Here is a 144179-nt window from a genome sequence, read left to right as displayed (position 1 = left end):
GAGATGAAAGCAGGCTCAAATCAAGTACTTATGAAAACATAGTTTTCTTACGTAATGCCTTTATTCTTTTGGAGCCTGAATTTTTTTTAATGACAAACATGTTAAGGCTTACTCGAATTAAAACCGTGCGTGATCTGATAGTGGCAATAAAAGGATGTTTTACTTCTTTCTGTATATGATATCAGGTCTTAGTACTTCAAAGGAAATCCGAAATGAATGTTTGTTTCAAGATAAAGAAAATCTAGCAATTAAGATATTTTACTGTCATTAAATGTCAATGCATACAGTTTTCTAGAGCATATGATTAGCGCCATAGATATAATTTTAAAATATAAATTTTCTAAATGGCAGGCCACTTTTTATTAAAGATACTGAGTAACGCCGAATTCAAAGGGTATTACCTTCCATATTGATTAATTGATGTTGAAGGTTTGAAAGAGCATGGTTATAGGCAACATTACTGAATTTATCAAAATAAGTCGATTAGTCTAGTATGGTTCAGCAAAACATCCAACATAGGTCACACTAATTGCTACAGAAATACAAAAACTATTACCAATTTAAAAAGATATCTTTGGTTTTAGATATCCGCAAGTTCTTTATTCTTTTTGAACACAAAGTCAAGTTGCAGAATTGTAAACAACAACTGTTATTTCATTCGATGTCAATGGTTTTTTTAATTAATATGTAGTCGACGTGTTATAGACGGCATGAGTGCGTGTTGTAGATTTTTTTTCTCACTTTTTAATTATCCGACGATCGCTCTTCTGTGTACATCTATAATAATCCGACTGGGTAAACGTTTTGACCAAGGGTTATAACATTTTGAACGTTTCGGTTAAGAATGCAAAACAGACGAACACCAAATGAACTTGATAAAACAACAGTTTTCCTTCAAAACAAATGTATAATAAAATATCAAACTATAAAACATGTCTATTTCGGAGTATAATAAATATTAACTAAATAAAAACATTTAAGTAGAAAGTTTCGTGGAAAATATCTCTTTTTTGTGCTCAATTTGAAGAAAACTAACAATATTTGAACACTAATTATGTGAGAATAAGCAAGTAAATGGTTTAAATATATGCATATATATGAAGTTGATGCAAAGTACAGGTTATTTACAATAATCGGTGTCCGAAACCAGGAAATCTAAATAAGGACATTTCTTTATTAAGATGATTTATGAATACGGCCCCGGCAGCTATTTTTTAACTAGTATGCCATTGTTTGCAAAAATGAAAGCCTAACAAATATTGAACGACACAACACATTCAAAATAAGTAAATATCAATATAAATGTCTGTCAGTTAAACATTCAATAAAGAGCATTTAAGATACGAAACAAATATAAGTGCAGTTAATAAATATGTTTCGAATACTGTCTAAATAAAAAAGGTGATTTTGACTACTAACAATCAAATACCCGGCTCATCCGACAGTGTACTACATATATTATATCATCATAGACCATTTTGTTTTGTTTAATCGTACATGTATGTAGTAAACTCGTGGAACCACTCATTGTTTTCCTTAAACCATCGCATTAATATATGCTTTCGTAAAATGAACAAATATTTTAAATAAAAAAAATATTAGTCTATTTATAGTGAGCTTTTTGTATCTTATATGTTTGTTGTAGACATCGAGTCTCATTACGACCAGTTTTGCCTCGTACTGTACTAGAAGCGCACTTAAAGTCTCTCTATCAGGATTAATCCATGTAAAACTGGAGTAGATAATGGGATTTTCATGCATCATGATACATATTTGCATGATTTCTGAACCGTTTGAAATCAAACTTGTGGTAAAACTCAGTTTGTTGAATGTAATGCGAAACACAAAATATTATCTTGATCAACACTCAATTGATTTATGAATTGCTTGGTATTTAGTGCGCTTAGAATACATCAACCAATACTTTACTTTGGAATTGAATTAGAATTTTCAACATTGTTAAAATCATTTATCGCATATATTTGCTATGGACATTTCATGCCTTCGCACAATATCAATGTGAATTCCTCATCTGTTCACTCTGTACCATTGTTATCAAGTCTAATCATTATTAGCCCCAACTACCAACGATAAATGTAAGATTATCCGAAAAAAATGTTATATTCAAAGAGATATGCTCTTCAATTTCAGGTTATGAAAAAATACCCCACTTTTATCAAACTTAAAAAATAAAAGATACCAAAAAAAAAATATAAATTGTATCCACAGAGGTTATAATCTCACCAAACCGGGTAAACGAACATTTAAATAGGATTGAAGGATTTTTTTTGACAATCTGCCTGACCCTGCAGAAATAGACAAGAAAACCATTTTCAGCGTTTGAAGTTTTGTACAAAGTAGTGGCAGATCAGATAACACAAAGCGGGGGCATTTTCTTTTCATTTCATTCCATCAAGAAAGGGCAACCAGACTAGATGAAAGTTAATACCACAGTTTATGTTATAAGCTGATTTATTTCTATAGACTATGTAAAACACACTTATGCTCGCCAGATCTGTCCGAAGAAGCGTTATTTAAACAAATTCGATAGAGAACTGCCAGACTGTGACAATGACTATATACACTACGGGTTCTTGTGTTCTTTCAATGTATTTACAATATTCACAATTATTCTGGCAGTAACAGTTGAATACATTGAATCATTTAAATACAACCATAGAAATAACCTTGGATATAAAACACTCGCCTTGTAGAACGTTCGATGCAACATCGACTGTATCTTTAATTAACGTTTTTGTTGTAATTACTTTCCAACATTGGAAATAAGTAGTTCATAGATCGAAAGGCTAAATGCTTCCTTCAAACACGTCATTTGCATTCACATGAGTAAGTTGAATAAAAAGGTCAAGTTTGATATTTATTTGCTTACGGTCACCGGCAAAATACAACAAATATGTATATATAACAAATGTGTTTAAGCAACAATGGTAACATTGTTTTATAATGAACAATATGGTACAAACACAATTAAAAAACAAATGTTTTAAAGAGAAAAGGAAATACAAGTCAAAATATCAGTTTGAATGTGTAGCATGCTTTTAATACCTTTTCGTAACGATATAGAAGGGATTTAAAGAGTACTTATTGTAATCAAATATCATACACGTTCCTATAGCACTCATAAACTCAGAAACACACTTGCAATAACTTGCATCCCAGTTAAGCCATCGAGACAAACACCCACGAAGGTGCGGTTGATCTAGTGGTATCAGCCGATGGTCGACCAGACCTACGTCAGGCACCCATCCCAACTACCATCGCGATCACAAGCAAATACAGATGTTACATAACGGTATAGAATTCTAGTACTAGTACTCAAAAACACATGAACGATATTTCCTACGACTTAAGGCTTTTGTTACTTTATTTTACGATTATCCATTCATACTTTACAGGCTCAAAACAGGCTCACATAACACACAAACGTTTAAAAGATAGGCTGTTCGCATTTGACTGAAACTCAGGGTTTTTATTTTAAACACACAAAAATTCAAGAGTACCATATATTTTAATATAATTTTAGTTCAAATATGGCATGTCTTTTCACTGATTTTTCGTCACTTGAATCAATCTTCCATGTAATGTCACGGCATTTCAGGAAAACGACGAACAGTTTGATTAGATATATAGAATAATGGTTTTATGTAACATTGAACAATGTGATATAAAACACATGGAGTAAAACCACCTTTATATCACTTTACGGACGAAACAAGGTAAATATACTCTAAATGATTAATAACCTTTTCCAGTTTAAGCTTTTTGTAGACTAGACAATTTCCAGGCTACCTACGACTTATATTTTTGACTGCTTGGCGTGTCCCTGAAGGTTTTGTTGTATTATTAAATAACGATTATTTCTCATCAATATAGTCAAACAATGTAGTTTTCATTCCTTTGAATTATTAATCACCATCGGTATCAGAAACACCACACCGTCTGAACTCAACTAAGAACAATATGATTAATGATAGCGTTCAAAACTAAATAAATCACCATCTAAAAGGTTTGCGAGGAATGAAATTTTAGACATATTTGCATCGTAGGTCAACAAACAAACTAATCAAACCGGAAAATAAAACTGTGACTCACTCCATCGGTTCTAGTTAATGGTTGGAAATAATATAGTCATGCCTCACGACGTCTGATACGATTCAAGTGAAATGTTTATGCATTAATGTGTACATTATTTCTTTGTAGTCAAATGCATACTACGTTCGGCATCCTTCCTGCCTAAATGCAACGAGGTATAGTGTAATGATGTTTCAGATACCTTAAGCCACAGTTCATTTTGTATTCAAGTGAATATGACGATCTGCTCAGAAATGCATAATTTATTGTTTACTCGTTTGCCATTTACCGGACATCAGTATAATCTGAAAGGGTCATGCGAAACAAATGATTGATTCAGATAGGTTTAGGTATCCCGAATATGGCAAATTGATTGAAGATTATAATTTTTATAAACAAACTTGAGGATCTCCTTCGTGAAAGTTTGATTCAAAACATAACTTGAATAAAAAACACATTCTTCAGAAATAACCCAAGTAGCCTATAACAAAGATCCTGTTTGATGACAAAATGAGCAATGCCTGGCACACACCAACGATAACCACATTATACAAATATTAAATTACCGTTTTTAGCAAATGTCGGGATAATCGCCTTCACGCGGTCATTGAAAACTAAGAAACCATTTGGGATTAAACCGGTTTACGTACAATTAATCTCACAGTTGTCAAAACTTCTATCAATACGTGCAACATTAAACAGAAAATAATCATCAGAGCCGGCACCAACTTTTAAGCAATGATGTATAAAACAAGACAAATAAAAAAATAATAACCAGTGTTACGTATCCAACGTTATGGTACAGACAGCAACTTTTAATGAATTAATCGAGTTGGATTAACAGTTCAGTCACGTCCTAGGTACGAGGAATTCATACATAAGCCATCTGCATCTTCAACCTAGTAAAGTTGAACACAAAAATAGAATCATCGTTGGACAAAGCTGGAGGTAAAAGAAACAAAAGAAATATAAATAGTATGTCCGATGGAATATAAGCTCTTAAATCATTAGTGAAAATAAGTCATCGTAGAAAGTATATCCACAATACTTATTTACTCTCATTATTTACAAACATAGGATGCATACGATTAATTAAAGTTCAACAACAGGGAACCAGTAAACATTAAAACAAAACAATATTTTACAAAAAATGACCAATATTTCGTCTATTTTGGCTGATAGATACTCTGAATACACGTTCATGTTCAAATAAACTATTGCGCGAGAAAGGCTGATGATATTTTTTCTAAATAAGTAATGGTGTTACTATAGTTTCCCAATTAAAGTATTTTACACAAATATCACATTACATCAATGGCATGCACACGGTCAATTGTAGCACGTTTAGGTGTATATATATTACCTGAAGAATCTTATCATCCTGCATAATAAACAGATTAGCCACCTTTCCATCGATTCATTTTACAGCCTCTTCAAGAAACTTTAACAATTACATAATTAATAGTGCAATGCTACAGAAGCTATGAATCAAATTTTAACACTTAAACAGATTTAATTATTCAAATACAAAGCGTTAGCGTTTCACAACGGCAATATAGGGTTATTGATACAAATGCTGCAAAAATAGTAGAATGTATTAGTTTTGTTGCAAAATTAACAAACATAACTCCTCAAAACAGCAATTCAACAAAAACAAAAACAAATATAAAGCACATAATCTTACAACAGAGATTTCCTGCACGTGCAAGAAGTTCTGCATCTGGGCAATTGGGCAGTTTGTTTCCTGAACACTTGGATAAGTCTCAACGTACAGAAGGGACGAGACATTCGTAAGGCCTGGTTTGGAATGCAAATCAACCTATTTTTGTGAAAAGATGTTTAAACCATGGAAACACCCATCATATACTTATAACAAATGAATACAGCATTTCGCCGCTTTGTTAAAGAGGTATTCGTTAGCCGCAGGTCAAGTCGTAAGAATAGTTTGTGAGATCTTGTTAGACAAAAACCATACTTCAGACAGAACATTTATTTATTGAGTTATAACGATATCATTTATAATAATATAGCGCAGTTAGCATGATTGATACATAAGCAAATATTGACATAAGAATTAGGGAATGTTATGAAGAAATTTCATAATAAATAGTAGGGCTTTTTTCAGACCCATAGAAATAGGGAGATTGAAATGATGTAATTTCTACACTAGATTTCAATTTCAAAAAATGGTGCGTATCATATTTTAATTTTTGCTCAAACAAACGCTTGTAAAAACACCTAACGTATTTCTGTCAGGAAAATCGTCAGTTTCATCCTGATTTCTATTTGAATATTTATATGATAACATTTCACAATATTACACAACCTACCTGCGCTCATATCTGCCGATAAAACCACACAAAACACATGACTTTTGGTTGAATTTGATTCTGATTTTCAGTCCGTTATTTCGGTTTCATTAAGATATTGTCATTTACTTGATTATAATGGTGTTCTTAAGAAAATATGCGCTTACGCACAGGTATATATGGTTTTAATCATTGCATTACTTAATTGTATTCGGCTGGTTCACTTAAATAGATAGAAAATTTAAAAAAGCTGTGCATGTATGTGACCCCTGTACATCATACTTGTTGTTTATAGCATAAATTGCTATAGCCACTCTGCCAAGAAATGCATACGCAAATTGAAACGAACATTCCCGGAACCTCTCAAAGCAGTGGCGCAAATTATCATTCGACACATTCATTTCTCCGAGTCCATTTTCATTCGTTTCAATTTGATTGTTGGTCTGGAAAATTGTTTAATGGTGTGTGTTTACTTTCTTTATATTCCTGTGCTTCAACAGATGCCCATATCTAATATGAACTTATCTAGCCCTTTCGGACTCAGTCAAATACAGCTAACCTCGGACAAATAACTAGGCCAATATGAAATCACCTAATTAATAACATTATATTATTAATAAACTTGTACGTTTTTGACGCGATACCGGGACACTCGTAGTACTATTACAACAATTGACGACTAGATATGCCAAACTTTGCAAAATATCGTCCGCAGTCGGCCCAAACGAGATTCTGTCGTTTTGATTGGCTACTTAGGTCGCAATATACGGGATAATAGGAATGGACCATTTTCATTAACTGTCGCAACTCGCCCTTATATGAGAACGCTGTAAGGCAACCATTTTGTTTTCCTTTTTACCGAATGTTTTAAAAATTGTGTCCCTTGTACAAAACATATTTGGAATTACTAGCCAGTAAAATACTCCAACCACTTTGTACGGTTTTAATATTACAGTTGTATTTAACTTGTTGGTGGATTTAATGAAAATTATATTTTCGGAAACGGACAAAATGGAAGACGAAGTTGAAAACAATTTTAAACATTTGACAATCGCTTAACAAAATAATCACAGAACGATACGCTTCTAAGGACTGTACAGTGAAGTCGGCCTTATTATAAGTCTGTTTATAAGTCTGTGCAATGTCACTATAAAGGATGTAAAATAAAACAGCAAAGCCCGTTTAGAAGAGCAGAATCCATGAATGAATATCGGATCGAAGCTTCAATTATAACTAAGTAAGGTATAAGAATGTTTAACCAAAATGTCGCATATTACGTAATAGTAAATTAATAAAATACTCATTAAGTAGGCGATTTTATATTGGCCGGGTAATTTGCCCTAAGTCAGCAACATTGACCTTCGCCCTTCGGGCTCAGGCCCAAACAGCTGATCTCGGACAAATGGCTTAAGCTTAAAATGCATCAAAATTTATAGCCATCGCATATAAATTGCAATCTGTGGACAGCTTATAATGTTGTAAAGTTGAATCTTTGAATTAATGTTTGAACATCATGATTCAACAAATACATGTCGCTTAAAGTGAGTATTGTTCGATATGCTATATAATTCGGTATCAAACCAAAGGAGCAGTAGTTTGAATAAAACAAATCACACATATTGAACACATGAGGTAGGTGAACAAAAATAAAAAATAATACTTCTGCCACAAGTACTTGAGAACGAGGCACAGACAAAAGGCCCGGTTTATTGACATTTAGTGATTTTATCAGAAACCATAGTGTTGACAACTTTTGGCCAGTGTGTTCACATGCTGCTCCAAAAGAATTCTAAAATATTTCCTGATCGGATTGAATAATTGTGTTAACATATCATTATTTTGTGGGAAAGCACCTCTTGTACCGTCTATACTAAAAAGTAACTTTTCCGGCAATACATAATTAGAAAACAGAAGTTTCTGATGAACAACTTTAAATTAAACAAAAACATTTTAAGTGAAGAAGTTTCCGTTTCATAACGACAACAGATTGAAAAAACTAATTCCCCAAAAAAGAAAAGGAAGTAAACGTTTCGCCCTTTTTCCTAAAACATTTTCCTAAAAATATGTTTTCTACGACAAAAAAAAGCCTAATGTTGATTTGCAAACATGTTGAAAAATAAAAAAGAATAAAAAAATAAAGGGTCATACATTATTTGGATTTCTGATATTATTATTTCCTGGGCCAGCGAAATAATGCACGTGCTGTTTGACGCGTATGTCATACAAACATATACATGTAATGGCTGCATTAAACCGGAAACAATAACCAGCACGTGGTACCTAGCATTTATTGTTGAAGTTTCATTGTATTTGCGCTGCACCTTATGTCGTTTATCTTTTGAAACAAGCCAAACAACACATGTGTCTATAATATTTACCGGTTTTGTCATTAATAAGGCATGAGACATTTACATTTTATTACATGGAAATTAATTCATTTTTCTCGTATTCTATTTTTAACTTGGGAGATGAAAGTGGTCTTGTGGTAAAGGTATCCGCCTTCTTGACCAGTTATTGTAGAAAGTAATATTGACAATCTCGAGTTTAAAATAAGATTAATAACGCCCACATTTGTATTCCAAACTGCCGAGATTCAAAGCAGTGGTAACATCGTTATTAGTCAGAAACTCGGGAAAAAATAATCATTCTGCAGGAGCTGCTCTAATGGAATGAAGAATAATTGATATTTGTCGGAAGAATTGCACTTGTCAAATAATTTATCTTCTTTGTAAAAGAAAGACAGGTTGACGACTAGTGCAGGAGAACAGTGTTTCCTAGGGTCGTTTAAAAATGACAGATGTCAATATCATTTTTCCTAAAATATCGCTTTAATATTCTTGTCATAAATCTTCAACAGAAGGGCATTACACACTAGAATGTTTAACTTGATATTACCTGAGCCTTGGAAATAGTAAGTAATACAACTTTAAACGCATAAGCATAAATGGAAGATGTTTTGCCATTCATTTGATGAATCTAAAAGCTATCTACATAACGTACAACACACACTATTTCATAAACTGATATAAAAATAATTCTGTTTTCAGCCGTGTCTGTGAGAGTGAGCTGTTTCACTTTGGTGGCCATGTGTCTGGAGCGCTATGCCGGCAGTTTTAGAATGAATTTCTGCTCAAATCATGCGTTTCGGTACAAATCTACATACAATATGACATGCCCTCCGCAAAATGCAACATAACACATTCACAAATTTCGTTGCGCATATGATTTTGTTTGTTGTTGAATATTTGACTTGAACTATTTTGCAATGAATGTAATAAATAATTGTTTTATTGTAGGAGTTTGATTCATGACAACATTTATGACGCTATGACCAGTTCAGCTGTAAACAAATGTATTGACTATTTAATAGAAATACCCATATTTATATATATATATCCATTAACACAAACATATGTTCTACAAAGGATAATAATTATATTTATTCAGAGGCTCTCTGAATACCAATTATTTCGTTTCCGGACATATCTACAGTGGTCTTTCAACCATGAAATTGGACAAGCAAATTGGCGTTGTGAAATATTGAATCTCGACCTGCCTGAACAAACAACAATTCATAAAATTCTGCGTAATCAAATAAGCGGTCATAGAAAACAGCTAGATGATTTTGACCATGTTATGGCTAGGTTTGTATTAAATGAAATTACCGTCTGCAGACAGGACAAACATATGTTTGAGAATAAAGAGAAAACCAGAAACGACTGGACAAACAGGACTGATTGAAAATACTACAATTGAGGAGAACTATATCAAAATGTCCACGCTTTGTTTTTACTGACAACGTTAACTCAAATGAATGTCTTACCTCTACCAAGTATAAATAAATGGAGGATATTTGGTTATTTCAGTGTAAGATCGTATTCTATTTTACGAGTGTCATAGAAAAACATATTTTTACAAGTGGCGAAGACAGGGGTGAAAATATAGTTTTTCTATGATCACGAGTGCAATTAAATACGATCTTACACTGACATAAACAAATTTTCTGTTTATTTTATGCTTATTTTCGGAGTTTTATTAGATTTTTTAATTTATTTCTTAATTACCCCCTTTTTTGAAAAGGGTGTTATTTACGCCGCTACCCGTGGGGCGCCCCTCACGCAAAATATAGGTGTCAACTTTTCTATATCCGGTTTGTTAAGAAAAAGTTCTCTGCTATTCATTCTTATAGTTTATCATTCGCTGGTTTTTTAGTACAAACCTTTTGTGAACAGTAAACAATAAAGTTTTATAAGTGCACATATGTTCCAAAAAATAACGAAAACACTTTTATTTTAAGTGGGGCATGAATACATAACCAAATTTCTACGCGACCATTTAATGAATGAAAATTTGGAAGGTCAAATGTGTTAGCAAAACAAATGCGGATACTCTTTGGATTTTAAACATTTTTCTTAGTTTAAGACTGCATTTGTTTCATGATACATGAATATTCAGTCATCTTACTGTCAGAGACCAGTCTGTTTCGCTTGAAAACAGGTTTGTTTTCCAGGTAAAGAGTGAATGCCACGCTAGTTTGTTGACACATTTTGAGGCGTGGGTGAGGTAAAAAATATCAGATTATCTGTAAATTTTGTGTGAATTTTCCGGGAAGCTCGTTTTACGTATTACAACAGCAAACAGTTCAAAATACATTTGAACGATGATATAAAATTCTATTAGATTTCGAACAGTTGTTTTCGTTTGTAATTTGTTTTATTCAAATTCATAATACATTTCTTTCAATTTTAAACATTTTTTGCCAACATTTACTGGTTCAAAGTGAAGTGTTCTGTTTTGATCAAGGGGGAATAACTGCAAAGGAATATTAAAGTAGTTCTGAAATTTGATATTTTCACTTCTTATTTTGCAGTGAAAATATCAAATTGATATTTTCACTGAAACAATTGTTATTTCATTGTTAAAAACCCATATTTCATCGAAAAGCATGAAAGAAATATGAATAATTTTAATGATATGACTCCTGTCATATTGAGTATATATCAGCTTTAAAGATTGGGTTTAATCAGTATTCAACGATTATTATCCACCTGAACCTCACTATTTCTTATAGACAGTTTAACCCAACCAGATACTCTAAAATCAGAATATTTCAAATAGACGGATTCAACAAGTGTACAATACGTACTGCCTAGATAAATGTTTATTTAGGATTGTTGGGATAAGAGTGAGGTTTGTGCACTTAAACTGGTTAAAAAAAACAGTAAATTTACATTTTACTGACCGTTCCAAGGCGGTACCTAACAATCCTTGATAAACATACCTAGTTTTTTATATATAGTATGTATGCACTGTGCTGCTTGTGGAGTTTTGTGCTGTTCTTCCATGTTTCTTGTTTGTGATTTTATGTTATATGTCTTTGGCGTTTACCCAGTGCCATTAAACCGGTTTATGTTTAAACATTTTGCTACTGAGCTTGTTTCTGTAGCTTTTCGCATCAATTTTGATAATCATTGTGCACAACACCAGCATAGACACATTGTCTTCATCAATTAAGCCTTGGTATTTGCACGAAGTTTTCATGTTTTCCTCTTTAACTCCTAAACTCCTTAGACATTGTCTAGAGCCGGCTAGCCGACCAATGATAACCTATGCATGAATAACAGGAACTGCCGCCACTACAGTAGTTTTTTGTTCCAAATCGCTCGACAAAGTTATTTTGATGTTTTGCCTCTACTACAAAGTTTTTTTTTAAATCATGACATTTAACATTAACAATATAAAATTATGGATCTGGTTGTCATTAAATATGATATATTGTTCACCAGACAAAGTGTACGAGAATTTTATTACACGTTTTGATTTACTTAATGGAAACATAAATTGAGCGAAACAAATCGTAGAAAATATATTTTCATGGAATTTTATTTTTCAAAAAAGTTTTACATGGAATTTCGGATAAGAATATTACTAAATCGGGAATACTTTTACTTTTATAAAAAAATCAACATATCTATATTAATACCAAATTATATCCTAAAATGTCGAGCTATAAATATCCCCCGTTGGAATTTCACTGTTGAATAATTTATCACTTCAAGACTCCAATTTGAGAAAATAGATATTCACACAGTAATTTATTTAGAAAAGTAATATAAATACAAATTGGGTAGAACAACTTTGAGCTTTTGAGCATTAATCGATAGTCCCTTCATACAGTTATATTCAGCACAATCTTAGTAATCGCCTCAAAAGTGCACATTCCATTATAATGATTTCATAAATTAAACGACAATAAATGTGATGGTATTGGATATGTTGACAAAAATACCACCTCGAGCAAATTTGCTCTTTAGTTGTACTTACATCATGTAAGTTTGACAATTTTTTGTCAACAAGTGATATACTAAGTACTCCCAACGGAGAACACCTTTCTCATTTAATTGCGTATTCAGACGAATGCACATTAAACTTTTGTTTTATACACTTCATACCGTTTGTTTTCATAACAGGTTTCCAGAGTCCTGCTCTGGATGAATCAATTTAAGTATTTCTATTAATTAAGGGCCAATAACCGACCCGATAAATCTTCCGCGTACACCAGTAGACTATGGTTATACATGTACAAACCTGTGAATTAAAAAATACTAGTATTACATCAGGACAGTAATTACCTCATAGATAACAGAGAATTATACAAACCTAGCCACATAAAACGTTTGATATGCTGTAAATCATTTTGACTTCCATAAGGTTATAAAAATATCACAGAAATAAAAGAAGCAGGTAAATATGACTTCACATAATACTAGTTTATTCATTTTGGTATGGTATATTTCAAACTGCTTGTCCAAATGCTTAGCTTGCAAACTCGTGCCATGAATAATGTGATTGTAAATACACTATATGTATATCTATCCGTCTTGCGTTTTCATTGTTGCATGCGTAGGATGCCAGATGTTGACGTCTGCTTAAAAAGATAAATTGCTATCAAACCTCATTCTATCGCTGAGTGAATATAAATTCAACGGTTTCCTTTACAATATATCTGCTTTTAAGATTGTTTACCGGATTATAGACGGATACACTAACCGGTCACGATTACCAGTTTTCAAAAAAGCTTTTAAACGTTTTGTTTTCATTCGAAGCAACAACTTCTTTAAGCACTGACAGTAACAAAGAAAGTTTGTTATACACTCGACTACTCCCACGATGTTACAATAGCAGGAAATTGAGTATCAGACAGCTTTCGATGTTCAGAAACCGCAGGTCAATCATTGAGCTTTCAATGTTTCATGTGGGTGTCATCAACGTCAATGCAATTACTTGTGATATATTGTAAACGTTTTCTATGTATACAGTTTATAACACGGTTAGGCCAAATGTCTTTACATTGTTAATTAATCGCTGATTTTCCAATCACTGATAAAGGATTCGGTGATAGTTTACATGACTATTTTGGTTATAAAGGTATCTTTATCCGCTTTATGTTAGTATAATAATACTAAGACATTTTTTACTGTAAATAATTGTAATAAAGGTATCTTTGTCCACATTATGTAAGTATAATTATACTAAGACATTTTTTGCTGTAAATAATTGTGTAAAGGTAGATCAAACTAGCATTATATTATAACACATAGTCCTTTCAAGGAGTACAAGGTACGCTCGTACATGTGGACTTCTAAGTGGATACTGCAACATGATCGAAACCATTTCATCAACTAATATTATGCTTTCATCTGATTGGCACGGCAACAAAATCATATGTAATTTTTTAATATACTAGATTTTCATTTAAAGTGGAATACATTTCACGATGAGAATGACTGCTTGAAATCAGGTACGTTTGTAGTTGGGTTGCAGCATGTAATATATTTGTTTAAAACGTTGCAGATGATGTATTATGAGAATAAATGAGTTTGCTGGTTTCCGGCAATGCAACAAGGAATACAACTATGATCTTGTATTGTCAAATGGCTTAGTGGTTGTGTTAGTCTTACCAACTGACACGGCTTGAACAAGTTTCAGATGGTGACTATAAGAACGTTCAAAATATTTTTAAAATAAAGTTAGTTGTGTTCTAGTAGAAATGACTATGGTCAAATAAACATTGTTTAACAAAATTGAAAGGAGTATGCCTATACATTATTTTCTATCGAATAATTATTAGTTACAATCATCAAAGGAAAGCCATGAACGATGTTATCGTACACGTAAACGATCTTCTTTCACTGCTACTTTATTTTTTGCAAAAAAACCATGAAAGTAAAAGATAGGTATATAAAATGTTTAGTGAGGTAACAGTTTTGAATAGGGCAATTGATGATTTAAAGTTATAAAACAGTTATTGTTGGTTAGGCTTGAAATGTTATAGTGGTAGTGTTACAATACCATTTTTGTGTATATTCGTATTATTTATTGACAGATCATTGAACTATTACACGAACAGAATAATACACAGAGCATTTTATCTTAAAAAGCAATAATGTAAGCAAAGATGATATGTTTGGTAGTACTTATAAGTCCATTATTATTACTTAAATCAGCCAGCTGACAATGGCATGTTGTAACGACAAGATTAGGTGGTTATTCGATTAAGCGTGTTTTATGTTTATGAACATTTTGCCAATATTCTGAGAAGATTGGATATTATTGCTGTAGTTAAGGGAATACAGTGCTTGTTTAGTTATTTTTGAGAATTTTAAAACAGAAAAATATTTCTATTATGCTTTTTTGTTTGAAAGCGGTCACCATCATCATGGATGTAACTGCATCATTTCATTCAGGGCGTCAGCAGCAAAAGCAAATGTTCTACTGAAAGCATCGTGTTAACCTGCAGAGAAATTAATTGATTCAAAAACCCAATTCAATGTCCATTATATTATGCTTTGAACGGTGGTCGAGCGACAACTAGTCATCGGCCTGTCCCTTATTTGTAAGTGGGATCGTACAGATTGAAAGAGATATCCAGATATATATGTGTGTATATGACCGTGGCATCATGGCATAATGTCAATTATGTATCTTTCATTACAATTGCTTATCATCTTAATCAGCAATAGCAAACTGTCAATATTGTAGTACGTGGTATGACAGTTGTCTTTACCAAGTTTAAGCGGCAATCTGTTTGAAGTACTATATTAGTTTATCATGCATTTACTTAACTGTTTGTTTTCTGGTGTTTGAACATGTAAGTACCAGCTATTGCTGTTAAAGAACATTCTCCAAAAGATGCTATTGTCATACCTGGATGTGAACTCAAGCATCTCTTTCCCGAAACAATGCATCCCAAAATCATATCGCAGCTCTCTTAACCATGTCGATGATAATTTGACGATAAAAATGACATATAATTTGACATATGGTCGTTTTAGTTGTGTAATAAAGATAGTGGGGTTTGCTACTGCTTCGGCCTATTCATGTCTTTAATATTGATATTGACTAAATTGGACAATTAAATTATGTCGATAACATTTAATCGAATCACGAGCTGTGGATAATAGAGGAATAATTGGCCAACTGTTGAACCAGTCGATATTATAAAACAAAAGCGCTTGAATTATCTTTTTTATAACAGGTAATGGTTTCATTCATTGCCGACTCATTTTCGCCATGGAAAAAAGCACGGCCAACAATAGAAATCAATTGTTTAACTTTAGACTCGATTTGAACAGAGTGATGTTAGGTCATATACTGCTAATGATTACGGTTAAAACGTTGATACCTCATTGATACGTTAAAATGTTTTCCTATGTGTTATATATATGCCTAACGCTTTTACAAAGTGTTTACGTATTTTGTTACGTTATAAATAATGTTGCCCCGGATGTATCTAAGTCAAATGTTACCGGCTGCTTTGGGCGTACTAAATATCACCTCGGGATATACCCGAACCTATTCCTAAATAGATTCGAGGCAAATACATACTGTAAGGACAATGGATTTTCAGAGGGTTTGTTCACATCTCCGTTACGATGGAAACGCTGGAATCATATCCGTGACGAACTTATAACAAACGGATTTTCATATACAAATATTACATTCCTTGACGCCCGTTTTAGACCGTTCTTCTATGTCAATGAGTGGTACGATAACACATGGCCGTGCTCATTCATCCCGATGGAGAAGGACTTAGTCCAGTTTCAACCATTTGAACAGTGCGCTGTCGTTCATTTTAACAATCTGAGAGAATTCAGCGTTGACAGAGTTGTTAGTTCAGTTACTTGTGATGCTATACATCCATTCATATGCAATGATGTTGATGATTTTGGCTTAGATTTTGATGCTTACAACAGTTATTCTGTTGATGATCCTAATTTATACGGACTAACACCGATCTACAATACAACTAACAATGAGACAGAATGTGGCGACATTTGTTTCTTTTCAACACACTGCATGTCGTTCTCGTACGTACGAGCTACAAACGAATGTATTTCATTTAATGCAGTAGGCAATGCTGGTCCGATAACGTATCTTATTACAAATTTGTCTGTGGACGTTATTCATGGAGTGAAGACTGGATGCAGTGCAGCGGTTTACAACACTTCAAACGACGACCTGTCAAACGTTAACCTTACAGTGGAGCACGAGTTACCAGCATGCGGCTACTCCGGCATACCACCGGGCTACATTATGTATTCAGACCCACTTGTTGTCAACGAGACTGAACTAGAGAAAACTCTTGAAGAAATTATCACAAACCTTACAGTTCCTAGGCAATCAACGACAAGGTACCAACAACAGTTCTACAGCAAGTACGAAGGAAGAGCATACTCTGTTTCCATGGGCGTTCTTGGAATAACCGTAATCGTGGCTGTTATTTCGATAGTGATTATGTGTGATTTGTTTAAAATTCCTAAGAATAAACCCTCAAAAAGGAAACGGAAGAAAACTGCAAGAAAATCAAACATTGAAATCAACAATCGGGAGGCTGAAAGTATTTAGTAAATTAGTATTTAATTTTACTTCCTAATGTTCAGAGATTCAAAAGAGAAAACAATGGTTATGCAAGCATAATAATTCACAATTTTGTTGTTTCGCTGCGTGATTGGATTTGCGGCGTCGATAGTGTCTCAACTGTTTTTGTTCTCTTGACAATTTACTGCTCGTACTGGACTTTACACATATTGGTTATCATGTTTATATATAATTTTGCCTGTGTAGCATTGCAAACATACATACGTAATTTCTCTGATCGAATCCTTACTAACCCAGATCGAACTATTTATTTCGGATTTATGGCTCTTAATTCATCAAAATGTTACCAAATTCATATTGTTTGCTCTTTAACTTGCCCGTTTCTATCAGGTCTGTACCAAACATGGTTACAATGTGTTGATGCATAATATCTCGACCTCTATTTATATACAGTCAGATCGATCTATATACTCACTAGTTTTGGCCAATAAATTGTCGAAATTGAACCAAATTCAGTTGTACGCTCTCTAACTTGGACATTCATTATCCAATGTTTACTTAATTTGATATCAAAGTCTTCTGCAAAATACCTCGACGAGGTCGATAATCGACCAGACACCAATATTTCCATAAACATAATAGCCCTTTGATCTGTGCAACTTCAGTGTTTATTTTCAGCGTATTCCATTCAGATATAAAGTGGGGCCCATATTCAATTCGCAGGTTGCGAGTTAAACATTCCATTAATGATATTGCATGTATGAAGTAACAAGTATAAATGATTGATAATTGAAGAAACAATACAAAAACAATGTTTTCATGACGAGTCGTTACCTAAAAGACACAGGTATATTAAATTAAAGAACGTCTTACAGCTACTGCATAGTTTTAATAGCTGTGTTACACAATCTAGTACTGTATGTTTCGTATATATGTGTATACTAGTGCACTACCAAGTCATCTGTAAACGAAGAAACGTTTCTTTCTTCAATCAATCTCATATAGTACTTAATTCGCCACAACGGCGTGCGCCAAATAAGCTGGGCTTCTATCCGAACATGGGCAAATAAATTAGTTTATGCCATTAAGGGCAAATTACTCCAAACATTTTTGTTCATCCATGACAGTAAATAAAAGCATGTTCATACAATAATAGTCAATTAGCTTCTTTCCATCTTTGTCGATTTTGAAGCTGAATAGCTGATGATATAAAAGAAACTGCTGAACATGCTTGGCCCGTTTGATCTTCTTTTTATGGTTTACATTTTCACTCCATTGAATGTTCTCCTACCCGGAACCAATTTTATTTCTCTTACAAGTAATGAAACTTTCCTTCTTATGTTGCAAAATTGTGCGTGCTATATATAGTATTAGGAAGTCGTGAAACTCTGAAAATCAGTGATATTTTGCTAAATAATATATAGGAACTGTGTTTAGTGGTCTATAGGTTTAATTAATTTTGTGTAAAAGCAGCATTAGCCGTCTATTTTCATAAAGATGTCCGAAAAGCAGCCAAACGAAAAAAACGGAAACGATGGGATCGGTCTCGTCATTTTGTATTCAGCCTGATGCAGTTGTTTAAAAAGTAACCGATATAAGCCGAATCAAGGACGCCAATGTCATAACGACAGATCTACAATATTGACAAGGTTAAACGCAGTTTAATTATTATAATTTGATGTAGTACAGCTTTAAAAGTATCGTTATTATTGCAAATAAACCAACGCGCTTCACTTCAGAATGAATTGTATTGTGTTATAACTTGTTTTGTTTTGGTAAGAAAAAAGTACTGTTTTATTCAAGTCTACCGGCAGCTTTTTTATCAGCGTCACACATGGTATACTTTTGTATATGTATAGTAAAAGAAGTTGAAAAAGATTGTGCATAAGTTCACCGATGTCAATAAACAAAGGACGCAAAAAACCGGCACAACAAACCGAAGCCAAACAAAATTGTCGGGCACGGCATAAGGGAAGGAGTGAAAAAATGTATTTATTGCATACCTTAACATATACGCTTATACATATATATTGCATATATTTATACAATTTAAGAATAAAAACACATCAATTTGCGACACCTGCGTTACTGTCTACTTACATGGTCAAAAACTGCATCTTTTTATTTTATTGTCATGATCTTGTTGTCGTAGTCGATGTGCAAGACTTTAATCTTTACCATTACCCAAAAAGCGTTCAATATATTCAAATGTAATTTAGTACTCCTATTGACAAAGACATAATCAACATGTATAACAAGCCCCGTAACTCCTGCTTAAAAAGTAGTCGAGTTATGTCCTTCTTGGAGTGAACAGGGTAGTGTTGGGATTCCCTCCATGGCGCTATTGTTTGTCTTTAAAAGGAAGGTTATTTAAGCAGGTATAATCCTGTTTTCAGTGTTTAGACCCCGGGGAATTAAAAATGGAACGGTAATCTTTTCAAGCCATGCGATTGTCCTTGTAGCTTAACTATTTAAACAATAAATTCGCTTTTATCCGGCAACAGGGCTATCGAATAAAGTGTAGCAACTATGATAATTACTCAACGCTCAAAATGCTGTAATAACTTACTTAAAAACCAAGTAATAACTTAATATAAGAATTACTGTTGTTTTCGTAAGTATGGTATTTACTTATTTACAGCATTTAAATACTTATGAAGCAGTGTCTTATTGAAAATATTTGGTTTGGCCGGATAAATACTTCTCAAATGAACGTAAATGATTGTTTTCACCTCTCAAGTTGAAAATCCATTTGTAAACACTAAATTCTGAGACAGCTGCTGTTCCAATGGTCAAAATTGGAGAGCACAATTAAATGGCAGCTGTCAAATATTGCAATAAATATATAACCATTAGTATTTAGAAGTTTTTTTGTCTGATTTGATGTCATAATTGTAAGGTAGTAAGGTTGAGACTGCCATTGTTTATACAAGTTATTTAAATTTATATTGACTTAGCTTTCCAAGAACGCCATTTACAAATAAAAATCTGCTAAATATTACGTTAAACTGAAAACGGTTTTAACGGCTCATCGATTATAATTGACGAACTGTTTATCTAGTCGATTGTATAACTACCCTTAACATGCAGATAAAAGTGGGGTTTGTTTTCATTACAAGCTGACTTGAAAAATATTGGGCTCGCTGGGAACAGCACTCTTAAGACTTAAGGAATTATTACGATGTCTCAGATGCTGTAAAATGTATACCTGTATATTTTATATGTGTTTGATGTGTATACAAATCGAGTTCGTAATTTGTTACGTTATAAAGAATATAAGTCTGGATGTATCGAAGACAAACGTTACCGCTTGCTTTGGGCATAGTAAATATGACCTTGGTGTATTCCCAGATTTGTTGTTAAATAGATTCGAGGCCAACCAATACTGTAAGGACAACGGATTTTCTAAAGGATTGTTTTCAAATCTATTACCTCAGAGACGCTGGAATCATGTTCGTGACGAGCTAATTACAAACGGGTGGACATCTAAAAATATTACATTCCTTGATGCCCGTTTTAGGCCGTACTTCTATGTCAATATCTGGTATGAATATACGTGGACGTGCTCGAAATCAGAGATCCAGACTGAAATTACCGAGTTTCAACCTTTCCAACAGTGCGCTGTGGTACATTTAAAAAATCTGACAGAATTTAGCGGTGAAAGAGTTGCTAGCCCAGTTACCTGTGATGCTGTACATCCATTCATATGCATCGAACAACGTGGTTTAGGTTTGGATTTTGATGCTTACAATGGTTACACTGTTGATGACCCCACTGCATACGGTCTAACGCCTATTCACAATACATCTAGCAACGTGACAGAATGCGGCGATATTTGTATGTCATCGGCTAGCTGTATGTCGTTCACGTACGAACAAACTTCAAACGAATGCGTTTTGTTTAAGGCAAGAGGCAATGCTGGTCTGATTACGTATGCTATTACAAATTCGTCTGTGGACGTTATTCATGGCGTTAAGAGTGGATGTAGTGCAGCGGTTTACAACACTTCAAAAGATGACCTGTCAAACGTTAACCTAACAGTGAAGCACGAGTTACCAGCATGTGGCTACTCCGGCATACCACCGGGCTACATTATGTATTCAGAACAACTTGTTCTCAACGAGACTGAACTGGAGAAAACTTTTGAAGAAACTATCAGAAACCTTACAGTTCCTAGGCAATCAACGACAAGGTACCAACAACAGTTCTACAGCAAGTACGAAGGAAGAGCATACACTGTTTCCATGGGCGTTCTTGGAATAACCGTAATCGTGGCTGTTATTACGAGTGTGATTATGTGTGATTTGATTCCTAAGAATAAATGTTCAACTCGGAAACGGAAAAAGAGATATAACAAACGTCAAGAAATCACTGATGACACGATGAAAAACTAAATTGTTACGGTTGTTTAGAAGTAACGTCCGGAATACACGGTGTCGCTCACTGTATTAGTCGACTATGTCACAATGTTTATATAACTGTTATTTGTCCAACTCTCACCTCGAAAGTCTCCAAGTAAAACGGCATACAAGTTTTAAGTGTTTTATTTGATTGTGATGATAATCAATAACAGCGATATCAATTCCTTTTCACTAGTTTAAAATGTGTATATATATTTTTGTAAATTTGATAGGAAATCCTAACAGAGGTGTTTCCTCGACGCTTGTCAAAACCAGATTGATTTATCAATATCTTTTGGTAAGTATCTACCACGTGAATATCATAAGGCTATAAATTAGTTAACAGTACATAACTTTTATCCATGCTGGCCCACCGCATTTAGAAATAAGACGTATTAACAACAAAATGCGCTTATCGCGATAAGCATTAATGATAGATATCTAAAACATATACTTCTAACGTGGTGGATATGTAACGAAAAAAAGAACATTGTAAAATTAATATGCAATGTACATTTAAATATTGCAAAATATATATGTATACTTATAAGATAAAATTCAGTGATTAAAATGCTACAAGTAAATCATTGCAAATAATTGGCGTTGTAGCATCAAGTTGAACTATAAGGTCTAAAAAGAAGTCGCTTTATTTATAAATGTACAGACAATTCCTACACTTTATATTAAATGCTATTTATGCGTATGTACATTCAAAACAACAAGAGTGTTTAATAGAGCCAAAAGATAAATAATCTTGTTCTCTTAACATTTTTTTATTTCTTAAATGTGTTGTTCTATACTATTAAAACATTATCACATAGATGTCAGTCGCAATCAACGATGATGAAAAATGTTTTATGTGATATGATGAAATATAAAACAACAAGGAAAGCATAAATACATATTTCCTTGTATGCACAAACACTTTTGGAGAAATGTTTATCCCGTTCTTATCGGGATCATTTTGAACAAGCAATTCGTCTTGAGGACCGTCTATAAATATATATTACCATATAAAACATTTAAACTTAATCTCTGACTGCCGTCTATGGAGTATCATAGATTTAGTGCAAGATTGTGTCAACTGTGGTGGTACAATAAAACCGTTGTACCAGGAATGACTGATTCTACCTCCTATGATTATGTGAGTGTTTTTGTCAAAATGTAGATAATGAATAAAAGTTCTCAACAATATCTGACAAAGCCTTCAAAAAAATTAGCTTTTGATTGTTTATAGAAAACAGCGTGCTTGCCTATTTACGCCGATTAATCAAACTTGTAGCTGTTAGACAATCGAAGCGATGATTTTATGAACATAATTGTGACTTATGAAAGAGGGCCGTAGAAATGAGCACTCGACTACTTGACCGATACATAATAATACTCCGGTTATATATACATTTTAACTATGTACATGCTAGAGTTCATTTTGGCGATCTACAGAAAATGGAGCGAACATATTTGACCAAATAGCTCCGCCTTTTTTTAGTCACGTGTTATTTTGGCACGAAAGTTAGAACGTTAGTTTTATTAAATAAGTGTCGGGCGATGGTAAATTGTCGCGGCTTTGTGAATATTTCATAAAAGTTAATGAATTGGTTCGGTGTTTGTACAAATAATGGAATACCACCGAAACATGAACGTTATAATACCTGTCGTTTAAAAATCATCAAAATGTTGATATTTAGGATATTAGAATTACCTAGGTATGTTTTCATCGTTTATACATTATCTTTGGATGCCTCGTTAAGTTTTGTATTCATAATAATCAAAAGATTGCAATTATTGGTTATGACTTTGCTTGATTGGTTGTGTATGATAAAGACCATATTAAATAAAGGAGCGTAAATGAGATATTTGTATTTGAATAATTTCACAGAAAAATGTTTTAGACCATTAGTTAGATGTCATTACGATTTGATCGCTGAGTACACATCTATTTAAAATTCGGGTTCATGACGTAAGCTTCAACTGTCTTCAGAAAATGGCACCCTAATTAGCTGTCAATCATAGCTACTTCGCGCATGCGCAAAGGGCATAGCGATCTATGAAAAATAGACGACTTTACCAAATCATGTAGGTCGACAAAATACTCTCTACGAAAATAAATGTTTGCATTCACCGTCAGATCTGCTGTACGTGATATTGAGATGCAGTAAATAGGGTAAATCCTCAATTGTCATTGGCCCACAAATATTTGCGAGCACCAAGTTATGTTCGGACTGACATGACAATGAAGCCTGTAGAGTCCATCTACTGGTCTATGCATTTCCCAAACCTATAATCAAACTTTACCTAGATTCATCCATAAAAATGTAGAAAACATTTTTGTATACTTGACCCAGTCACATACTTTCATACATATCAGGTCTGGTATAGTCCATCTTCCGGCTTGTTCTACGTTCTATGACTATAGTATCAAACGCGTTCTATGCAAGTATCATACACTATACTGTATTGTTCTAGGGACTGTTAAATAATGGATTTATGTGTAGGCGTATCTAAACGTTCTGAAGGAACGTTATATTTGGTAACTTGTTCCCCAACTTCCTTAACTGTGTGGTCAACATTAATACTGGCTACAGTTCAAGCCTTACATATGTATATCACATTATCAAATATGTATGACCCAAAGATGGTTTCAGTTCACACCTATGCACTTTATTGAATCCCGCATCGCCCAAACACAGACCGGGCTATAGAGTGTTCTATCTCTCATACTTAACCAAATCACTTATTACCGTTTTGAGTAGTTCGATCTGACCAAGTGCAATTTTGCTTGGAAGAACATTAACACCACTGCATTAACAGTGTCAGTATCTCATTATCCCTACTGATTGATCAGTTCTTGAAGAGGACTTATATGTACAAAGAGGTGTTTTCATTTTCTATAGGCGGTTTATAAGGACATTGAGTAGCGATTTGATACCAGTGTTATCACTTACTTATGTCTGGAATTCTGAGCTGGTAAATTAATTATTCAAAAGTGTATATTGACAACGGATGAAAGAGAATATCGACCTTTATTCGTTTGCGGAAACTCCACTGTTTGTCAAACGAAATGTCAACAGAATTATCAACACGAGCGGGTCCGGATATTTTAGGTCACTTGGGCACACATATTATAAGCATTGATTCAAAGCAAAACTCTAAGAGTTAATCTTTATCATTCAGCCGCTCTAAACAAAGTCAAAGAATTCAATACAGAGCATTGTACGGTGAGGACCCAGATGGTATGCTGAATTGTGATAAATGAAAAATGTTTTATTACGAATATCATAAAGATAAGTCCTTTTTAATATCTAAACGCTCGTGAGAAATTAAGAATGAACATATCGGAATAAAGGAGTAGCGCACAAATCATGGAACAAAACACACTTAATCCTGGTATAAGGGACAAAAGAAATCGAGAAATGTTTGACCCGAACGAGTTGTGCCAGTGTGAACATATAACTTTAAAAATATTGGGTCATTATGAAAACAATTACAACAATAATTCTTCTAATAACGTTCTATAGGGCTCAAGATGCTCGAATAATTAATCACTTATCATATAAGCATCCGCTTGACTGTATTACATTTAAAATAGAATGCCAATAAAATATTTCTTAGCAAAGAATGTGCTTGTATACGTTAAAATTCTTTATTTTTGCGGTTAACTTCTAAAATTGAATATATATCAAGGGAACAGTATTTTTTTTTTTAAATCGGATGGTTAGATTTGTGACTGTCTGGAGAGTTTATGCGATGCATTTCGCACAGTACAGTATCTCGTCTTTAATCAAGTTTAACTCCTCAAAGCTAAAACGTTTATGAATGTGTCTAAAACTTCCTATCAGAGTTTTACTTTGAATTTAAGAAATAAAGGCGCTGAACAGTTCGGAAACGCTGAACCTGTTGTTTTATCGTTTTATCATGAACACTCCTGAATTGGTTAAAATGGATGTTTGAACAGTAACACATTATTCCAAGTAATACCAATAATGATACAAAAGAATAAACAATTGTCTCCAAGGCTTTGATACTCCTTTGTTATTTTCGAAAATGAATCACTGAGCGGTTTTGTATTTAAATCGACCTGTTGTTCAGATGTTTTGCCATCGTAGTTACAGGCAAATACATCTGTATGGAATAAAACTGTCAATAAACGATGATCAGCCTTCTAGTGTATGTCAAGGAATGGTTCTTGGCATGTTTAAGCTGCAATAACTCATACACACGATTACGTCGAAAACTGCAGCAAATTGTAAAAATCAGCCAATGCGTTTATTTTATCGAATGACAATGGAATGCTTACTCATTCAAACGGTGCTTTGTATTCAAAATGAAGCACCAAAATACCATATCCTCAATATGTAGCTGATGAGTTTCTACGAAAAATATGAATTCTTAGCAGACGTAATCTTATCTTCATTCATGGTCATGACCATATAAGCCGGTATTTAGTGTTCGCGCTGACCGCGTCCGTTGTCCGTTAACATAGCAACAAACATGCTATTTCCAGTGTACGCATAACACCATGCTCATCCGGTCCACATTGTATGCTCATTCACGCAGTGAACGATTTTCGTGGATTTTGACCAAAGCCAGATCGGATTTTGCTGAAACTTTTTAATTTTTTTAATTTGAAAGTGTGTTTTACATGAAACATTCTAATGAAGCCTATACATTGATTTGACTATGCGCAACACGTGCCGACTAACCATGCGGAACGCCTTTACATGATCTACTAGTTAAGTTTATGATCACTTTTGTACTAGCGAAGTAAAAAACCCATGTGCTTTCAGCACTTTGGTGTTACTTCTACAGGAAACCACTATTTACGCCACATTTGTCAACGGATATCCATCACAATTCAAATTGCGATAATGTTGACATGTATTTAAAACTCTTTAAAATAAGTCGTTCTCTCGTTCATTGGTTGTGTTTTAAAGCCACCTGTTCATAAATGAAAAAATGAAAAAAATGCTTTTCCTGCTCATTTTTGGCATAATTGAAGACTGCGTTGTTAACAAAATACCAATTTACTGAAGTGTGGTATATTCGTAAGATAAAGTTTATACAAGAATGCAACAGTCAATTGTAACCACGCCCCCCCCCCTCCCAGGTCTAGGGGTATACCGTGGATAACGTGGGTAATGGAACGTGTTTTAACCTTCCAGGTGGCCTCGGTATACTTTGTTTCACGCATAGAGGAAATTAGGCCTTACCAACAATGTGCCCGGGGTGCTGGGGTATTTGGCGGGGATTTTACCAGCAGTTTGTCCCCGCAGGGTGGGGATTTAACCAGTGATTGACTGGACCGAAAGTCAAAGTCCCCGCTATTCCCTGGCCTTGGAGAGCCGTGGTTACAATTGACTGGTGCATTATTGTTGTAAAAGATTATTGTTGTGGTACAAATGTGAGTTACATCCGAGGATGTTGATGCTGTAATCAGCAAACACAACACACATCGAGGTGAAGAAGCATGTCAGAAGTGTACTGTTGTTTTCTTAGTTCACCTAACTAGTCCACGAACTTCAATTCTGCTTTCAACGTTAATATATTTTTTTTGTTTTGGGTGTAATTTAAGACGGCATTTTAATTTGTTTCGAATGTGATTGTCTTGTTATTGGTGTTGACTTAAAAAAGTATAAAAGAACTTGTTTGCGAATTGAAGAATTACCTTATCAATATCAAGAACTATTTCATGTTATCATTAAATGACATTAAAAGCCGACCGAAGTTACAGCTTTTACAGTTCTTTTTCTCCTTGAGACTATACTTCATCCGTTATCTGATTGAAATGATGACGTTCGTCCATCCATTTTCTATTTTTTTTGTTATCTCAAACGCTACAGATGCATTTTTTAAATAGTCGATCCATCACTTGTCTTTAAAAATACATTCATCCTTGCCACTTTTAATGTCTTTAAAACCGTGTTTACGCATTAAACATTGTGCTTATCACAACGATATGACGAAAACAATGGGAACCATGCCCCTTATTTTAACATTAGGAAGCATTTAGGTCTGTACGTCATGAGATCGGCAACGACTTATCAGCGCATGTATAGTGTGCATCTATGGCGGAAATGATTGTCATTTCAGACTGTCAGCTTAAATGTAAATATTTGGATTCTAAACAAAACAAAAATGTGTTTGTTTATAAGAGTTGTATAATTTACCGATTCTAGGCTGATGGTAAATGTCGATTCAAGTCCTACCAGCGGAATTAGCTAGCTATATGTGATAATTCTAAAGTGTATTGAAGCGCCAATCTGTTTGTTTAATCAGACGATTTTCGAGGGAAGAGAAGGCTGTAACGGTCACAAGTTGTCGTCATTGACGGTTGAAACGGTCATCATTGTGTCGGCGAAGACGGGTGGCACGGTCATCATTGTGTAGGCGAAGACGGTTCGCAAGGTCATCATTGTGTAGGCGAAGACGGTTGGCACGGTCATCATTTCGTCGGGGAAGACGGTTGATACGGTCATCACTGTGTCGGCAAAGACGGTTGACACGGTCATCAATGTGTCGGCGAAGACGGTTTATACGGTCATCATTGTGTCGGCGAAGATGGTTGACACGGTCATCAATGTGTCGATGAAGACGGTTGATACGGTCATCATTGTGTCGGCGAAGACAGTTGATACGGTCTTCATTAGTCGGGGAAGACGGTTGATATGGTCATCATTGTGTCGGCGAAGACGGTTGACATGGTCATCATTGTGTCGACGAAGACGGTTAATACGGTCACCATTGTGTCGGCGAAGACGGTTGATACGGTCACCATTGTGTCGGCGTTGATACGGTCATCAATGTGTCGGCGAGGACGGTTGATACGGTCATCATCATTGTGTTGGCGAAGACGGTTGATACGGTCATCATCATTGTGTCGGCGAAGACGGTTGATACGGTCATCATTGCGTCGGCGAAGACGGTTGATAGGTCAGCAATGTATCGGCGAGGACGGTTGATACGATCATCAATGTGTCAGCGAGGACAGTTGATACGGTCATCAATGTGTCAGCGTGGAAAGTTGATACGGTCATCAATGTGTAGGCGAGGACAGTTGATACCGCCATCAATGTGTCAGCGAGGACAGTTGATACGGTCATCAATGTGTCAGCGAGGACAGTTGATACCGTCACCATTGTGTCAGCGAAGACGGTTGATACGGTCATCAATGTGTCGGCGAGGACGGTTGATACGGTCATCAATGTGTCGGCGAGGACAGTTGATACGGTCATCAATGTGTAAGCGAGGACAGTTGACACGGTCATCAATGTGTCGGCGAAGACGGTTGACACCGAATATCATTGTGTCGCCGAAGACGGTTGATACGGTCTTCATCCTGGCAAAGACGGTTGATACGGTCATCATTCTGTCGGCGAAGACGGCGAAGGCGATTGTAACGGTCAACTTGTGTCGTCGCAGAACGTTGTTATGGTACCATTTTGCCGGCGATCATGATTTTTACGGTCGGTTTTGTGTTGATGAAGACGGTTGTTACGGTCACCATTGTATCGATGATCACAATTGTTACCATCATGTTGGCGAACCCGTTGTAATGGTCACCATAGAGTCGGCGAACATGGATGTTAAGGTTTTTATTTGGTCGTCAAAGACAGTTATTACGGTCACCATTGTGTCGGTGAATACGATTATTACGGTAATAATAGTGTGTCTGCGTAGACGTTTGTAACGGTCACGACCGTGTCAGCAAAGACGGTCATCATTTGGTCGGCGATGATGATTGCTACAATCATCATTACTAAAGGGAGACGATTGGTTCTGTAACCATTGTGTCGGCGAAGACGATTGTTACGGTCATCATTGTGTCGACGAAGACAGTAGAAAAGGTTTCCATTGTTTCGCCGTAGACGGTCGTGTCGTAACGGTTACCATTTGTTCGACGAAGACGCTTGTTATGATCACCATTGGTTGTGTGAATACGGCTGTTATGGTCACAATTGTTTCGGCAAAGACCATTGTTACAGTACTTATTGTTTCGGCCTCCGTTTATATGTCACGTTAACAATTTTGCCCATATTATGCGAACAAGTCACTCGGCGTGCACATTACTCACTCATTTCATAACACTAATGAATAAAACAATTTAAACTTCAGGAACAAGCCCAAAGATCTCAAATGTATTCAATACCATACATTAAGAAGAAACACCAAACAATAAATACATCAATGTACACGTTAAGTCTTCTATGAACGACTAGTCAACACTGTTGCACCGGCTTTATTCATTCATGTACATGCGATACTGTGGGTCTTGTCAATTTATACTTTAAGGAATAAGTTGAAACGGTTGTTCCAGTAAATTACCATTTGCTTTCAAAGAGCCTTGCCACCAGATGTTCCCAAACAAATCGGCAAATGCAGAATTTTACATGATATAAAAAATAAACGCAACAATCATGTCGCCCTACATGCTGTCTCATCTGTGTTCTTTGTTTAGAAATAGCCCGAAATGGTTTTCCGGAAAATAAAACGCGAAATGTTTTTTTCGAACATCTTACAAGGCACGTGATAATATCACACACATACATGCCAATAAGCATTCTACCCAACTCCCTGTCATTTTCAGCAGTGTTAATCTCTTTCAAAACTATCAATCAATTTATCTCACCAATGTGCATCCGTTGGAATCTGTATGTACGTTGTTTCACAGCAGTTTTCCGCCTCCTTGCAAGGCCCGTCCTTTTGGGAAGCCATTAAGTGTGTAGATTAAGCATGTGGATGTCAGGTGATGAGTGTCGATAAATATTCTGACGCTATTTTAAATTTACTGGGTAGACGAACCTAGTTGATTTCGAAAACGAAAATAACCAAAAACTTCCGAAAAGTCAAGTCAAGTGATACATCAGTAATTAAGATTCAATGTGTGTACACAACAATAACAATTTTATGTAAGATTTTGGAAATTTTCTCTTTTTTTTCCCTTAAAATTGTATCATCTGGTGTCTAGTCCCTTAAAGTTCATGTAGGCTATAATAATGTTAATGTTTTATATATGCAACAAGACTAAATTTGATGCAAAGCATCAAAGACGTCCCGAATGTTTTTGAAACAGGACAAAAAGGAAGCATATGCATCTAACAGCATACCAAGTTTGAGGTACGTGGAAATAAGAATTTTACAGTTATTGTACGAAATCGGATTTTCACCTTTAGGTACCACGACCTTGACCTTTGTTCAACTCTTTAGGGTTTGAGGGATCTCTACCAAGGTCGAGGTCTCTAGGCTTAAGCGCTTATCATGTATCGATCGGAAATCGATTTTCAGCTGAAGGTGCTTTTAAGGTTAACATGACATTGACCCTGAATATGACAGTGAGTTGTCCCCGACCATATTGATATGAAAAGTTCACAATATCAGCACCTACCACTGTGTAAGAATGTCACTATGTTGGTATATTTTAAACACCTCCAACACAATATAGTATGAATCCCTGCCGAACCAACCTCTTTCACATACTCTAGTGAATATACTTATAAACATTAAAGAGTATTCCGGTTATTATGTTTTCCGGTAATTCCACCGACCCCTTTCACCACAATTGTTTCTTGTTGGTTAACCTAAATCGGAAGTATCTTAACTGAAATTCCTTCGATTTGATTGGCTGACGGGTTATCGTGTGAGCCTTTTAAAATGCAAGGTTACATAGAGCTCCTACATGATATAATTGATAGTGTTATATGTAATGAATTGTGGTTGACTTTACTGGATTATCCACTTATTAAAAATCAGATTATTTTAAATAAGAAAAACATCCTCCGAAACGCTTTTCCCGAGACATGATGAATCGGGTCCTACGGTTCGTAAACCAAGGTTTAAAAACCCCGTAGCCTACGAGTTTTAGGGCGAGCTATTAAAAACCCATTAAATGTGCCCAAAGGGGTGTTATCACGGTACAAGAAAAACGTTTTCTTGGTATCTAGATGTTTTTCTTTGATCAATTTATACGATTGTTTGTTTATGAAGGTTTTTTTTATTAAACATAGTTTATAGTTTTATTTTACAATTACAATGTTGCTGGTCCATTTTGATCACGTGGTACATCATTGAGACCTATCCCAAACTGACGTTCCACGCGACGTCAATAAATGTGAGCTTCTCAGTTTTCGTTGACTGTTTAAAGGCGGTTATCGCAAACTGTGTTGAAACACATTATTTAGCTTTGTGTTTCTACGTCCATGCCACTTAGTAAAATTGAATTAGGGTCTTTGTTAATTGGCATGTCTCTTAAGTTTCCCCTCAATAATGAAACATTTTATCATGGAAGTTAAGGATAATCAAGTTGCAATTCGTTGAAATGAATGCAACTGTTATTCCCTCTATATATTATTTTGGGAAACAATTAGTATCCGCTGAATAATTTAAATAGTTGCTTAAGATATTGGTTTTAAACTTTTCCATGGTTACCAAGACATAAAATAAGAAGATTTTTTTTACTTCATAGACTAAAACGCGTGTGACGGACACTTGCTATCTATGTTAGGCTAATACTGTTTTAACGTTCTGAGTTAATTGTCAATGATTAAATTTAAACCATCTAATATGTCAGTATATATTCTCATGTCAAGCCTCCTGTGATGTTTCACTTAGCTAGAACTGACCGTGCCAAATATGTTAAATAGTATACCAATGACTTTATTTTGATACTCGTGTGTTGTTTGTTGTTCTTGTGTCAATCTGTGTCTCTCGTTTAGTGCTTGTTTTCCTATTCAGCCTAATACGCCTTTAAAGAACATTTAAAAGACAAAAATATATCTTCAAATAGTCAATATTTATATAAAGTAATGTTTTAGAATGAATAATCCATGTGACATTTGATACATCTGTATGTGTTTTAAGAGCTTAGAGAATTTTATAAAATGAAAATATGTCAGATTTTGACTAAAAGAATATTTTATGTTTTACCCAAACGTGTAACACAGAAATGGTGTCGGGCGTCCAACCGTTTTACTCATCAGTCAACTATATATCTATAGCATTTGCTCATTGTTTCTTTTTCCAGAAAGCTCATTTCATGTGTGTAACAAGTACAGTATTTTCTTTTAACCTTCTTATTTGAAAAAAATAGAATCACCAAGAAGCCAGAATGCACCTTTGATTTGATTTATAAACTAGTTTACACGACAACAACCTTTTCATACAGTCGACTCATCCTCCATAAAAATGCAAACGGAATATCAACATATCTTCAATAACATATGTCTTCGTAGAATGTACTCAACTCTTTATTACAACAAAACATGCTGTAAATGATGTATGTTTCGCTCTTAAGAAAGAATGTTTCATTGTTTACCTATTTTTACATGCTGTTTGCTAACAATACTGCGAAACTGCAAGAAGTTTTAATATATTATAAGAATTTTGTTTACGTGTGAAATTAATTGTGAATGTTGATAAAACACAACCTATGAATTTAAGAAAGGAAAGACGGCTCCCGGCATGTGATTATAAGTTCAATCAGAACATTAATGTTACTTTATTTAATGACAGTGTAAGGTACTCTAACAATCACTCCGTTTTTATGTATGATTCGTTTAAGATGCATTAAATGGGGAAAGAATCTTGCTAATTAAGCAGAGCTTAATGGCAATTTTATCAAAAGCTGGAATGGAAGAATTGACATTTCTACCAGAGCTTTGTTTTACAATTGTTGAAATTTCGGGATATTGACAAATATACATGACACGGGCTCAGCGCATCCCATTAAGCAAAATATGAAGCATACTTCTGCTAGTATTAAGGGGGGATGATGCATAGGTTTCGTGATGTGGTCCACATGGCACCTGTTGACGGTGACAGAGTTGGGAGGTTAGCCCCTTTTACCTTGATGTCATCAAGCACTGGGACTGCTTGCATGGTTGCCTTGGCTGCGTAATCCTTTACTCATGTGTGAGTCTTTGAAAAGCTGGTATGGTTGAGTGACATCGTTATATTTCATTTGGTAACTGTGTTTCTGGAGAAAGTCCAAAAACCCTAAGCCATAAAGCAGCAATAGTTACTGCCCTTGGCTCTGCCGCATTGCTCAGTCCTGAGTCGGACATGCAAACGTTTGAGAGTATATTTGATTGCATTCATGTTTTGCCGTAAATGTCTTGACGCTGGGGATCGGTCGGAGGTTTGGAAGCTTTGGCAATCGGGAGGGGGTTGACCATCAGGGTTTTTTGGATTCGGGGTGTAGAAGATCGTGAACATGACCCACATGAACCATTGGGGGTGATTTGGAAGGACAATGAGATATGATACCCATTATGGGTAGTTTTGCATTCATAATTCATTTGTTTAGTTACCATTAGGAACCAAGTCGTCATACTTACCTTTTTTGTCACAGTTGTGGTTTTATTTGTATTTTCCCTGATTGTTTGATTACTGATTCCAATAGGTGCAATCACACGCTCATCTAAGCGGTACTATATGTATATAATAAATTATATTGTGGTGTGGAATCTTTGATATTAACCTTTTTGCCTAGTAGTTAGACTGTCCAGGTAGAGCAATAGGTTCCTGTTGTGTTTCGCGTTTCTGGGAGGGGCATAACCTGTAGATCTTTGTATTGTCTAACTAAATTTTGTGGCTACCATGGGTTATTGAGGCGTGGTCACAGTGTATTTTGGGCGCCGGTGGGCTTATACAAAGAAGGTGGGGCGGGTGTTTTGATCACGTGACAACAATGTCATAATTCGAATTATCACCACTTACGCTTAATGCTCATTTGTAAACTTAAACAAACGAAGAATATTGAATTTGTTCACACAGTATATCACGATATTTTTCACCGGAAATGTTGCATCATATTGGTGTTTTAAAAACCTCGCTTTTTCTCGTTAGTACCGTTAATCCCGTTGCCGTCACAATGATCGCGTTCCCATCCACATATATGTACCGAGAAAGTTCGACTCCCTGGTTTTGCGTAATTGGTAAGTTTTCCATTTTGGAAACAGTGATAACGTTACCACAGTTTCGACTCCTGAGTTTTATCCGAGAAAGCCCAGCTTAATAATGATTTCCAGTGATTATTTCCATAGCAGTAGTATTGGGTAATTTGGATGTTTTGTAATTCTTTGTCAATGAATAAATCAAAGGCACTAAACCACAAGAAAATAATCATAAAACCTTCTTCAATAGTTATAAAACCTTCTTCAATAGTTTTTGTAATTACTTGTGTTAAGCAAAAGTAAAATTATTTGCATAGAGTAAAAAGGTTAAGAAACTCAAGGAAAAACATATATATGTCTATTGTTGATTTTTGTTTATAAAATAAGTTATGATTGTATAAAGTTTAATTCAAATACAGGATCAAAAATATAAAGAAATGAATAGACCCTAGCATTATATGCAAAATATGCTTACCTTAAATATAAGTTATGATAGGAAAAAAAATAATTATGCATAATGAGGTTTCCGCTTAATATATTCACCTTCTATCAGGATGAGACAAGAGCTTATTTTTAGAAACTGAATAGGTTAAATGGTAAATAGCTTCCTCTTTTGTTTTGCATATACCCGTCATATGATAATGATTGCTATTCAAGTGCATGTATTAAATTCGTTTGGTTTATTCATTTCTGATCAGCATTTGGAGCTACGATTGATAATCAGAATGTAATACGGTATTCTTAAATTGGATTGAAACATGAGTGGTTTAATTTAAAAGACTTTATCTGATAAAAAATGGAGTATCAACAATACTATGAAAATAGGTTTACAAATAGTGAACTTACTGCAATGTTAAGGCAAGTTAATGAACAGGATGAACATTCATGTGATGTTTCCGTGAAAGTGGGAACATGGGTAAGTACTTTCACTCCACTATTGTATGGGGTCAGTAAAACCTAAAAGTTTGTTTCCGGTATCTCAAACGACTGTTGAACACTGAGGTTTATATGGCTTTTTTAAAGCGCACAATATTGGTTGATATTTTTTTTTTGTTTTTTTTTTGTTTTTTTGTTTTAATAGATTATTATCTTTAACTCATTTGAATTGAATTATTTAAACAAACACACAATGATTTGTGTATAGATAAAACGATATGAGTGATATTTAAGCGCTTTTTAAACCGGGGGGTTTATGGCCGCGTAGCTTTTAATTGAAACTAAAAATCTAACTGACTATAAGTCTCGTTCTCAATATTGTGAAATATTTATTACATCAGAAGACTTTTCGACATGAATTGTAACATGAGTAACAATTTATAAACTTTGAAACCTGGACTAACCTACATTTTCAGAGGCTAACACATATTCATTTCGAACAGGGATTTGTATCGGTAAATTTCCAAATATGAAAACGTTTGTTAGCTCTGATTGACAGTATGTGGAGCTTTAAATACCCGCGGAATTTGAAATTCCTAACGATTAAGCATTGTACTTAATGATACATGATCTACCTTAATTAATTACAGTTATTGCTTTATCAAGCACTGAAAATGGTTATGTTGTAAGCAAACATAATAATTGACGTTTTTCAACAAATGTTGGTATCAAATAAATCATTAAAGCTCTGAACAAATATCCATATATATACTATAGACACGACAAGAGATGAGACATTTGTAACTTCTATTAGCTTTTTTAAAACAAATTGTGTGTTGGTTTCATTTCTACTATGGATTGAAATAGGTATTCCGATATCCGCATTCGGAATCAATCCGGATACTTGTATAAAACCGGAAATTGGAGCGTTTGACGTTGAAATGTACATGCAGTTTATTGTTTATTGTTGTTATTTTTTTGTTGTTAAATTAATTGTTGCTATTCGAGTTATCCCGCTATTACATAGTTCTATGATTTTTCAGACAGCAAAGTAATAAGACATATTATACAAAATTTAGATTATCAGAAAAAAGCGTCTACGTATGTACAATTTATTCCAAGAGGTCATAAAATTCTTAAACTTGCCAAAAATGCCAATAATCATGGAGTTATGTATTTTCTTAATTTCCTTAAAACTTATAAAATTAATATCAAAAAAACAATCATCGTTGATATGCTAGCAATCCAATGTATTGCGATAACCTGAAATGGATGGTCACTGCGTTATTTGACTGATAAATGGGGCTTAAAATATCAGCTCCTAAATGTAATTTGTTTAAAGCAAAAATCGATTAATTTCAGTCAAATATCCGAGGCATTACAAATACCCGATACTTGAAATATTATCCAAGATGTATCTGAATATCAAAATGTTTACATATTCATGTTCATCCCTATTTTTTAGCGTGTATAATATATGTATATATGATTATCTAACCTTCCCCATGGTTTTCCTTACCATTTTAACTAGGAGGTCATGTGGACTGTCATGTATGACAACTTATAAAGTCCATGGTCAAACTTATAGGGTCACAAATATGCAATTTGTACTCAAACAAAAATTATTCTGGGGTCCTTATGATGCATTGTAAGTCCCTAGAAAAAAACAAAGGACTCAAGCTCTCTGTGTAACGGAAAACTTAGCTATCAAATTTGCATGCAATTACACAAAACAAATATACTTATCTAATGATAACATTAATCTTTTATATCACAGGTCAGACGATTCCACACTTCCATATTAAAGGAGAGTGGATTTTTCAACACGTTATTTGGTAACGGAAAATTCCGAGAAAATACCTTTGGTAAACACACATTTGGAATATATAAAATTGTAATGTTCTAAGTCTCAGAAAATGGTATTTTACTGATTTAAAATTCAGTACTCACAAAACAGGAAATAAAAATGTACACGACACAAACATATTGGTCTCTTTCTATAAATGGATTTATTACATAGATAACAATTGAATTGTCAATATGTGTGTACACATATATAAAAGGATAACAAGCTTATAGCTTAGACAAGAAAAATCATTTTGACTCATTACTAATTTAAGGAATCATCGAATTCTGTGAAAGAAGATCAACGATTGTGGAGGGAGCCATTTTGTTTCTTTATAATGAGGAGCCAGTCATTGATACAAGGTGTATCCAGGAGTTCTTTGACATTGCAGAATTTCTCATGATACCGCGTCTCAAAATATTCTGCGTGAAATGGTTCGAACAAACCCAAAAGACAAACGCACTGATAGACAAATACCTTCCTGTATCCATACTTTACGATGTTGACATTGCTTCTGCCATTGACTACATCAGGACAAATTTGAGAGAACTTATGGATGGATCAAGTTTGCTTAACATAGATACAAACTCATTGCAAAGTTTGCTGTCTGATAAATATCTTTCATATGTTTCGATGGAAATCAAATTCAATTTCTTGGTAAGATGGCTGAAAATCGATTTTCTGAAAAGATCAGAAACATTTCAGCAGATGTGCGCTTGGATAGATTTTCGGAAATTAAGCGAGGCGATAATTATGGCTGCAAAGCAGGATCCAATAATTGGTTCGCTAGAAGTGGTTTCTAATTACGAATATGAAAAAAGATATGATGAATCCCAAACTTTTGTTGGAATGATTGTAAAACATGAAGACAGCCGCCAGGGAAAAGAGACGGTTATTATTTACGACGAAATTAAAGATGATTGGTATCGTCTTAATATAAGTTTGACCTATATCGGACGAAAAAAGTACTTCACTAACACAAATAACAAATCGACGTTCTTCCGTGTCCGTGAAACACCAACTAAAGATACAGTGATAGAATTATTGTCAGTTGATGGAAGAACTTTTTACCGTAGTAAAGTCACAGTGCAAACATATGACACACGGGCGTCATCCTGCAATGATAAAGTGTTTGATTCAATTTGTATAAATGATCAGACATGTGTTGCGACACGCATGACAATGGTGGATATAATTGATGCGTCATTGGAAAAAAGGAAAAAAGAAGTAATACAACTTTTGGTTGGAAATATTGAAGCAAACTCAGACACCACTGTTCTCTACCCAATGTTTTCAATGGAACTTGATGATGGCGATGGCTATCACTACATATCTAACATTTGTTTAAACGCAGATAACAATGTTGCATTGATTATACCAACATTTAATCATTACTCAATATCAGTGTATATTTATGAAATAAAATCATGTTCCTTGAGTAAAATTGAAAACTCTGAAATATCACCAAACTCAAAGGTGTATGGCTGCCGAAACGGATTTGCCTTCTCCGATGAAGAAGATCCATATGTTACTCTGATCGAAGTTCCTGAAGACACAGATAGTGCTCATGATATTGTTACGGTTTTTGTTACAGACCACTTATTCGAGAGGATGATATTCGCAAGTGATGACAAACTTTATCATTTTCTATACTATCCATGGAGAGAAAATTACATTCTAGAAATGGCTGCGATAGATGAAATAGAACGAATGAGTATATATTCACATGTAAAATGGGAACGGGTAACCAGCCTTGAATTAAAAGTTGAACTAATTCAATCTGTTATACAGTTACAATTACCTACAAATGTTGACCGGTGTCATTTACTATGCCCCCATTGTGAATCGCTACCTAGGGGGCAAAAACGAGGTTATTTTGAAACGTGTAATGTGTCTGAAATGTCAAATGAACAAAGTGAACGTGATGACATTACTGAAATACTGATTATTGACCTCTCAGATGATGAGGAAAGTGACTCATCATAAGTTGCTATATTTGAATTAATTATTTATAAAATAACATCTGGTTTTCCAATGCATGTCAAAATGTGTAACTGGATTTTACAAGTAAAACTAATGCACTCACGGTATGTAACAATATTGAAAAATTCAAAACCCAAACAACATGTAATAAACTAGCAATAAATGGATTTCAAAATACACAGACAATATATCTTAGAAACATTTTGACATTTATATTTGAAACAAAGAACATATTGAATCTGGTAGAATAAAAATGACAAAACAATCAAATATATGCAGCGCGCGTTGTATTTCCAAGAACCTTATAATTAACCACTGTGCATGATTTTCTTTTTACAAATGCCACAAATGTTTATCATATTTGTTTACTGTTATCACTTCTTATGAGTTCTTATTTTTCCTATATGTATATTAATAATAAAATGTTTAAAAACAAACCTGGTTTCAATTTTCTGCAGACTTTTCTGCATTGTTACAACTACAAGAAAGAAAATTAAATAGAGATATGAACATTTGCGGTTGTGCAAAACTTCTCATTTAAACTTGCATTATTTTTTTAAGGAAAACACTACTATAATGATCTCAATGACACGACACTGTTCACGGAAGAACGTCGATTTGTTATTTGTGTTAATGAAGTACTTCTTTCGTCCGGTATAGAAAATAGATAGATGGCCATTGCAATTGCATCGGGTTTATTCCTATCATTTTTACCTGCGTGCATGATGGGAAAGGATCATGTCATTGTTGTATGGATATTGTCTGCATGTGTAAGACGATTAGTGTTTGCCTTTTTTCGCCTTCCACGGCACTTAACTGAATAAAAAAATAATATGCAAAGCACTATCAACAAATTTAGTTAAAATCATAAATATAGAATCTGTCTTTATAATGAAGTTATCATAAAGTTAAGTTTGCAAAATAATACATACTACTCTGACATACAGTGTTTTCTTTCCCACTTACATTAAACATGAATACTTGCGCCGCCCTCTTCCAATAATCGGTAACAAAACTTAACTGTTTACTATTTATAACAGTGGCAACGGAGTGAAAGACAGTAACGTAAATACCGCCATATACATACACACTATTAAAAAGATACTTCCACTCAAGTTTCCGAAACGAAAACCAACGTGTTTTTAAGATTATTTTATGCTTTAAGTATAGGTATTTGTGATAAAATGTTTTGTCCATCTTATTCAAAGTAACTTAAGTGACAATACTATATTTTGTTACATGATAACTGTATAGTTTTAAAATTGTATAACCATAAAAACTATTTTCCGAGATCGTCTTCTTAAGTGTAAGTTTCGAATGAAGAGTGTGAACAAAACTATTTCCATTGCCACAGCGGTCGGATTTTGTAAAACAAGCTCGTGAGAAATGTTTAATTGTAATATTGTCTTAAAGAAAACGAGAGAGAAAAAAGAATTCTTCTCTGAGGATGTAGTTAGTTGGCCTCCTAACTACGTATTCATTCTTATATATGGTAAATATTCCGGGATATTCTTATCAATGGCATTAAACCGGCATAAGCGGCGGGATTCTTTTTCTCGAAATACATGTAGTTTTTCTGTACAAGTTTATCCTTTCCCCCATTATCCATTATTTAAGTGAGCTCGTGATAAATGAGACAACTTAAGAACGCACGCATTTTTATAAAAAAATAAAAAAACGTCGACGAAAGATAATGATGTTTTTGCTTAAACGGCATTGGTCACATTAATAAAACCTGAACGTTTTGAACACCGAAAACAGTCTTACGTTGTTATATACGTTATTTTACCGATCTTATAAATATATTCTTAACAAACTTTAAGATAGCTCACTCTTCATCGACAACGATTTCTGATTATACACGAGTTGTTTCTCTTGATCTAATTTCTGCTTATTTCTTTTTTGGCCGAGCGTAAAACAACAAAACTCTTACCGCCCTTCAAACCAAATATATTCAGTTACCTCCCCTCAGAGAACGTTATGACTTTGAGTGGCAAGTCTTAAGCTTGGGCAAAACTAAGGCTGGGGGGCAAACCTTAGGTTGGGGGCAAATCTTAGGCTTGGGGCAAATCTTAGGGTGGGGGCAAACCTAAGGCTAGGGCAAATCTTAGGCTGAGGCAAATCCTTGGATGGGGGGGGGGGAATCTTAGGCTGGGGTAAAAAGAAAGGAATATGACTCCCCTCCAAAGTTTATAGCTACCGTAAAGATAAACATGTGTGAAAGATAAACATTTCACTATTATAGTTGTATTAATGTTCTGGTTTGTCTATCAGTAGATCAGATGTGGTTAACAGTACGGCGTGCAGCGGTAAGGTGTCTGTGACGGTCTGAAAGAATCATATAATCATACACACCACGATGATGCACTGCTTCCCTCTAAACAGCTCGGATACCGTAGAGAATATTTTGTGAATGCACATATCATAACCATGATGATGTACTGTTTCCTACGGATTGCGTCAGAGCCATCGCCTATTAATGTGTTGATCTGAAACGCGATACTCGACAGTACGATGATGAAAACGCGAAATCACGAAACTACGATGGTGAAAACGCGACAGTACGATGATGAAAACGCGACAGTACGATAATGAAAACGCGATAATACGACAGTGCTATGATGATAATGCGATAAACTATGTTTTCACCATCGTACTTTCGCGTTTTCATCATCGTACTATCGCGTTTTTCGGATATCGCAGTGAACATTTGCTGCGTTTTCAGATTACAACCGTTTTCACTTTCAAAAAAGGGTATTATTAAGCTGGATATTAAATGAACATTTAGGAAGCGCGAGGCTTTTTCATGTGTGCAGACACAAACACTTTAGGGAATGGTATTTTAATTCGGTGAAAATTTTCACAAAAGGAGGAAAAAATAGTGTAATAGATAAACGTTGAAAAATATTATCGTCTATGAAAAGTCTTTTTCAAAAATTTAACAAAAAAATAAATATATATATAATGTAAAGACATACTGTTAAACATAGATCATACCAAATCAAAATCCACCCAACAATGTTTACAAGCAAACTGCGATCAACTGATACAAATGTAATAAAACAAACAAAAATAATAAACTATACAATCTTCCCAGGCTATCTTAAACCACATATCGAAAAAGGTAAAACCAGAACTCCTAAAAGAAAGGACTTCACTAATTCTAAAAAATCCTGCAAATGGAATTTCAAAAATAGTAATATCTCATCAGTATTCTAAAGAAAAGTTCAAAGAAACAGAACAGTATTTGAAGATCAGCCGTTTTAAAATATTGATATTTATAGAATCAGTTTTCAGGCACCCTCAAAGGGATTACTTTCTGGCAATGACATGTGCCCAAATACTACTACAAAACACATAATTTAAATCGGATATGCTAATTTTATCTTCTTGAGTAAATATAAAGCTTAAGACACCGGTGAAGCTTGCAAACTTTTCAAATTTGACTTTTCATACCATACCCGAATTTGTTAAAAGCTAAAGAACACTTAAAACATATTACACAATAAAACATTCTCTTCCGGAGGAATTCCGCGTACTTCCAAGAACAGTTCCTCTGTGTGCTTGGGAACAGTCTGACTAACACATGCGGTCTTAGATGTCCGAAGATGCTTCCTATTAACAGCAAATACAAAAATAAAATGTCATCGTAATAATGTAATAGGGTGGTGTCTTATTGCCATGACTACGACAACGGTCTAACTCAGCAGTTAGACTTCTGCGTAGTTTTATAACACGTCGGAGATATATATATATCAATAATCCACAGCTATGAAAATACAAAAAAAACTTACTTAAGCATATTTAACAAACGTTGACAATTAAGTAGTTTATTTTCTATCATACTTTGAGAATCAATATTCCCCATTATTAATAATAGTTTCTAGTGGCCATACTATTACATAATAAAATCAAATTAAAACAATACAAACATCTTATATAAAACAGTTACAAACACATTTCACATCTCATTACATATAAACATACTCACCAGCTGTAGGCCAAACTACCTTTATATCCTCCCTGACACTTACAACCGGTGCCGCAGATCTAAAATAAGTGGGTTTATTAATATTACTCATAATATTAACATGCAGGGTTGATTCACAATCCTGAGATTTTTTAAATATTTCAACTATCATTTTCAAACTTACTAAATACTTGGATACAACTGCTCAAATGTAATTAAAACAATTACACTTCTAATTAAATAATACTAAAATAATACTAGAAATACTTGATTCTAGATGAATAACCAATTGACTAACCTTCAATAACTTTTCCCTCCAATTGCAACAATTAAAATACGATGTGCACACTTTAAAAACAAAGAACGGAGTGATCCAGTGTATTTCCTAATAAACAGTGAATGCATCAACTGCCTATGTAGAAAGCGTCCAGAGCATTGAATTGTATCAAGGGAAAATATGATAAAATTCATTGGCAAAGCGATCTACATCATAGGCCTTACACAGTCAAAACTCCTGACATAGCTCATTATCTTCATAGACAACAATAAACAATTATTTGGGTAACAGTCATAACTGTTGCTCCGAGGGGGATGGAATGACATCTGAACTATTGCACATTCTGAAGGTGAAAGTTCAGGACAACAGTTTTGACTGTTACCCAAGTAACAACGAAATAAATGTGTTATTACTTAATCAAACTATTAGCTTATTTAATAACAGGAAAGGAAATAACTGTTTGATTACCTGATAAAAAAGTGAATACGTAAACGACATAATTTTAATTTAATTAAATTTAGAGATTTGAATGACGTTATAACTACTGTATTTGGTGTACTTGAATTGAGTTTTCATGTAGCATGTACGATCATGTGCCTAGAAATTGCACTTTGTCCGTTGGTTCAAGATCAAGTTCACTGCTTAGCAAAACAGAGAATATCACCATTTCATTGAATTGTCCATTGAAAATCTCAATGCTAGAGTCGTCATACCATATATGTGTCGAAATGACTGTACAAAATGACCACCGGAAACAGGTAATACGTAAGCATAACCTGAATCAAAATCTTTAAAGTTTTATTATTTTTAAAGGAATACATGGTTTTAGATTATGCTGATAAAACAACTGGTGAATATTTAGAAAAATACATATATAGTTTTAGCAGAAAAATGGACTTGAGTTATTACTAAAAGATATCGAGTTGTTCTCAATTTGTTTTATGCAAAAGAAATGACGAAACATGATTTCTTTATATCTTTTATCTTGTATAGTGTATTTAGTTGATCGTGTTACGTATCGTTTCGTACTGAGACTTGGTTTAGAGTTCATTTCACAGTAGGTAATGGGGTAAAAATAAAGATGTATGGCAGCGCTGGCATCGTGGGAATTATGAGAACATCCAAGATAGGATATTTATTATTTATTATTATGCTAATTTCATAATTGCTCTGATTAATTGTGATATCAGTAGTAGAATATATCAATCGAATATAAGCATTAAAATGCGGTTTATAAAATCATTAGCAAAACGCGGCTGCTCAAAAATTAGAAAGATGTATTCCGTTTTGAATGTTTTCCTCTTTGGACCAATGTTTATTTTATTCGGATCAAAAGGTATTTTTGTTATGTTTTGTTTAAAAATTATTTCTATACTTCCAGAAGAATATCTTCGCTTAAACAATTATTATTGTATAAAATAGGACGATATAAATCATGAATTATTAACTCAACTCAACTCAACCTCAACTCAATATAACAATAAAATTTGGAGAGTAAAACGTTCAAATATTAAAACTAGTTAAAGATATTATCATAATAGCAGTTTCGCAAAATTGGTGATCATAACATATTTAAAGAGCTTTAACGGAGAATAGTACACAGTTAGACATATTAAACAATTATAAAAGGTACCATACCAGTAGTCGGACTACTTTTTAATTTAAAACTGGCATTGCAAACGAGAGTGAGATGGCCATTTAGAAAAACGTAGACTTTCTGGAAAAGTTTTTAATCTTTTGACAGTGGTTCGTAAATAATTTGAGATATTCTTTTCAAAATGCTTCAAAAAAACAGGCTTAATTTATTGGCGTTTTTGTATTCTCATGACCGTAAACCACTAAAAGGCTAAGACGGAGCACACGCTATGAGTTGTATGTAAAGATTTAAGATCTATATCCTCCAAGAGGAAGCCGTTTGCAACAATCCCTTTTTTTTTCTTCCTTCACAAAGAGTGAATAAATAAATTTCTGAAATCTGTAGTACTGAACATGAAATATTTCTAGATGATTAAGTTTTATACACGAAACTAAAATAAAATAGAAACTTTATATCAATTAAATCGGCAGTAACAGATGCTTACAGGCAGATAAAACTAAACATTCTACAAACATGCAAAAATAAATATCTGACAACATCAAACTCCACTGAAAAACAGGCAAAGATATAGACTTCTACGATTAAAAATTGCACCCACCATCTGTTTAAAAGTAAAACTTCAAAGTAAGGAAATGAAAACAAATGGGAAAATGTTTTAAATGTATCCCTTCCGTGGGTCAAGCTTTGGAGTTGTCTATTTAAAGCCAAACAGTTGCATTTCAAAATATAACCCGGAACAATTTTCACGCAGGAAAACCTCAGCAAAATTAATTATTCGGATGGACTATGTAAAATCTGCATCAGTGAACAAGAAAATCTAACTCATTTGTTTGGGAAATGTAATTGAAAGTATAGCCTATGGACTATAAATGGCCTTACACGTGATAAATTAACTCATTTAGATTTTTCGAATAAGCTGTGCAATTATGATGTAATATTTTTATATGAATCATGGGGAAATCTAGATTCTTGCTATGATATTGAAGGTTATTAACGTTTTAATTTTTACAGAAAGTTTCAAAATAAGCGGGCTAAACGATGAAGTGGCGGTCTCGTATTTTACATTAAGATCTTGATTTACAAAGGAGTTGATACAGTATTGAAAAGACACGATACTTCTGTGTGGTTAAAGCTATTTAAAGATTTCTTTTGTTTGGATAGAGATATATACTTAGCTGGGCTTTACATATGGCCAGGAAATTCACAAGCATGTAGTATTGTTGATATTGATCTCTTCGATTTACTACAACAAGATATTTGTAATTTTCAATCTCAAGGCAGAGTTTTATTAGTAGGTGACTGGAATGCGAGAGTGGACTATAACGTGACTATAAAGTGTGTAATAGATTTGTCAATTTGATAGATTAAGAAGATTATGTATCCGATTCTGTTTTGCCCAACTATTCTATTTATAATGTTAATATTAACCAATTTGGGTTAAAATTATTAGACTTATGTAAATCCACTGCCTTGCGTATAGCTAACGGTCGGCTATTTCACGAGACGGGATCGTTTACATTCATCAGCCACGTGACATCAAGTGTCATAGATTATTTGATCATGAAAGAGGATGATTTGTATTGTATTGATAAATTCAGTGTTGACAACTTAACTGAATGGTGTGATCATTGTTCGCTGTCATTTGTTATCAAAACAAGTAGTGCTGTATGTTTTATGGAGCCACAATATAAAAGTACAATGGGATGAAAAATTGAATAATGACTTACGCCGTGGGCCTTTTGGCAATTTGACCGATTTCAAAAACTTGATGAATACTATTGATGAGAAAAATGCCGAAAGTATTGAGAATACTGTTCACGATGTAACAAGTATAATTAGAGGCGTCTCAGATCAGCTTTTTAGTAACAATATTCGGGGTAGTACCAAACCGCCCACAAAATAGTCATTTTAAAAACTCTGATTGGTTATATTTAGAGTGCCGTGAGGTAAAATCGTTGTATAAAATGCTTTATATGCATTTAACGGTTACAGTACCAAAATGATGATAACAGGTTAAGTATGTTAGACTATAAACAAGCCTACAAGCGTATGTTTAAGCGAAAACGTAGACTATATAAAAATAAAAAGATTAGAGAAATAGACAGGCTATAACTTTTTAAGCTTCTTGATTTTTATTTAAAAATACCTGAATCAGCTATAGATAACAATGTTTCTATTGATGTTTTTACAATTAATTTTCACCATTGCAAAATGTTATACCTTCTGCTGAAAACTATGAGGATGGCGATTTACCAACAATCATGATTTTGAAAACTTAAATTGCAGGTTTAAGGAACTAGATAACCCTTTTACATATGAAGAAATTTTAAAGGTCATTAAATCACTGAAGAGGGGAAAAACTTTTGGAGGCGATCAATTATTAAATGATTATTATATCGAGGAAGTTGATATTCTGTCGATATTTATTTAATGCTCTTCTCGATTCGGGACATCCCTCCTTCGACCCCGGCAATCCAAATAATTACCAGGCTAGTACGTAAGTCAGCTGTTTTCTAAGATTTTACCGGTATATTAAATGAACGAGTAAACACTTGGGCAGAAAATAATGACTTACTGAGCGATTCTCAGTTTTGATTTCGAAAGGGTCGATCTACTATAGATGCTATTTTTGTTTTCAATGCAATTGTGCAAAAACTGTTAAATGACAAACAAAGATTGTACTGTGCCTTTATTGATATGAAACGCGCCTTTGAAAGTGTTAGTTTAAATAGCATCTGGTTAAGATTATATAGATCATATATATATTATATAGCTCAGAATTGTTAAAATATGTATGCAAATGTTAAATCATGTGTAAAAATGTATTTGGATTGTGCTGTCGGCCTTAAGCAAGGGGAAATATTGTTCCGGTATTATTTGCTTCTTTCGTTGATGATCTTGAGTTATTTCTAGAAGGAGATCCTCTATTCGGACTTACAATTGACGATATTACAAATATACTGATGTTATCTGATGATGATATGGTTGTTTGTGGTAACACTGTTGATGAATTACAAAATAGTCTAAGTACTTTACATGAATACTGTATCAAATGGGGCCTAGAAGGTAATATGGATAAAACGAAAGTCATGGATATTCCTAAAAGGGGCAGAGTACATAACAATGAAAAATAGTTATACAACAATAAGTACATTGAAATGTTTGATAATTTTAATCTTGGTACTGTTTTTAACTTTACTGGATCATTTGATTTGAACCAAGAAACCATTGCAGGAAAGGGTTTTAGGGCGCTAAATATGCTTATTAATAAATCTAAATATTATAATTTCAAACCTAGCGTTCTTTGCCAATTGTTTGATGCTTTTGTAAGTGCCACGTTGAATTATGGATGTCAAATGTGGGGGTGGGGGTTCCAAATCGATAGAAATTGAGGGTAATCACTTTAAAGTTTTGCAAAAATATACTTGGGGTTAAAACAAACTCTTGCAGAATGGCCTTTTATGGTGAATTAGGTAGATATCCATTAAATGTTAATAGATATGGTAGAATTATAATTTTAGTGTAAGACTAATTCTTCAGATACTTTTAATATAAAAAAGCTATACAATGATAATGTTAGGCAGTCTAACTAACCGTAAAAATTGGGCTAATGACGTAAAATCTTTGTTAGATAACTATGTTTTTGCTTATGTGCTACACTCAAACTCTGAATTAGATAAAAAAAAATCATATTGTGTTTACAAATAGATGCTCGATGTATTTCAACAGTCATGGTTTGAAAATGTTAACAACAGTAATGCCCTGTGTACGTATAAATACCTTAAGGAACACTTTGGAATTTAATTTTATCTAGATGTTTTACCAAAAATAGAATGGCTTTGTCTAAGTTAAGATTGTCGTCACATAAGTTACATATTGAAACAGGACGATATGGCCGTAATAGAATTGAAAGGGCTGATCGTAATTGTATTTTGTGTAACTTAAACGATATAGAAGATGAGTACCACTTTGTCATGATATGCCCTGTGAAGAACAATATCTGAAAGGAGTTTATAAAAACATTCAATTTTAGAAACCCAAGTATGTACATTTTTTTTAATTAATGAAATCACAAAATGTAGCCGAAACAAGAAATCTAAGTAAATTCATAAACCAAGCATTTCTTTTAAGAAATTATGTGATAAATAATATAATCTAGTCTTACGGCATTAGCCTCCCAAATCCCTATTACCTTGGTATTTCAGATATGTAGCATCTTCATTTAATTTAGATATTTACCATTTGTATTAAATAGTAATCTCTATATTATGTTTTTGTTTTCCTTGTTATTTGCCATGTATCATTGTGACCATAATAATTAATATGTGGCATATCATGTTTTGTCAAGAAACTGTTATTTACATGTTTACTATATCTACAGCCTTGCTTGGACTTTTTGATTTTCCAACAATAGGCAAAACAATAAACATGTAATTGTTAGAAAGAAAGTGGCGGATGTGGCGGATGTGGAAAAATAGAAACTATATAAATTATGAACAGACATTCACATATATTAAGCTTATGTTATTAGACATTAAAATATCTGCTAAAATCAATTGCAATGGCCTGACAATTATCTGTCAGTAGAATTAGTTAAAGAATACTTAATTGTTTGATGTCTCCTTTAGTCTCTTTCTTTAGAATATATGACCTTAGTGACCATAGTAAAAAAACACTTAAAGTTTATGGTATTTACCAGCTAAACTTTTTAATTTCAACTGTTATTTACTTATCTTTGCTGATTAATATCAGTTGCTTTATTGTACTAATTTTGCTTTCGAAGGTAAAAATTATATTAAATCGAATATCAAAAAATAAAATAAAAAAAATAATTAGTAGTATTTGTTCTGAACAAAAAGGTTTTTTTTTTTTTTTTGTTATAAATTATTATTGCATTTCCGAAATATTATCCATGTTGGATTATTCAGCTTTCTCAAATCTATTATCAGCGTGATATGATAGGTTAGAGTAACTAAAAATGATATAAATCTGGACCTTATTATAAAACATGGTCGGTAAGAAACAAGGACACGAGGCTTTGATTGAATTGCCAACAGTATATTCAAATATATAAACGTTTAGAAATAGAAATGTATTTAATGTGTAAGCGTGATTGCGGTGTTCTTAAAATGATTTAAAATCTGCCATTGTCACTGTGAATACATACATGAGATCTCGGAGATCTCGCTCAGAGTTCCGGAACACACGGTATACGTCTGACCAATTGCATGCATTGTTTAATGGTTCACAATCTTGCAGTCAAATCAGAAGACTGTTGGGATGGAGTAAACAGTATGGCGTACAGCGGTAAGGTGGCAGTGACGGCCTCCGGTATTGAGTGCCAAGCGTGGAGTATGGACGAACCGCACTCCCATGGCTGTCATGATCCAGTAAATTTCCCACACGACGGGTCTGATGTTGCAGCACAGAACTATTGCAGGTACTAATAACATACATGTTTTGTTGCTTGTAAGAGAAAATCACCACATAAGATATATTATCATACCTTTCACGCATATTAGACATGACATGACATTTATTTTGTAATATGATCGATTGAATAGCACTTTTAAATAATGTTTTGCATTGTCTACGTTACAGGGATATTATTCTTAGTCTGGAAGGTTTTCCTTGGTGCTACACAATGTCCAACCGACGTTGGGAGGGATGTGATATTCCTATATGCTTCAGTAAGTCTTTTCAAAACTAATTCATATAATCCATCGGCAAGTTTTGAAACACTTTTGCAATTGAGGATTAATTGCATGCCTTTGTGCGTTCATGCAGTAACGAAATCGTCGACACCCTACGTGAAGCACAGAGCGATTTGAGTAACATTGAACATGATAAAAGTATCAGGGCCATTTTTGTGACAGAGATTTACATTATTAGACTTGTAAACGACAAAGTGTAGTAAAATATGTATTGAATATGAAATACTTTTACGGAAAGAACCAAGTTGTAACGATAGATAATTACAATTGTTCAGTTAATTGATTATTTCGGTATTATTTTACAATACATTCAAACAGCATGCAGTAGACAGAACGTATCCTTTCTCATAACTAATGATATTTAGATTTTTTGGCTACATCAAGTATAAGAAGTACTTTTTCCACGACTCGAACGTAAAGAAAAACTGTTTGAATTACCAAAATTTTGTAACATAAACTAACTTTTATATTATGACTTATATTCATCGCCAGCATTTTAAAATTATATATAACAAACAAAATAAATCAGTGAAGCACTCAAGTTATTTTTTATAGAATAAAGCACTTTCCTCGTTTAAAGGACCCTAAAATTTAATTACAATCTTGATTAAACTAAAGATCAACGTAAAACAAACACCAAACAGGAGATGCAACTCAACAAGTTAACAAACAATCAACAAATATCAAAAGATCTTCATTGGAAAATGTTGGTGTCACCGCTTTAGCTGGATCTGTAAAAACTAAGTATAAGAGTTATAAGCTAAAGTGTATTTCAACGCAGTCCAAACGACGGTAATACGAATAACTTAGTTTGCACCAATAAAGACACGTATCAGTGTGCCATATGTCAAATGTTTGTCGATTATGTACAGTAAAAAACTTCAGTGGTCTATGAATTACCTTAAGTTTACTCAACACTTTTATAAGACCTTCCGTGCAATGGAGTGACTGCCATGTCTGTTGGACAAGAGGAGCCAGCGGAATATGAGTTCAACAGCACACTCAAAGGTATCACTTCTACTGGACTATTTAATACATAAAGCCGTGGCTATTAAAAATCATTTGTACTATTTTATTACTTTCACCATTCATTTGACCAGGAAAATTATATTCTTGTTAAACAACGTCGTATTGAAATGGGATGTTGAAGGGTCACAATATACGTTGTTGAAAAAGGTGAGTTTTCATGTTTAATGCATAATTATGTTTAAATCGTTTGACTGAAATGATCGAAGAAAAATATCATATGATTTGTATACAGACATGCGATATTTTGGCGCTTATTTAACCTGGAAAGTTGTGCCCACGTACTTATTAATGGAAAAACTCAATATATAATGGCTAATAGTTTACCTGTACACAAATCATTTGCTTTTTATGTTATGATCATAAAACTGAAATGAGTTCAACAAAATGATGCATTCAAGTTAAAAAGAAATTCAGGTGTTCAGGTGATTTTGAAGCATGCAGACACACAGATTCCTTGCTGTGGGACCATCCGTGAATGGCGGCTGGCTGTGGGCCAAACAGGAACACTCACATTCCAGGTAAAAATTCTATTGAAATGCTACTGTCATTCAGAATACATATAATTTATGTTTAAAAGGACGTGTGCTTGTGCGTGTGTGCATGTGGACGGTAAGCTCATTGGAGCGATAACCATTTTTATAGCACCTTTGATAACGAATTTGGTCAATCAATTTCATTCTTTGATTTTATATTAAGGTTTGGCGGGTTAATGCCACCGATTCTCAATCCCTGGTCCTGGTTGGGAAAAACGAAGCATCTCTGATTGAGGGTACATTTCCATTATATTTATATATCAAAACATGACAAGTATTTCTTGAATTAAGATTTTTCTCTACCGACAAGAAATTTCGAGCTGGAAAATACTTTTGTGATTGATATATCCTGAATGTTGACTAATTAAATGACTTGTAACTGAGATGTAAAGTGCATGTTTTATTACAGGGAAGAATACTGTGAACATTCGAACTAATGACAGAATCAGTGTAATGGAAGGTGATTACATTGGCTTGTGCGTAAAACGTTATATTCTAATCTTTAACAGCTTGAAATAGTATTTATACAGGCATGCCACTCAAATCTCAGATTTTATGCTTTAACGTTTTGTCGTTTATTAGAATAACAGTTTTTATTCTTTTATGTATCTGTATATATATTATTGAAACAAAATTTACAACACCAATTATAATTCAGAAATAATATCTTCAATATACTATATACTCTTTAAATACCTTTCTAATATTGTTTTTAAGTTCAAGGGCTATATAGATATTAATTGTATTCAGTTTAACCCATTTCCATTTAATATTATATAGCCATGCTGTTGAATTTGAAATGGTTCCTTTCTCCGAGGCAACGGTCACTTCTGCCTGGACTGCAATCTATAATACCAGTTTGGAGGTAGGGAATTCTGTCAACTTCGTAAACGATGGATTTTTGCATGGAAGAATATACTCCATTGGAGCCATGTTAGATTCAAGTAAGAACGTACTTTTAAACACCAATTGCAATGTCTAATAAAGTAATTATACATTTATATGGCGACTTTCTCCGGATTATCATAAATAAATGCCATAAATCGAAGTGTTTTCATTGGACTATATTTTTTTAACTGACTCTTTGACTGATTTATTTGTTTTGATATCACCGAGGCCTGTCTAGGGATAAGTGTAGGATTGAAATATAACCAGTGTTTTGTATATTCATTTATGAAATTTAAATTAAGGTATTGCGCCATATTTCACGAACGAACATGATGAGATTACAGTCTATTTAAACACGGCATTGGATGATGATATTTATACATTGGAGTTCACTGATGACGACCCACAGGATATATCTACATTGGTCGTTGCCATGGAAGCTAATGATTATTTTGACCTGAAAAGTAAAAGTAAGTTTACATAAATCATGAATTAAACTTAATTGACAGAAATATAAATGATCAATCCCGAAGTCAGATATTTAATTAGTTTTTTTTTTATCGCATTATATAAAACATATGTTTTCTGTTATTTCACAGAGGTAGTGTTAAAAAACAAACTTGTCAATGGGTCTTGGTCGCTACAGTTTGAAGTCAAAGATAGATGTGGTGCAATTGGTAAAATGACCTTGGACGTTAGGGTGAATGGTTTTCAGGTACATAGTTCAACTTAACTTAACCCAATCGTGTCTTTCGCGTGACATTTTAAACTATGTCCTTTGTGTTAATCGTATATAATACGTTGACAAATAATAGCACTCCCACAATAGTTATTGGCCCCATTGAAAGATAGAATTATTATTCCGATGTGCCTTTTTGGTTTTTAATCGTTATTTATTTAAATTTTCTAGTCGATTAGACTATATAAATTGTAGTGGGATGTTCCGGAAAACATACGAACATTAATACGCGTTTACATATTGAATGGTTTTAAATAGTACGTGCGTATTTTACCCTTCAGCCTGTAGAAATTGTAAGTCTACCATCACACGTCTCAATGTTGGCAACTCAGCTTACAAGGCAGATGCTACACACCCTTGAGTTGAAACCGAAGGCTGGAATCTTCACTTGTGCTATTGACTCGTATATGCCTGAAAGAAGCACTGGGAATCCCTTTATCTTGCAAACCGAGTCATCGAAGTCAACGAATGGTTTGTTTGCTGAAATAAATAAGTTCGCCTTTAGTAACATCGGTTATAATTGATGATCGATAATATTACTTGATCTCTTTTTGTATGATATGATGTCAATACCAGTTTGAAGGCACTCCCCTATGTTTAGAATCCGAACAAAATGTCAATAACATCTTCTTTTCTTGGCCAGCGTTGCATTTGTATTTAACAAAGGACTATCCTATTATCTCAACTTCAATGGAGAAATACTTTTTAAAATGGTACCAAATAGATGCTTGTCCCTGATTGTTTTACAGCCGGCTTGTTGGCTTCAGATGCCTGTACATAAACGCAACCAAGACTTTAAACTAAAAAAAATATAATATATAAATGTTTTCATCCAATGAAAGGATGTTCTAAATCATTAATGATTTTCAGATTTTAAAATTTATGTGAAAGACGGCGCAGGTCTAGATGTTAACTCTACGTCAACTTTTAACGTGACAGTGACATGTGTGGACGAATACAATATGACCGGAAGCGGATTCTTGCTTATTTCCGTTCAACCTAATGCTTTACCAGTATTTCAAGACTTGCAACGTGAGCGTTTCTGTATTTTTCTATCCTGTTTTTAATGTAGACGGCACTAAGTGTTCATTACTTGGTCAATATCAAAATAAGGCTCGTATTTATAGTACCTCTTGGCTTAAGATGTCCTATTACTTATTTGACATTTTAAGATTAATAGGACTAATCGGTAAACCGTACTTTAGGTTCTCTATCTGTACAGACGTCGATCCCAGTCGATACGGTTATCTATGTTGTGGATGTAAGAGATGACGAACAATTAACCTTGAGGTTGACATGTGATCCTTCCCCATGCCCGTTTGCTTTGAACAATGGTACGTATTCGTTTTTATTATTTTAAAGCTTTTGAAATTGCATACATTGTACGATGTGTGTGTCTCAGTGTGTACATGAGAACTTTATTCTTGATACCTTAAATATGGGCTTCGTTTATTTTATAAAACTGTTTTCTACTTGTTATTTTGATTGTATAATTAACAGTTATGCCGGCATGATTTGATTTTCCTCTTGATTATTTGAAAACAGTCAGAACACATAATGTAAAATGTGAATACTCTTGACCCAATCTTGAACTGCGTGATATGTTCTCACTTCTTGTATCAGAAAAGAGCACTTTGACCATGTATATCGTTTATATAGTTGACAAAAACAGTCGACAAAGTTCAGCCGGGAAGCAAATGGCATACATAGAACGAATGTATCTTTGGTTTCAGACGGAGAGGTTAGAGTTACTTCTGACTTTCCGAAAGCTCAAACTGATTTTCTTTGGACATTTACGGCTGATGACAGCTTTGTTTCAGTCACGTCTCCGACCGTTAATGTTGCAATAACTGGTAATGTTTCAAATGAAAAAATACTATTTTTTATTCAACGCCTGCTATAAAAAACGCTGTTGTCATTATCGCTTGATGCCGTTAATACTTACTTTGTGTTGTATTGTAACAATAATTCACGTTAAAATTCGATAACGTTTAATGTGAAAGCAAAATATTTCTCTTAAATTTAGAAATAGTACAATATATTTTTCGCATTTGTAAAAAAAAAATGTGTTGTCACACTTAAACATACCCACTTAATAAAGCAAATAACGCTTTGACTTTGCTATAATTCAAGGTATCAACACACCTCCTACCTTTGTCTATTTAAACAATTCTGCTGTTGTCGCCGAGAAATCGCCTATCGGTTTGACAGATATCAAGTTGCTTGCAATAATCGACAGTAACGAACTCAACAGTGTCACAGTTACCTTTACTCCTGCTCTTTGTGCCAACATGTTCTTCCTGCCAGACAGTCTTACCTCGAGCAATGGTGATAGTCTTAGTTAGGATACTCGTAATACGGAACATCACTTTATTGTCGAAACTACAATTTAACGGAAAATTCCATGCCATGTTTCAACGATATTGATGATATCTCAAACTCAATGTATTTTATATATTATATATATATATGCCTGTCCTAATGGATGATAAATGATACGATACAAAACGATTTATTTCAGTTTTGGTCCTAAACGTTCTCTCAGAATTGGATTATGAAACCGATCCTACGTATTGCACCTTGCACGTTACGTTGTTTGACGGTCTTTTTACGTCCGATCCATGCGTGTTAACCGTTGAAATAATTGACGTCGATGAGAATCCTGTTTGGACTGATAGCGCTTACGTACAAACTTTAACGGAAGTTACGGTATGATAGTAAATAAAATTGAGCTTTGGATTAAATATAATTTATTTTATATGCTCATAATTTGATGTATGAATTGCATATGATTGCTTTTGTTTGTTATCTCAGTTTTGTTCTATTTCGCATGTGTCGTTTATTAGTTTAATATTGCCTATATATGAACGACGTGACTTGTTTTATATTATCAATTTAGCTGGCATCTTAAGTTTGAATCGAAATAACAATGCCGTTTGGATTAACTCGTTGTTGTTTTTGTTGTCGGAAAGGTTAACTTGTTATGTTAAATAATTTGTTTGGTTGTTTATCATTGCCTATTACTATTAGAGCGGAACTACTGTCTTTACGTCACGCTACGGTGCATCTGACCCCGAAGGCACTAATGTCTCCTATAGCATTTCTTGCGGGACTGACAGCGGGTTTCTGAGTGTCGAGAAACATGCAGTTGTTGTTACCATGGCAACTACATTTGACCTGGATGCGGCTGGAGTAGAACATTACAAAATGGTATGCAACTTAACGGCGACTGATGCCGAAAGCAATATGGCAGCCATACCGTTTACACTCCGCATAGAGGACGCAAATGATAATTATCCCGTCTTTAAAAAGGGATCGTATACGTTTGAAATATATCAAGGTACTCTTTACATTTTCGGTTAAATGAAGTCATCACTTTTGTTTTTCCTATAACTTGCAATAATGGCCTTAAAATGAATTTTATGTAGTTTGTATTATCATTTCAAATATTTATTTTCATTCATGGTCCTCCATCTTATGGAGCTATTGATATATACAATTATTGAAGTCACACTAGAAACAGTTTGTCGGAAGAGACTTCAGTGAATTTGTCAGAGCTTTGTTTGCTTTGATAAAAGTTTTTTTCTTAGCACTGAAACGGGTATCAAGCAACCAGTATTTTAAACCATAAATATAAAATGGGAAAAATCAAAATGAGATATGTCGAGGCGCACAGGGCTTGAACAAACTGTCAGTGACTACAAACCCTACCAAAGTACATTGGCATACGCTTTGCCCATCTTTTCTGATGAGTTTTAAATGTATTTGTATATGATTATAGAGTAGGTAATAACACTTTTTAACATTATAAACACAAAAAACACAAAATATATTTATTCATATTCATTTTATACCATTTTCATCTATATTTATAAATACAAATGTTTCGATGCACACTGTATTGCATCTATTTCTCTAAATCGTTTCTAAACTGAAACAACCTATTAACACATCATTTACATCTTTAGGTAATAAGTCAATAGGCAGCGAGGTAGGGAAAGTGACAGCCACTGACGCGGATATTTCTTCCCCAAATAATGAACTTACCTTCTCAGTCTCCCCAACAACGGATTTCTATATCACCGGAGACGCCATTATCCATAGCAAGGTGACAAAGGCCGATAAGACCTTAGCAATCAGCATCATGATTCTTAAAAATTACGTTTAAACACTGATCTGTTAACATCATTATCATTTGTATGTACTCGATCAGTTCTCATTGTCTTTCGAATGTTTTGTGATTCATTTTTAGCCTCTCGGTAATACAGTGAATGTCAATATCGGTCGGTTTTGTTGGTAGGTTGACATTGGATCATTATCTGGATTGTCAACGTTTGAACTTAACATAACTGCAACTGATGGCGGGGAACCGGCACTTTCAACAACAGTACAAATAGTTGTCGTTGTGATTCCTAACGACGTTGAAATTTATACACAAATTCCTATTTCTGGGTCTCCAACCAATGCTGTTCCGGTAGATCAGTCTGCGGAAAGCACTACAAGCGAACGCTTCTTTGGTGATAAAGGCAGCGCTGGCATATTTGCCGTAAGCTTAATAACAATGCTAGGAGTTCTTACTGGCGTCGGATTTGTTGCTTGGAAGCTACGTGCAGGCAATCTGATGGCTCCAAAACAAAACGCAACAACAAGTAGGTTGAATAAATTCATATTTCAAGGGTACCAGAACGAGTAAGTAGATGTGTTATGTAATGCAAACATTGATATTTGTATGTTAATAATAGCACGGATATAAGATTACAATATAACTTTAATGCCGACTCATATTTCAGCTGACCAAAGTAATAATTCCAACAGGCTGTCCAGCCTAGAAGAATATTCAAAGCCAGCAAGTCCGGGAAACGATTACCTACCAACCGCTTTCACGCTAACTGCTCACAGGTCAGCAAGGCCAGCAACGGTCTCCATGGACGTGAAAACAGCCTGGAAATACTGACAATTCAACAGTGTATTTCAGACAGGATGTTCCTCCTGATCTTATATATGTTGGACATTATGTGCATTTAGGCTAATTAAACTGAAAAACTATTAAGCATTTACAATTTGAGAGTGAATATGTTTTAAATATTGATTGTCGACCATAGTGTTATAATGTAATATTTTATAGTCTGATTCTATAAGTCTACACATTGGCGGCGTCTTGACTCAATTATTAAATTGTATTCCTTTCAATTGAACATAGATGAAAACCCAAACCTTAAATTTATTTGAACAGATGATTTCAGCTCCAAGGTTGTTTCCCAAATTCATCTTTCAAACGGTATTGTTATTCAGCTTCAATTATTATTCAATACAGTTACGTTTTTACTTTCAGGAAGCATGGGCATTTTCTGTTGAAAGAGATATACTTGAATCGCCAATCTGTTTAAATGTAAAACGTTGAGATATTTCAACAAGCTGGCATTATAAGCACCAATTACAATACAATTTGCTATATTCTCTGTTGAATTTTTAATGATGTCCATCTTCAATCTGTACCATACATTAACTATTTTAATTGCAAAATTGATTTTTACTGTTGTCCTTGTTTTATTTAAGACAAAAAAAATATTATTTTCTTACGAAATCACCAAAACAGCAAATTATTGCACTAGCATTATTTATGTAAGATATATAACATAAATTCAGAAGTGACTACACCGTGCCACATGTCTTTTGTTCTCTTCTTACTCATGACATTGAATCAAAGATGGTTATTTCATATCAGAACATGGGCACCTTTCCATTTTTACGAGTATATGTTTTAAGCAGAATGGTATTGGATTTGCGTCTTCGTTGGCGTCTGCGTCCGGTCAAAGTTTTAGCGCAAGTGTTTGTTATGAGCATATTTTATGAACATAACACGTGTTATATACCATATAAACAAGGCAATGTATAGTCGACGCGCTGTCTTACCACAGCTCTTGTTTGTTTATATTTAAACGCAGCTGTTGTGTCCCGATTGCACTTATGTCCTAGCTTGTTGATTGGCCTGTATATTTAGGTGACCAATAGGATGAACGGAATCACTGAGGGATGTCTAAGGATAAGATCAATATTAAATCCTGGCCAGCTGTGGACAAACAAATGCAATGTAGTGGCGTTTAGCTATGTATATTGTTATGCATATCAATATAAGAATGTGTTTTGCAATAAAACATATGTCCAAAGGTTTTCGCATTAGTGTCATTCATCAAAATTACCCCACGTCTTAACGGCTTAATTGCTTCGGTACTTAAACTCGGTTGGTGGTCTCCAACCGAACAATTTGGATACTCCGTGTATTCTGGTTCTATTTGATTCAAAACCATTTTAAAATATTCAAATAATTTCAGTATGACTCTGTACTGTGTATACTATTAGGAAGTAGTCTTGGAATACATGTAGATAAATGCAGTGAAAAGGTTTATAAATGCAAGAAAAAAGTCAGGACGACACTGATTACTAAACAATGTATCATTTTTTCTTTACTGATTGCAATGACAAATATTTCATTGACCGGTAAACAAGGCATTGTGTCCCTCAGATTAAGAGTTATCATAACTCAATGGTGTCCCAATGGAAGCAATCAACAATAAGGTAATTACATCCTCTGGTTTGCGCTGTATGTTTCCTTCATCAATGTTATAGGTGTCGATATGGAAACAATTTTGATCAATTCGGTTATCAAATGACATGTTTGTTACAGTACTTGATCATTATTTCAGTGTTTGATGTTGAAAAAAGCGCACTGTTATGCTAGAAAAATATAGGAAATAAGAGATACTGACTTGTAATATTTCAACCAATGGACATGACCATATAGGACAATTAGGAAATATAAATTGCTAATATGATCCTGTGTAATATGAGAAATTAAATGTTGGTATTAAAATGCATGAATAATTGAAAAGTGGAAAACAGAATCCGTAATGTAGAGTCAGTCTTTGTAATTTAAATATCTTGTATATTTCTCAAGTTGTGAATAAACTTAAAAGAATAGACGAAGGGCGGAAAACCTTTCAAAGTAGTGAAACATGTGTTGAAAAACATTCATTCATAACCATTATATAATATTTCAGAGTGAATGAAGGATATAAAAAGATTAAAAATAATATTTTAAACATTCTTTCTAAATAGAATGGGGTGCGGCAGCTCTTCCCCCAACAGTGCTTCAAACAGCATACCAATGCGAAAGGATCGTGTAAACATCGAGGAGACGAATAGTACCCAACTTGAGGTCGAGGGCATACAGCTGGATATGAGTGATGAGTCTAACAATGGAGATAAAGGAAACAAAACCTGACCAGAGTGCCCGAGATTACTTCAATGCATCAGAATATTTACCTCTGACCAAGTCGAGTCAGATGTGTGTGTTAAAGATAGAGGCCTCCGGATAAACAATAATAAAACGAAACATTCAAAAGAAATAAACGATCATGTAGTTATAGTTATTCGTCTGTTCGAGTTTCCTTTTACCTGTATGCCCGTGTTGGCTCCGAACTGGATTGGACCTGTGTATATATCATCAAAAACTGTTATTTGACTCGTCATTTAGTGCGAAATTCGATTACAAAGCTTGCCGATCATTCACGTTAATGATGCTTATTCTTGTAGACATGTAACATTAAATTGGAGTTTAACAAATCAGTTGTTAAAGCTGTGTTCTATGCTGTAGACTATTTTGCTCACATCATGGTCATGACGTGTAGTAAGTTGAAGTCAAAGTTCTCGTGACTTATCTCCCCAAATTATGATAAAACTGTACAACTGTTGTACTTTGTTATCGCAATTTTAATAGTATGATTGTAAAAAGGCGCAGTACAAAAAACAAGTGCGGTAATATATGCCAGGACCCGAGACTACCAAAACTTGGTACAATTTAGTTATCGGATGTGTGTTTGCCACCGCGTCTATAGGGCCACATCTGTACAATTTACAATGGACCAAGGTCTATAAATAATTTTGTAAGAGATTATATTAAATTGTAATAAAAGTGGTTACTTATTAATAACACGTTTCATGTTTTCATGTCCGTAAATAGATCAACATCCGATGTATAACATGTCTTTATAAACAAATATTAGCCAGACGGCTTATTATAAAATAACACAGTTATTCGCCGCCATTTTATTTAGACTGTTCGCTGATCAAGCGCATTTGATATATCCATTTGCCAAGAGACAACACAGCGCTTGAAACATCGCTCTAATATATTCACACCTGTCGGATATTTCATTGATAAGAAATACAGGATACAAGTCTGTTATTATTATTGTCATTGGCCAACCAAGAAAAAACTATGTAATTTGTTAAGTTCTGAAAATGCAGCATTATTAAGGAAACTTGCTAAATTTGTTTATATTGCCACTGAAAAGCACAAAAGTGCTTTAATTTAATTTAATTATTGCTTATTAATATTTGAATAGCTATATTTATATTTGTTCTTGAATTTATGCTCTTCTCATACAACATTAATGTCAATACTGTTTTATATTACCGCCGTGAATGTATATATATGCATTTGGCTACGAACATGTTAATGTTTATGCCTAATAAAAGTTCTGTTCTGTTATATTTATTCATTAGTGTTTCTGAAAACATGATGCTCTCTTGTTTTATATGTTATAAACCCATTCATGCCATTCCTGCTTATTGCAATCACTTATTAGAATGTTCAAATATATTTTATCCTCATTCGAATAATGATAAAAATATATATTTACACTTAATCCTTTTCATTCACGTTTTTGATGTCTTGCGTTAAATTCATTTTCTTTTTTGTTGGTATCAAGTGTTTAATATGTTAAATACCTTTCAACAAACATATTTTGACATAAAAATGATTTCACTGCAAGTACTATGACACACTTATAAAACAGATAAATGTTCATGGACTTACAATTCACGGACATATAAACCAGTTTACAACTAGTGATTTAGAAAATCGCGTCGGAGGAAGTTGGTGTATTATTGTAAGTTGGCTTTCAATTTAACCAGTTCCATTTATAAAACTTTGGCATTTAGAAATCACAATTACAAAGAAGTGTACAAACGTAATCCAGGACCCCTGATATTGAGTGTTCTTGCATAGGCTGTAATCTCTAATAAACGTTTAGATTTTGTTACCATTTACGATGTTGTATTCTTTAAAAAAAATGTATTTGTGTTCGCATTCAAGACGTTCCCTGTGTCCGCTGTATAGTAAATATCCCAAGACTTACTATGAATACGAAAAAGGCCATATTAAAAAATTCTTTTTTATTATTTTGAAATTGGTTTTATTAATGTAACGTAATTTGGTTATTGTTGTCGAGCCAGTCTAAAGCGGTTGCCCACCTTGTTTGGTTAGTATAAAGATGTTTGAAAAAGGTGCGAAACACATATGCTAAAGATGCTTTGGAAATTTTAGATAATATTAATGTAAAACTAGAGCTTTGCGGATATATAAGTGTTGATAGAAAATTTTACCCTAAGAGAAACGTATCATAGCTGTTAATTGTCTTAGATAAACACAGGGTAAAACAGCATTAACAGTACATCAAATATCGCAATAAATTGATGAAGTTATTATTGTTTGTCAACTTGAATAATCACCCCATCATGTCATATCTAATCAAAATGGTTGGGAATGGTTTTGATATATATCCAATTCATATAGCCAAAAATATCACAAAATAACTACCTAATTTTTTTCTAAATCTTAATATCATCTAATTTTACAATGAAACTGCCTGATTCAAAATCTCAAATGTTTACTCATTTTAAAGCGCATTTTGTCATAGATTATGTAGAATATGTTGTTGTAAAATAATGTTCAATATTTCGACAAAAATGTAACACTGAAGAAAACTATTAGAGTAATTTCTTAAAAGTATTAAGTTGCTTAAAAGGTTTTATGCCTATTCAATGACATTGTTTGAAACTCCTTCTCGATACAAGACATTAATAAAACGAAGAGAAATCAGAATTCGAAAGAATAATTTGATTCCTTTCTTTTCCTTGATACCCTTGATTTTGAATACCGTTCTCCGTTGGGTCAAATCTTTATTATTTGTTCGATACTTTGGCCTCTTTTGGAGTTCATTCTACAGTCAGTGAATGGAACAAACTATTATTTCTTGCAGCGCTGGCAGATGTTTTTCCAGTTGTGAGAAAATCCGGGATATGATCTTTATTATGTAAAATTATGTAAATTTTATAATTACTTATCATATTTATATTAATTATTCAATTGGCCTATCTGATATGATCCGTAAAACGCGGATTATACACTTTATATACCAGATGAGATCGACCAAAAACGCTAGATGCTTTCCATTTTCCTTATCAAAGATTGATAAAAAAAAATTCATTTGAAACAAAATATAGTTGTTTTTCTTTTCCTTTAAAATAGTATTGCATTTCCGAAATAATAACTTTGTTGGGTTACACAACTTTCTAAAAACTATGAGCATTATTACATAGAACGATATAAATCTGGATCCAATAATAAAACATGGTCGCTAAGAAACAAATGTCATGATACATTTATTTTGCTCTAACATCAATTGCATTATTTTAAAATATATAAACGTTCATATGTAGAAATGAATCAAAAATATAAGCGTGATTGCAGTGTCGTCCAGATTGTGATTCTATCTGGTTTGTGGTTGAAGCACAGAACATACATATTTTTGTCCAGGTCAGTGAATATCAGCACGTTAATAAAGTTATAGTATTATATCTTTACCGCATTGTCTACGTTACAAGGACACTCTATTTGTGTCGGAATGGTTCCCTTATTGCTACACTATGTCCGATAAAGGTTGGAAGAGATATGGTATCCCTACATGTTTAGGTAAGTTATTTATTGAATTAAAATTATTCAAATAAACCACCCGCAAGTTTAGAAACACTTGTCTAAATTGAAGATTAATTGCATAATTGCACGTTTGTGCCCTTAAGGAGTCACGGCATCGTCGACAACCTACGTGAAAATTTCGTTCAAGTAGCACAGAGCTTTTAGAGTACCCTTGGACATGACTTGTGTCATGGGTACTTTTTTGTGGTAGAGCTTTACACTATTTTACTTGTAAACGACGCAGTGTAGATACATGTATTCAATATGGTCAGAGTATATGAATTGATTGAAACAAGTTGTTACGATAGATAATTACCAATTGTTTAGCTAATTTATTGTTTAAGTATTATTTTACAATACATTCTAACAGTATAAAGTAGACAGCTATCTAGCTGATGATATTTAGATAGTTTGGCAACGCAAAGTAATGGAAAAGAACCAATTCGAGGACTCGAACGTAGAAAAAAGCTGTTTGAATTACATATATCTTAAAAAGAAAAATCACTTTACTATGTTATATGATCTTTATAATTATATACTTATCGCCAGTGTTTATAAACTATGTATAACAAAATGTTCAATCAAACACTCCGGTTATCTCCTTTTTATATAATAAAGCAGTTTCCTCATTTAAACGGACCTAGAATTTAATCAAAATCTTGACTAAAGGAAAAGAGATCAACGTTAAACACCAAACAGGAATTGCAACACAACAAGAATTGTTGTTGAATTTGAAATTGTTCTGGATATCATAATTGTTTGCATGTACTCAATCAGTTCTCATCATTTTTCTTGATTCATTTTTAGCCTCTCGGTAATACAGTGAATGTCAATATTGGTCCGTTTTGTTGGAAGGTTGACATTGGATCATTATCTGCAGTGTCGACGTTTGAACTTAATATTACTGCAACGGATGGCGGGGAACCGGCGCTTTCAACCACAATACGAAAAGTTATCGTTGTGTTCCTGAGGACATTGCAATTTCTACACAAATGTCTGTTTCTGAGTCTCCAACCAATGCTGTTCTAGTAAATTATTTGCCGTAAACTAAATGGCAATGCTAGGAGTTCTTGCTGGCGTCGGATTGTTTGCTTGGAAGTGGAAGTTTCTTGCAGGCAAGCTGATGGCTTTAAAACAAAACGCAACAACGAGTAAGTTGAGTAAATACATTCCCAGGGGCACGGAACGAGAAAGTGAATGTGTATTGTCATTTAATTTTTTATAATATTATTTTGTACGTTAGTGTTAGAATGTAAACAAGGGTTACAATATCACTTTAATGATGCCTTATACTTCAGCTGTCAAAACTATAACAATCCAAGAGCCTGTCCAGCCTTCGAGAACACCCAAGGCCAGCAAGAAAGGGAATCCACGACCTGTCGTCTGTCTTTATGATGCTCAAACGTCAGCAAGACCGGCAATGGTTTCCGTGGAAATAAAAAGGGTCTGACATCTCATAAGTTTATTTCAGCAAGGGTATTGCTTTTTAATCTGAATTTTGTTAAACATTTGTATATTTAAACTAGTTGAACTGAAAACCTATTAAGATTTCTGACAGTGATGTATTTTTAGCTATGTTTTAAAACCTGTGGTATTATATTGTGATTTATATCCTTCTTTTATTATTTTTTCTGAATGATTAGTTTTAAAATTTCATTACATTTGAATATGTTTATGGAGGGTAATGACCAAATGGCATGACGCTTCTTCATTTTCATTCAATATTTATGTGTGCACTATTAAAGGTCTCTCAAAGGCAGGTCTATTTCCCACGGTCATATTTTTTCAAATTTAAAACTTAATTTTAATTCTAAATAATTAGATCAAAGACTTTTTTTATTTATAGTTCCCAAATTATACTCGACATATTTGAATTAACATTTTTTTAGTAACAAAGAAGTAAATGATCAAAGATTGAAATTCATTTCGTGGGTACTTATCCCATTTTAAATGTTCCTATGAACTTATCCTTTCAAATGCGTTACGCTATATTTAACATTTTTCATTGCTTTGTTTGTGACAAATAAGGGTAAATTAGCAACTGCGTTCTTTGGTTTCTTTAGTTTCTGCCTCTCCGCCTATCAACTTTCTCTTTTTTCGTAATATTATTCACAACTTTAAAGATGGGAAAAGACATACATGTATTTATTTTTGCGATAAACCCATCCCTCTGTTGTTGTTTTACTTGACATGTTTGTTGCATTAATTTCCGACCAAAATCCAATCTATAAACGAAGAAGTAAAATAGTCATAGTATATATGTTATATGCATCCATACTATCCAAAGTGAACAGAGTAGAACATGGAATGACTGGTTCGACTGAGAACATATATATAACAGTTTAATCTTTACATGGAAAGCATAAACAATTGCTTTGAAATAGAGTATAAAATTAGGCCACTAGGCCGCAAACTTCACGACGCTAGGCCGCTAATTTCACGCCGCTATGCCGCCAAGCCGCTCAGTTTATGATGCTAGGCCGCCAACTTCAAATACATATCCGTAAGTGAGTTCTTACAGTCACATGAGGTTTTTATTAATTGACATATGCATGGAACTACCATACATAAGCATTGACTAGTTACCATCTGTGCCGGTTTGAAAGCTGAATGATGTCATTTAAGAAATACGTGCTGAACGTGCTAAATCTCCTTGATCATCATTTTCACCGCAGTGTTTGTAAGGGCACTGGGAGCTGTGTCGGACCGTATTTGGTACAAAAACGAATATGGTACAAATTTGTACCATATTCGGCCGAATATGGTACAACTGTCTAATTGTACCATATACGTATCTGCAGTTTTGGGGTAAAATGCCTGACCAAATATGGTACAAACTTGTACCATATTCGGATGAAAAATGTACCACATTCGTTCCGAATATGGTACACACTCATCATCGTCATCGTCATCATCATCATCGTCATCATCATCACCACCACCATCATCATCACAATTTTTTTACCATCATCATCATCACAAATGTTTTGTCATCATCATCATCACATATTCATTTTACATTTTGTATTTTATAATTTGTTTCATTCAAGAGATTCAACAAACTTGTACTTTTTTCATTTATTGGTATACTGACAGGATTTTTCAAAGTAATATTGAAGAACATAGAACAGCATTTAAATTTTAATCCAACTGTAGCATTTTGACCAGACATAATATACATATATACATTCATTTTAGTAGCAGCCAAAATATCCCAAATGTGCTTCGTAAAAAGTTACCATTAAATGAGCAAATGACAACAAATTTCCGGTAGAAGAACATAATCATCAATCACAAAAATAACATAACAGGTTTCCAAACACCGATATACATGTATATTTCACCTGTAATGTCTGTACATGACATCTATGATATCATACCAACCGATTCCACTAACACGCAAACGCAGCCATGCGTTTGCCCATTTTGGCCCCTTGATGATTTCTTTTATTGCCGAAATAAGACCGCTGTTTCTGCCCGCTCTTGTTAATAGGAAACGAACGCTAACAGGATTTCTGTTACTAGTATCTAGTCCAATATCCGGCCGAATGTAAATTCTAGGTGTTTGCAAACTCATTGACCTTATTAAATCTCTAAAGGGTTTGCCGACCTTCGCCAACACAAACTGGATTGACGGGTTTGATTGTATGCAGAACTTAAAAATTTCAACTTGAATGTGAAGTGGTAACATCAGAAATGGAAAAGTCGTTCGCCTCTGTGCCCTCCTATTGTTTATCATATCTTGAAGCTCTTTCAGGGCTGAACACACAGAGACGTCACCGTTGTCGCCAGAGTCACCGTTGTCGCCGGAGTCACCGTTGTCGCCGGAGTCACCGTTGTCGCCGGAGACACCGTTGTCGCCGGAGTCACCGTTGTCGCGGGAGTCACCGTTGTCGCCGGAGTCACCGTTGTCGCCGGAGTCACCGTTGTCGCCGGAGTCACCGTTGTCGCCGGAGTCACCGTTGTCGCCGGAGTCACCGTTGTCGCCGGAGTCACCGTTGTCGCCGGAGTCACCGTTGTCGCCAGAGTCACCGTTGTCGCCGGAGTCACCGTTGTCGCCGGAGTCACCGTTGTCGCCAGAGTCACCGTTGTCGCCGGAGTCACCGTTGTCGCAAGAGTCACCGTTGTCGCCAGACGCAGCGTTGTCGCCCAGATGCAGTGTTGTCGCCAGACGCAGCGGTGTCGCCGGAGTCACCGTTGTCGCCAGAGTCACCGTTGTCGCCAGACGCAGCGTTGTCGCCAGACGCAGCGTTGTCGCCAGACGCAGCGCTGTCGCCAGAGTCACCGTTGTCATACGACTGTTCTAAGCGTGATATTATGTCCTTGTACACGCGTTGATTGATACGGATACTAACGTAATGCATGCCAAATCCTTCTGGGAAATACCCCAATGCAATTGTTCCAACATCACCATCGAACTTTCCATCTGCTGACACAATTGATGAGTGTTCTAGTCCTCGGGTACAAACTACCAGGCACTGCAAATTATATTCTCTCATAAGTGCAATGAGCGTGAGGTTGTCGCCGTATGTCCCATTCTTAGACATATTCTTAACGTATTCATCAAATGTTTCATCATAGACAAAAGTTTCATAGAAATATCTGTTTTCTACAATGTGATGGACTGCTTCCTTACGTAAAGCATCTACGTCTTTGTATATACCAATTTTACCAAGTTGATGCGATATAGCAGCAAATTGACAATTTCCATCCGGATTTGGGTCCATGGCAATATTCACCCCATCCAACAACTGCAGAGTTTCATGGTGTGTTGAAACATGATAGTACTTAGTTCTGTGATTTTGTTTCTCTGAGCGGTTCTGTTTTAATGAATGTTTTTTAATTTTTCGTTGTTTCTCTAACGCAACAGTTAGGCTAGTCATGTTTTCGACCCCAACCGATTTGCTTACGAATCCAAGTTCGGGTTTGTTCGGTACTTGAAATGACACGATATAAACACCATTTCGTTTTACTTTTTCTACCTTGCCTTCGATAACATATCTTTTGGTTGGCACCCTGGATTTTCGAAAGGGATAGCGAATTAATACTGTCTCTCCTACTTTGTACTTGCTTGGGGAAGTTGCGTTTTTCAACAGCGACCTGTAAGCCTTTTTATTTGCTCGCCGTATGGTTTTCTTTATTTCACGAGAACTATGACGTTCTTTGGTAAAAACATGACTTCTTCCGTAGTAGGCTTCAAAGGGCGTGAGACCCCCAAGAACTCGTTTGAAACTTGTGTTTATGGCATAGGCTAAATCTTGAAGCCCTTCGACCCAGTTAAATCCACGTTTACTTTTTGTTGCAAATAGAATCTTGGCCTTTATAACACTGTTTGACCTTTCACACTTGCCCTGTGATTGAGGATGATACGGCCTACTATTGATCATTTTGATGTTGTACTTGTTCAACAAAAGTTTCATACTAGGGCCTTTAAATTCCAGTCCGTTGTCACATTGGATGATGTCAGGGGCAAGGTTAACCATCAACACGTCCTCTAATGCCTTTGCAACTTCACGCGAACTCTTCGTTTTCAGGGGTTTTGGCATAACGTACCTAGAATAAACGTCCACGACTTGTAGAATATAACTGTATGTGGACCCCTTGTAGCTAACACTTTGATTTTTCATGTTAATTAAGTCAATCTGCCATCTTTTGCCTGGTTCCTCTTCTGTAATTGTCTTTGGCGTTGGCTTGTTTATAAATCTCGGATACTTCTCATGGTAATACTTGCTATTGTACAGTATTTCAAGGATAGCTTGTTCCGAGAACCCCGTGTAATTTACTTTCAGTTTGTTGTAAATAACCCTTGCTCCACATCCTTTGTTTTCCATGAACATCTTCTCAACAAATCTAGGAAGATCTTCTTTCACAAGGACTTGCTTTCCGCCACACAATAAAGAACCCCGGTCACCAAGCTCGAAGTCCTTACGTTTTCTAATCATGGCCAAACAATTATTCTCTTCAGGTGTCCGTTTCTTCACAGGGACATCGAACGATCCGTTTAAACATCTGACAATAATGTCGTACTTCGACCTGGGCAAGCACCCTAATTGCTTCCTTTTTCTCCTAATTGCTTCCTTCATCTGAAATAATATAATAAGTTATTATACATTTATACTTCATTAGTTAATAGAGCTTGTATTGAACACCGCGTGTCGAAAACGAATGTCTCACGACATGAGCTGAGCTAAAATCACTCGTCTGATAGCTCCGCTAAAATTTACAATCCGAACTTCCGGGCAATATGCGCAATGAAAGTAGCAAGTACTTCATGTAAAGTTTCATTGAAATCCAACCGAATTCAAATTCAGGGGAAAAATAGCGGGCAAACTTATGGCGGTCAACGGACAAACGGTCTGTAGAAACCAATGCTACGTGGATGGAAGGGATATAAAGAAGGGGCCCTGGGGGCCTAGGTCGCTCACCAGAAGTCACGACTAGGCAGGGTTCGAAGGTCAAAGACCTATAAACTCCATAAAATTTAAAATGTTCAAATCTACAGATTAAAGGAGCTCGATCTGATTTTGGTGGAAAATACACTTTCGAAAAAAATTGTTTCCAAAAGTCGCTATTAATGATTTTGTGAATTGTTTGGGTTAATCTAAAAATACTGACCAGAGGACATTGCATGACATCAAATACAATCCGAAAAAATAACAAGATTTTTTATTTTTCAATTAAAATACACCAAAATTGGTATTTTTGTCCTATTTATTGAATAGGAATGGAATAGGCCGAAAATATCGCGTTAGTAGATCTAACGCGAAATCCATTTTCCATGCATTTTCAGTTGTTTTACGATAGAATTTCTTCGATATAATTCAATATCCTTTGGTCAGTAGTTTTAGATTAACCGAAAACAATTCACAAAATCATTAATACTTTAATAGCGACTTTTGAAACAATTTTTTTCGAAAGTGTATTTTTCACCAAAATCAGATTGAGCTGTAATAACTGTAAGGAAAATAAAGGCAAAAGCTTCAAAATTAAGTCACTTGGTCAAGGTTTAATTCATCAAAAGTCGAAAGTTCAATAGAAAATGTCACATAACAAATATCAAAGCTCTGGGCAAAGTGGTTTTAGAGAAAAAGATATATATTTTTAAATTTCTCTATATAATAATTATATAGTTAAACTAAGCGTTTTTGTACCAAATACTGTCCGACAGAGCAGTATAAGTATTTCAAGTATGTTTTCATTTATTTTATGCTGCTTTTTACTTTAATTTTCATTTTACAGTGATTAGCGTTTATTTTCTGGGTTATATGGAAATCCACACAGTCATTTGAACGTAAATGAACTAAAAAAGCATTGCAATTTGAAATGCTAACGTCTGACAAGCTTTACCAGTCGGTATATAATTTATTTATGAATCTTTAAAATAAATGTCTGTTTTCATGGGCAAATCTTGCCCAATGTTTGGCTTGGGAGTTCGTGCATTTTGTTTTCAGAAGAAAAGTTAACAAAAATGAAACAGTAGAAGTATGCAGATGTATATTATGTAAATATTCAACACAGGCACGGGACGGTGCCAATTTTTACCCCAGGGGCATAATTTGAACAATCTTAGTATAGGACCCCAAAATTATGTCACATACCAAAATTATGTCACATACCAAATATCAAACCTCAAGGCCTTGCAGTTTCGGACAAGAATATTTTTAAAGATTTCACTATGATTTGCCTTTTCGTTGCCATGACAACCAGAGTTCTTCATGAAATGGAATTCTTTGAACAACTTTGGTAGAGCTTGATGCAAGGACTATTCCTGCCAAGTTTCATTGAATTTGGCTTAGCGGGTTAGGAGGAGAAATCGTTTGAAGAAATTGTTGACGGACGCACGTACGGACGCACGCACGCACGGACGATGGACAACTTGCCATCACAATAGCTCACCTTGATCACTTTGTGCTCAGGTGAGCTGAAATGTATCTTGAGAGCTGATGATGGACAACATTTTTCATGAAGTTTCATGACTGTAGCTTAAATATTTTAGCAGTTTAGGAGTTACGCACCCGGAAGGAATGCCACGGACAATTGGATAGACGGACGGACAACTGCAAATGCACTCTGAGGGGGGGGGGGGGGGGGGGCATAAAACATAAAAATCAATGCATGTTAAAAACATCAATGCATATTAAGACAACTGAAAATTAAAATTATGTACAGTACTTACTGTCAAGAATTCTTTTGAAGTTTGAAGAAAGTTTGGATTTCAATTCTTTCTAGTCGAAAATCACAACTTTTCTTGCCGACCGCCAAGTCAAATATGGTTACTGACTTCTGAGTAAGACTCGTGTGCAAAATTCCCGCCTTTTTAAAGCGGCACGTTATCAAAGAAAAAATCGGAAACTTCAAAGCTTTGTCGGCTTCTCAGCAATATGACGTCGGAACGACAAATCAACTTTACAAAGTAAGGCCAAATAAAACATTATGTCTGGTTCCGGTGACATGCCCCCAAAAAGTAGGTAGGGTAGGTCGGCATTTCTTTTTATTTTATTTATTTATTTATTTTTACTGATGCTGAGTGAAAGGTGATATAATAACGTTATTTTAATGTATATTTTGTGTGATTAAAGTCTTCTGTGCGTGCAACACTAAGCTTTTTATGTACTGTAAACATGCATAGTGTGCAAGCTGGAGGAGTTTTATGCACATTTAACCCTATAGGTTTAATAATTGTTTCTTTCTGTACGTGTTATATTTTGAAAATATAATTCGCTATAAACGAGACCATTTTCGGTGCTTGCTATGACTAGTACAGTATTTATGCAATTATATGGCAAAATCATGGGTTGTAGAACATTTTAAATTGACTGAATATCAGCGTAAAAAGAAGTCGCAGGGAATGCTTTACGTTGAATGCTTTAGTGCTGTGCAAATTCGTACATTTATTTAAAAATATGAGGTTTTGATTCGAACCTTGCCACAAGATCAATGTATTTCTATTTTCAAAATTTACTTTCCCTTAATCAAGACAACATATTATAGATTCAAAACTTAAACTAAAATTATTAAGTTTTGTTTTATTTTTAGAATGTTTACATGAACGCTTTAAAAACGTTCTTTACAATTCTCTTGAATATTGAGTAAAAAATCGGACCAATTTTTTCGTATTCAAATAAAAAAAAGTTTAGGGTCGGGCGAAAAAAATAGGTAGGGTCGGGTCACCGGAACCAGACAATTTTTTTCTTTTCGCCTAATGTTTAGGAATACAGTCACACCTGTCTAAAGCAGCCAGTCAAACATCCTTATTTTTGGAGAGATATATTCATTTAAAAGAGCTCAAAATCTCTTAAATCGGATTTTGGTGAAAATACACTTTCGAAAAAAAAAGTTTTAAAAATTTGAAAATTGCTATTAATGATCTTGTGAATTGTTTGGGTCAATCTAAAACTACTGACCAAAGGATATTGAATTATATCGAAGAAATTCTATCGTAAAACAACTGCAAATGCATGAAATATGAATTTCGTTAGTTATTTTTTCGGCCCAATTTCTTGTTTATTTTTCGGATTTTCTCATGCAATATCTTCTTGTCAGAAGTTTTAGATTGACCCAAACAATGCACGAAATCATTAATATGGCTGACGCGACGTCATTCGACCAATCGAATGCGACGTCGACATTCCTGCAACGACGTTTGCTTAAAGCAATCATATCTGGACAAAACCTACCAATTATTATTAAAATGTATTAAAATATAAGCATTAATACCGAGGGGTATTAAACGATCAAATTTTCCAAGAAGCGCTGGCGCGCTTCATGGATTTGCTCGCCTACCTTTACCCTTACAAGTTCACACTCTATGAACATAACCAAAATGCGATAATCCTCAAACTTTTACAGAGTTACCTGGAGCAAGCACGTCTCTAGTCTTAGAGTACTAGTACTTAGTAACCAGTACTAAGCAGATACATTCGCCAGTAATTGACAACTGCCCTACTTGAAACAGCGGTAGGGGAAGAATGGCCGTAGAAATCATTTCGTGACCAATCTCCACGAAAGTATCTGGCCCGCCCGGGAATCGAACCCAGGCCGCCTGCGTGCCAATCTGACGCGCAACCGACTGAGCTAGCCGGCGAAACAGTTACACAACCAGCAAAATCCATGTAAAGTGTGGTTAGGTTAGCTGTTTCTGTTACTGCTAGTTACGACGACGACGACGACGACGATGATGATGATGATGATACTTTTGTCACTTCCAATATTAGGTTAATACAATGTATTTGAGTTTGAAAAAAAGTTTACACATTGGCAGACTATTTCATTTATTAAGAAATACATAATTTATGTACCATATACGTAGGCCATTTTCATTTTATGAGTTTTTTTGGTATGTACCAAATACGTTTTGGCGAGCATAGAAAAACTTATTCCAACCGAATATGGTACAATGTTTGTACCATATTCGGTCGAAAATTGTACCATATTCGGTCCGAATATGGTACATTTGTACCATATTCGACCGAATATGGTACATTTGTACCATATTCGTTTTTGTACCAAATACGGTCCGACAGAGCTGCATGTTGTCGATGCCAACGTCGCCAGTATGAGTGTATTGACAAAGCAGCGCATGAAGGCTTTTCAACAGTACATACCAAAAAAGTAAATTTGTAAATTCACAGAAAACTCGGGAAAACGTAGAAGAAACAATAGCAAGTCAATCATAAAAAAGAAAATATACACAAAGTAATGGGATAGTGGTTAATTATACTCTTGACAGTCGACCCAGCACATGTATGGAAAAGGTCCGGGCTCTTCCGGGCCGAGCTCGCGGGCGGAACTGGTTGGGGCACTCACAGGAGGACATGATTGCATACATTCATGCCTCTTTATGAATATATGGGAAACAACTGACACTGAAAGCGGGTGAAATAATAATTTCTCCCACCTCAGATAAGTAGATCCAAAATTTTGACCGTGCTAGAAATTCTTATCTTGCCCACGGGCAAAGATAAAGCAAGTACCCGTATGGAACTCCGTTTTCATTGTCATCACACAATTACCTCCCTTGTGAAACACCGTCGTCTGTAAAATCCTGGAAACCCTTTCTTGAGGCAATATTTAGAATGCTAATTAATTATTTCTCGCTTCAAATGTCACCATAAAAAAGTGTTTACGTTGCATTCAAGAAATAAAGCTGCACTCTCCTCAGAACTATTGAAAGAGCGTTTTGACTATTACCATAATCTGAATCACTGCGCGCATATCCATGACAACCATGAATTATCACATATCCATACGCATTTGTTTTCACTACGCAGAAAAGAGTTCCAGCAAAAAATACATCTATACTTAACTTTGTTTAATTGAGGCGGGAGAAAAAGCATCTACCATAGCCGCTTGTGTAAGATAGGTTCAGCCAAGCCCTCGCGCAAGGTGTTTTGCAGAACCTCGGTAAACCTCGTTTCCGCAAAACACCCTACGCTCGGGTCGGGATGAACCTATCTTACACTCTGGGCCATGGAAGATACTTATAATCCCACCTGATCTATAAACAAGAAACGCCGCAATGCGACGAAAGCAGGTTTTAAATGATTGACAGAAGAACTTCAGCCTGTGTCTGTTTTTCTATTTTAAGTAACAGTGACCTTGAACCTAGGGACCCCAAATGCAATCCATTGAAAGGTATCAATAAACTCTTCCTTTATACCAAGTTGTGTCAGGATATGTCAACCCTAACTTAAGTTATTCAGTTTCAACCATTTTCTATTTTCAGTAACAGTGACCTTGACCTTGAATCTAGGGACCCCAAATGCAATCCCATGAAAGGTATCCATAAACTCTTCCTTTATGCCTGGTTTGGTCAAGATATGTAGACCCTGACTAAAATTATTCAGTTTCAACTGTTTTTCTATTTTTAGTAACAGTGATCTTGACCTTGAATCTGGGGACCCCAAAACGAAATCCCATGAAAGTATCTAAAAACTCTTCCTATAGACCAAGTTTGGTCAAGAAATGTCAACCCTAACTAAAGATATTCAGTTTGAACAATTTTTCTATTTTTAGTAACAGTGACCTTGACCCTAGGGACCCCAAATGCAATCCAATGAAAGGTATCCATAAAATCTTCCTATAGACAAAGTTTGGTCAAGATATGTCAACCCTAACTAAAGTTATTCAGTTTCAGCCGTTTTTCTATTTTTAGTAACAGTGACCTTGACCTTGACCCTAGGGACCCCAAACGCAATCCCATGAAAGGTCTCCATAAACTCTTCCTGTACACCAAGTTTAGTCAAGATATGTCATCCCGAACTAAAGTTATTTAGTTTCAACCGTTTTTCTATATTAAGTAACAGTGACCTTGTACCTAGGGACCCCAATCGCAATCCCATGAAAGGTACCCATAAACTCTTTCTATAGACCAAGTTTGGTCAAGATATGTCAACCCTTTTAAAGTTATTCAGTTTCAACCATTTTTCTATTTTTAGTAACAGTCACCTTGACCTTGAACCTAGGGACCCCAAACGCAATCCCATGAAAGGTCTCCATAAACTCTTCCTATAGACCAAGCTTAGTCAAGATATGTCAACCCTAACTAAAGATATTCAGTTTGAACCATTTTTCTATTTTAAGTAACAGTGACCTTGAACCTAGGGACCCCAAATGCAATCCCATGAAAGGTATCCATAAACTCTTCCTATAGACAAAGTTTGGTCAAGATATGTCAACCCTAACTAAAGTTATTCAGTTTCAACCGTTTTTCTATTTTAAGTAACAGTGACCTTGACCTTGACCCTAGGGACCCAAAACGCAATCCCATGAAAGGTATCTATAAACTCTTCCTGTACACCAAGTTTAGTCAAGATATGTCATCCCTAACTAAAGTTATTTAGTTTCAACCGTTTTTCTATTTTTAGTAACAGTCACCTTGAACCTAGGGACCCCAATCGCAATCCCATGAAAGGTATCCATAAACTCTTCCTATAGACAAAGTTTGGTCAAGATATGTCAACCCTTTTAAAGTTATTCAGTTTCAACCGTTTTTCTATTTTTAGTAACAGTCACCTTGACCTTGAACCTAGGGACCCCAAACGCAATCCCATGAAAGGTCTCCATAAACTCTTCCTATAGACCAAGCTTAGTCAAAATATGTCATCCCTAACTAAAGTTATTCAGTTTCAACCGTTTTTCTATTTTTAGTAACAGTGACCTTGACATTGACCCTAGGGACCCTAAACGCAATCCCATGAAAGGAATCCATAAACTCTTCCTTAGTATTGACCAAGTTAGGTCAAGTTATGTCAACCCTAACTGAAGTTATTCAGTTTCAACCGTTTTTCAATTTTCAGTAACAGTGACCTTGACCTTGACCCTTGGGACCCTAAACGAAATCCCATGAAACGTCTCCATAAACTCTTCCTATTGCCCAAGTTTAGTCCAGATATGTCATCCCTAACTAAAGTTATTCAGTTTCAACCGTTTTTCTATTTTTAGTAACAGTGACCTTGACCTTGAACCTAGGGACCCCAAACGCAATCCCATGAAAGGTCTCCATAAACTCTTCCTATAGACCAAGTTTAGTTAAGATATGTCATCTCTAACTAAAGTTATTCAGTTTCAACCGTTTTTCTATTTTTAGTAACAGTGACCTTGACCTTGACCCTAGGGACCCCAAACGCAATCCCATGAAAGGTCTCCATAAACTCTTTCTATAGACCAAGTTTGGTCAAGATATGTCAACCCTTACTAAAGTTATTCAGTTTCATAGGTGAGTTTGACGCCGCCGGCCGCCCGCCCGAACAAAGACGTTGACCATTCCTATAACCAGGTTTCACTATGTGAAAACCTGGTTAAAAATATTCGATAAAAAAGAGTTGGACAATTTCCAATGCAAGGGGAAGGAACGTTTTTTGACGTCATCACATTTACTGAACTCTCTCGTTTTCTTGAATATACAAGATGTTTCACTGGAACAAATTACAGCAAGTGTAAATTCGTGGTAGGACATATATAAGAAATGCACTTTTTTAACAACGAAATTCCAGTATTTAGATATTTTAAATCGTTCGATCAAGTTGCAAATAATAAAATATATGCATTAAAGTAGGTACAATGTATTCATATTACCTTTAATCATTTATAATCAAGAAAATGAACTCTGAAAAATAATATAACATTCAGACAATATTCCCTATATAACAATATAGATGGTTCACTACGTCTGATCAAGTGGTTCACTAAGTCCTGGTTACTTGGGAAGTGGTTCACCTAGTCCTGGATCCCTTTGGGAGTGGTTCACTTAGTCCTACATTCCTTTAAAGTACTGTTGTCCACCGATAGTAAATTATACTAGTTCATACAAATTTGGCACATGTGTCAAACTGTTTGTCTAGGAGGCTAATAACGCATGCATACAGGCTCTATTATATTATCCTTCTACCCATGGAGACCAAAACCGGTTTATCTGACCGCAATGTTATTTGTAACATTGGAAATATTAACTGATACTACTGTTTTCCATTTTTCTGGCATCGCTGTCTTGAGGCTTACCAAGTAACGTAATCATCTATTCGTTTGTCAAGACCGGTTTGCAATGCATTACAATACACTGCTGACCTATTGAAGCATTCACATAACTCCATTTAATAGAGAGAGTAGTTTTCATACCTACATGTATAGCTTGTATGGGTTTTTTTGTGTTGTCAATTATATTCAGATGTTATAATATGCCTGCAGTAAATAAAGTTTAGTATAATGTGGCTTTTTATTTTTGGTCTTCAAGCTAACAAGCTTATTCCTTACTTCAACACCTCATGCACACTAACATTTAACCTTTATAACTATGTATGTTAGTTCTTTAATCTGTAAAAAAACCCTGAAAAGACGCTTTGAATCATTTGTTTATTATTCAGGAAAAACAAAATAACAACAACTGTGAGCCTTATCTTGGCCTGCCAGGGATTGTGAGTGCTGCATATCTGGATATGAGATCCGGGGTGAGGGAGGGGGGTACAGTACCCAGGGCCTGCTGGATCAACTGTGAGCCCTATCTTGGCCTGCCAGGGATTGTGAGTGCTGCATATCTGGATATGAGATCCGGGGTGAGGGAGGGGGGTACAGTACCCAGGGCCTGCTGGATCAACTGTGAGCCCTATCTTGGCCTGCCAGGGATTGTGAGTGCTGCATATCTGGATATGAGATCCGGGGTGAGGGAGGGGGGTACAGTACCCAGGGCCTGCTGGAAATGGGCCCCAGCCACCACACTGGTTGACAGGTCCTCCGTTAGGGCACATAGGGCTGCCTGAAAATGTACAATTGTGTGTCACAAAACTTATAAATACATGTACAAAACCATATATATGTTTAAAATGTGTGTTAAAATACGAGTATGAATGAACATCTACATTATAATTCTTGAATTTAAAGTACATATATTCACTAGCAAACAAATCAGGAAAGTAATTACAAGAGCTAAAATCAATCATTGTTATCTTGAATTGGCATATTTTGTGAGTGTTAAAATATTTACCAAATCTTAAGGGACTCAGGACTTACATTGTCAGCTCACATGTAACATTGGGCTGATTGTTAACAGCATTGTCATGGACTTATAAAATATGAACATTTTATTACAAGCTAATATATTTCAATAAATTAAGTACATGTGAAACAGTTGTCTAAAGTCTTGTACCACAAGTGTATTCAGCAGTTAATATGTGAAATATGTGAACATTCTGAACAATCAGCTCATTGTATTTAATAATTAAAACATACAGCTCACCAACATTTAAGTTAATCATCAAAAGCAATCCAATTATCATTGTCCCAAATATGCAAGGGACATAACTCAACAACAGTTTTACCCAGTGGGATAGGCCTTCTTCACATGTGTCTGGACTATAGATGCATATATATATTGTCAATATCAACAAGACAAAATTTGTTTCATTTGAATATTATTATCTTGAACTTTTTTCAATTTCTCACAAAATTTAAATTTAATATGGAAAATAACACTGTTTTATCTTCAATAGACAGAAACTATAATTCAATTGTTTAATTCAACCTCTCTACACAAGCTTTGCAGGTCTGCCCCTGTGTACATGTCTGTCTGTCCAACAAGCTCATCTAAGCTACACTCATGAAGTTTCAGTCCTTGGGTATAAATGGACAGGATCTGATGACGAGCCTGCAAAGAAAAAACAACGTTAAGAGGATGTTAATACATCATTCCAATCATTAAAATTTAAGAACAAATTACTGTAATTCTTAATATTGATGCCTTACCTTTTTCTTAAACTGTTAATGTTAACATAGCATTTTGATCCATATTGCAAGAACTGCATGTACTTTTCCACACAGTAGCAAATTGTCAGTGTGATCAGTGTACAGAAGCATTAAAGTCATTAAGTCATTAAAACCAACAGTGCTATAAAGAAAAAGAGAAAGCGTAGGGCCCTGTCAGGTTTTTCCTTACCTGTTGATCAGGATGGCCAACATACACAATACGATCAATCCTGCCTGGCCTCATCAGGGCCTCATCCAGTAGGTCAGGCCTGTTGGTTGCCGCGACAACAAGAACTGATTTATTCTCCACTGATGTCTTCTCCCTCACTTTCTGCAAATCAAAATATAGTATAAAGTATCAAGCTTTAATAGGTAGGAAACAAACTATAATTGACCAACTTAACAATCTGATAAAAAAATTGTTCGTAAACTACATGTACCAATCTATACAAGCCCTTTTTCAAGGAATAAATATTTGATTCACAAGAATATTACACAGTGATACAAAGCCTGCTGGTTGTTTTTTCACTCTAAAAAGGGGCTTAACATGACAACTTTAAAGGCAGAGTTAGGGGTCTTCCTAAAAATGTGGACATTGTCTCTGGCAACAGGGGTCGTAAGTTTAATGTGTATAACTTGAATGATTTTATGAATAAGGCTAAGGTAAAGTTTTAGCAAAATGACACCAACTACACCAAGGCTATCACAAAAACATAAACTTTTTTTCTTTAAGAACACAGACAAGCTTAATGTGAAAAAAAGCAATCATTAAATGAAGTATCATTAACATATAATCAAACCCAACATCCAGATAGAGCACATGGCAGGCATATTAAATCAATGATATAATATTCATAATTCACCTTTACTTTTGTATGTTCAGATACCTGTATACATGTAGGTGCAGCTGACCCTTCTAGGACCCTTTGAGATCCCCCTGTCCCCTCATCCAGCCTGACCCCAACACCATCCATCTCATTCAGTAAAGTTGAGAGGACTCGCTCCTGGACACCACGGCTGCCAGATGCTGACCGCTTGCCCACTATCGAATCTATCTCGTCCAGAAATAAGATGGACGGGGCACAGGCACGTGCTTTCTGGAATACCTGAAATGGAAATTGAATACTTTTGTATCTAAAATTGCTTCTGGTGTTTTTTTCATTTATTATTTTATTTTATATAACAACACATGAAGTAATATAATATAACAAAATTTGAAATTTATAACATGATTATTCAATTTGCATATAAATACAAGAGCGCAGCGTACAGTTTTTGCTGCCATATTGACACTATTTTGAGATGTAGTGCATCATTTTTTTACTGGCCCTTAACCACTAGTGCACACAATTTCATATACCTAGCTTACAAACTTCATGAGCTTACGCAGTTTTTATTTTGCTTTTCCCGATGGAGGGATAGACATCCATTCTGTGGTATCATATTTGATGGACAAGCAATTTGCTAATGGCCTTTTTTGGGAGTAATGCCAAGACCAAGTCAGAAGAGTTATATTCACTCTTTGTTGCCATAGCAACCACAATTTAGGTCTGATAAAAATAACCAACCATATTGGATTATCTCCTAATCTTTATTTCCACATATCAGTCCAGTTTATACGGACGAACAGACAGACGGACAAACAAAGTGATAGACAGAGGGGTCATCTATAGTTACACCTAGTGAAACTGGTAGTGGAGTAATAAATCATACTAAGCCAACTTTGTGTAAAAAATGAAAATTCATTGACTGCTCATTTAAATATAATAGTTGCAAATAAAGTAGTTGCATATTATTTGATTTTAATCAACATTATACAATAATCAACTTTAAATGAGATGCAAGGATGAACAAGAAAACAGGACTTTGCCATGAGTAAAACTCAATTTGTTCTCTGTCAATATGGAATGAGATAAACAATAATTTCATATACTACAAGGTTATTCATGTAAAACCATAATCTCACCTCAGAAATGAGTCTCTCAGACTCACCGACGAAGGGAGAGTACAGCTGCGCACCACTGAGGGTAAGGAAGGTGCTGTGACAGGCGGTGGCCGCAGCCCGCACAAGGGTCGTCTTACAGCACCCTGGGGGCCCGTACAGCAGCACACCACAGGGTGGAGACAGACCCATCCGCTGGAATGCCTCTGGGTGCTTCAAAGGCCATTCCACTGCCTATACATGGAAAACACAGACATTTGGTCGTAAGAAGCCCCTTGTTTAATACCCCTAGATGGCCAATGCACTGACCCTCTATTTTAAAGAAATGAAAATGCTGTCTTACAGTCTAGAAAGTTTAAAAGTTTAAGTTATGCAAACACTGAACTTACATATATATAGTTATCGTTAATGATATTGGGTTATTTTTCACTCAAAACAGAAGTATACCTCAACAATTATTGCAGCCAGTTATGGCCTTGCTTTGCTTTGCCAACACGTCTACTGAGTTAAGTTTTACTACATGTGTCTTGGACATTTTTTTCCGCTATGGCTTTGCCGGCCATCAATAACAATATAGCAAAGCAATAACAATAGTTGAATATTTACTTCGTTAACAGACAAACAAGAAATGGCATTGAAAATCATGAAGAATTCATTAAAGACAAACATGACTAAATATGCATGCATGTTACATAAACCTGTTTAATCTGCAGTTTGACTGAGTCAAGTCCCCCAATGTCATCCCAGCTGACAGGCCGCACATCCACCACCCCCTCTGCACCTTTCTGTAGGGAAGGTCGCACCTTATGGAGGCTGGACAGAAAGTGAGCCTGGCTCACCTAGAAACAAACAAATAAACTTAAATAAGGACAAGGAGAATGTCCCTCTCGACAATAAAAACCCGAAACAAGACACCAATTGGTACCTTTATAATCATCGTCAGCAACCACAGTACATAGTTCTGGTATACTGCATACATATCGTGGGGCAATTGACTCCCAAAATCTTACTTTAATGAATATGCATGAGGCAAGGGAGACAACTCTCTCTTCCAATGAATTTACATGCTACAATTAAATATTCTTTAATAACCATCTGTTGTCAGTAGCCTCCATAGCCGAGTGGTCTTGACTTCTGACAAAAATGATTGTACCGAAAAAGGCAGACCCAGTTCAATTCCGGCTTTTCGCCTAAATATTTTTCAATTGGAAAACATGTGGTAACTTGCTGTACCAAAAAAACTGCCTTTTTAACTATTCAGGTTTACGAGATTTTCCTTGCCAAATCACCCGCGGTACACAATAAAACATGACATAGAAGTGTATTGGGCATCTGACAAAGATTTATTATATACATCAGAAGGTTGACATACATTTAAAAAATTCATTTAATGTTATTCCACTGTGTGCTGTTGGTTTGATCCCTGTTAACAGGCAACTTCTATCAAAAGAGGCAACTTCTACATCAAAATACAAAAATATTTACCTTACTGTGTTCAGCCATAGCAAGGTATGAAGCCTCATAACAGAGGGACGCCAGGTCAGCTCCTACATAACCATTGGTTACTGTTGCTATGGCCACCAGGTCAAGGTCATCACCTAGCAACAGAGCCCCTGCATGGGACTCCAGGATCTCCAGCCTCTGGTGTACATTTGGTGGACTGACAAGAACCTGCAATAAATTATTTGAGGATCTGTTAAATTGACTTTAGAACTATTGCTTAAAGGATAATTACCATTTGGGGAAAAAAATGTTGCTAAAATAAAATGCTGTAATGAAGTCAATTTATAACATATATATATCCATATGAGGAAAGGAATATGTTAATAAATCTATTAAAATATTGAATTATTTGGAATGAATACCAACCTCCCTGTCCAGCCTGCCCGGTCTGCGTAGCCCAGGGTGAAGACTTGAAGGCCTGTTAGTTGCAGCTACAACCAGGAAGTCCTCTCCTCCAGATAACCCATCCATTAGGGATAGAAACTGGGCGGTAGCTCTGACTGCATGTGTACTCTCCGACTTCCCTCCTCTTGGACATATTGAATCAATTTCATCAATAAACAACATGCATGGCCCTTCCCTACTCATTGTTTTGGCTTTCAAGAAAATTTTCCTCATGTTTTCTTCTGTTTCTCCTGGTAATGGTCCAAATATATCTGGGCCATTAATAGACAATAAAAATATTTTTTCAGTTTGGGCCAAATAGCGTACTAAAGACGTTTTACCACAACCAGGAGGTCCTCTAAGCAAAATACCTCTCGGAGGTTTCACTCCCATCTCTGAAAATTGGTGTTTGTGGTCTAAAGGAAGTCTAACTAGGTCCCTTAATAATCCTAGAACAGAGTCTAATCCTCCTGGCTTAACAAGCTGTTCAGTTTTAGTCATTTTGGAGTACCATTCTTCACTGTGAACCTTGTTTATTGTTAAATTAGTGCCTGTTGTAATAATGTAACTACTCAGATGTGTTTGTGGGACAATGGCATTACATGTCACTTCATCAATTTTTATGCGACCTATGCCAGCTAGATTTGCAAACTTTGATTTTGAACAGTTCACAGTAAAATCCTCTAACACACACAATCGAGTGAGAATATCTTTGCAGTGGTTTGTTGTTTCATTCATTCTTACAGCATTGTGTTGCATCTTAATGACATCTTCAATGTTTGGAAGAATAACAGTGACCTTTACATCTGATGCTATCATTGGAGACAAGGTGCTGATTTCATTACATGAAACAGTTTTGTTCTCAACCCTGCAGCTAACACAATCATTCATAAACAAACTGTTAAGAGTTAAGCCATTCTTGACCCATATTGACGAAATGAACCGTCTACCCTCTGTTTCAATTTCTACATAATCACCAACTTGAACAGAGAGGGCTGACAATGTTTCCTTGTTTGTGAAGCATTTCTGATGGAACGAGTCACTGGCACTATGGAATATGCGTAACTCCATGCTTTTCTGAAAATAAATCAATTGAAGATTATTTTTAAAGTAAATCAAACTAATTTTCTTATTGGTGTTGGTTAATTTTAGATGGCTGCCTTGAAGCTCTCACATGTAGCATGTGTCAAGCTAGAAGCCATTTGAAATCACAGTAATGTATATCATTTTACCTGGTACCAATAACAAATATCAGGAATGGGTTCTGAATTTTCAAACATTTAACAAATAACACATGTTCATCTTCGTAGAAATTGAGAAAGAACACCAAGTACATCCTTTTATATCATAATAAGATTTTTTGTGAACATTCAGTAGCCAACTTTTACTGTTACTGTTTTGTTACATCTAGTACATATGCTTGAATTCCTTACTTATTATTTGTTTGGTCTTAAAAAGCTGCCCTCAAAGAAGTTCAAGTATGTGATTCTGATTCTTTCAGAATGTTCATTTTCCGTTTCCGTGCAACTGCTGGTCCAAGTATGTATATAAACATTACTACATTATATTATATTACTACATTTTATACAATTACATTGTATGTGAGAGTTAAGCTTCCCTTTTAACGCTTTCTCCAAATAATGCTTGACCATTGAGTTATTGAGCAAGAGCTGCAAGACCTCCCTATGCGCAGCTAAACTTGCTTTACTAGCTTCTGTTTTTACTTCAGGTTCTTCCTAACACACACTTCACATTCCTGTATGAAAAGAGAGAAACTTTCACTAGACACGTTCAGACCACCACAACTGACTGCACTAGTACAAATGATGAATTTGCTCACAATATTTTACTCTGAATCCTTCCCATTTTTCATTTACTTGTAGGTTGAATTGTTTTTCCTTCTGCAGTTTCTGTGCCCTGTTTAGCAAGTCTCTTTTGCAGCTGAGGAAGGATATATTCACCGATGTAGAATAGCATTGCATGTTCAGAATCACTTAGTTTGGTGCTGTTTGCCATGCTAATAGATTCGAATGGTTTTGCTCCATTTTCGATAAAAATCTTCAGTTAGCTGTCAATGTAGAATAGAGATAAACAGGCAATTGAAACTGGTAGCCTTTTTTTTCTTTCACAATGACCTTGCAGTTCTAAAGACTACTTGGCACGGTTAAAACAGATGTGAAGTAATCACTTAAAAGATCCTCTTTGGAGTACCTGAGGCCAACTGCAGCCGTGTTAAACACGTTTAAATACATAAGTTCAGTGATGGCCACTCTTTTGTTAGAACTTGAACTCTTTCTTCATCATATCTTTAGCCAGTTCAATGATACCAGGCCCATTAATGGAATAAGATAGTCTCCTGCATTTACTCTTGACGCCTTGCTCAATGTTCAATGTCCTTGGAATGTGTCTTAAAACACTTCATTTAACTGCCCTTCATTACACATGAGGGGCTTTTGTGGTGTTGCTGCCTTTGATGGTTATCCATAGTTGGAGACAGAATGAAAAATGTATCAAGTATTAACACATCAGGCAACACTAATTTCTTGTAGAAAGAGAAAGCATGTTGTTTTTTTCTGGACAAAACAAATAAGGCTATTAAACATTGCCTATTTTTTATGGAATATTAGACATAGCCTATTTCTGGTAAAATCTTAAAACATGACATGCATGCAAAATATCACATATTGCTACATTTCATTTTGCTTTACATTTTATATTATAATACTTGTTGAAACATCTTTTTAGCTTCTTATATTTCCATATCTCTAAGCATCATTGTTTTCATGTGCCACATGTTATATGTACAAGAGGTGCCTCAGATTTAAGTGGACTTTTCTCGTCAAAATTATAAACTGTCAAATTTAATACATTGTCTTTGTGCATTCAAAAACCTGTCAATGCCTGAACAACTGACCTAGCAATTGATAAAAAAATTTGGAATCAAGCAAATTAGCAATACTTTACATTTTTCACGTAATTTTTCAAGTGATGACAACTTTCGTTAAAACATACATATTTCACACCATACCACTGTAAATCTTACTGTAAAGTGTGCATTGATATTTAATCGTTGATATCAGTGATAAAATAAAATGATGACAACATATTCAGACTGACTTATGCTGCATAGCTTGGTTTTTCTCCCTTTAATATAGTCCACCTAAATGGCCGTCAACATGTCTTTTAACAATTATTTTTACTATGGCAGACATGAGACATCCACCATCCCAGCAAAAAGCAGCAAACGGTCCTTGCGCAGAGAATCCTCGCGGCCACAATTTTGAAATTACCAGTATCTCTGTGATAAATTCAAATTTCTACGAAAATATTATTGCCTACTATTAAACACATGTTTATGTTTGTCATTATGCCAAAAAAACATGTTCAGATACATTGTATCATAAATCAGTAACATATGTCGATTGTTTATCAAGTATCCCGATATCTGTAAATCTGGGACAAAGTGTACATGTATAAAACTGTATTTGTGATCAAGAATATATTTATGTAAAAATAATGAATATTGACAAATTCAATCCAGTTTAGATCACTTTCGGTTATATATTGAACAATTTTGTCAGTATCATTCAACATCGATGCATAATATTACTATATATTCTTTCGCCCAGTGTTAAATGGTAGAGAGTCGTAGCCTTACAGGGACACATAAGAAATGTCAAAATAATAAAAAAGTATCCCTGATCGCTCATTATTGTAGTGTTACGGGTTCTACCAACACACTATAACAGAAGTCTGTAATGAAGACTGATTGTTGGGTACATACTACTATATTTTTCCATTTATCTAATGCTATAAAAGTTTACTACATTTATCTGAATTTTACTTATAATAAGTATGATTTACAATTTACACTTTTGTTCGTAAATTATTTATTGGGAAATGTGCTTATTTTGGAGATAAAATATTATATAGATTACTTTAAGTTTGTTTTGAATAAATTCTGTCATGAAAATGTTCTATAATTACCAACCTGTCGCATCGTTATAAAATTGTTTAGCTTTGTCTTTTATCATGAAAATGTTTTATAATTACCAACCTGTCGCATCGTTATAAAATTGTTTAGCTTTGTCTTTTAATTGATTTTATAACCAAATTAAACATTGCTAATTGATTTTATAACCAAATTAAACATTGCTATGTACATTAATATTCATATTTTACAAACCATACTTGGACTGTTTTTTCTGTCTACTTAATAACCGACTGAATTAGCCTAGTATTATCTGTCCTCTGACGATATCTTTACCTTTTTTACTTTCATCAGCTCTGTTAAGGAGTGCGTGGGTTCCCTGTGGACCATTCACATTGTTTTACAATAGGTTTTTCAATTTAAAATTATTTATTGTTCCTGAGATGTGAATTTTCAGTGTTCACTGTTGATCAATTTTATAGAAGATATTGTACTGTTGATTGTCAATTTGTGACACTCAGGGAGATTATTTCAAACTGACAGTCTAAAGTTTACATTATAGCTTGCCTGAGCAGCTAGGTATGGCTAAGACACTTATAGTTTCCTATTTATATAGTAAACTTTGATACAGTAGTATTGCCATTTGAATGACATGAATTTTGAATAGATTGCATGAAAATGAACACATCTCAGTTGTTTTTCACTCCCAACCTCCCTGCCTTTGCCCTGTGTCGAACCTGAGGGTTCATGTAACCGCCCATGTGGCTACCACCACTCTTTAAAAGACAGTTCGGTAACAGTAGCTACAAATGTACCTTTATTCATACTCCCAGATTTTACTTTCAGGCCAAAACAAAGAGTCAAATTCATGTGTTTTTAATCTGTGACTGATTCATGTAGCAAAAACTAAACAAAGTACCAATGGTTTCTTTTACATGGAAGGTACTACAATAACAAATGATAATGTTGATTGTCCGAAAATATAAATCCGGATGCTATTGTACTAGGTCAATATTATTCTAAACTGACTTTAAAAGAATGACAGTTAAAGAAAGTAATCGCATGATAAAGTTATTATAACAGGATTCAGTATTATCTTATCCAAAACATAAACAGATTTCAGTTTCAAACAATATCACCTGAGGATAATAACTTCACGCAGTACACATTTGGGAGCAGACAACGGCTAGGAAATTCGGTGGGGACCGTCAACAGAAAAAATACAATATCATACGTAGTGACTTCCCCTTACACATTAATCAGGCTTGAACAATTCGCGAAGAGCTGGTTTAAACAAACACAAAAAAATATCATGTTTTTTTTTATCTAACCAATATATCATGTTTTTTTACATCATTTAAATTGGCTGGACAAAAGATTTTACAATTTAAGTAACTTTTCTTCCATCAGAAATGGGAAAAGCTTGTTCATTACCGACGGCGTATATCCGATAAATTCAGAACTCTCAAAATTGAAACCAAAACTGAAAGACAAATTAATGTTATAGTTTTTACTATAAGATATTGTTATAAGAGATCCTTCCTGGTATTGCAAAGCGTAGGGTCGATTTGCTCGGAGTTAACGGAACGCGGCATGGAGTTAAAACTTGTTACCGAATCAATGTAAAGAGTCGAAGCTGTATGACTGTTACGACATGTTAATTAAAATTGCACTGTTACGCCTATGCAATTTTAAAGCGTAATATATAAATACCACGGGTTTATAGGTCCGTAAAATTAAACGGTGGGTATAAAAGACTGGCCGGATCGGACCAAATCCGGACCAACTGAAATCTCCGAACTGTTACGGAAATCGTTCGGAAGTTTACCTAATTTCCGGACCAAATTAAAATACTCATTGCTATGTTTCATATATATTTTATTTATTATTTAATATATTTTATTATGTCAGGTTACAATAATAATAATAATAATAATAATACTAATATAATAATAATAATAATAATAATAATAATAATAATAATAATAATAATAATAATTGTAAAATTATTAATAATTATAATAATAAAAAATAACAGCTTATTACATAGTATTTTTAAATAAATACATGATACATAAGTTAATTTAATCTTAGAAAATGATTCCGTGTGAACTATATACTCACATACATACATAAAAACGCACATACAGCCGTACAAACAGACACACACACATATAGACAGACATACATGCAGACGCACAAACAGACAGACGTACATACATACAGACAGACATTCATACAGACGTACAGACAGCCACACAGACAGTCAAAGAAATTTAAAGATCATTTGGGGGTTTTTTTAACAAAGAGCGTAATTTAAGGCCTTTTCTTATTGGCACATTGATCCTTTGCGGGTGTATGAGCCGATCCTTAGTCACGAGTGAGTTCCACGTCAATTGATACGTAAGAAATACGCTCAATTGCTGACTAAGGAGTCGGCTGTAGATATTGCACTCGATTCGGAATTCACTTGGACGTGTATTGGGGCACAGCAAAAATTGTCATCATCCAATTCTCTAAAACCTTCAAGTGCTAAGTTTGTTTGCAAACAGAAGTAATATATGGACTGTCCCTACAATTACATACTATATAGTTAGTTATAAACTAGAAATCGCCTGATAGTTGTTATATTTTTTCGTTCAATGCCTTGAAGTAGAATGTGTTGATATAATATGAACGTATATATTCGATATACATTATTAAGAAATATATAATCAGATCAGTAAATTATGCATCGAAATAACTCAAAAAACTGTAGAATTACGTGTAATAATGTTTTGTTCTATTATGTTCTTTATATTTGAATGTTTCAGTTTAGATCTAATAATTATAACTCTACATTAAAATTAATTAACCTTAGTCGGTTTGGAATGGCATGTCTCCACAGCGATGTAATCCGACATTAATCATGTTAATTGGTAAATATAATATGTATTCTTATTCGAATGATTAAAGTTATCCATGTTTCACGCTGCAAACCACCAAGGACTCGGCACTAGAACGTGCTAATTATTGTAAAAAAACAACAACAATTTTTAATGGTAGCCAGTTTGCTATTTATAATAAACGTAAACATACTAATAGTCTACATAAATGTATAAATCAAGCAGTTCTGTTTGGAAATTCTTATATTATTATAAACATCGTTTATGTCTTTCAAGTAATATTATATTTGAAAATCGCATCTCAAATATTCTCATTATTCAGTATATAGAGGATACCTGTTTGTTTCAGTGTAAGGTCGCAATATACTCCACCTCGTGAGCACCAAACTTTATGTTTCACGAGTGGCGTAGCTATGAGTGAAATAATCACTTTTGGTGTTCACGAGGTGAAATATATTGCTATCTTACACTGAAACAAACATTTTTTTTTTCTTTTTAGAAAAAGGTGCCAATTTGTATGCGCGCGTAGAGTCATTTCGGAAATGACGTCGTTGAAATGGGGTCCCAGCCCTGTGCGTGCTGACGTTTAATTTGAAACAGAGAGCGGGTTTAAATTGCAAAACAGTGAATATATTATCAATTTGAAACAGTGAAATATCTACTTTATTTCACTGATAAATCTCTTAAAACCACCGGAAAGGATATAATAAATGTTAATCTCACAATTTAATTTTGATACATATTTCTTTTCGATTCCTTCTTGTATGTTCTTAAAATTAACTTACATATATGTTTCTTTTTCGCTTGTACCATGTCATGCATCGTTGTGACCATACTGACTGAATGACTGATCTATATTCATATTTTTATTTTTTATTTTGTTATAAAACTATAATATGTTTACCACAATATACATTTCTGTCGTTCTATCTGTATCTGCATCTGTTTCTTTACGGTATAGGACATTTTCATGCTTTGCATACCGGGGTAACATTAGTCTATCTGTTATGAAATGTTCAATAGACAAGCAGACGGAAACCATCAAAGCACATGCATGTATATAATGACTATTTGTCTAAGAAACTATGCAAACATGTAGTATGCTAAACTAATAAACCGGTATTATTTCACCAACTATTGTATTGTGAACGACCGTGTCACCCATTGATTTTACATGATATAATGGCGGACTCCAGATCTGTCAACGGCCTGATCAATGTTTGTTCAGATCGATCATTTTACTGCAAATAAACAGCAATAGATACCTATCGATCGCTACCTTTGAAAATTATAGATTCCACTGGTCTCATGAAATTTTCAATAGATATTGCTCTGGAATTGAAAAAGTCCCACATTGTTAGCAGAAAGTCAATCAATAAATGGATCAGAGTTTCAACTTTTAAGAATTGTTGTTTTAGAATTTACAAGAGATTATAATGTAACTGTGGCCCAATAAATCAGCAATTCGGACCTGGCTGCTTCCAGGTAAATATGGTATTTGTTGCGTTTGAAGGTTTATGTGGCGTTGAAATGTGATGTTATTAACGGACTTATATTCGTTTAAAATACTAGGTAAGAAATATATGCAATTGATTTTATGAAGATCGTATGCATTTTAATCTGGAGCGACGTCTCCGGTTAAAAGACTATTTTAAATTTCAGGACAAAAATAGAAACAAACATTTGCTCTGGTATACACATTTTGTTCGTGAGGTTTATTTTCTTTATTTCTATGTCGTCTTTCACGTGAATTTTGTGATTACTGCTAATATTAAAAGAAAAACGTTCAAACGGCATAAATACGACGACACATACATATATATGATGATATATTATTGGTGTCCATTTCTTAAATACAGCGATATGCTTTAAGCTTCTTGACTGTCATGTATTTAAACAAAATCTGAATACGTAGGCAATTTCTACTCTTACGGCATAAATCTCTTTAAAAACGTTGGCGACTTATGTATATTTGCTTAGCTTTAATGAAATTTATTTTATAGTAAGTTTACCATTAGATAAAATGACAGAAACGTGTCCGGCAAGCTGTACACGTTCCTATGGGGAAACCGTGGCAGATATGAGCTAAAGAGCCGACATGTACACATATATGTGTAACGACTTTAATATTAGGGGAGTCATGGCCAGGTTGTTTACTTTCGTCCACTCTTACATCATGTCTTGGCATCATTCCCGCCCAAAGTAATTCAAAGTAATACATTTACCAATGTCACGAATATGTTTTGAGCTTTTGTATGATGATCCCTTTAATTGCCATGTATATTCTTATTTGAAAATAAGTTAAAAGAATGTACTCCTTTTTGCGTCCAAAATAAAACGCCCCATCGTTTTACTTGGAAACTTCAGGTCGATCATATTTTGTACGCACCATCTCGTAGACGTCAGAAAAATGATAAATAATGAAAATGAAAACTAATTTAACCGGAATTCGATACATAGCGGCACTTATACGGTCTCGGTATGGAGTAAGCTTTTATAGCGATGCGGTTCTAGAGTGTCCGCTTGCAGAGCGAGGGGTTGTGGGTTCGATTCCCACCAGAAACACAAATCAAATCTGTGCGGTTTGTCACACTAATAAAACAAAAAATGCTAAATGATATTAATGTATTATACATAATATGTTTTAGAAGTCAATGATATTTGGTTGCCATAGAAATCCCCATATTGCATACAATCATGTCAATTGTGTAATTGTGCAGTCCTGCACCAGAAAAAAGTACTTTTGTTAAATTGAAAATTGTTAAACTTCATGACTTCCCCAAGATACCATTAGTCAACTCAAAATCAAAGAGAGAGAAAACATGATTTCTAAAATAAAACACCAACTCAGGACATAAACTTAGAAGACACCAACTTAGGACATAAACTTAGAAGAACTGCAGGGTCAACTATAATGTATCCGTCTCTAAGTTCTTAACGACTCAGCATACTTACCTATATTTAGTGGTCTTTATAGAACTTGTAGTTGGAACTGAATACGTGTAGCTTATAAAAACGTGATTTTGTTTCAAATAAATTTAACCACCGAAGCCTTGGTAAGCAAGGAAAAAGAACAAGGCATACACGAGGATTATAAGTGTATTCCATGGCCGCTCGTGTATATAAGATATTAAACGTATATTGTTTTGCGAAAACGAGGTTTATCGAGTTCTCGCAGAACACCCTGCGCGAGGGTTGGGTTGAACGTTTTTTACACAAGCGGCCATGGTAGACGCTCTTTCTCACACATCAGTTAAACAAAATATAGTAAAAATGTATTTTAATTTATTTTTTACATACGGGTACATTTTTATTTTCGCCCATGGGCAAGATTTGGATTTCAAGCCTGACCAAATATTTGGATCTACTTATCTGGGGTGGGGTTGGAGAAAAAATAGCATCTGAGCCAGAACATGTTTGTGCAACCTTTTTGTAATCTTTTAAAATTGATGATATAAACACCGACATGGGCATAGAAAGGGTAAACGTGAAGATTCCTTACCTCAACAGTTCCGGATGAAAGTAAATACTGAGTTTCTGTTGTAAACAAGATTATTTACACACAAAAGTGTTTTTCTTACCTTTCTCAAATGTCTCCTAAGAATCAACACGTCGATATTTTGTACACTTTGTGACATGTATACACATAATAGCATCTCACATGACACTTAACGAGTATACATAAACAAGTCATACGTAAGAACAATTGGCTTTTCATTGCTAAAGTAACAATTTTATATCATTCTCTTTAAACGATATTGATAAGCCGAAAAATAAAAACGACATGGTTGTTTAATATAATGACATCATGCACTGCCCCTTACCTAAAGAGCAACAAAACACTCGAAAAAATAATACTTATCGAGTTATGTGTTAGCCATAAAATAAGTTGATGAGATTTTGTTTGTCCTTTGACAGAATAAGATGAAATTTACGAAGCAATTTCGTTCATGTTCCAAAATCAGCTGTGAATTAATGTGTGGGTATATATTATAAGTTGCGGGGTTAATAAGTTACCCGCTATAGTATATGCGGGGCAAAGGAAACCAAACGAATATAATTTCCTGCGCCCCGTATATCCCATATCGGGTCACCTACTAACCCCGTAACGTATATATCACGTCGACAACCTGTTTACATATATATACTTGTTTCATTTATTCACCGAAATATTCATCTGAATAAGAAAATAGACGCCACTTTGGTACGATATAAATTTGGTGACCCAATATGGAAAAATGTGGGGTCACCGCGTAACCATAAAATATCTTACTTCCTAGGTTATATTCCATCTTATCGTTCATATGTTTAATGCAAACGTGTATTCATTGTAATGTTAATATATACAATTACATTGTGCATGTATTTCTGTAACTTAAAAATAAGGGCCTTGTTTCACCGAGTTAAGTCGTATAAAATACGAGTTACTCATGTTACATAAGTGGGCCTGAGGGATTCAATCAAAGGTACTTGACTTGACTTGACTAAGCAGAGACTTTACAGCTGTCTGATTGGATATATTATATTATAACTTACTGATCGGGTCGGGAACCTCGGGAGTGTTTTATCTATTTATAGGTTTGCTGCATTTCGATCATGTAAAATTGCAATTTATCAATTATTTATACATCAGTATAAAAAAGCCAGAGGTCAAATGATCATTGTTCCGTTCAAATGACAACAATGAGTTGCCGTTGTCAAGCCTGCCTGGCGACTGATATACTTTCAGGTTGGAAAAATTGATCAGATCATGCCAATAACTTGATAATTCTAGGGTACCCCCGGACGCCTAGTGTTTGAATAGCTTTTATCTGTAACATGAATATAATTGACAGATTTTCGTATCGTTAAATAAAAATATCAATTTTCTCCTTTAAACATTCGTAATAAGAGAACACACGGCGAGATGATTTGCGCTTGAAGTGTGTTAGAAATCAAGCGTTCTTTAATAATGTATAATCGAAACATTTTCTATTTACAGAATACAATGTAAATAAGCCGAAGGTAGAACGACAATTCTGCTCACAAACAAGGAAAGAGCGGACAGTTTAAAAATCAAGCTTTTTGTGAGTGTTACTTCATTATACTATACAACCATACCCAACCCGGCAGACACCATGGTTTCGGTGGAAGATGGGGATGAAAAGAAACAGGATGGCTGCTGTAAGGTCTTTTGGAAGTTCATGTTTAGTCATATCGGCCTTTGCGCCATGGTCGTGCTTTACAGCGTGGCTGGAGGTTTCATATTCGAGCACCTGGAGAGAGAGAATGAGAAGGCGGTGTGTACCGAGAGCCTGGACGAGTATGTACCCATGCAAGACAAGACACTGGAGAACTTGAAGAAAGTAATCCTGGAGAACAACCTGAACACGGACGCCATGATGATCCAGATGAAGTCTATCCTACAGACGTTCCGGAACAACTCGCTGGCGATAGGGTACGACGGGCGGAATTGTGACGGCTATGGAGAACCCAACGGACCGACGTATGAGTGGTCGTGGGCGGGGGCCCTCATGTTCTCTGTCACCGTCATAACAACCATAGGTAATGCGGTGTATGTTGTTATCTTGTGTGTTTCTAGTGTGTTTCTTGTTGATTTTTCTGTTTTGCTTCAATTTCGATCTTCATGAAGGGATAAAAAAGATCAGAGAATGTTATGGGCTGCTTGGATTGTTCAAGTATGTTCAATTACATTATATAGCATATTTGACTTTTAAAAAGTTAAAATATTCTGAGCACTGCTAAATGTTTCTTGTAAGAAAGAGAGTTTTATTACAAATATCCATGACTATTCAATACATGATTAACGGACAGTGCAATTCTCCTAAGATAGTTTTAAATCGTTTACGAAGGAAAGCAGTACATTGTGTTTTTGCTATATAGATATGACACTATACATTTGATATCAAATACATTTCATTTTAAGACATCATATAAATTTACATGATTATGAGTCAATGTTTAAAACAACAAGTTAGAAACGTTTCCTATGTCAAGATATGTGGTATTTTATGGATCAAGAATGTTTTAGTTACGTGGAGGCTTATATTTTGATTGGAATTCAGGTTACATAAAACAATATTACAGTACATGTATTTAATCAAGCATTGACATACCTCTATCATTTTAAGTGCACCTCTATCATTTCAAGTGCATCCGTTTACAAGAGACACGACGTTCGGTCTATAATCGTGACTTTTGTAATCAATTATTGGGAGCAAGCAAAGGAAACACTTGTATCAGAATTTGTTGGATTTTAAAGTATGTTTAGTTATATGAATTGCAGGATCTGACGAAAAACCAGCATCATTTGATTAAAACTTACATGTAATACACAATTATATATTTCAGTTTAAATCATGCTTGCAATGCAAAGTTGTTATATTTTGCGGTCTAAAATGATCAAACGGAAAATTCTGACAAAAAGATAAACCCTTATTTTCTTCGGCTCTCGTCTGTAATTCACCATACATTGATAATTCAATCAATGTAAAGGTATGATTGTATGACTGTCGACATATCGGAATGTGCATGTAAACATCAGTTATTTACATGTATATGGTTTTAATCTTATGTATTGCATTCCACTTTGTCATCATCGATATATTTGCAATCAATTTTCAAGAAAGAATAGCTCAATGTATAGATCGAGTTCTCAGTACATGCGTTCTAACAAAAAGAGGTCATGTTCGAAACCTGCGTCCAATACAAAAAAAACTGTTTATAATTTTCCTTTGTCTCTGCAATGAACCAATGCTTGAAATAGCTTGGGTAACAAATAATCACAATTTTACATGTACCAAAATGATGTGCCATTTACAAAAGCTTTCATTTACACCCCAAAAGAAGACTTCGGAAGGGTGTTACCCGGTCTTAGTATACTAAAGAGAGTTCAAATACTTTTTCCTGACAGTTTTCTCAATATTTAAGTGATTTATCAACCACAAGACACCGGGGTGATATATGAGTGTCTATACTATTTTTAACTGTTTTACAGCAAGACAAAGTGTTGTTGTTTTTATAATTGCAGCATATACCTTTAACAAATAGCATCCGTTTTCGTGTTATATAACTGGCCCTTTTATGTACATTATACGTTTATCTGTTTACCAGGCTATGGTCACATTGCACCAAAAACCTTCTGGGGGAGACTCGTGTGTATCGCCTACTCGCTGCTGGGAATTCCTCTCATGCTCCTCTGCCTCGCCAACATCGGTGACGTCCTCGCCGACATCTTCCGCTTCGTCTACTCCAAAATCTGCTGCTGTGGCTGCTGCAGGAAGAAACAGAAGGACAAAGTCGTCTCAGTATGTAATTTCATTATATCAGTTGCTAACAACTTCTTTTGACACGATTCAGTAGAAGCTTTCGCTTAATACATTTTATGTTGTACGGTAAAGATTGAAAATGCATGAGAATATGATCCGGACGGGAAACAAATGATTTGAAATAAATCTTGCAAAGTTTATATGTTGGAATGAATACGTAGAAAACGCATGTGTATGCACCTATTAGTGCGCGTATCCTTTGTCACCGACGTCATGATTGGTAGTAATTTTAGCTCAATGCTTAAGTCATACTTATTTCTCTAAAATAGCGCTCTTTAAAGACTTATTATGTACAGTTGTATAATATATGTTGTAAAACTTCTTTATTCTCTTCCTTTCTACTAAAATATATCAATTTAGTTGTAAGAAAATTAATTACAAGTGGCGTATTCTTGCGCGTGATCTATCTGTGCACGGCCATATTCACTTTCATTTGTCTGTCCAAGAAATATATGTATTATCGCGTAGAATATTGGTCGGATCTATCTCATTAAACTCATAATTCCCGTGTTCGCTTCACGGCGCTTTGCTGTGTTTGTGGTTCGCAATTTGAGGTAATGAAGCGAACGTCACGCACTGATATAATGCCACTGGAATAACACTGTCGTTATATATGATAATCACCGTGAACGATCATTAGCGGGGTGTACCATAGGTCCATTGGCCACTAAGCCTCCTCAACTTTACATTTGGTACCTAGAAGAAGGTATACAAATTCATTCGGTTCACTTTCTAATACAAACTGGTATTGGTACATTTACGAAATAGAGGTACACATGTAACGAGAACCTCGGCAGAAGTTTACAATGGGTCAGCATTTTCACGCAACTGTAATACGCGACATAAAACTTGGTGCTCCTATGTTTGCTTATAATACGCCCAGAATAGTTTATACTTGTGTCTGCTAATCTTGTCTGTAGGAGACTGCTCTTTGTGCATAAATGTAAACTGAACGCCAAATATTTGCATTGCACAGCAATTCATTTAAAATACAACCCGCTTAGCACGTATGCTCAGGAAAATTTAAGACCATCGACCGTACTGATTTCATCAATTTTCAAATATTACAATAAGGGACAAACGCTGGAGAACAACGAGTGTACTTAGAAATTATAGTTTATCAAATGGGATGACATCATTTTCGTCGTTGTTTTTTCCTTCAAGTTGTTCGTTCATTCATTTCAACAAATCAGCATGACCTTGCGTTTATGAAATCACTCCATGGTAAATTGCCGGTTTAGTCACGTTCTTTAAAGGGCCCTGGTACAAATAAAGTACCCGGTACCGGATAAATACAATAATACCAACTAATGTTTTGTCCTTTTTATGTATTGTACGTATTCCAGGTCGCCTGCTGCTTCTTAGTGAATAAATTATTTCTTCTCCATGAGCCATTATATGTCGTGTTGATTTTACGGCATTAAATGTAAATACGGGTACCCGCGGGTAATTGATGAGCGGGTACCAAGGTCCATTATTTCTACTCCTCCCTGACCTATTCATGACACACTATCTGGGTCATTCTGGGCGGAGTTGATTTTTAGTAAGCATACTGTCATTCAAAACGCTAAGCTGGTCAAAGGTTTGCAATATGTTTTTACCAGTAAAAACGGGAAGCTGAAGTGCCGCTTCAAACTAAATTAATATTGCAAATAAGGACACAAGGCTAAAAGTCCTATAGACACTCAACCGTGCCATCAAATAAAACCTCACAAAACATACTTAGATTATGTAAATATTAAGACATCGTTGTGATTAATAATTGTCTTTGTCGTATTGGAACGGTCATCCTTCAAAAGCATCTCCATTAATTCTGAATTCCTTCAGATCAAGCCAACGAGTGAGGAGCCTGACAGTGCGTGGAACGACAAGACTAAGATCATACCCAACAACAAGGCGCCCATGGGCACAGAGTTCTCCAAAATACAGGTACAACTCGATTCAATCTGTATCGCCCAAACAACTACCTCGAGCAGTTTTAACATTCAAAGTGTTTAGTTAGTCATTTGCGAGCGTTATTTCAAGCTAATTTATAATTGGTCGGTTGAAGAACCCATGCAAATAGGTCATGTATGGACGCTTTTCGGTGGTGTAAGTTCCCCTCTACGGTAGTTAGATCAACGGTATCCCTAAAAGTATCAAGCAAAATCGCCGATGGCGGCAGTTGCTTTCCTTGATGATCAACGGGCTATTGTGGGATGTTGCACTCGATTTGAAGTATATTTGGTAGATTGGTATGAAGTTAAGGTCACGAGCATTCAATGTTTCAAAACGTTGAAACTCTAATGTGTAAACTGTTAAACTCCATTTTTAGAATCAAAGTTCAATGTCCATTTCAAAGAACTTAAACTATACGAACATGTCAATACCAGCATGTTAGAAACAATTGCATAACATTTATCAATGTTAACAATAACAGAATAAATATGTATTCCCATTACGTTTATTTGCCCTAAATGTTATCAATAGAGGACGGCTGAATGTTGCTTTTATTTGTTAGATACTAAGTGTCCCATTGTGGAGGCTGTTTATTTTTCAAAGACTAACGACCTAATGAGTTAAATGTTTAAAAGTAAATGATAACATATTTACATGATTTGATTTACTGGATTGTAAACGCAAAAACCTTTCATTTGCAGGACGACTCAACTCGACCAAAGATCAAGACCGTGGACATTAAAACACTCAATAAAACCGATCTCGCCAACAGGTACATAGCTGAGTACATGGTCACAAAAGTTTTTGTTTTGAATGAATAACGACAACCACTATTACAGTCATGTTCAGGTCCACATTTAATCATCTACAGAAGTTCTTACAACTAAAAACCAATTTAGCAGATTAAAAAACTGTCAAATTTCCTTAATGTACCGAAAATAACTGCAAAATTTCCACTTAGGTCACACCAAACTGATTTCTAGGTCATCGGTTTTCCCCGTATGATTTGTTTTCATAATTTGCCTCCCGCCCGCATCATAAAAAAATATGTCAAAGTTAATTTTTCGAAACGGGAATTATCCGTCGTATCGAACATAAATCGCCGATCTTTCTTACAATTATTAATGTTTTGTTGCCTGTAATCGATTAGCCGTAAACTATTGTTCTCTTTTAAAAAACTACTGAAAGAAATGCATTAAAACTGCAATCTCACAGATTTGCAGATTTAACTCTTTTAATTTTTTTCCCTCAGAATCAGCTGATCGTTGTTTCTCTTCAGTCATATAAGAAAACTCACAAACGATCTTGGTTCTCAATTTTTTGGAAAACTGCCGACACTTTCAATTTTCTTTAAGCGTAAATAACGCGTTTAGCCATAATACATAAATTTCCGAACGTAAATGTGGGGATATGCGATCTGATATTTTGTCAGCAGTGGTTTCCAGACATTTTCGTAAAAATGCTCAATCCAAGACATAGATACAATATCAAGAACGAAGTAAACACGTTTAACTTAACATCTGAAGTGATGCTTAGCTCAAAACATTTCAGTGACTTATAATGTGCAGATCATTCAAGTTCATAAATGAAAAGATACATGACTTTTCCAGGTGCCTCTTGATTTTCATGATTCAAAATTTTGTGATTTTATTTAAAAATAAGTGGATTTTAGACTAAAATACTGAAATTTCAGATGATTTTGTTTCTGAAGTTGTTTTTTTGGTTTAACTAATATCCAGATTTTGAAAGGCAGATTTCCTGGAAATGCGTCTCAAAAAAATTAGCATGCATGGAAGTGTTTCATTCACTTTATTATAAGAAAATAGTAATACATTTGGATGATGATAAGAAATGGGCATACATTGTCAATTTGTTACTTTGAGCACAGCAAATCAGCGTTTCATTACACTTTTGTTTACATTAAGCAGGGAATCAGTTTTTATTCAGAAATAAAGTTTTGGCATTGTAAAGACATTTCTAAACGAAGTTCATTTTGCATTTGTACCATGATTAGGTACAACAATATACTTTTATTACTAGATCGCTTGTCACCAGCCCCAATTTAGTAGGAAAACGAAAAATAAAAAAACACAATATATTTCGCTGGCTCGCTTAATTTTTCATCAATTTGGTGTGGCCTTAGTCTTTAATTGGATTTGATAAGTGAGTTTTGTGCACTGATTATAGAGGCATCCGCTTGGCATTGCGCATTGTTCACTAAGAACGTCTGAATTCTAAACTATTACTCGCCTCACGGTCTGCCTACTTAATTGTTAAAAAGACTAAGATTAGCAATAACCTAAAATACCAAACATAAACATTAAGTGCTGCATGCAAGACCAACAATAAGCACTCACTTTTACATCAATAAACAAAAACTATTACAACGAAGACCAACAATAAACACAAACTTTTATAGAAGACCAACAATAGGCACAAACTGTTGTATAGAAGACCAACAATAAGTATTACTTTTACATACAAGACCAACAACAAACAAAAACTATAACAACGAAGACCAACAATAAACACAAACTGTTGTACAGAAGACCAACAATAAGCACAAACTGTTGTATAGAAGACCAACAATAAGTATTACTTTTACATACAAGACCAACAACAAACAAAAACTATAACAACGAAGACCAACAATAAACACAAACTGTTGTAATTAAGACCAACAATAAACACAAACTGTTGTATAGAAGACCAACAATAAGCACAAACTGTTGTATAGAAAACCAACAATAAGCACACACTGTTGTATAGAAGACCAACAATAAACACAAACTGTTGTATAGAAGACCAACAATAAGCACAAACTGTTGTATAGAAGACCAACAATAAACACAAACTGTTGTATAAAAGACCAACAATAAACACAAACTGTTGTATAGAAGACCAACAATAAGCACAAACTGTTGTATAGAAGACCAACAATAAGCACACACTGTTGTATAGAAGACCAACAATAAACACAAACTGTTGTATAGAAGACCAACAATAAACACAAACTGTTGTATAGAAGACCAACAATAAACACAAACTGTTGTATTGAAGACCAACAATCAGCACAAACTGTTGTAAAGAAGACTAACAATAAACACAAACTGTTGTATAGAAGACCAACAATAAGCACAAACTGTTGTATAGAAGACCAACAATAAGCACAAACTGTTGTATAGAAGACCAACAATAAACACACACTGTTGTATAGAAGACCAACAATAAGCACAAACTGTTGTATAGAAGACCAACAATAAGCACAAACTGTTGTATAGAAGACCAACAATAAGTATTACTTTTACATACAAGACCAACAACAAACAAAAACTTTAACAACGAAGACCAACAATAAACACAAACTGTTGTATAGAAGACCAACAATAAACACAAACTGTTGTATAGAAGACCAACAATAAGCACAAACTGTTGTATAGAAGACCAACAATAAGCACACACTGTTGTATAGAAGACCAACAATAAGTATTACTTTTACATACAAGACCAACAACAAACAAAAACTATAACAACGAAGACCAACAATAAACACAAACTGTTGTATAGAAGACCAACAATAAGCACAAACTGTTGTATAGAAGACCAACAATAAGTATTACTTTTACATACAAGACCAACAACAAACAAAAACTATAACAACGAAGACCAACAATAAACACAAACTGTTGTATAAAAGACCAACAATAAACACAAACTGTTGTATAGAAGACCAACAATAAGCACACACTGTTGTATAGAAGACCAACAATAAGCACACACTGTTGTATAGAAGACCAACAATAAACACAAACTGTTGTAAAGAAGACCAACAATAAGCACAAACTGTTGTATAGAAGACCAACAATAAACACAAACTGTTGTATAGAAGACCAACAATCAGCACAAACTGTTGTAAAGAAGACCAACAATAAACACAAACTGTTGTATAGAAGACCAACAATAAGCACAAACTGTTGTATAGAAGACCAACAATAAACACAAACTGTTGTATAGAAGACCAACAATAAACACACACTGTTGTATAGAAGACCAACAATAAGCACAAACTGTTGTATAGAAGACCAACAATAAACACAAACTGTTGTATAGAAGACCAACAATAAGCACACACTGTTGTATAGAAGACCAACAATAAACACAAACTGTTGTATAGAAGACCAACAATAAGCACAAACTGTTGTATAGAAGACCAACAATAAACACAAACTGTTGTATAGAAGACCAACAATCAGCACAAACTGTTGTAAAGAAGACCAACAATAAACACAAACTGTTGTAAAGAAGACCAACAATAAGCACAAACTGTTGTATAGAAGACCAACAATAAGCACAAACTGTTGTATAGAAGACCAACAATAAGCACACACTGTTGTATAGAAGACCAACAATAAGCACAAACTGTTGTATAGAAGACCAACAATAAACACAAACTGTTGTATAGAAGACCAACAATAAGCACAAACTGTTGTATAGAAGACCAACAATAAGTATTACTTTTACATACAAGACCAACAACAAACAAAAACTTTAACAACGAAGACCAACAATAAACACAAACTGTTGTATAGAAGACCAACAATAAACACAAACTGTTGTATAGAAGACCAACAATAAGCACAAACTGTTGTATAGAAGACCAACAATAAGCACACACTGTTGTATAGAAGACCAACAATAAGTATTACTTTTACATAAAAGACCAACAATAAACAAAAACTATTACAACGAAGACCAATAATAAACACAAACCGTTTTATAGAAGACCATCAATAAGCACTCACTTTTACATACAACACCAACAATAAACAACAACTATTACAAAGAAGACTAACAATAAACACAATCTGTTTTGTATAATACCAACAATAAGCATTACTTTTACATACATGACCAACAATAAAAAACTATTACAACGACGATCAACAATTAACACAAACTGTTTTATTGAAGACAATCAATAAGCACTCACTTTTACATACAAGACCAACAATAAACAAAAACTATTACAACGCAGACCAACAATAAACACAAACAGTTTTCTAGAAGACCAACAATAAGTAATACTTTTGCATACAAGACCAACAATAAGCACTCACTTTTACATACAAGACCAACAATAAGCACTCACTTTTACATACAAGACCAACAATAAGCACTCACTTTTAAAGACAAGACCAACAATAAGCACTCACTTTTAAAGACAAGACCAACAATAAGCACTCACTTTTACATACAAGACCAACAATAAGCACTCACTTTTACATACAAGACCAACAATTAGCACTCACTTTTACATACAAGACCACCAATAAACAAAACTATTACAACGAAGACTAACAATAAACACACAGTTTTCTAGAAGACCAACAATAAGTATTAATTTTACATACAAGACCAACAATAAGCACTCACTTTTACATACAAGACCAACAATAAGCACTCACTTTTACATACAAGACCAACAATAAGCACTCACTTTTACATACAAGACCAACAATAAGCACTCACTTTTACATACAAGACCAACAATAAGCACTCACTTTTAAAGACAAGACCAACAATAAGCACTCACTTTTAAAGACAAGACCAACAATAAGCACTCACTTTTACAAACAAGACCAACAACAAACAAAAACTATTACACGAAGACCAACAATAAACACAAACTGTTTTATAGAAGACCAACAATAAGCACAAACTGTTGTATAGAAGACCAACAATAAGTATTTCTTTTACCTACAAGACCAACAGCAAACAAAAAACTATTGCAACGAAAACCAACAATTGACACAAACTGTTTTATAGAAGACCAACAATTAACACAAACTGTTTTATAGAAGACCAACAATAAGCATCACTTTTACAAACAAGACCAACAACAAACAAAAACTATTGCAACGAAAACCAGCAATAAACACAAACTGTTTTATAGAAGAAAGACTTGCTTTTACATAATTATACCAATAATAAACACTTACTGTTACATGTGTTCAAAAATTAACACTAATAATTACCTAGAAGACCAACAATAAACACTAAATATTACATAGAATACCAAAAATAAACACTAACAATTACATAGAAGTCCAACAATAAACGCTTACTGTTACATAGAGGCCAACAATAAACACTAACACTTGGTTGTCCGGCTAGGGCAGTGATTAGGGCACTCGCTTCTCACTTAGGCAACCAGGGTTTGAAGACTACCTGTTACATAGAATACCAGCAATAAACACTAACTACTACCTGAAAAACCAACAATCAACATAAAATATTACATAGAAGGCCAACACCGAACACTAACTATTAAATAGAAGACCATCAATTAACACTCACTATTACATAGAAAGCCAACAATACACGCTAACTATTTCATAGAGGACCAACAATAAACACTAACTGACATTATTGGGATTGTGTTATAGGTGTATACCTCTCACCCAAGGGGTTGTGGGTTCGATCCCAGCAGCGGGTACTTTATCGTGGCCCCATACAAAGGACACAGTAGTGGTTTCTGCCCAGTAAACGACTTGAGATTAAGCTTTAAACTTATGTCACAATCGAGCTAAAATAAATTAATATACATGTTAACTAACAGTATACACTTATTGTTACGTAGAATACAAACAAGAAAAAACACTACCAATTTTATAAAATACGCGTCGAATTTATAATCGTTCTTTTGTGATATAATACAAATATGGGTTCTTGCTGATTAATTATACATGGACCACGTACTTGTAGTCTGGGTCCACTAAAATATCAATATGGTTTACGCTAATTCATTGTTAAACATAAAACAGTTGTGTAAGACTGATCGATAGAATAAATTTACACTCGAAAAGTAAGAGGTATTCATTTGTGTCTCTTTCCAGGCAGTCTTTTGCAAACATTATTGAATTTGCTTGCATTATATTAAAATATAAAACAAAATATATAATCAAAAGAAGCATATGGGGTCATGTCATAACGTCCAAAGGCTTATTTGTCCAAGTGAATGCGATTTTAATAAAATACTCAAATACACTGGTACAACTGCCTTTTGCATTCTTGTACAACTTCAAACAAAAGAAACCTCAGTAATGAGTAAGTTAACAAGTTTAAGTTTTGTAGCCGGACATTGGAAAACTAATATGCCTGCATCATAATATTCAGCAAACGATCTGCATTATTGCCTTGTCCTATTTCTGCAAATGTTATTAAGTGGAAATATTATACTTTATGACTAAGTGCGCTATAATTAAATCAAATGCACGTTACGCATGGATTTGTCAATTGTAGGAATATGGCGATTCGAAATCAGCCAATGATCGTCGACGACGACAGCGATGACGAGGATGACGATTTTGATGAGAAAAAGGTCACCGTTCCGCTAACTGTAACCTTGGTCGTCATATTTGGTACGAAATAACTTCTGCGCACTTGTATCGGTGATGTTTGTTGTAGGAAACTCAAATAATAGGAAAATATAGAGATAATCAAGTCAACGTGTTTAAACAAAAATACGCAGCCATATACATGGAAGTAACTTATTTGAATCATTTTGTTATTTCCTTTTTGTTATATTTTGGACAGCAGTTGCAGGTGGCATTTTGAGCTTTTGATAAGGTATCCACAGGATAAGATAACTTTTGGCCAGATGGATATTCGACGTTTTGTTCTTATTCTTTTTGATGACACTTGTTCAAAATTAACCAAGCCTGAGAAACAACCTGGTTTATAAAATGGATGCGTTGTAGAATCGTTGAGTCTTACAACAAACCAACAACGTCAACCATTTTTAACTTACTAAATAATCTGTTTTTCTACCTGCCATACCACAGGCTATATTATGGGCGGGGCACTGCTGTTCGGTCTATGGGAGGGCTGGGACCTGCTGCAATCCGCCTACTTCTGTTTCGTCACGCTGTCAACCATCGGCTTCGGGGATGTCGTGCCCGGCACCGACTTTGACAACCCACAGGCGACCGCGCAGTTGATCCTCGGTGCCATCTATGTTCTCTTCGGTAGGTTCAGTACTTACTTTTTATTGCATACATGTGTATAGATAGGCTCAAATTACATTAAGCTCAGTTATTGTAAAATATACGAATAAGTTAAATTTTAAGCTTTGCATTTTATTTAAGTATTAATCGAGTTGCATTGCTCTATTCATTAACTGTGTTTGAAGGTATGGCGATTTTGTCGATGTGCTTCGCGTTGATGCAGGATGAAATCATATCCAAATGCACGTGGATTGGACAGAAACTCGGGATTGTGGACAAGGAACAGGACGACGATTAAGGGGATATTGTGAGGAGGGACATATAAGGAATACGTTAAAAATATTTCGGCTGAAAAACACACTTTTTAAAGTCTTGATTTTGATATTCGACACCAAATTTGCATTTGTTTAAAATGCGATTGAAATGCGAGTTAAGTTGTTTCGAACTGTGAAAGTTATCCAATAGAATATGTTTTCGGAGTTTCACCTGATCGAATGTAAATAAGATTTTTGTAAATATACAAAGATTCGTTTCTATACTTATATTTTTATTCCGTGTATTTTATTATGTCTGTGTTGTACAAAAGTTTTTAATTGTGTTTAGTGTTTACGCTCATGTTTCCGCCAGTGGGATCGCCGGACAAAATCTGATTTAATGGTTAACCAAGCTTCCGACGACAGTTACAGTCTAAGTTCCATTTAATCACTATTACTGGAATAATTAAGCGTTTGTTCGGCGGTTCGCACATGCGCGCTGGCTAGTCTAGAGACAATTCGCGCCGAACTCTGATAGTCATTATTTATTGTTTGTCTTCTACGATAAAGTCGGCGCAAGCTGTGTCAGACATTCCGACCGTTTGGTGTAGAATACAAACTTTCAGCTATAACTATTACCTAAAGCTTTGTAAACAACGTATGTCTGTTATTGATAAATTTTGTTATCACTTTACATATTCACTTTATTTAGGATATGTTTTTTAAACAGATTGGCTACTTGTTTCATGAACCCATGGTATCAGTTTTGTTTCAGATTTAAAGACGACAAACATATCCCTTCGATGATTTTGTTCTGGACTTATATCATAAAAATATTTTGTTCGGATGTATATAGACATAGTTCTAAAACACTTTTACAAGAAAATGTAATGTATACAGAACACATTTTAATGCAGATGTTTCAAACGTTCGGTTTGAAGTATATGATTAAAATAATAGTTGTTTGAATTGGAAATATTAACAAGTTATTTCATTTTGTCAACGAGTTTTGCACTTTCTTGGCTTCTGCTGTCTTTTGCAACGACTTCTCATTAAATACAACAAAAAAAAACACAAGAAATATCAATTGAACCAAATGTGACGTCAATTAAGAAAGATTTGAATGAAGTTCTTCTAGAAAATGTCAATAATGGAAAACTAAGGATAACATAAACACGATTCTTTATGAAAGAAACCAAGTGCCTTGTTCGATCAGAAACGAACGAAGTCGTTAATACTGACATCAGTCCTAAGGAACACAAGAAAGGCATTTTCTTAAAAACAAGTTTATTTACGGTGACTGATTTTATTTAATATCTGATTAATATATTTTATGATAAAGATATACATGCACTTCAAATCCGATGTATAGATTTTATAAATAAACTGACTTATATCTGATCTGGGTTTTCACAAAATAACATCATTGCTTTGTTAAAGTGAGGAGGGCTGTGATACTTTATCGTTTATTAAATTTAGAAGTTGATTTACTGTGTTATTCATACTCCTGAAAAGGGAAAAAAACTGTTCTTACAAGCCTGGACGCTGACTTAGGTAACAGGCCGTCAGCGAACTGAATTTGGTGATTGCACTTTTTTGTACGGTAATTACAATAGCGGATTTACTCCATAAGTGTAGCTCCATATCATATAGAGCAGATTTGACGGTGAATTCAGACACTTATTTTCCTTGGTACAGTCGTATCATAGATTGCCCTGCCGTCTGCACATGCACATAATTGATACGGTATGACAAGATATTTGAAAAGAACGTGAGCATAAAATGTGTTTTTTCGTAAACCCTGAGGAAGTCGTCAACCGTCGAAAGTTGTTTTTGCATATTCATGTTCATTTAGGACAGACAACACCATTTACTATATGCGTGTTTCTTCTATCATTGATACACCAGTCAATTGTAACCATGCTCCCACCCCCTCCCCGGTCCAGGGGTATACCGGAAATAGCTTGGGAAATGGCCGTGTTTTACATTCGAGGTGGCACTTTGTTGATTGAACAACGATTATACTATGTAACTCTCGCTGAAATCCGGAGCACCCGGGGAAACCCCACTTGCCTGGCTTGGTGGCCTCCAACGAATCCCACATGCGCCGAGGCTGGAAATCGAAATCTGGTCGCCTTTGTGAGAATCAAGTGGGCTTAACAAACTAGTGATTATATAGGAAATGTATTTGCTGGTGTTTAACTTTGATGGTATACTTAAACATACAGGATGTCAGCAATTCTCGCTATCTGGTAATAGGGTCTAAAGATGCGTAACTTTTCTTTCTATCTTAACTTTTAAGAAAACAACAACATAAAACTTAGAAGCGTCAATATCGTCCCTTTAACCACTAGCGTTTTAAGAGGGGGCTCACCCGGCGCTCGCCCCCTCAAAAATCGTCCAAGTTCAGTTTTTATTTCAATATCGGAGCAAAAAGTAATAAAATACGCTTAAAATGCACCATTTCGGCTAGAAACTCTCTAGGGATTAACCCCGAACACCCCTGCAAATAGTGTATGGCATATGCTTTCGGCTCTAAGGGAGGGGCGCATGTCAAAAGGATGCTCCCCTAAGTTACGCCCCCACAAACATCAACTCCTAGAAACGCCCCTGTTAAATACTAGAAAGTTACATATTATAAGTTACGGGGTTAGTTGTTGACCCGATATGGGAGAAACCATATCGTGTGAAAGCGAATGAAAGCGTATCGGATGAGAGCAAAGCGCGAGGCCGAAATTGTTTTCTGCGCCCCGTATATCCCATATCGGGCCACCTACTAACCCCGTAACGTATCTATCATATAAACACCCTATTAACCAAATGTTTCATGTATTTATTGAGATCAGAACCCGATGCCATTTTACATGATTAGATACGATATAGATACTAGTGACCCAATATTATAAGTCACGGGGTTAGTAGGTGACCCGAATGGCGATATGGGATATACGGGGCAAAGGAAAACCGGTAATGTATATATCACATCGACAACCTGTTTAAACGTTTCATTTATTCATCGAAATCGGAAATTAGACGCCATTTTGGTACGATATAAATTTGGTGACCCATTTTGGAAACATTATGGGTCACAGCGTGACCAGTCCTTTACCAATGACGTTGCGTTATTTATGTTAGAGGCATAAAATGGACAAATATTAGGTCACTCCATGACCAGCCCTGGCGTTGCTCTATTCATGTTGGAGGCTTGGTAGTATACGTTACTAGGTTAGAAGCATACAGTTAGCTCCGAGGCTTGTAATGAACTCCTCTGGTCATTCGAAAGGACGTCGTTAAATAACTATATGAATTTCAGTGCAAAATATTCCAAAAGTTAAGCGCAAGTTTGTGAAATGTTTCTTAAATTTTCCTTTATCTAAGTTTCTCCTTACATATGAGCATTTTTAGAGTTCTTGTTATCTAAGAACGACCTTGTTGGTTTTTTTTTAATATCATCAAAAACTGTTGTGTATTTCATGTATCTTTAAAGCCGTTCGATTTATTAAGCCCCTTTCGCCGTACTTACTTTATGAAATTAAACACAATCTTCATAAATTTACATAGATATGCATTTGAACGGCCGAGAATCCAAACAAATTTCCTAAAACTAATCATTCTACACCTCATTTATACTACGCAGCTTTAATAGCATCCTCACTGTTTTGACATCTGTATTAAATCTAGTTTAACATTTACTCAGTAATCAGGCTTATACATGTACCACTTATACCAGATAAACATGACCATGAAAGGTTTAAGCACCCCAGCCCCCCATTCTTTTGTTCGTTAGTTCGTTACATTCCGTTTATATCGAACTAAGGCATATAGCGAAAGAAAACATTATAGGATATTTAAAAAGAAGAATATGGTATGTATATAGGATTCATTAGTTTAAACTTATTTATTTTACAACGATTGTGAAACAAGTTATTGCAACATTATATTAATCACTCTCGTTGGCACGATTTTACGCGAGAGTGTAGTTTTGTGTTGTGGGGAAAACCGGAGAACCCGGAGAAAACCCACTTGTCCGGCTTGGTGACCACAAAACAAACTCACATGCGCCCAGGCCGGGAATCGAACCCGGGTCGCCTAGGTGAGAAGCAAGGGCGCTAACCACTGCGCTAACCAACCAGGATTCATTTGTTGTCTTTTTAATTGCTATAACTTAAAGAATGTAAGAACTACCTGCTTATTTAAAAGAAAAAGAGTTTCGTTCTATTGGGAGTCATCAGATCCGTAGTCGTTAAATATGGAGTTTACTGTGTCCTTGAACGGTCGGTTAATGTCAATGGGATGACCTCGACTTTTAAAACATCACAATTGAACACCCAATGTCAATTTTCCATCTTCAAAAGTGCGTACATCCTATAAACTGGTCACTCAACAAAACATTCCGGATGCTCGATATCAATGCGCACATGTTTAGCAGTTCGATTGTTTTAGGTGGACACGCGAAGAACATATAAAGGTATCGTCTTTCTTGTACGGATTAATGAAATAACGTTATGACACAGGCTAAACGAACATAATCTAGTTAAATTGTTAGAATATGAGGTTTCAATAGAAATAAAAGGTCATATTGTATTTTTTATTTCTTATTAACGTCATATGATCTAGTGCTTTCATTAGGTTTTCAATAAGGCATTATTAAAGAGAGAAATAACAAAACCTTTGCCTCCAATTCAGACCAATAACGTGGTTATTCTAAGTTGGTACTTTCATGGCAAGAAAAAAGCACAGCAAAAAGTGTAAAGGAGCATCAATTGTGTAAAAGTAATCAAAACACAATATCCAAAGAAACAAGCCTTTCATTTCGAGGTTAAATATTTTGCAGACATAAAGCATGTCCTCTTTCGCACACGTATTTATGTTTTGAGCGCCAAACAAGTTTTACTACTGATTATTTTATTACATTTTGGATAAAAAGATATTCATTATATCAAAATACTTTCCCAAAAAATCTTGTCATATATTTCTTTGCTACATTTGCTAATTTCTCTGCTATTAAACAAAAACATGTTGAATAGAGGCCATGTTATGCCCTTCCAGAAAGAGCGTCAAAACTAAAGAAAAATGGAAAAATGGAAACTTTTTTTGTTTTAAGCTAGTCCCACCCATTTAAGTATTGTGTAAGACCCTTGCATACAGCGCTTTACTTTCTTGTGAGGACTGTTTGTAAAATGTCATGAAACCCAATTAAAGACTTTATATACTGTGATATATTACTGTTTATCTTTAGGTCTTATCTCTAATAAGATATACAACGATGCACTCTTTTTAACATAGTTAGACAAACACTTTAACAAACATGCACAAAATGTGCCCACTTTCTACTGACCTTATATAAAGAAAGAACCAAAGCAGGGGGTCCAACGTGTTTGGTGTTTGCCGAATTTTAAGTGAGGGAATTGTGTGAAGAGGAATAAAATGGCGGTGTTCGAAGATATTTTGGTGTTTTGGGAGGATATTATAAAAACAGCTAAAATAGGTACAAGAAAGGTGCACTTTGACTAAAAAAAAACGTTTCAAGTCACGCAATTTTCTATTTTCACTTTGTAAACAACTAATCGCTCAGCTAATGCATTCGATAACTTTTAAGTTAATGCCTCTAGAAAGTTAGGTTTAAAAACTGAGATAAGCTTACACGTGTGGCGTCCGGGTAGGCGTATATATATTGGTGTTCTCTTTCCTGTTACTGCCAACGGCATTTGTGCATATATCGAGATTGAACTATATGCGTAGAAATAAATGTTAATTACTTTTTATCTCACATCGCCATTCAAACGTGAAAGACTCAAAGAGTGGTTGAAAAGAAGAAGTTAGTGAAAAGAATTGATGCTAAACCGGACTTTTGAACGTGCTATAGCAATTTATCCATATCGCAAAATGCAGCATGAAGCAGCCGCACTGGGACCTGACGGTGTCATATCTGTGCTCCGCCATTGGTTGCAAACCTAGGGCACAGACCTATTTATAACTCAGTACTAATTGCAGCACCTCATACTCGAGTTGTTTACTCTGAAGAATTGATTGCTATGATGATTATAATGTTTAATCGTTAATAAGATGGTTATTACTAAATAGTATTACTTCTTTAACTCATTGTCACCAGCAGTCATAATTCTTATTTTTGAACCTCTCTGTGATTAAATTTCATTATACAGAAAAAATGAACCAATCACTTCCAGTGAGATGTATCAGTTTAAATACCCCCCCCCCCCCAATGGAATACCATACAAACAGACACAACGCAGTTCAAATGTCTGTAAATCACATGGTACCTGACGAAGAATAGAACACATAATATACACTGTCAATCGTTTGTTAAGTAAAACTCTACTCAGCTCAAATTCTTTATTGCCTCATTTACAGAAAATATAAATTAACATAGTAATGGTATATGGCAAACATGAACAAAATAAATAAGTGAAATGAAATGAAAAGAATCGATTTAACGGTTGATACATTACAACAGTCGCTACCCATATGATTGCACATTTAATTATATACCTTACAACTCATCTATTTAAGGACCTAAATGTAAATTAGGGTTCTCTGTGACCCTTGGTACTGGTGTGCTGGGCATGGACCATTTATAATTGCATGTATGTAAAAACAATATATATATATATATATATATATATATATATATATATATATATATATATATATATTAAAATTACATGTAGTTTTGATTGTCCGTGTTATTCACTCATTGCCAAAATAACTCTAATCTAAATCGATAACGGTTGGCGACAGCGACACTCAAGCGTTTCTTTTATTAATCCATGAGAGAATATCAAAAACCTAAATAAATGCACTAGACATCTCATTCTAGATTTTATGAGTGCTTCATGTATAAATAAATATAATATAATAAAATAAATATTGAAGATTGGTTTTATTTTGCTTCTTGAATTAATGTTTTACTGCCTTTAAACCAATAATACATATCTCTAGGATGCACCAATCCTCTCAAAAAGTTCAATACATTTTAAAGTATATCGTGCCTGCAAGCTTCGGTCTTCTTTTAGAGATAATTACATAACGCAGAAACCCAGCTATTAAGGAATTTTATAACACTAATGCACTGTCATTACCAAAATACTTAGTTCTTTGTGTTCCACACGTCTGTGATTGGGGATAACGAGACTCAACCTATAACCTCCCTTGGCATTGGACCTTTTTCGTCCCCCATACGGCCGTGGAAGGAGCTTCCACCTTCTGACCCCTATTGCCTCACCATGGAATCGTGGGAAAGCTACTATTTGACTTTCTACTGGTTTCATCCTCCGGATGTTGGAGTGTAATGTTCCCGGAACCATTTATTCCGGAGTCATAGAAATAAACATTTCTGTCTATTAAAAGTAGAGTTTGACGATTTAGGGCTTTTGCCGTTACCGATATTACTTCTTTAGGACGAGTATGTGTATTTAACATTTAAATAATGGTTTTAGAACTAATGTTTACACTTAGCTGGTAAATCAGAAATTGATATGGAAGAAAGTATATGTTTAATGTTTTTCTGTCTTTTCTAAAGATTTGTAACGTGCGAAGGGAACTAAGCCAACATATCCCTTCAGAGAAAAGCATGCTCGACCCTGAATGGGTCGACTGTTCTTATATATATATATATATATATATATATATATATACATAGTATGTTCTCCATCCACACGGAGACCCGGACATGCCACTTTGCGTATAATCAAGTACATTAACGTACAAAGAACGCACTTCGGCCGACAGCGGCTGTGACTATTTCTTTAACATTCATTATATATTACTAGCCGTTAGTTTATTTAGCCTGAAATGTTCGAAAGTATTATTGCAACAAATGATAATGGATTGATATACAATTTGCCCAACCGAATGTTATATCAATCCATTTTTAAACAAATGTTTTAGTTATAGCGGTATATTGTAAATGAACAATTAAACAAGATTTAACACACTTATTTAAATAACCGTGAAAGTCACGGCCATCAGGTGGGATAGAACATTTGTATTGCGAATATTATGCAGATATTAGTACGTTGTAAAAATGAGAGAAAATCTGTCGTGATTACTCGCAAAAGAAATGAACGAAAATGCATCATAATGTTTTCGTCAATGATAGCTCAATTGCAAAAGTGAAACGGCACTGAATCAAAGTTTCCCTAAAGGCACAATAAAAATTCCTTGTTATTGACTGAACATGGAACGTTGCTTTATACAAAATAAGGCTGTAAGCTTTATGTAAATATGTGTGTGAGCCAGACTCAGCGATCTAGTCATATAGTTTACGTATCAGGTTGTGATATAAATTCAATGTGATTTTGCAAACATTCAAATTTATCAAACACAATAGTTTTCAAATTGATAAACATCCAATACTACTATAGGCAATACTCATGAGAAAATTCTTTTCATATACAATGTAGTAGTATGTTATTATTAATAAAACTTGCAAATGTATTCAAATTCGTCTTAAAATACTCTCCATTTCATCATATATTTTAGATAGTATATATCTAAGAGTTTAGAGATATATTTGCAGATAGCTGAATTGTACACATACCTGTGTCCTTCATAAAACTATTTTAAAACTAATTTTATCATATTTCTCACGAGTAAGGCTATACTATTTATCATCAAAATAGTGCTTAAGTAGCGAATGATAACGAACTTTACTTTAAAGTTGCGAATGAGAATATATCAAAATTAGATCAATATTTATGTAAATTACAAAAAAAATCCATACGGAATATTCAAAAAAGGAATGATATCAAAATTTCTGTAAAGTTGCAAATGAAGTTAATATTAGTGTATATCGTCAACAACTTACATATGAATATTCATCAAAGAATGATACTTAAAATTATTTCGAGTATCTGATGATGACTAGAACACTACAAAAAATGAGAAAACTATCCCATTGAACTTTTTCCTACGTCCACTATCGATGTCACATTCTTATCTCTTATAAGACGAACCAGCGAAGCACACATATTTATAAAGATAAGTTTACGCCATGTTAAACGAGTGTTCACTTTGTCTCGTATTATTCCTTTCAGTATGGATCTTTACATTAAGCATAGAAGCTAAGGGACCCGCGAATGAGGTCCGACAGCTCACAGGAGTTCGCTTTCTTGTCACTGTCAATGACACATGGGCGGAGACTCCGGGGTAATCTTTTGCATGTTTATAACCTATTTCAAACGTTAACATTGCTATTTGGGTGCTAACAACATAAAACAGTCATTATCTATTACGTACTATTCAACACACGGTTCTTAGGCGGGGAATGTATATTGATAGACAATTTCTAAAAGAAATGTTTCATGCGCTTAAGTATTTCTTATATTACCTATAGATATGCAATGATAAAACATATCAAGGCATAAACATGCCATTCCCTTAAAGTTTTAACTATACATGGTTCATGTGAAATTGTCTTATAATACTGATAGCTTTCATACTATTACAAGAGAATACGTAACTCGACATAACCAGAGCATTTCTGTGCTATTTTGACACACTTATCATCAAGTTGATCGTGTCTGTTATTATTAATTGTGCATTCAGAATGGACTGATTGCACGCGAATTCTTTTTGCAACTAGATGCGTTACTTTTAAAAAGTGTAAAAGAAGGTTTGAAGGCATAAAAACAAAAAAAGTAAATACTATGTATTTTAGGTTCAATGTTTAGCAGTGAAAGTACATGTGTCATAAGGTTAGTTTAGGGTTTTTAGAGCCAATACAATTTTACGAAAGAACATTCAATCAGTATTTTATCAAGATGGTTTTAGCACTTCTTAGTCGTACTTAAATGTTTGTCAGTGTCCAATAAACCATGCATTAGATCTTTGTGGAAAAAAAGTTTACATCTGTTACGTTTCCTTGCTCTTTAGAATTTCGAAATACTGAATAGTGAAATCATGCAAATAATTCAGCTGCTTCAAAAACAGTATTTTTTAATAAATTGAAATTTGAAGAATATGATTCATAGTTCATTAGCTGAATGCTGTGTTCTCTACAATTTGTCTTTGTTTGTGTATGATATTCATATACGAATTCGTGTCTTGGCCAAGTTTGAAATTGTGTGCAATGTTACCGTCCATGTTACTGTCCTAATGAATATGCTTAAAATTGTGACAATTGCCTCCTTTTGAGATATTTTACCTCAGTATTTGTTCTACTGATTTATTTATTATTTGCAATTATTTGACGATAATATTGGTTTATTTGAAAATGCCAAAAACATTTTTGATATGATGGTCTTAAATATTTTGACATAAAAATGGTCATATTGTCGAAACCGAATTTTTAGCAAATCTCTGAGAAAGCTGTCGTTTGTTATATTTGCTCAACTCTGTTTTACAAAAGAGCACGTGCATGTTTTACTCTTGGCAAATATTGAACTTCAAAACTAAATACAGATGACCTGTTAACATGTTTAATTTAATGGCCTTTTTCACCCACCTTGTATAATTGATAACCCTTAAAGCAACTGTGCACCAGATGATCAATTTGCCAAAAAACAAGAAAGTTGTCGAAAACTGTCATAAACTTGGTATTAATGTGTACAATGCATTGAAACTTACTGAAGTACCACATAGATTACAATTTATTAACAGTTTAGCAGTTATTTCGTATTTTTCCATTAAAAAAAGATTACTGGGTATGTCTACCTAGTAGCATTCATTCCTTATGCGTGATTGGCTAGTCGATGTTATCACGTGATATTACCGAGTTAGTTGTATAGTTTAATTGTCTCACTCTATTAGAGTAAGCCGTCGTAGCTCAGTGGAAACGACCCTGGACTGCAATTTTGGCGACATAGGTTCGAACCCGGTCTCCGACACAATTTTTTTTTACATTTTGGTACTTTTTTACAATTATGATATAAAAGCGTAGCACATTCTATTAAATAATTGTCCTGAGATTCGTTACAGAAAAAACTTTTTTGGTGCCAATCTGGTATACAGTCCCTTTAAAGCATCGACCTAACGTAGACATATCAGTGTAACGTGTTTTGGATTGTACAGAACAATTACCCGTGGCTACTTTGTCAACGGATTAGTTTACAAATAAGTAGACATAACCATCGTCCAATTAATGTTTAATATATGTTTTATCAAACTCTATCTGTTTCCCTTAAAATTGACAGCAATGAAATATGCACTCATTTTCCTTGCCCAGTGTATTGTGGTTCTACTCAGCCTTACACAAATTTATTACCTTGTAAAACATTAAATGTTACCTCAACGATCACCAGCACCAGAATGGGACAGCACCGACGAGTTGCCATATTTATATTCATTGGTTATGTTACCGGACTAAACAGTTCAGACTGGTTGGACCTTCATTTCTTATATTTTGATAATAACAGAAGGGCATTTTCATGTGTGTCAACCGAATGACTCTTAACGGCTATGCCTCACTTTTTGTGGCTCTTCTAGAAATCACTGCTCTTGCAGAAGGCACTACTTCGGAGACGGATGGCATATTGGCCAGTTTAATCAGATTACTGGCAACAAGGCCATAATTAACACAAATCATGTGTTTTTGATCGCAGACATTTTATGGATTCATGATCTGAGAGAATCCCTTCCACTATTTATTATTCTTGCACAAAACATGAGCCTTATATTTTCGTTTTTTTTTCATTGATTAATAACTCTTGAAAACTGTTTTCATTATAACCACCGGAAATGTTGTTGGACAGAAACCAACCATAAAATTACTGAAATCCATGCATTCTGTAACACCTATTACTGAGTTTCGGGGTTATTCACTATGACAGATTATTCTTGTTCGAATGCTGAACATGAACCATAACATATTACATAAAATATTGTAAATAGTGTGTTTGCGTGCATGTTGACATAGGTAGTATTAATGGCCGGTTGCCGTGATGTAATTATTACATTTGATCTGATTTGTTTGCAAATTTTAAATTTGTCCAAAAAAACGCACCTACTACTCAATCCTTTTATCCTATTTTTAAGCTGTGTTGATCACAGCGCTAAAATGTGACTTAAATACATGTCGCTTCCGTTTCCTTTCCAGAATTAAGTCAGGTGTCATTTTTGCGAGGCCAAGAGAATGTTCCGTTAGCGGAGATTTAAGCCATACACACACATTGGAATAGTTCTACACCTCTCAGACACACATTAAAAACTTTGCAAAACCATATTGTTTCTATTTCAAGGTGCATAACAACAGTGGCTACATCTATGATTGCACCTGATATACCATTCAACAAATCGAAATCGATCACGGTTGGCGACTGCGACCATGGTCCATTACAGTACACATTTGCAAGCCCAGGCAAAGATGGAAACAAATATGTACGTAGTTTTAGAACTAGATATTGTGTGCGGTTCATGAAATGAAATGCTCAAACCTGATCTTTGAAATCCAATTATAAACTAGTGCTAAAACATACGTGACGACTAGCCCTATGTCGCTTGCACGCCACATTGACACGATATGTTATTGATTTATTCAGGCAAACATTGAAAGAAAAAAAAAGCATTAAAGATGTCTCAAGATTATATCAAGGATATATTAGACCGTACTTGTGACAAGATCAATCTAAAATTGTCAATATAATCTTAGTGTTAAACTGATGTTTTTTAACGCTTCATACTCACAAGAAGTATTCAATGATAATGATATAAGCCATGGGTGAAGAAAATGCGGTAAGCAATTCTACTCATCATTGAAGCAAAGTTTAAAACTGAGGGAGTGGTTGGGAAACTCCCCAATAGCCCTAAGAGCAAGAATCGGATTCGAGGGTGCACAACTCTTTGACGTGTGGAATGGACGTACATCACGATAAATAGTCCTGATATTGCTACCATGTTTGTAATGTGTACTAAATATCACAGAGATACCTCATAAACTATTGGAGAAACACCAACACAGACCAATGTGTGAAAATAAGCGAACATATAAATAAGAACGCACATCGATATCTACTACATAGTAGGTCAATGTGCATCTAGTATCAGCACTATCCGTTCAAGATGTGGGAAAGTTCGCTGCTCGATCTCCAATATAGCAAAAACGTGTACAGACAATATTCAATGGCACATTACTATAAGCTGCAATGGCCGTTGGTCATGCCAAATACTCCAGCGAATACTGCACATCATTGTTGTAATGGGGACACGAATAACAGAGTGATACCTCTTTAACCATTGGAGAAGTTCAGATACGAACTCTACAATACCTTACAGAGTACAAATCAAATTCAAGGACACATACCTCAGACAATACAGCAGTTGGTTATACGCAAATCATTGCTGTCAATCATGGTAATAATGTTTACCAAATATCGATATAAATAGAGTGGCATCGCTAAAATTCTGGGAGAAGTTTGCTCAACAACCCTTTGCCAACATATCGACCAACCCAACCTGTGGTGATTACATATCTTTTTGTGCACGTAATGAAAACACTAAACTGACTTAACTATGTACACAAGTTCCCGAGCTGACCATGCCGATGTTAAAGCGTAACCAGGCATGATGCCTTCATTCATTTGAAGTTTCATTCAAATCCCTCAAGCAGTTTTGCAGATTTCGTACGGACGGATTTTTTGACAGACAGACAGAAGGCATTGAAAACATCAAAATGTTCCCTACCCTAAAGGTGCAAATTTTGATGGACAACAATAATTTATGCCCACATACAGGTACATATACTGCCTTATTATAAAACAGATCGGTTTAAACAGATCAATTTGTATGTCCGTGATATAATAACAACAAAAAAAGAATTTAACAATCAACCAAGGGCTTTTAGTTCCCCAATACAACAACAACTTGCACAATTAAAATACAAACAGTACTTTTTGGAACGATGCTGAAAGGGGATCCAATGGGGATCCCATAGATCTTACGATCTTCACAAATGCCAATTTCCAGCATGACTGATAAGGTTAGGATGCGAGGTGGCCCTGACCTTGACACAATCTTACAGACTTTCTAAGGCGCGGAGATACATTGGTCATGAAGCTAGAAACCCGGGACAAGGGTGCGACACATCGTTAACTTATGGCAATCACTTCTGCCAATTTTTTTCGAATATCAAAGTTATTGACGGGGCACAAAAGCGGGACGGACGGACAGACAGACCCACGTAACGACGTGCGTGATTCTGATATCGTCCCCACTTCACTTTTAAAAGTGGGAGTATAATAAACAACCCTTTATGAGTTTTTAAATAAAACCTGTCTTAGCATTGTCCGAAAAAAATAGCAGCAAGGTATAATTTGTTTCCTGAATGCATGTTTTTTTTCACATTGAAACCATAAAATAAAAGCCAAGCTTTTGGCATCTTCAATAGAAATACGTTGTAACGGAATTTCAATGACCTCATGCCTGTGCTGACAGAAAGCAAAGACAGATATTATATCACTCGAATTATTTCATAGAATCCAATGTTATAAATCATATTTACTTCATCCACAGACGGTGTCTTTAATCTTCCATTCGTCTGTTATCGAGGACGCAAGCCCTCCCACATGTGACCTCTCTTGGAACGGTACCTACCTCGTTCCAACCACAACACGACCGTGGGAAGAGCTGCTTCCGTCTTGCTTCACGATGGACTCACGGGAAGGCAACTATATGACGTACTACTGGTTCCATCTCCTGGAATGGGAGTTTGAGTGAACATTAACTTCTCAATATATTGTAGCTTGATTCAGAAATATGATTCTATACTTATCTAGAATTGCATTTGCCATAAATCATGATGTCTACATTATACATAAAATGACAACGCAATTATTTAGTCTAACATTTCCCCGCGGATGTTAAAGGCGCATTAACATTTATCCATTTACGTCAGCAATGCAAAATGTTTGGGTTTCTTATCATGTTTAGAGATACAGACTTGTTTGTATTTTAATAATTGGGAGGGGGCACATGCACGGTTCTCTTAGTCACTACTTTTTTATTCATTTGTTAAGACGGACCAGTGTAATTGGTGCATCGCATGTGCTTCTGTTACTTGCATTTGTACGATAACAAACTGAATTAGAAATTAACGTTCGTGCAGGGTGTACACGACGATCGCATTTGCTACCGGAACTGAGTTCATCATCCAAGGATATCTTGTTATCCAATGATATCAATGGCCAATATAGCGTTTAGTGACATTTAAAAGACACGCGTGAACAAACGAACATGATACTATTGTTTTTTACAGCTTCTTATAGCTATGCATTTTGTGACCGTGTATGTCACGCCCTTGTCAGGTATGTGACCGTGTATGTCACGCCCTTGTCAGGTATGTGAACGTGTATGTCACTCCCTTGTCAGGTATATGACCGTGTATGTCACGCCCTTGTCAGATATGTGACCGTGTATGTCACGCCCTTGTCAGGTATGTGACCGTGTATGTCACGTCCTTGTCAGGTATGTGACCGTGTATGTCACGCCCTTGTCAGGTATGTGACGATATTTCCATTTTGGAACAGGATAAATTCAATGATTTCAATTGAATACCAATTATTGAATTTTCGAATGATATTGTATGAAAGTTGGATAAATATTGGTGTAAAATGAATTACAAGCAACTGCCATAAAAATGTGTATACAATACTTAATATTGAAGTTGCTTTTAAGTTGAAACTGGGGATGGCTACTACATCTATTGTATGGAAAGGCTGACTCAATGTTGACATAAACTTGTTTCGCTGCCAACTATCGTTGACACATTCTTATTTGAAAATTAGACAATCCAGCGAAACATAAACCATTGTATAGATACGTCCAACTTCATGAACAACATTTGTTCGTGAACATCGAAAATATCGCTCAAAAACTTCGTGAGTAAATAAGTCAAAACGTTGAAAGGGACTCGCTCATGTCTTTGGGCGCCAACATTTTGTCCCAGTATTGCATCTGAGAGCACTTGTTTCATTAATATTTTACTATATGAAATCGAAATTGCAGAAAAAAGATACAATTTCAGCCTAATAAATATTGTAGGAATAGATTGGAAAACCGACGCCTTAATTGTCTTCATAACGCCATAAGGACTAATACAACAGAAGATGGATATTTGACGTTTTAAGAATACATTGATAACTTCACGTGATAAATCGATATGGATATTTGTTTAATTCAGTGTCATATCGTATTTAATATAACAAATGGTCGCAGAAAACGGAAAGGCGGCGTAGCCACGAATGAATAATATTTTCTGTGTAGCCGAATGTTGTTTTGTTGTTGAGATAGCGAATGAGTTTCATATTACGTATATTAATGTTGAATGTCACGTTTCTGTTAAAGGTTGGGTTTACACTTATCTGAACTATTTGAGTAGGCGGGACTCCTTGATCGTTCACTTTTTAGACAAGCCTTTTCCGAGCATTATAAAATATTTAAAAAGAAAACTAACTAAATGAATAAATGAACTGATGGTGTTAACAGTTGAGTGAAATAAGTCAAATTCAAATTGCTTGTGCATACATGTTTGAGGTTAGAGTTTGAAGGTGAAAATGATCTACAACTCTATTACTAGCACATGTGGCCAAATAAATATGCAACCGTTACCTACCAAACGGGTTAATTGTAACAGTTTGTTCCATAGAATTGTTCATAACATAACATAACATAACATAAGTTTTATTAGCATTAATGTTGTGGCAACATCATAGCCATACAAAAGATAACATACAATGAAATACAGTGGTACAAGTACACAAGAACACATACTTTTACACAGAAGAAGAGTGAACATTTAATTTCCACCTCTATTGCAAAATGAAAAATAAACAAACTTTGACAACTTTAGGAGTAATTTTGGCGATTTAGTTGTCATAAGGTTTTCGAATTTTGTTAATGTTGGCCATCTGCAGTAAAAATTGCTTAAATACTTTTTTCGCAGTTATCTGTGTTTAGGGCAAACTAGAAGGAAATGGTATTCATCCTCAATAGTTCTCATGTTACAATTATTACATAATCTTTCGTGCCGACGAGTATTAGTATATCTGCCTATTTCTATTTGTAGATCGTGAGATGAAGTTCTTAGTTTGGTTAAAGCAATTCTAAATTTATTTTTAGTGATATCATTAAGGTACGTTTCCTGCTCAAACTCGTGTTTAATTAATGAATATGAGCAAAGTTTAGGTAGGTTGTTTATTTGTCCATACCATGTCTGTTTATAATTGTCGATTATTCTTATCCTTATAGGTATTATATCAATAGATAACGTATCTTGATTAAGCCAAATGTTAGTCATCCCAAGGCGATTCAATAAGATTTGTATATGATAAGCCCAATTATTACCGTTATACGTACTATCATTGCTAATGTCATCACGTAGCATATTATATACTATTTTGATCAGGCTATTATTCGGGGAGTTAAGAATTTTTATCCAGTATCTGATCATTATAATCGTTCTATTAATTTTCATTGGGACCCTTCCTAATTCACCATACAAACATTCTAAATTTGTTGATCGTTTAACACATAATAATTTTCTGCAAAATTTAGTATGTATCATCTCAACATCTTTGGCATCGTGAAAACCCCATACTTCTGCCGAATAGTTAAGAACTGGTGTCACTAGACTATCAAATATTTTATTTTTTTTCTTTTATAGGTAGGTGCAGTTGGCTGAATACAATAAACAAATTATGTATAGAATATGAGGCGTGCTGTGCTAATCGCTTTTGTGTTCTGTTCCAGTTATTGTTCTTATATAAATGCGTCCCAAGATATTTAAAGGAAGTAACCATTTCTATCTCGGCGTCGTAGAGATAAAATTGGTAGGCTGTGTGACGGCCCTTTTCAAAAATCATAGCTTTCGTTTTATTAGCATTAATTTTTAACCCCCAGGTGTTACAATAATCTTGGAGATCATTTAACATGCATTGTAGAGAGTTTGGGTTATGTGAAAATAAAGCTGCGTCATCCGCAAACATTAGGAGAAATACCTTTATGTCGTTTATAGTAAATATTCCTTCCTGGTTACTGTTAATATAAGACGTGACGTCATTCACGAAGAATAAAAATCATAAACTTGAACTCGGGCAGCCTTGCTTCAGGCCAGTGCCAGATTCGAACCAGTCTGATCTTGACTGTTTGTATCTAACACAACATTTGACCGCAGAATACATCGCCTTAAGCGAAAGTTCTATTTTAGAGCTTACATTTTCTTATATGAGCTTTGTCCAAAGCTTAATTCTATCGATTTTGTCATATGCCTTTTCATAATCAACAAAAATGCAATACAGTTTTTTACCACCATTAAGGGATTTAGCAATGATAGAGAATAACACGAATATACAATCAATAGTCGATTTTCCTTTCTGGAAACCAAATTGTGAATCGCTTATTTTTTCATTGTTAATTGCCCATTTAGTCAGCCTATTTAATAATATCTGAGAATACACCTTACTTAATATATTGTTTAACGTAATGCCTCTATAATTTTTAGATTCACTAGCGTTACCACCTTTAAATATTGGTGTTATTATACCTTCTCCCCATGACTGCGGGTATTCTGCGCTATTAAACATTCTGTTATACAATTTGAGCAAATATGGGGAAGTAATTTCAAATGAATTCTTAAAAATTTCCGCAATTAACATATCATTGCCGGGACTTTTCCCGCTTTTTTTGAGAAAATATAGCATTCTTGAGTTCCGATTCCGAGATAATCCCATCCAGCGATTCATCCGCCAAAAAGGGCACATTAAAATCTTGCTCATTATTTGTAGCACCAAAAAGGTTATTAAAATGATCATACAAATCATCAATAGGTAAACCTTCAGAGCTGGGTATATTTTTCTTGTACTGGTTTTTGATATTTTTCCAAAACTGTTTTGGTTTTGTTTTTGCCAGCTTAGCAATTCTAACACCCTCATTTTTAAGGAAGAGTTTCTTTTCTTTTCGTTTAATCCTATTATATGTTTTTTTAACATTAAAGTATTCCTGACGTAACTGGATATTGTGTTTATTTTTTACGAATCTATTTCGAGCCTCCTTCAATGCTTTTCTAGCATTGTAACACTCTGAGTTAAACCATTTCTTTTTGTTTGCTATATTCTTCTTCTTATTATTATTAATAGCAGTAGTAGCAGTATTACAATCATTAAACCGTATTTCGGTTTTTACCCATAGTGTTTTTTGCACAATTTAGCAGTATTTCAGTAAATGAATTAACTGAGTCATCAATGTTTGTATTGTCGATATTGTCAAACAATGAGACTAATCCGTTACTGTGCGACTGTAGTAAATTTATGAATGAATCACGCTTATCGTCCTCCCACGCGATGTGTATACTGGGGATATCCGATAGATCACGTGATTTAGCTTCCGTTTGAAAACAAATACCCTGCAAACATACTTTAATTGCCGAGTGGTTAGAAAATTCTGTATGGAGGAGTATTTCAAAATCGCTCAAATGAGAGAAATATCGATAATTTATGATAAAATAGTCTACCAAGCTATTTCCGTTAGTATTATGGAAAGTAAAGTCGCCTACTTTACTATCCTTATGTAATCGACCGTTTACTATATGAAGGTTTGATGCCTTACATAAGTCTAGTAACCTTTTGCCGTGATTGTCCAGACATTTATCCTTACTTATTCTGTTTGGAACTTTTGTCAACATTTGTTCAAATTCCTCATTGTCTATGTAATAGTCAAAATTTAAGAAGTCAATTTCATCCGCAGTGCGGCTGTTAAAATCGCCATTTAGTGCAACTATTCCATCAGTGCTATATTTTTCGATTCCCTGTTCAATTAGATCGAAAAAATCTATATCAAATTGTTTTAAAATAATAGAATTACTTGGTGGTAAATATACACTGCATATATATAAATCTTCGTTTCCTGAAAGGATACTTCTACAAATCTTAATCCACAGAATACCATTTTTATGCCTTTCAATAATTGAAACCTTTTCTTGTATTTTTAGACTTAGTACCAAATAAATGCTGATGATAAAAATTTCCTATGTCTAGATTTATAGTGTGCTTTTCTGATAACCATGTCTCTGTTAAAATAACTATATCATATTCACAAATAATGTCCAAAAAGTCAGTATCACCAAGTTTTCTACCAAGTCCATTTATATTCCATGATATAATGTTAATATCTTTCCTACGACGCCCCTAGTGTGTAGTCGTCTGGGCTCTCCCTCTCGTCTGCTGTCCCCCGGCGCGCGCGTCCGTGGCTCGTGGCACCGGTCCGTTGTACGCCTCCCCGTTTACGAATAACTTTTTACCAACGAAATATGTCCGTTTTCCCTTCCGTTCTTCCTCCTTTTGTATATGATACAATGCTTTTCTGGCATCCCGGATTTCCTTGGGCTGTTGTATCCCCACTCCGTAACCGGCTTTTTAATGTCGTCCCTTTTCTCGTACGCCATTTTTCTAACGTCCTCTCTCTGCCTATAATAATGGAATTTTACTACTATTGGCCGTGGTTTTCGTGTTGAATCCTTTCCTACCCTATATGCATTGCCAACTACAATCTCCCGGACCCTTTCTTCTTCCATATATTTATTAAGAAAATCTTTAACTAAGTGCTCGCAGTTGAGACCTTCGTCTTTCTTTGCCAACCCTGGGTCCTCTTCAAACCCATAGAACATTAAAATGTCCCTCATTGCTCGTGCCTCGTTTTCAAGTGATTTATTTGCGTAGTCGTCCATTTGTTCTTTCACAGATTTAAGACCATTTTCTATATGGCTGATGTTCTTTTTTGTTTCTTTTAGATCAGTTTTTGCCTCTGTAAAAATAGTTTTATTTTGTTCTACTATGTCGCTCATGGTTTGGCAGGACGCTTCTATTATGTCTACCCGCTTATCCAGGTCCGACACTTTTTGTTCAAGATCTATGACCTTTGCGTTTATCCTAGTAACTGTCTTGTCGATGTTGTCGATTTTTGGCAACGCTTGTTTAAGACACTGAATTTCTTCTAATATCGTCGTCGCCCATGGTGGCGGCTGATTGGGTGTGGCACTCGCTCCTGCCGGTTGGTACATTTGTGGACCCGGTGTCATGTACGGGAAATTCTGTGCCATATTCATAATAGGTGAAGTCATTAAGTTGTTCATTGTGCTCAGATTTTCATTCCATGAGGGACCAATGTACTGACCGCTATGACCATTATATTGGCCTAGATTAACTCTCTTGTTTATCTCCGGGGTGCTCGGTACATGTATATTGCTATAACCGGTTTGACCACTATTGTCCAAAGGAGAATTTGCTTTCCGTTTATTTTTCTTATTTTTCTTTGAATTTTCGGTCTTCAAATTATCAGACATGAATGCATACTATAAAACACTATTAACTAATGCAAAAAACACACTTTGTAATCCTTTTTTAACCACTTTATGTCCATTTTGTTTCGGAGCTAAATTTCCATGTGCACTCGCGACTTGACCACGTGAATACATAAAATGATGAGTTCATTTTTTGTGTACTCTACTTGCTACATGCATGTACTTGTTCAAGTCAAATGGGGGAAATCATACAAAAGATGGAAAAAGTAGTCCCGAGTTGCCTGCAGTGAAATTATCAAATGTTATCATTCACTCGAGCCAGAGTGAAATGATTTAGTTATAATTTCACCAATATTTTTCAGTCTTTAAACGATATGCATGAACGTTTGTCAATCAACAAATCAAGCTTCATTGAAGTCGCCCATTCCGTTCATAACGCAATTGAAAATTTTGGTCTGCAAAGACTATATTTGAGCAAATATCAACATTTGCTGAAGGGTCCAGCTGTCGGTATCTTAGTTTTAACACTCATAATAAAGTGCCATACTTTATTTTGTAATAAAAAAGTGCATTTTACCAACAATGAGCGAGTCCCTTAAAGTTAAGATTAAACTTTATTTATTGATCAACTATATACTAAGTCTCTCTCGTTGAAAACCGGAAAGCCAGGTCGCATTGGTGAACAGCGAGTGCACTAATTACTGCCCTAACCTGACAAACTATTGATTATATAGAAAATGTATTTGGTAATTAGTAACTTTGATCAGATACTTAAACATTCATGAGAAAAAAAAATCTACAATTCTCGCTTTCAGGTAATTAAGGGTCTAGCATATGACTGGCTAGCGAAAATAGTACCCCTTTAACTACAAGACAGCTGCCTATTATAAGTTAGTGATTCGATATGGGATATAAGGGGCAAAGAAAACCATATCGTCTATATTTTACCAGCTGTTGTATATTATCAATTTACCGTTCCTCCGGGATGAGAATCCTTTTTATGTAAATAATGTATATAACATTTTAATTTTTTATATAATATTTTAACAGTGGCCCTGAAAAGGATCGTTTTCTTTCTTATAGTTGGTAAAGTCTTTGTTTATGCCAGTATTAAACTACCATCCGGAAACGGTTCTAATATTAATAGCGATATTTTAAATACACCCTGGAGGATCAACCAATCTCTATTTTATTTCATAACTTAATCAATCCTTGGCAACGCTTTCACATAATGTAACACCATAGGATGGAGTCTTAAGCTGGGAATTGTTATATTCTCCATCCTGGTTTGCCTGGTTACACAGCGATACTAGTAAAAAAAAAGAACAACAACAACAACAGTTGGACACTTATATATACATGTATACATGTATAACACACTTTCCTGTATTTTATTTTTTTCATTGAATATCTCTGTTGTATTATAAACAAGAAAAAAAATCACTCAAATAATCACTATAATAAAAAAAATCAAAAAAATCCAGGCAAACGCACTGAGGCATAGTCCTCAGTGCAAACCAGCATATACCGCCCCCATCCCTGATGGGGTTGATTTAGGAAACTAACTAGTGAGAAATCTGTCATTTTAAAAAAAATAAAAAATTCGTACTAGCTAGTTGTTATAATGCGAAGGATACCTTGTATATATAAACACTTACTATTGTAAAGAATTTTAAAATTTAGACATCTTTTTAAAATGTAGGCTAAGCCTAAAATGTTTGTATAGGAAAAATTATAGCATAATTTCTATGATGTATTTGAAGTGTTTGATTTTAATGCGTATGTGATAGATTCTTAAGACATTATTTAAATATTGAATTTTTAACCAGAGATTTGTACATACTGTGCAGAAATATTTATATATATACAGTCCAAAGCACCCACGCTACGATAAAAGACGAGATGTTATAAATATTATTAAATCTGTAGAAATACTGTAAAACGTAGCGTGCTCGCCGAATGGGTATAACCCGATGGCGATGGTAAATAAGCTCACCCCCCCCCCCATATCGTCTATGAGCGAAGCTCAATACTCGATCTCGATAAAAAATACTTGTTTTTTTACCTAATTGATGAGAGGCATATTTATTAACGGTAGTGACCGAGGTCCTTTTTTCGTCAGTTTGTTACGTACGTTTATATCGAACTAAACATATAACGAAAGAAAACATTAAAGGGGATTTAAAAGAATAATATTGTAGCGTGAACGCTAACGTAGACGACTTTATTTATGCGTTCGATTTGTTGTTGACCTTCTTTCATGCGTAAAGGACAGCAGATGCTCCAGTTCACATTTAAATTTACTAGATACAGGACCAACGATCGTGACATGTGTAATAACTTTTATTTACTCATAAAAAAATAAACAATCCTTGCAAACAAATGAGATACTGTAACACTTATAATATTTCTTGATTAAACAGTATATATATATATATATATATACTTGTAAATGTTCTTTTAATGATAACGTTCCTTTTATTTAAATTCTAGAATGATATAATATAATATTTACATTGCTGCAGAGTGGCTCTCTTTCTTGTTAGATAAACTTGTACGAACATATTTGGAAAAAAAAATAAAGTTTCAAATATGGCCGAAAAGTTCTTAAAGCTGGATTATATGTATACCTTTCCGCGCCTTGATACTTGGTGATGAGGTCATGACAATCAATTGCCCCAAAACCAATCAGAAACCCGGAAAATCAAAAATGGCCAATCTTATCCAATTAGGAGCCGTGCGGAAAATCCGTAGATTGTAGTCCTCCGCCACACCAAATGTAGTGCAACGTACGGAATCCGGACGAAATCTCTAAGGTACGTACTCCGCTAACGTAAGCATGTTTTACAAATAGAGATTATTTCAAGTAAAACAGGCCGCACCAAAACAAACTGTTTTACTTTCGTGTTTCAATTACAACGTGAAATTACTAAATGGAATGGCATAATTAAGATAAGTTAACGTAAGTACATTAAACTAAAACCATGAGCTATTGTAAAGCCACTGACCGGTGTATGCAACACAACTATTATTGCAGGTAGGGGGAAAAGTAATGTATTTTCGCGGCCAGTGAAAGTTACTGTTGACAACAAACGCAGGCAGTATCTTAATATACTAGCTGGATTAATCATGTTGAATATTTTAATATTCAAGAACTGTTTGGCAAATATACATAGTCAATAACATTACAATATAGAATATATGCAGGGTTCATTTGTTGGTCTTCTTTTTATTGTTTTACATTAAATAACGTAAAAACTATTTCCTAAACTAAATATCAAAAGTTGAGGTGCGTTAAGTCGGGAGTCGTTATATCCGAAGTCGTTAAATCTGGTATTTACAGTTGAACGATCGGCTTATGTCAATGGAATGACCTCGACTACTTTTATTACAACAAAAGGGAACAACAAATGTCAATGTTCGGTCTTGAAGTGCTTGAATCCTAAATACTGGTTACTCCACAAAACATTTAGTATTTATGTAAAACAACTACAGAAACAAGCTCACTAGCCAAAAGTTTAAACATAAACATAATAGGATGCGCGAAATCAATGAGCACATGTTTGACAGCTCTGTTTAATAAGGTTTAAGGACACGCTTGAAACATATTACGGTATCGTATGTCTTGTACGGATTAATGAAATAGCTATATGACACACGTTAAAAGAACAAATTCTAGGGAAATGTTTGAATATAAGGTTTCAATAGAAAATGAAAGATAATATAGGATTATTTCATCTTTAAATGTCATATAATCTAGTTTTTCATTAGTCTTTCAATAACGCGTTAAGAGAGAAAACACCTTTGCCCCCCCCCCCCCAATTCAGACCAAAAACCTTGTTATTCTAAATTTCTAATCTCAAGGCAAGAAAAAAAAGCACAGCAAGAAATACAAAGGAGCATCAATTGTCAAAAAATGTGTTTGAAGAACCAAAACATAATATCCAAAGAAACAAGCCTGTCATTTCGAGGTTAAATATTTCCAGACATAACACTTGTCTTCAATCGCACACGTATTTATGTTTTGCTCGCCAAACAAGTTTTATTACTGATGATTTTGTTAGATTTTGGATAAAGATATTCATTATGTAAAAATACATTCCCAAAGTTCTGATTAAATATTTCTTTGCTACATTTGCTCAATCCTCTCTGCAATTAAACCAAAAAGAAAAATGTTGAAAAGGCGCTATGTGAAAATGGAAACGTTTTGTATTTGACCCGTCCCATCCCATTATAGTATTGTAGAAGACCCTTTCATACGGCGCTAGACTTAACGTCCTTGTGATGACTGCTTGGTAAAATATCGTAAACCCGAATTAAAGACCTTTATATACAGTGATACATTACTGTGTATCTTTATGTCTTATCTCTAATTAGAACTACAACGATGCACACTTTTCTAACACAGTTAGACAAACATTATTAAAAACATTATACAAAATGTACCCACTTTCTATTAACCTTTATAAGGACACAACTGAAGTGAGTCGAGCATTCGGGAGTCGGTGTTCACTCTCCTGTAATTGCGAACGGCTTTTGGGCAGATATCGGGCTTGAACTAGGCTTAGGTAGTCACATAGTAAATAAATCCTTTTAACTTTTTTACTCATCTCACCATGCAAACGTGATAACTGAAATAATGGTTGAAAAAATATTTTTCAATGAGTGATTAGAATGGATGCTATGGAGATCTTTAGCTGTGTTACAGCTATATCGCAATTTATCTATATCGCAAAATTCAGCATGAAGTAACAGCACGGGAACCTTACGGTGTAATATCTGCGCCCCGCCATTGGTTGCAAATCCACGAAAAACACATATTTATACCGCGTTACGAAAATCAGCACCCCGTACTCGAGTTGTTTGCTCTGAAGAATTGCTTGCTCTGATAATTATAATTGAATAATTGATAATGAAATGGTTATTACATAATGGTATTAGTTCTTTGTTTGATCAGCATAAAAATTAATAAATCACTTCCAGTGAGATGCGCCAGATTAAATATTGCCCCCTTCAAATGGAATACATATAACTTACAACATATATATCAATAATGGTTGGCAACTACGACCAAGGAGTGTATAGCCTTTTCTATGATTTATCCATGCGAGAATATTAAAACCTGAATAAATGCACAAGACATCTAATTCTAGATTTTATTAGTGCTTCATGTCACCATATCTGAACATTTTCAATATAATTGAAGAATGGTGCTATTTTGTTGCGTGAATTTACGTTTTACTGCCTTTAAAACCATAACACAAAATCTCTAGGATGCACCGATCCTCTAATAGAGTTCAATATATTTTAATGGAACATTTTGCCTTAAAGCTTTGCTCTATTTTCAGAGAGTAAAACAATATGCAAAGGTACAGATCCACAGCTGTTTTATTACGCTAATGCACTGTCATTACCAAAATAGGTAGTTCTTTGTTTTCCCCTCGTCATTAATCGTTGAAAAGTGGATGCAAAACTGGACTTCAATTTTGGCCACACCGGCTCGAACCTGGTATCCGAATTGATTTTTTTTTACATTTTGGTATCTACAATTATGATATCAAAGAGTAAAACATTTTATTAAATAATTGTCCTGAGATTCGTTACCGAAAAAAAATTGGTGCCAATCTGGTGTATAGTCCCTTTAAAGTCGTAATATCGATCATGCGCATGTAGTGAGAAACATGACCTTCTTCACCAGCCGGCTTCATGTTGGGTTTGTGTCAGGATTATACCGAATTATTTGGAAGACATTTTATAGCTGGTGCGTTTGGAAGACAAAGGGCTTGGAATACCAAGAGGTGTAAAGATATCGAGCTGTATTAAAAAAGCATCTAAAATGAACTCAAAGTTAAGATTAGCTAGCTGCAACGTAAGCAAAGATTGCTCACGAATCGTTTAGCTTTCTGAATCCTGTGACGCACTGATGATTCAGACTTGCAGCAACATATTTAAACGTATGCATCCGTGCATGCATCGTTACACATTTGTACAGGAAGCGTTCCACAACCGTGCAGAAAATGTTACACAAACGTGCAGGAAGCATTTCAATGTCGTACAGGCAGCGTTAGACAACCGTACAGACAGCGTTTCACAGTCGTACAGGCAGCGTTACACAAACGTGCAGGAAGCGTTTCAATGTCGTACAGGCAGCGTTAGACAACCGTACAGGCAGCGTTTCACAGTCGTACAGGCAGCGTTACACAAACGTTCAGGAAGCGTTTCAATGTCAGACAGGCAGCGTTAGACAACCGTACGGGTAGCGTTACACAGTCGTACATGCAATACGCAATCGTGGAGGCAGAGAGTTTCATAATCGTGGAGGCAGCGTAACACAGCCGTGCGGGCAGCGTTACATAGTTGTACAGGCAGCATTACACAACCGTGCGGGCAGCGCTACACAGTCGTACAGGCAGCGTTACACAACCGTGCGGGCAGCGTTACACAACCGTACAAAAATCGTTACACTTTCGAACAACCAGCGCGACAAGAGTCGTGCAGGCAGCGTTAGATAACAATAGATGCAGCGTTTCAATCTTCGAAGACAGTGTAACACAACCGTGCAGGCAGCGTTACACAATTGTATAGGCACGGTTCACAGTCGTACCGGCAGCGTCACACAGTCGTACATGCAGCGTTTCACATCTGTGAAGGAAGCGTTACACAACCGAGCAGGAATCATTACAGTATTAGACAACCGTACAGGCAGCGTTACTCAGTCATATAGGCAGCGTTACATATCTAGGAATACAGCGTTACAGAGCCCTACAGTCAGCGTCACCTTGTCGTACATGCAGCGTTACGTACCCGTGCAGGGAGCGTTACACAACCATGCAGGAAACGTTACTCAGTCATACAGGCAGCGTTACGCACCCATGCAGGAAGCGTACAGGCAGCGTTACACAACTTCGAAAGAAGCATTACAATGTCGAACAGGCAGCTTTACACAACCGTACAGGCAGCGTTACTCATTCCTACACACAGCGTTACACAACCGTGCAGGCAGCCTTACTCAGGCGGACAGGCAGAGTTACACAACCGTGCCAGCAGCATTACACACTCATTTAGGCCGCGTTTTAAAGCCGTACAGGCACCCTTACACAATTGTTATACAACAGCGTTATACAATCGTGCACTCATGGTCATAGATCGTAAGTGTTGCTGAATCTAGTGAAGAAAAGTGTCGTAGTAGACCGAAATTGACTTATACTAAGCAATGTTAATATTATTAAGTTTTGTGTAGCGTATTCTTTTTTTCTTGTTTCAAAATGGTTTAATACGCTCGGTTATTTGTGGAAAGATTGTAGAAACCGGCCTAAACCGATGGGGAAATGCGAGTTAACAATGGGAATCTCGTGCTGTTTAAGACAGGTTTGGTGTTTTACAAAATATATATTATCAAGATGGATCTACCTACATCGGATATAGTAGCCCAATGGGACGTAAACAATGTTATTTTCATAGAAACGGAAAGGGTTTGAATAGTTTGTTCTAAGAATAACACACATACTACACAATCCTTTTACCCTATTTTTTAGCTCGATTGTTCGGAGAGCTTTAAGGCGACTTAAATATATGTCGATTCCGTTTCCTGGCAAGAATTAAGTCTGGCCAAGAGAATGTACCGTTAGCGGAGATTAAAGCCATACATACCCATTGAAATAGTTTTAAACCCCAGAATCACATTAACAACATCGCACAACCATATTGTTTCTATTTCAAGGTGCATAACAACAGTGGCTACATCTATGATTGCACCTGATAAACCGTTCAACAAATCGAAATCGATCACGGTCGGCGGCTGCGACCATGGTCCATTGCAGTACAAGTTTGCTAGCGCAGGCAAAGATGAAAACAAATATGTACGTAGTTTTAGAACTAAGTATTGTGGATATTAGTTCGTATTTGCGACAAGATCAATCTAAAATTTTCAATAAAGCCAAAGTGTTAAACTGAACTTTAACGGTATATACTTACAAAAAAGAAGTTGCCGTATTCAATGAAAATGATATAAGCCATGGGTTACGAAAAATGCGCTAAGCACTATTACGCATTATTGTAGCAATTTGCACCAAGTTTTAAAACTGTGGTGGGAGCAGTTGGAAACAAGAAAACTCCGAAATAGCCATAAGAATAAGAACCGGATTCAAGGGTACATGTGCATCTAGTATCAGCATTATACCTCTATAGCTGTGGGAAATTTCACTATTCGATCTTTAGTATAGAATAAAGTGTATAAACCTATCAAGGGCACAATACTATTATTGTAAGACAAAATGGCAGTTTGTCATGCCAAATACTCTAGCGAATTATGCACATCATTGTTGTTATGGAGAACCAAATTACAGAGTGATACCTTTAAACCATGGGAAATGTTCGGATACAAATAGCTAGCAGAGTACAATTTATATTCAAGAACACAGACCTATGACGATACAGCAATGGGTTAGACGCAAATCATTACTGTGAATCATGGTGAGAATGTTTGCGAAATATCAAAAAAATAGTGTGAAACCGCAGGAACTCTCGGATAAGTTCGCTCAAAAAACCTTTGCCAACAGACCGGTCGACAAACCGACCGTGTGGTGATAACAATATACCCTCTTCAAACTTGTTTGCGGGATATATATATCCGACAAAAACATGTCGATGTTAATGCCCGAATAGTTCTGCTACTTCGCGAGCGACAAACGTACCTCTACGTGCACGCATTGTAAAACACCAAACTGACATTACTGTGTGCACAAGTACCCTATCTGACAATGCTGATGTTAAAGTACCACCAGGCTTAATAGTTTTCTTTCATTTTGAAGTTTCATTAGAATCTTTCATGCAGCTTTGCAGATTTCGCACGGACGGATTTTTCGACACACAGACAGATGGCCTTACATCAAAATGTTCCCTAAACTAAGTATATGCTTAGGTGGTCATATAATAAATAAATAATAATCTATAACGGTTGGCGACTGCGACACTAAAGCGTTTCTATAGTTTAAACATTCGAGAATATTAAAACCTGAATAAATGCACTAGACATTCCTTTCTAGATTTTACTAGTGTTTCTTGCACTATATCTGAGCATTTTCCAATAAAGACGGAATAATGGTGTGTTTTTTTGCTGCTTATATTAACGTTTTACTGCCTTAAAACAATAAACAAATCTCAAGGATGCACCGATCCTCTCATAGAATTCAATATATTTTAAAGGACAACGTGCTTTAAAGCTTCGCTCTATTTTCAGAGAATATAATATTATGCAGAGGCACAAATCCTCGTCTGTTAAAGAAATTGTATTACACTAATGCACTGTCATTACCAAAATAGGTAGTTCTTTGTTTCCCCCTCGTCTTTAATCGTTGATGCCGACACTCCACCCTCTCTTAGCACGGGACATTCCTCGTCCCCTCCACCACCATACGGCCGTGCGAGGGGCGGTCCCTTCGCATCCCTATTGTCTCAACCATGGAATCACTGGGGAGCTGCAATTGACTTACGTTTCATACTTCGGGCGGGAATGGTGTTGGAGTACACACCACCTTCAATGTTCTGTTGTCGATTTAAGAAATTAACGATGACATGTATGACCACTTTTTCGTGTTCTTGTTTGTTTTAAAACCAGCGGATGAATGTAAAGGAAAAGGCTAAATTGCAATCTTGTAATATTTTTTCGCCGACTTCAAAAACGGCCGAAATATACACTTTCTCGTTTAATGTCCTAAATATATCATGCGCATACAGTTTGGAACATGACCTTATTCATCAGCCGGCTTCATGTTGGGTTTGTGTCAGGATTATACCGAATTATTTGGAAAATCATTCTATAGCTGATGCGTTTGAAATACGAAGGGCTTGGAGTACCAAGAGGTGTAAAGATATCGAGCTGTATTCAAAAAGCAACTTTAATGAACTCAAAGTTAAGATTAGCTAGCTGCAACGTAACTTGTGAACGTTAGCAAAGATTGCTCACGAATCGTTTTGCTTTCTGAATCCTGTGACACACTGGTGATTCAGACTTGCAGCAACATATTTAAACGTATACACCCGTGCAAGCAGCGTTACACATTTGTACAGGCAGAGTTTCACAACCGTGCAGACAGCTTTAACTAACCGTAGAGGTAGCGTTACACAGTCGTACATGCAATGATACAGAGTCGCACAGGCAGTGTTAGTCAATCGCACAGGCAGAGTTAATCAGTAGTACAGGCAGCGTAACACATTCGTACAGGCAGCGCTACACATCCGTGCTCGCAGCGGGACGCATCCATGCATACAGTGTTAGACATTCGTACAGGCAGCGCTACATAACCATGCACTCAGTGTTACCAATTCGTACAGGTAGCGTTACACAACCGTACAGACAGCGTTACACATTCGCACAGGCAGGACTACACAACCGTGCAGACAGCGTTACACAATCGTAGGGGTAGCGTAACACATTCTTACATGCAATACGCAATCGTGGAGGCAGAGTTACATAATCGTGGGGGGAGCGTTACAGAATCGTGCGGGCAGCGTAACACAACCTTGCAAGATTCGTTACACAACCGAACAGCAAGCCCTACACAGTCGTCCAGGCAACGTTAAATAACCATGGATGCAACATTTAAATCCACGAAGACAGTGTAACCAAACCGTTCAGGCAGCGTTTCACAATTGTATAGGCAGTGTTACACAGTCGTACAGGCAGCGTTACACAGTCGTACATGCAGCGTTTCACACTCATGTAGGCAGCGTTACACAACCGTGCAGGCAGCGTTACTCGGTCGTACAGGCAGCGTTACACAACCATGCAGACAGCGTTACACAACCGTACAGACAGCGTTCGACAACCATAAAGACAGCGTTACACAACCGTGCATGAAGCGTTACAATGTCGTACAGGCAGCGTTAGACAACCGTGCCGGCAGCATTTAACACTCATTTAGGCTGCGTTTTACAGACGTACAGGCAGTCTTACACAACCGTTATACAACAATCGTTAAGTGGCCATAGTATTGCTGAATCTAGTGAAAAATGTGTCGCAGTAGATCTAAATGGACTTGCACTAAGCAATGTTAATATTATTAAGGAGCGTGTTCTTTATATTTGTTTCAATATGGTTTTAATACGCTCGGTCATTTGTGGTTCGATTGTTAAAACCTGTCTAAGACGATTGGAAAATGCGAGTTAACAATTAGAATCTCGTGCCGTTTAAGACCGGTTTGGTGTTTTACCCTGGATATACCTACACCGGAAAGTGTAGCCCAAGTGGAACGTAAACAATGCTATTTTCATAGGAACGGCAACGGTTTGAAAAGTTTTTGTTCTAAATAAGTTTGACACAATGGAGTATCAGTTTAATGAGTATTTACATATCCAAGTCTACAGACATCAACACAACTGTGATGCTTGACTTTAAAACATTAGTTAACTGGTGGTAATGTAGATACCCCACGGACAAAGGCAGTGTTTAGACAAAACTATTATATTAATTTGGCTTGTACACGTCAAATATCAAAACTCTGAGTTTAGAATTTTCTTTATTTGATAATCAAGTGTCTTTGTTTCAAAGCACTTAAATAACTTAATCGATATATTTGAGAATGTCTTGTTTAATTTCGCAGTGGTAATGTACTGTGTATAGATATTTCAATGCAGATACTGTATGGAATATAGCATGCTATATACCGGGGATAGTTGTGGCATTGCCATGCGCTCTAAAACAATTCTAATCACAGTGTTGATATTTGGCATTTAATGTCAAAGATAACCGGTAACAGAAAGTTACATGTACCAGATGTTGTGAATTTAATTTATTTTTCCACATTAACAGTGATTGTGATTACTTTGTTCCGTATTTAAGTACTTGAAAGAAAAATTTAGTGATAAAATTTTCACACTGCCTATGTGGAATTGTTAGACCTGCATATGCTATAAGTCTGAAATAAGAGAACGGCTTCACTTTACCGACCATGTCTAAAGATCACGCCACAATCTCCCTGATTGGATGATAAATGGTAGATATACATTCACTGAAAACATTTTTGTAAAAATATTGGATTTTAAACTACGCAAAATGCATACAATTTTTCACTAACTAGGCAAGAACTATAGGTTCCTTGTGCAATGTCATTGCCACATCATTTATTTTTGTTCTCCAAGTAAGCTGTATAAAGATTTTACATGTTTTACGTCACCTTTAGATGCCATAATACCTGTAATATGTTCTAGCAAACGCGGTTATCAAGAGTGTGTATTCTCGGATATGTTGAATTTCGTCGCGGTAATATATTTATACATTATTGAAAAGCAAAGTGTTGGCACAGTTGTTTAATTTATGCAATATTAGGTAAACAAAATTTATACTTAGAAGCTATCCTAATGGATTTATCAAAAGCATTTGACTGCCTACCTCATAACATTTTATTAAGTAAACTATCCGCCTATGGCTTATTCGAATCAGCAACAACTCTTCTTCAATCGTATCTCACTGGACGCAAACAGCAAATCAAAATTGGTAATGTCGTCAGCTCATGGAAAAATATAAAGAAAGGTGTGCCTCAAGGCTCCTTACTAGGTCCCTTACTTTTTAATGTATTTATTAATGATATATTCTATTTCATACAGAAAGAAACACTTTATAATTACGCAGATGACAACACACTATCTTTTAGTTCACCTGATTTTAATGAAGTTAAAAACGTTTTAGAACAAGAAAGTCAAATTCTCATTGAATGGTTTAATTTTAATTGTATGCAAGCTAATCCAGATAATTTCAGGCTATAGCTGTTGGAAAAAGAACTTTTGAAAAAAAAAAAAACTTTTAATATATATATTACCTGCGATGAAGTTGTTAAGCTGCTCGGTGTAGACATAGATGATCAGTTAAATTTTAATTTTCATATAAGTAATATTTGTAAAAAGGCAGCAAGACAACTTTATGTTTTGAAAAAAATTGGGTCTAATTAAAGTTAATTAAATAAGCTTACTATATTCCATACATTTATAATTTCAAATTTTAACTTCTGTCCATTGTCATGGCATTTTTGTTCTGAAGATAATACTAACAAAATGGAAAAAAAATCAGGAAAGAGCTTTAAGATTTGTCTACAATGACTATGAATCATCTTACAATAACCTACTAGCTAAAGTTAACTTACCAAGCTTACATATAAAAACAATGAAAACCATGGCAATAGAAACTTTCAGAATACTAAATAACTTAGCACCTCCTGTCTTATCAGAATTAGTACATAAAAGAAAATCTAAATATAATTTCAGATACACAAATATTTTGGAAATTCCTAGAGTGAAAACAACTAAATTTGGTAAGAATTCCTTCAGATATGCTGCCCCTGTGCTGTGGAACTCACTACCAGAAAACTACAGAACATGTTCAAACGTTAATCAATTTAAATCTCTTATGGCTTCTTGGAATGATCAAAACTGTAGATGCATTGCCTGTAATTCCTCATCAAATTAAATTATTGTTTTCTCTTTTTCTAACTTAACTTGCATGTCAACTTGTGCTTATTATTTTTGATTTGTGCTTGCTTGTGACAAAGTTGTTGCATCTTTGTAGTCAATATTTCTGCTTTTGTTCCATGCATGTTAACTTGTTTAGGACTTCATAACATCCATTCTGTTTTATATGTGTCGTATAATCTTATTTCTGATTTCATTAAATGTTGTAATATGTTCCTGAGAATGTT

General features: G+C 34.9%; 6 protein-coding genes across 9 annotated transcripts; 5 read left to right on the top strand and 1 right to left on the bottom strand.

Annotated features, from left to right (window-relative positions):
- The first annotated feature begins 35265 nt into the window (after nt 1-35265).
- Nucleotides 35266-50928, top strand: LOC128228649 (plasminogen-like). 2 transcript variants are annotated; one of them, XM_052940081.1, is made up of 3 exons: nt 35266-35485; nt 37223-37310; nt 37566-40106. In XM_052940081.1, exons 1-3 carry the CDS (start codon nt 35366-35368, stop codon nt 39275-39277), a joined length of 1920 nt encoding a protein of 639 aa, XP_052796041.1. In that variant the 5' UTR covers nt 35266-35365; the 3' UTR covers nt 39278-40106. The 2 variants fall into 2 exon arrangements, with proteins under 2 accessions (XP_052796041.1, XP_052796042.1); XM_052940082.1 differs by lacking the exons at nt 37223-37310; nt 37566-40106 and adding exons at nt 50378-50558; nt 50720-50928 and having other exon boundaries at nt 35363-35485.
- An 845-nt stretch (nt 50929-51773) lies between these two features.
- LOC128226186 (uncharacterized) lies at nt 51774-54545 on the top strand. The gene is made up of 7 exons (XM_052936078.1): nt 51774-51840; nt 52276-52379; nt 52558-52630; nt 52804-52854; nt 53585-53752; nt 53882-53997; nt 54303-54545. The coding sequence occupies exons 1-7, from the start codon at nt 51786-51788 to the stop codon at nt 54543-54545; spliced, it is 810 nt and encodes a 269-aa protein (XP_052792038.1). The 5' UTR covers nt 51774-51785.
- A 459-nt stretch (nt 54546-55004) lies between these two features.
- LOC128226185 (protocadherin-3-like) lies at nt 55005-59781 on the top strand. Its single transcript, XM_052936077.1, has 9 exons — nt 55005-55053; nt 55244-55355; nt 55755-55874; nt 56155-56349; nt 56543-56730; nt 57052-57361; nt 57990-58129; nt 58322-58670; nt 58812-59781. The coding sequence occupies exons 1-9, from the start codon at nt 55024-55026 to the stop codon at nt 58973-58975; spliced, it is 1608 nt and encodes a 535-aa protein (XP_052792037.1). The 5' UTR covers nt 55005-55023; the 3' UTR covers nt 58976-59781.
- Nucleotides 59782-79675: 19894 nt separating this feature from the next.
- LOC128226477 (ribosome biogenesis protein SPATA5L1-like) lies at nt 79676-90034 on the bottom strand. Of its 2 annotated transcripts, none has more exons than XM_052936361.1 (9): nt 89976-90034; nt 84888-85982; nt 84504-84689; nt 83717-83857; nt 83043-83252; nt 81940-82182; nt 81267-81407; nt 80856-80978; nt 79676-80090 (listed from the first exon to the last, which is right to left on the bottom strand). In XM_052936361.1, the coding sequence occupies exons 2-9, from the start codon at nt 85974-85976 to the stop codon at nt 79941-79943; spliced, it is 2283 nt and encodes a 760-aa protein (XP_052792321.1). In that variant the 5' UTR covers nt 85977-85982; nt 89976-90034; the 3' UTR covers nt 79676-79940. The 2 variants fall into 2 exon arrangements, with proteins under 2 accessions (XP_052792321.1, XP_052792322.1); XM_052936362.1 differs by lacking the exon at nt 89976-90034 and adding an exon at nt 86339-87395 and having other exon boundaries at nt 81964-82182.
- Nucleotides 90035-93071: 3037 nt separating this feature from the next.
- Nucleotides 93072-110733, top strand: LOC128228591 (TWiK family of potassium channels protein 7-like). 2 transcript variants are annotated; one of them, XM_052939991.1, is made up of 8 exons: nt 93072-93206; nt 96703-97265; nt 98835-99028; nt 100877-100978; nt 101689-101759; nt 108290-108408; nt 108832-109014; nt 109179-110733. In XM_052939991.1, exons 2-8 carry the CDS (start codon nt 96839-96841, stop codon nt 109289-109291), a joined length of 1209 nt encoding a protein of 402 aa, XP_052795951.1. In that variant the 5' UTR covers nt 93072-93206; nt 96703-96838; the 3' UTR covers nt 109292-110733. The 2 variants fall into 2 exon arrangements, with proteins under 2 accessions (XP_052795951.1, XP_052795952.1); XM_052939992.1 differs by having other exon boundaries at nt 93172-93293.
- Nucleotides 110734-118260: 7527 nt separating this feature from the next.
- LOC128226184 (uncharacterized) lies at nt 118261-123990 on the top strand. Its single transcript, XM_052936076.1, has 3 exons — nt 118261-118415; nt 121445-121583; nt 123714-123990. Exons 1-3 carry the CDS (start codon nt 118261-118263, stop codon nt 123915-123917), a joined length of 498 nt encoding a protein of 165 aa, XP_052792036.1. The 3' UTR covers nt 123918-123990.
- The last annotated feature ends 20189 nt before the right edge of the window (nt 123991-144179 follow it).

This window comes from Mya arenaria, chromosome 3 (genome assembly GCF_026914265.1).
Source record: "Mya arenaria isolate MELC-2E11 chromosome 3, ASM2691426v1".
NCBI classification, from domain to species: Eukaryota; Metazoa; Mollusca; class Bivalvia; order Myida; family Myidae; genus Mya; species Mya arenaria.
The sequence above is the reverse complement of the archived record's forward strand: the minus strand, read 5'-3'. Positions and strand labels throughout refer to the sequence as shown.

Excerpts from the sequence above, each read along its gene's own strand:
- LOC128226185 (XM_052936077.1), top strand. The coding sequence starts at position 55,024 with ATGCTTTACCAGTATTTCAAGACTTGCAAC. Across the intron at positions 57,362-57,989 it reads TACGTTTGAAATATATCAAG|GTAATAAGTCAATAGGCAGC; the intron begins GTACTCTTTACA and ends TTACATCTTTAG. Across the intron at positions 58,671-58,811 it reads AAAACAAAACGCAACAACAA|CTGACCAAAGTAATAATTCC; the intron begins GTAGGTTGAATA and ends CTCATATTTCAG.
- LOC128228591 (XM_052939991.1), top strand. The coding sequence starts at position 96,839 with ATGGTTTCGGTGGAAGATGGGGATGAAAAGAAACAGGATGGCTGCTGT. Across the intron at positions 97,266-98,834 it reads CACCGTCATAACAACCATAG|GCTATGGTCACATTGCACCA; the intron begins GTAATGCGGTGT and ends TCTGTTTACCAG. Across the intron at positions 108,409-108,831 it reads AACCTTGGTCGTCATATTTG|GCTATATTATGGGCGGGGCA; the intron begins GTACGAAATAAC and ends GCCATACCACAG.
- LOC128226184 (XM_052936076.1), top strand. The coding sequence starts at position 118,261 with ATGTTAAACGAGTGTTCACTTTGTCTCGTATTATTCCTTTCAGTATGG. Across the intron at positions 118,416-121,444 it reads ACATGGGCGGAGACTCCGGG|GTGCATAACAACAGTGGCTA; the intron begins GTAATCTTTTGC and ends TTCTATTTCAAG. Across the intron at positions 121,584-123,713 it reads GCAAAGATGGAAACAAATAT|ACGGTGTCTTTAATCTTCCA; the intron begins GTACGTAGTTTT and ends CTTCATCCACAG.
- LOC128226477 (XM_052936361.1), bottom strand. The coding sequence starts at position 85,976 with ATGGAGTTACGCATATTCCATAGTGCCAGTGACTCGTTCCATCAGAAA. Across the intron at positions 80,979-81,266 it reads TTGGCCATCCTGATCAACAG|GCTCGTCATCAGATCCTGTC; the intron begins GTAAGGAAAAAC and ends TTTTCTTTGCAG. Across the intron at positions 80,091-80,855 it reads TGCAAAGCTTGTGTAGAGAG|GCAGCCCTATGTGCCCTAAC; the intron begins GTTGAATTAAAC and ends GTACATTTTCAG.
- LOC128226186 (XM_052936078.1), top strand. The coding sequence starts at position 51,786 with ATGTCTGTTGGACAAGAGGAGCCAGCGGAATATGAGTTCAACAGCACA. Across the intron at positions 52,855-53,584 it reads CAGAATCAGTGTAATGGAAG|GTATTGCGCCATATTTCACG; the intron begins GTGATTACATTG and ends ATTTAAATTAAG. Across the intron at positions 53,753-53,881 it reads TTTTGACCTGAAAAGTAAAA|AGGTAGTGTTAAAAAACAAA; the intron begins GTAAGTTTACAT and ends GTTATTTCACAG.
- LOC128228649 (XM_052940081.1), top strand. The coding sequence starts at position 35,366 with ATGGAGTATCAACAATACTATGAAAATAGGTTTACAAATAGTGAACTT. Across the intron at positions 35,486-37,222 it reads CCGTGAAAGTGGGAACATGG|GTCAGACGATTCCACACTTC; the intron begins GTAAGTACTTTC and ends TTTATATCACAG. Across the intron at positions 37,311-37,565 it reads ATTCCGAGAAAATACCTTTG|GAATCATCGAATTCTGTGAA; the intron begins GTAAACACACAT and ends TACTAATTTAAG.